Source organism: Dromiciops gliroides, chromosome 5 (assembly GCF_019393635.1).
Source record: "Dromiciops gliroides isolate mDroGli1 chromosome 5, mDroGli1.pri, whole genome shotgun sequence".
Lineage (NCBI taxonomy): Eukaryota > Metazoa > Chordata > Mammalia > Microbiotheria > Microbiotheriidae > Dromiciops > Dromiciops gliroides.
Genome location: NC_057865.1, coordinates 288249897 through 288367231, shown reverse-complemented (window position 1 = coordinate 288367231; position 117335 = coordinate 288249897). Strand labels below are relative to the sequence as shown.

The following is a 117335-nucleotide window of genomic DNA, read 5'->3' as shown; positions in this document are numbered from 1 at the left end:
AAGGGAGGAGAGGGAAGGGAGAAAAAAAATGAAACTCAAAATCTTATAAAATGGGCATTGATAACTATTTTTACATGTAACTAGAAAAAAATAAAATACTTTAAAGACTAAAAAGAAAAAAAATACATATTCCATAAAGGACAATCAAAGAAATTATTAAAATTTACTGAGAACTAGATAATTTAATCCTAGAAAATTAGTAAGTCAAAGAAAAAATCATTGAAGCAATAAAATAATGGTATTGATGAGACACATACCAAAATTTGGGTATGTAGCCAAAGCAGACCTTAAGGGAAGATCTTAAAACACTCTCACCAACAAAAGAGAAATAGAAGAGATTAAATTGGGCATACAACTAAAAATGCTAAAAAATCAACACAATTTTAAAACTCAATCACCAAAATAAACATTCTGAAAATCAAAGGAGATATTAATAAATTTGAGAGCGGGGCGGGGGGGGGGGAAGCTAGGTGGCACAGTGGATAAAGCACCACAGCCCTGGATTCAGGATGACCTGAGTTTAAATCTGGCCTCAGACACTTGACACTTACTCTCTGTGTGACCCTGGGCAACCCCAATTGCCTCACCAAAAAAAAAAAAAAAGATTAAAAAAAACCTATGAGAAACTACTTTGCCTAAATATATGTAAATAAAACTGACACTTCAAATGGAATAAATAGATATTAACAAAAATGTTAAATGCCCAGTTTGATTGAACAAGAAACAGAAATTTTAAATAACCCAATCTCTGAAAAAGAAATTGAACAATCCATAAGTGAACTCTCTAAGGAAAATCAATTTCAGAACCAGGTGAGTTTACATGAATTCTATCAAACAGCTAAAGAACAATTAATTCCAATATTATATTAACTGTTTACAAGAAAATAAAAATAAGAAGGAAAAGAAAAAATTCTACCAAATTCTTTCTATGTCATAAATATGGTCTTGATACCCAAACCAATGAGAGTCAAAATTAGGCCCTTTAGAAATCAAAGAAAACTATAAACAATTTTACCCCTAATTAAGCTTGACAGAATTTCAAAAAATGAAAGTAAAGAGATTCCAGAGACATATAAAAATAAGCATTACAACCAGGTCATATTTATACTGATATGCAAGGTTAATTCGACATAAGGAAAATTATAAACACAACAAACCGTAGCAATGACAAGAATAGCAAAAAACATAATCAAATCAATATATGTAGAAAAAAAGCTTTTGAAAAATTAGCATGCCCATTTCTGGAAAAATAAAAGTAAAGAGCAATAAACGGAGCTTTCATTAACATGGTAATATCTATCTAAAACCAAGAGTTATTATATGTGATGGTGATAACCTAGAGTCTATTTCAGTAAGATCAGGAATATACATTCCATTATTACCACTCCTATTTTATACAGTGCAGGAAATGCTGCTTAGCAATAAGATAGGAAACATAAATTGAAGGAATAAGTGTAGGAAAGAAAGAAAGGAAGAAAGGAAGGAAGGAAGGAAGGAAGAAAGAAAGAAAGAAAGAAAGAAAGAAAGAAAGAAAGAAAGAAAGAAAGAAAGAAAGAAAGAAAGAAAGAAAGAAAGAAAGAAAGAAAGAAAGAAAGAAAGAAAGAAAGAAAGAAAGAAAGAAAAATAATTATCTTTTTGTATACGGTACGGTGGTTTATTTAGAAAGCCCTAAAGAGTCAACTAAAAGGGGCAGCTAGTTGGCACAGTGGATAGAGCACCAGCCTGGAGTCAGGAGTACCTGAGTTCAAATCCGGCCTCAGACACTTAACACTTACTAGCTGTGTGACCCTGGGCAAGTCATTTAACCCCAATTGCCTCACTAAAAAAAAAAAAAAAAAAAAAGAGTCAACTAAAAACTAATTGAAATAATTACTTCAGTAAAGTAGCGGGAAATAAAATAAATCCATACAAATCACCAGCATTTATGTATATTACTAATAAGATCAAGCAGAAAGAGATGGAAATTCCATTTAAAATAAGTGGGGGCAGTGGATAAAGCACTGACCCTGGATTCAGGAGGATCTTTATTCAAATCTGTTCTCAGACACTTGACACTTACTATCTGTGTGACCCTAGGCAAGCCACTTCACCCTCAATGCCCTGCAAAAATAAATAAATAATTGAATGAATGGATGGATGGATGGATGGATGGATGGATGGATGGATGGATGGATGGATGGATGGATGGATGGATGGATCAATGGATGAATGAATGAATGAATAAGTGAATAAATGAATGAATAAGTAAAATAGATAGATGAATAGATAGATAAAGAGACAAATAAATAGACAGATAGATAGATAGATAGATAGATAGATAGATAGATAGATAGATAGATAGATAGATAGATAGATAATACAATAACTGTGGAAAGGGGCAACTGGTGGTGCAGTGTATAAAGCACTGGCCCTGGATTCAGGAGGACCTGAGTTCAAATCTCACCTAAGACACTTGACACAATAGCTGTGTGGCCCTGGGCAAGTCACTTAACCCTCATTGCCCCACCAAAAAATAAAAATAAAATAAAATAAAACTGTGGAATATAGAAGATACATGGGAGTTTACCAAGTAACATACACACAGGAATTATATTTATATACCTGCAAACCTTTTTTGGAAATAACAATGAGCCTAAATAATGGAAGGAATATTAATTGTTCACTGATAGCTTTATTTAATAGAATAAGGATAATATTATCTAGATTAATCGACTTATTCTGTGCCATACACAACTCAAACTACCAAAAGAAGACTTTATTGAGTCAGAAAAAAAATTATAACAGATTTCATCAGCAAGAACAAAAGAATATCAAGGGAAATGATAAAAAAGGAAAAAGAAAGAGTGCCTGGAAGAACCAGATTTGGAATATAGTACAAAATACTGTTGAAAAATAGAAAAGTCAACTAGCATTAAGAGCTACCATTTCTATAGTGCTTTAAGGTTTGCAAAATACTTTACAAATAGGACCTCATTTGATCGCCACAAGAACCCTGGGAGGCAGGTCCTATTATTAGCCCCATTTTACAGATGAAAAAACAGAGGTTAAGCGATTTGCTAGTAAGCATCTGAGGCTGGGCTTGGAATTTCCGAGGTCTTCTTGACTCCCTCTCCAACATTCTACCCATATCTAATCAACTCTGAGGTTCCACCTCACACCCATCAGTTTTTTGAAGATGACAAAAAGGGAAATGAAACTGTTGGAAGCGATGCATGAAAAACCAATACATTTATGCACTGTTGTTGGAGTTCTGAATTAGTACCACCATTCTGGAATGCAATTTGGAATTATGCTTTCAAAAGGCACTTAACTGACCGATGTTTTGACCCATGAATGTCCTGAGGAAGCCAAAGAGAGATCTTTATTTCTTTTTTGCATGAAAAAATAAATAAATGGTCGTTGTTTTCTTAGTAGTGAAAAAAAAAAAAACAACTAAAAATACTGGAAACCAAGGATGTGCCCACTTATTGGGGGTGAGCTAAACAAATCATGGCATGTAAATTTCATGGGATATTATTGCTTTATAAGACACAACAAAATGGACCATTTCAGAGGAGAATGAAAGCCCTGTATGAACTGATAGAGTGGAGTCAGCAGCACAATGAACTTGGATCAAGGCAATGTTCATCCATGAATCCAGAGGCTTGGTGATGAAAAATATTGCCTTCCTCCTGATAGAGAAGTGAGGGGCTGAGGATACAAAATGAATGTAACATTTAATTATTTTTTTAAAATGGGGGGGGGGGGTTCAAATCCAACCTCAGACACTTAACACTTACCAGCTGTGTGATCCTGGGCAAGTTACTTAACCCTAATTCCCTCACCCCTAAAAAACAATAAAAAATGAGTAAGTTGCATTAGGTGGCCTGTCAGAGCCCCTTCAATTCTAAGGACTATGATTGAAATGACAAGAATTTAGGAAAACCCCAACTGTATCTTTCCTAGTCTCTGTCTCTTACTATCCCTGTGACCATTTCTAGGCAATGTAAGTTGAGGCCTAACTGGTGTCGGTATCTTCAGGCTGGAAGTTTCAGACAGACAACTGGGTCTTGTTTCCTCTGTCCTTTGGCTAGATACTTGAGCCATCCCCTAGGGGCCCCTGACAGCTGGGGCTGGGAGGATGAGGGCCTCACCCCCAGCAGGTGTGAAGTGGAAGAAAGCCTGGGCTTGGAGCCCTGGAAAACAGCTGGATTCTGTATCCAGGTAGGGAGAGTGAGGGGCTCCAGGTGGAGAGAGGCGGAACAGATGGAAAAAGTGAGGGAAATGAAAGGGGAACCTGGGGATCAGGGGGATAGGATATGCAGGGCGGGTTCCCTTGGGGGCTGGACCAGGTGGGAAGTAGAACTGGCTTGGGTTGCAGGGCAGAGGAATGGAGTGTATCTGGGGACAGAGCTGGTAACTGAGCCCCTCAATGAAGAAGCTACACCAAGATTTGCCAAGAGGAGGGGAACAGAGGGAATAAGGGAGAGATCAATAAAACCCCCTAACTCTAAAACCTGAGGACTAAATTGTGGTGACAGGATGGGTGGTACTCTCTCAGTTCCTTCCAATTCATCCTTAAGTGAACAGAACCTAATTCTCTGGAGCCCCTAGACCACCCCTGGCTGGGCCAAACCTCCTCTTCCCACTTGCGATAGCCCCCACTCTCAAGATAATGTCAGGGAAAGAGGTCCAGGTTTGTAGTCTAGAGGCCTGGGTTCTGACAGTGTGGTGTAGTGGAGAGAACAGTAATGAGGTGTGGACACCTGGATTTGAATTCAGTCTCAGACGCTTGATTATTTGTGAGGACGTCACTTCACTTTTCTGGATCTTAAGAACCTCCTCTGTAAGAGGTGGGTCACTTCACTTACTGTGTGTCAATGACTCTGTATCCTTTTGTGCAAAACCTTTCTATACCTTAGCTTCCCTAGTTGTAAAATGAAGGGTTTGGATAGGATGGGTTCTTGCTCAAGAGCTCAGGACCTCCAGTTAGAAAAATCTCTGAGTTCCCAATGAAGAGAGTCATAGACTGAGAACTTAGAGGTTATCCAATGAGCTTAACTGTCTTATTTCTTTTTTCTTTTCTTTTCTTTTTTTTGTGGGGCAATGGGGGTAAGTGACTTACCCAGGGTCACACAGCTAGTAAGTGTCAAGTGTCTGAGGCCGGATTTGAACTCAGGTCCTCCTGACTCCAGGGCCGGTGCTCTATCCACTGCACCACCTAGCTGCCCCTAACTGTCTTATTTCACAAATGAACAAACTGAGAACTAGGGAGTGGAAATGATTGGAATACCCACCAGGTCAGTTTGTGAATATCATGGGACCCAGCAGAGGAAAATTATCGGACATGCTGAAAGGACTGGAACCTCGGAGGGGATCCTGGCCGTGTAGACCATAAGTTATCTAGCCCAGAACTCAACCTTCCAGAAGGGGAGCTTGGAGTTCTATCTTCTCAAGTAAAAGGGCTTTATGTGGTGAATATGGGGCTCCCAGAAATGGTTGTCAAGAAGCTGTCACTGCATTCAGATCCAATGGCAAAAATCATGGTTCTGTGGTGGGAAAAAAATCAGCAGATTTGGAGTCAAATATGGGTTTCTTTCACAATGGGACCACTTATTAATTGTGTGATGACCTCAGGTGACCTTCCTCTCTCTGGGGTGCAGCATTATCTCCTGTAAAAATGACTGAGTTAATTTAGATGATCTTTTAACTGTTGGCTCTGTTATGCCATATTCTAAGACTCCTCCCAGCCCTGACAACCCATGTTCTAAGAACCCTTCCAGCTCTGACATCCCTTCTTCTAAGACCTCTCCCAGTCCTGACATTCCATATTCTAAGACCTCCCCCAGCTCTGACATTTCATGTTCTAAGACCTCTCCCAGCTCTGACAACCCATGTTCTAAGTAACCCTTCCCAGCTCTGATATTCTGTGAATTCTGAAACAGATACAAAAGTAGATTCTTGTAAGCCCTTAAAGATTCCAAGAATATAGTAGCCTTTTCTTTGCAAAAGGGGAGAACATCTGTCTTTCCTCCTCTTACACAAGAGTGTGATCTTTGGTGTGAAGGAGTCTTTTTCTTCATGGAATATTACATCTAAACCACATTTATTCTTTTGGCAGGTGGTGTTTTCTTACACTTACTTGATTATTTGATTTTAAAAAAAAATATTCTCATGGAAATACCAGTACATGAGTATCTAACAATAGAGAAGAGTCAGAAAAGGACAGATGCTTCTTTTTTGAAAACATTTTTAGTTGTTATATTTCATTTCAACCCTACCTGTAAATCCCACTTTTGTGGCTTACTACCTGGGGGGGAACATGGACAAATCAGGTGCCCTGTCTGGACTTCTATTTCCTCATCTTTTGGATGAGAAGGCTGGAATTCATGGTCTCTGAGCTCCCTCCAAGTTCTGACTATGATTTAAAGTAACTGAATTTCTCTCAGCCTTGGTTTACTCCTCTATAAAATGAGAGGGTTGGAATAGTTAAGAGGTTTTAATTTTTGGAGGGTGTGTGTGTGTGTGTGTGTGTGTGTGTGTGTGTGTGTGTGTGTGTGTGTGTGTGTGTGTGTATTCTCTTTCCCTTTGGTAATCTGGTACATCCTATGGTATCTGTTCACAATTATGTTTCAAAATGCATCTAATGAAATACAAAGGATTATGGGATGTAAACCAATGATACTGAAATACTTATAACAATATTTTAAGATGAACTCCCTCTCAGAATATTTAAAATTTAAAATAGCATAAAAAGAATCAAACCAATTATAATAATAATTGATTTTTAAAATTATTTTAGTTTTCAAAAATATTTTTAAAGTTCATGGAACTCAGGTTAAGAATCCAATAGACCAGATGAACTCTAAGGTTTCTCATAGCTCCAGATTCTAATAAACTCACAATTAAACTCCTGACCACCATCAAATGTTGTCTCCAGAGAGAATTCAGTGCCATAGCACAGAATGTTGCCTGTAGTCGCAGCCTTACATGAAATGAACTAGTTAGTAGGGCATTGTCATGATTGAGAGTCCACTTGCTTCTGATGCCAAATCATGGTTCTCATACATCATCTTGTACCTGTATGGTCTGTGCCACTGTTTTCTAGCACTAACCTTTTTGGGTCCTATCACAGGCAGCTGTTATTGCTGTTGCTGTTGCTGCTGCTACTGCTCTGCCCACTGGCCCCTTAAACAGAGTTTGCCCCAGGCACAACAATTCCTAGTTATCACTTTGGTGGTTTCCCTTTTGGTTAAAAGGAAGGCAATTGCTTTCACTCAATTTAACAATTGAGTACCAATGTAGACAATTCTTTTATTTTTTTTACCCCATCAGTTGTGTGGCCTTACACTGCTGTTTTCATGTATCTTTTTGTGGTCAATTAATATGTTGCTATTTTCCTTGGAGTCACCCTGACTCAGCTGATAAAGGAGCCTAGCGTCAGGATGCTCTGGGTTCAAGACTTGCCTGCAACACTTACTAGCTTTATGACCCCGGAAATGACTTCACCTCTGAGTGCCATTTTTTTGGTCATTGTTAAGAGCCTCTTCTTCCCCTCTCCTCCCCTTGCCCACAAGGACACTGAATAGACTCTCCAGGGACCAGGGCTGGCTTGTGTGATGCATCAGAAAGAAGAAAGAGGCTTGGTGATTGGCAGACCTGGGTCTATGTCCCACTTCTGCCAGTGACTTAGTGTGACTTCAGGCAAATCTGGATAGGGGAAAGAATTCTGGACTTAGAGTCAGAGGACCTGGGTTCCAATTCTGTCTCTACCACTTGTTATCTGTGTAGCTCTGGGCACAATAACTTCCTTTCTCTGGGGCTCATTTTCCTCAGCTATAAAATGAGGTTAGGTTAGATTATCTCAAAAGTCTTTTTCAGGTACTTTAAAAAAATCTGAGCCTCGGTTTCTTTATCTGTTGAATGAGGAGGTTGGATATAATAACCTCAAGCTCTTTAAAAAATCCTGAAATACCCTTTGACCCAGCAATACTACTACTTGGTTTATATCCCAAAGAGATCATAAAAAAGGGAAAAGGACCTACATGTACAAAAATATTTATAACTGCTCTTTTTGTGGTAGCAAAGAATCAGAAATTCAGGGGATGCCCATCAATTGAGGAATGGCTGAACAAGTTGTGGTATATGAATGTAATGGAATGCTATTGTGCTGTAAGAAATAATAAGCAGATGGATTTCAGAAAAACCTGGAAAGACTCACATGAATTGATGCTGAGTGAAATGAGCAGAACCAAGAGAACATTGTACACAGTATCAACAACATTGTGTGATGATCAGCTGTGACAGACTTAACTCTTCTCAGCAATGCAATGATCCAAGACAATGCCAAAAGACTTATGGTGGAAAATATTCTCCACATTCAGAAAAAAAACACCTATGGAGTCCAAACGGAGACCGAAGCATACTATTTTAACTTTTGTTGCTGTTTTTTTGTTATTGTTCTTGTTTATTCTTTTTTTTTTGTGGGGCAATGAGGGTTAAGTGACTTGCCCAGAGTCACATAGCTAGTAAGTGTCAAGTGTCCAAGATCATATTTGAACTCAGGTCCTCCTGAATCCAGGGCAGGTGCTTTATCCACTGCGCCACCTAGCTGCCCCCTTGTTTATTCTTTCTTGCATTTTTTTTTCTTTTTGTTCTGATTCTTCTCTTACAACATGACTAATGTAGAAATATGTTTAACATGATTGTAATGTATAACCTATATCAGATTGTTTGATGGCCCCGGGAGGGGAAGGGAAGGGAAGAGGGTGGAAATTTGGAACTCAAAAAATAACTTTACATGTAATTGGAAAAAAATTTCAAATAATTTTTTAAATCATGCAATTTGAAGTCAGTCTTTTCTCTAGAACTCAGTCTCCTTATCTGTCAAATGGGTGAATAGATGAATGATGAATTTTAAAAGTATTTATTAAGTGCTTACTATATAATATATTCCACCTGAATGTGCAGCCATTAGGAAGAAGTCAAGCTTTAGTAACTTTTCTTGGGCCTCTCTCAAATCTAACCATATGATACACATTTGAAATGACAAATGGCCTTCATAGATGAGTGCCCAAGACCTCTCTCTACCCACAGAGTTTCTTGGGATTTGTCCAGTAGGTCTTGGGAAAGAAAAAAAAAAATCCAACCCAATATTCACCCATTTCCAGAAAAGGTAAAGGGATAATTTCTAGGATTTAGAACTAGTAGAGAACTCACTTCATTTAGTCCAAACCTTTCCACTTAGTGATGGTCAGCTTGAGATCTCAAAATGTCCAGAGGCTTTCCCCAGGTCCTCTGATTCTGAATCTAGAGCTCTTTCTCCCATACCTCACTATTTCAGAGAGTGGATCAGGTGAACAGGTTTTTTTGTTTGTTTGTTTTGTTTTTTAGTGAGGCAATTGGGGTTAAGTGACTTGCCCAGGGTCACACAGCTAGTAAGTGTTAAGTGTCTGAGGCCAGATTTGAACTCAGGTACTTCTGACTCCAGGGCTGGTGCTTTACCACTGTGCCATCTAGCTGCCTCAGGTAAACAGGTTTTTAGAGGCCCCTTGGTTGGTCCAACATGGCCTTTTCTTCCATGCCTGGTAGCCCTGTCTTGGTTTTGTTTTTTTTCTAAGTATGGCATGCCTGATGGGACATTAGACCATGACAACTCACTGGAGGATGAGGTGAGTGTGAAGCCACAGGCAGGAAGCCTGGGGTGAGGGTAATGATATTCAGAGATACCAGGACTTCTATTACAGGAAAACAGGATGAAGAAGACTGGGTTGGGTGATGTGGGGAGAGTAAAGACAAATAAGAAGAGAGGGAGCTGGGAGGCAGAGAAGGCTGAAGACCCTTCTACTGGAAAGGGACCCGAGACATGTGATCAACTGTAGGTGGGACAGGGATGCCCACTGACCTTGACCCTGACTTGGAGATGCTGCCCTTCCACAAAATTGTGATGTTTTGTGAAAAGAGCCCTGGACTTGTAGACAGAAGAGCTGGTTGCAGGTATCAGCTATTCTACTTACTTTCTGGGTGATCTTGGGCAAGTCATTGTTTCAATTCTGTGCCTCAGTTTCCTCAGGTGTAAAATAAGGGGGTTAAAATCCATCCCCTTCTAGCTAAAAACTCTGTGATCCTCTGACTGTGGGAAAGTCTCTTTATCTCACTGGGCGGAAGTTTCCTCACCTGTAAAATGAGAGGACTGGACTAGATGCCTTACAAAGTCTCTCCAAGCTCCAAGTCTATGGGCCTGTGATTCTATCTATGATAAGTACAACCCTTTCCAGAGCTGATAATCTGTACTCTAGGGGCCCCTTTAGCTCTAAAGTATATAACCCTGTCATTTTATGGACAGGTATACAATGTTTTTTGATACAAGGTGATCCTGGCAGAGACAGAGAAAGAGTCAGAGAGACAGACATAGAGAGAAAGAGAGAGACAGAGACAGAGAGACAGAGAAAGAGAGAAAGAGTCAGAGAGAGAGGGGGGAGAGAAAGAGAGACAGAGACAGAGAGAGAAAGAGAAAGAGAGAGACAGACAGACAGAGAGACAGACAGAGACAGACAGAGAGCACATGCTGAATAAAGTGCTTTCAGCTGTGGGAGATAGGGAAGGCTTTGTAGAGAAGGAGACCCTTGAAGGAAGAGGTTTGTACTTAGTGGGGCTATGGAAGGAAGATACCTCAGGGACTGGGATGTGGGCTGATAGTCTCCCACTCAAGGCAAGAGTCACTTCCCAATGCTGGGCTTCAGCTACTGAATTAAGATGATGGGATCTGCAATCCCCGACTCACAGGATTGGTATGGGGCTTGAATTTAATCATTCAGGCGATACACCCTCCAGAATCAGCTCCATTTCCACCACCTGGAGGAAGTCTTTCCCTAGACCCCTCAGTTGCTAGTTCCTTCCTGTTGAAGGTTATCTTTCTGCTTATCTACTTTACATGTATCTTCTATGAACCTATAAGTGATGTTGTCAGATTAGAAAGTAAGCTCCTTGAGGTTGGGGGCTGTTTCACTTTTGTATCTATATTCCCAGGCATTAGCAGAATTCCTGGCACACAGCATGTTCTTTTTTTTGGGGGGGGGGTGAGGCAATTGGGGTTAAGTGACTTGCCCAGGGTCACACAGCTAGTAAGTGTCAAGTGTCTGAGGCCGGATTTGAGCTCAGGTCCTCCTGACTCCAGGGCCAGTGCTTTATCCACTGCGCCACCTAGCATGTTCTTAATAAATGACTTTTGAGGGGGCAGCTAGGTGGTGCAGTGGATAAAGCACTGGCCCTGGAGTCAGGAGGACCTGAGCTCAAATCCGGCCTCAGACACTTGACACTTACTAGCTGTGTGACCCTGGGCAAGTCACTTAACCCTCATTGCCCTGCAAAGACCAAACAAATAAATAAATAAAGACGGGTGTATGAGTGGTCGCACAAAGTCATCAGGTTTCCTGATTGGATGAAAGCAAGACAGAGATTGCAGAATTAACCAATGATCTCAGACCAGAGATCCCTGGTGAGTTGATCCCAAACCAACCCAAATATATTTTAAGGAAAAAGATACAATATTTGAGGGCAGGGAGGAGAGCAGGTTTGCTATCTCAAAGAAACTCAGCATTCCAGATTAGAGAGAGTCAAACTTGAGACAAACTAGACCTGAAGACCCAAAGAGTGTCATGATAGCTTAGAAAACGTAAGCTTAGTTTCTATGTAATCCTCTTGAATGTTTGTCTTTGAATATTGAAATGTTCTCATTCACTAATTTTTTAAAGTTCATAAATTTTTTAAAGTGTAGGTACCAATCATCTCTGGAACTGAGTAATTTTCTCTCACTAGCATTTCTTATGACTCCAATGTGGGAAGATATTATTATTTTTAAAGCTGTACTGATGCCTTGTGTTGATACACCGCAGTCATTTCCTGATATACCCCTTCCTTTGAACCTTCTCTTATCACAAAGAAAAACAGCTAAAGAAAAACAAAAAAGCCTACAGATGAAACCAAATGTCTGGCAAGGTATGATCATCTGGCTCCTATGGTCCCTCCTCTTCTCTGCCAAAAAGAAAGAATTATATTTAATCTGTTGTTCTGTAGGATGAAGATTGGACCCTTCAATCAGGAGAGTTCAGCTGATCTCCACTGCCTTTTCTATTTCTAGCAGGCAAATTGTAGAAAATGATAAAAGGTGAAAGTCCTGGGCCTGAGGGGATAGCCCACTTACCCACAAATTGATTTTTAAGGAGGAGTTGGCTCTCTGGCCATATTTGGGACAAGAATAAGATTGTCAAAGCCCAAGACACAGATTTGAGGTTCTTCACATCCTGTTACATTTTTAGTTAGACATTCATTTGTTGAAAGATTGAGCCAATTACTGTATTTATGAATCAATGGCATCATCATAGTCCTTTACATATGTTTAATTTACTGTTCACACATCAATTTATCTGATAATAGGAGTGATATCCAGAAAAACAGGGATTGATAAAAGTATTTAAGACTAAGAGCTATTCCCCAATACATAAATGGTCAAGTACAGAACTGTAGTTCTCTTTCTCACTTCCTCTATTTTGTTTTGTAACTCTCAAAAATCCTTGTTAGAGTACTTTGTATTATTTCTATCTTTCTCATAATTCTGTAAGGTCAACTGAGATACAGACTATGTCTCCTCTAAACTTTACATCATCCTTCCCCAGTACCTGCAAAGAGCTCTGCACACACTAGATTATTTTTGTTGGGGGTCTAGGGGAGTGGAAATAGACATCCTTTACCCCTGGCCAATAGCTTATAAATTAGAAGTCCCTACATCAGCCTTCATCTCAATTTTGTGACCTGTGTTAATACCTCACCATCAGTTTCTTCTATCTGGCTAAGTAGTTTGTAGTCTACTTCTGCACCGCCCCCCCCCTTATCCACTAAGCTCTCCACACTGTTTACTTAGAAACTAATCATGGTCTTTGCTCCTAACAGTTCATGATTCTAAAGTCTGATGTTCCATAATTCAAGGATTTCAAGATCCTATTTAAATTGTATAGAATAGGGGGCAGCTAGGTGGCGCTATAGTGGATAAAGCACTGGCCCCGGATTCAGGAGAACCTGAGTTCAAATCCGACCTCAGACACTTGACACTTACTATGTGACCCTGGGCAAGTCATTTAACCCTCATTGCCCTGCAAGAAATAAATAAAATATTTTTTAAAAAAATAATAAATTGTATAAAATATGAATGTTCCCTAACTCAAATTTGTGGGTTTCCACATAGACGTAAGTTCCTGATAAACAGTGATTGTCAGAAGGGACCAAAGAGGTCATCCAGCTAAACTCTCTCCCCACAAAGGAATCTCCCTCAGAGCATCATAGACATTTGGTCATCTAGACTCTGCTCAAATACTACCAGTGTCTGGAAACTCACTATTTCACAACGCAATCGCTTCATTTTGAAAGGAGCATTTACAAGAACTGTCTCATTTTAAAGAGCACTGGCTGAGGAGCCAAGTGACATAAGGTCTGGCTTTGACTTTATAGCTAACTATCCAGATGACCTTAGATATGGTTATAGATCCCTTCTCTTCTCTGGCTCTCATTTTTCTCATCTGAAGTAGTGGAATTGATGGTCTCTAAAATCCTTTATGTTCTATGAGCAACCGAATGTCTGTCTGGAAACCTGTGGCATGTCAGTTTGTGTCTGTTTCTTGGTGTGGTTAAAGCCAGACCTTCTGTCCATAAGTACACCTGACTCAAAGTTTCCATTGTCACAAACAACGTGAGAAAGTGCTCTTCAAAAAGCCCCAAGCATCTTTCTCAGCCCTTCAGCCCCAGACCACTGCTAGAGAAAGCGGCAGAAAGGCTCATGCCAGAGGGGGTGGTGATGACCACAGCAGGGTTCCTTCTTCAGGCAGATGGATGTCAACTTTTGGGGGAGATGGGGGTTGAGGAGGAATGGATCTGAAGTTTTACGGAAACACCATGGGCATTTTGCAAAAAAAGAAAAAAATCATGATAAGTCCAGGCCAGTGATTCTAAAATGCTAAAATGTAGCTATATATGCAATTGAATAAAAGAATAAATGAAACTTTAATAGGGATTGTTTCATTCATTGTTGGTGGGTCCATATCACTTGGCATAGTGCTTAGCACATATAGTAAGCACTTAAGAAAATATTTGTTGGGGCAGCTAGATGGCGCAGTGGATAGAGCAACGGCCCTCGAGTCAGGAGTACCTGAGTTCAAATCCGGCCTCAGACACTTAATACTTAACTAGCTGTGTGACCCTGGGCAAGTCACTTAACCCCAATTGCCTCACTAAAAAAAAAAAATTGTTGGTTGAAAAAATGGATTTAGATGTGGAAGATACCTTAGAGGCCATCGACTCTGACCTCTTCATCTTAAAGAAGTGGAGCTAAGACCCAGAGAGGGAACCCAGCTCAAATTCTCCCAGCTAGTAAGTGGTGAAGCCAGAATTTGAACCGAAGTCTTGATATGCAGTTACAGAGTTTCAGTCTTAGAAGTTATCTTGTTAAACTCCCTTACTTTATTTTATTTTATTTTTTTGTGGGGCAATGGGGGTTAAGTGACTTGCCCAGGGTCACCCAGCTAGTAAGTGTCAAGTGTCTGAGGTTGGATTTGAACTCAGGTCCTCCTGAATCCAGGGCTGGTGTTTTATCCACTACGCCACCTAGTTGCCCCTTAAACTCCCTTATAATGTAGGAATCATGTTGTCCATTAATGTTTGGTGAATGAGTGAGTTAGTGAATGAATGAATGAATGAATGAATGAATGAATGAATGAATGAATGAATGAATGAAGAGTTTGGAGTAAAAAGATCTATGTGCAAATTCTTACTCTGATACTTGTATGACCAGGAGCAGGTTCATTCCCCACCATGGGCTTTTTCCCCCCTCTCCTGGAAAATGGGGATATTGGAAACAAAACAAAACAAAAAAATTGAAACTTGGGCAGCTAGGTGGCGCAGTGGATAAAGCACCGGCCCTGGATTCAGGAGGACCTGAGTTCAAATCCACCCTCAGACACTTGACACTTACTAGCTGTGTGACCCTGGGCAAGTCACTTAACCCTCATTGCCCCACAAAAAACAAAACAAAACAAAACAATTGAAAATGGGGATATTGGGTTAAATGTTGTCTCAGGTCCCCTTTCTGCTCAGAATATGTGACTCTATGATCATGATTGGGAGTTGGTAGGAAGGGACAGGCTGGAATAGTAAGGGAAGTTGGGGGGCAGAGGTAAGGTTAGGGAGGAAGGTAAGAGGAACATGACAGGAGGTCCAAAATGACCAATAAGGGCATTGAGATGTCTGGCTGGAGGGAGAACACACTCTGGGAAGGAGGAGCAAGTGAGAACTCGGGTCACAAAAATAATTGCATAACTTCCATTCTAGGGTATCCCAGGATTTATAAAGAATATTCTCCAGGTAAGACAGTCAGAGTTATCCTCTGAACGTTCTGAGAAAGAGCTCTGCCCAGTAGTGAAGAATTGTTCCTTTTCTCATTGTTCCCATTTCTCAAACTACTTTTACCAAAACTTCAGGGGAAGAAATGACAAGTTAAACAAAAACTGGTTTTTAAAATCTGAAAATTGGGATGGGTTTTGATAGGAGATAGAGAAAGAAGGCATACATTTATTCATGACTCTCATCAAGGCAGCCCAGGCATTCTAGGAGTCTATCATCTCCCGATTCCACCACCCCATGTGCTTTCCCCAAATCCAAGCCACAAGAGATAATATGGTCTAAGTAGAAAGAGCCTAGGCTAGGGCCCTGGCTCTGCGGTTTAATTTCAGTCATTTTAGCCAAATCACTCTGATTTCCTGAGTCTTTGTTTCTTCTGCCGGATGAGAGTGGGAAGACCAGATGACCATAGCTGATAGATTGTCCGTCATGGTGTCAAGAAGCTCTGGGTTCAAATCCTACCCCTAACACTAGCTGTGTGATGCCAAGCAAGTCTCTCCCTCTCTCTGGGCCCCTGTTTTTCTGCTGCAAAATGATGGGGTTAACTAATGTTTCCTAAAGTCCCTTCCAGCTGTAGACCCCTGCTCCTCTGAGCTCCATGCCCCTTCCCAGCTCTCGTGTTGTAAGTTGCCTGACTAGTTGTTTCTCTTATAGTTTCATCTAGACAACCCTTTACCACAGAGGTGATGTCAGCATCCCACACGTATTTTCAAAGAAATATCATCAAGTCTTAATTTGTCAGCAATTGCCGGGCACAGATCTTGTTTTCCAGGTACCATAACTGACTTTTAGACAAGTCACAATCTGTCTCCCACTGAGAGTCTGTGACATATCCTTGAAAGGGCTTTCAGAAGTCCCCCAAGTCTGGAACATGTCAGCTAGCCTGCTTACCCCGGAAATGGGTCGACTCATCTACCTCATCCCTCGTGATGTTCCTACTTGCCCTGCCAATAGCATCACTTATGCTGTTTGCCACCAGTTTGAGAGCTGGCCCATGGGCTCTGCTGCTATCTGGTTTGGGGCAGGTCACTTAGCCTCCATGAGCTTCGGTTGCCTCATCTGTAAAGTGAAGGGTTTGAGTAGATGCCCTTGGGAGTACCTGTGGTTACTAAGTCTGTGATCCTCAGTACACTGTTGAAAAAGCAAAGGTTAGAGAGAGGGATGATGATGGTGAAATATCTCATTACTTGAGGTAGTGTCTGCTTTGGTAAGAACACTAGATTTGAAGTCGGAAGACCTAGGTTCAGATCCCGGAGACTGCCATTGACTACCCACATGACCTTGGTTGAAACACAACCCCTTTGGGTCTCAGTGTCTTCATTTGTCTTCTTTGATCAGTTACATCTTGCTCTGTAGGCATCCGTGATCAAAGGAGACACTACTGGGGCAGCTAGGTGGCGCAGTGGATAGAGCACCAGTCCTGGATTCAGGAGAACCTGAGTTCAAATCCGACCTCAGACACTTGACGCTTACTAGCTGTGTGACCCTGGGCAAGTCACTTAACCCCAATTGCCCCACCAAAAAACAAAAACCAAAACCCACAAAAACAAGATACTATTTGTAGAATGCTAACTTAGTACATACAGTGCCTGGCACAGAGTAGATGCTTATTTCTTCCCTCCCTATTTTCCTGGAGTACTTTTGGGGGGGTCCCTCTCTGATGTATTTAACAGGTAATATTAGGTATTACAGTAATCTGAAGGCATCATCTGCCTATGATATTTACTCCATGAAGACTAGGACATCAGCTTATCTAAACTGCTCATCTTGCTCAGTGCTCTCTATACAATAAGTGTTTGATAAATGCTTAGCAACTGATCCCAAGGTCCTTTGCAACCTTAAATTCCCTATGATCCCACAGGTAAAAACAGGTCTGCTCACCTGGTATTCAAAGGCCCTTATGTTAGGGACCCACAAAAATCTGGAGGAGGAAGAGGAATGGGGGAAGTGGGGAGGGGGAAAAGGAAGGGAGGGAGGGAGAGAGGGAGGAAGGAAGGAAGGAAGGAAGGAAGGAAGGAAGGAAGGAAGGAAGGAAGGAAGGAAGGAAGGAAGGAAGGAAGGAAGGAAGGAAGGAAGGAAGGAAGGAAGGAAGGAAGGAAAGAGAGAGGAAGGAAGGAGGGAGAGAGGGAGGGAGGAAGAGAGGGAGGAAGGGAAGAAGGAAAGAAGGGCAAGAAGGAGAGAGAAACATTTAATAAGTGTTCCAAATATTAACTCGCAAGAATAGGAACTTTGACTTACACATTTCCGTTCCCCTCCTCAGCATCTCAAATGGGGGCCTACACAAAGCAGATGCTCTTCAAGTGTTTGTTGAAGGAAATGGAACAAAGCATTCTTAGGTCTTTTCATTGAAATTCTCCTTGCCTGGAGTACAAGGGGAGCCTGCCTTTTATTATAATCTTTGCTTTAGCAAATAACATTCTAGACTCATAGAATGCCGGAGCTGGGAGGGACCTCAGAGCAGGAAAGGTCGGAGCTGAGGGGATCCTCAAATTTAGAGCCAGATGGAGCATGGGAATAACGTAATCCAAACCTGTCAGGGTACTAGGAGGAAAGCAGAATAGACAGGTGACCCTCCAGAGCTCACAAGACACACTCCTGTCAGTCAGGACTAAAGCTTACGCCCCGGGGTTCCGGGCCAGTGCTGATCACTCTCATACCTTCTTTCCCAGACACCTCACTGGCTGCCCAGGGGAATATCCTAAGGGCTGTGTCATCCCAGGTTCTCATTACAGAGCAGTCCACACCTCTGGGAGCTGGGCTGACACTCGCCACTCCTCCGTTCATCCCTAGAGTTTTGTCTTCAGCCGGAGGAGCCAGAAATAGGTTTGTCAGAACTGGGGAGGAGACTTCCTTGTGCCTATATCGGGGGCCCTTACACAATCGCTGTGTTTGGTGGCTTTGTGCTTATTCTGGAGGGCTTTTAGAAGGAAGACAGGGTAGACCGGGAGGTGGGAGGTCTGGGTTCAAATCCCCTCCCCCAACACTTAGTACCTGTCCAACACTGAGCAAGTTCCCTCTCTTTTCTAGGCCTTGTTTCCTCATTCATAAAATGAGGAAATTCACCAGATCTCAGGTTTAGAGATCGGAGTGACTGTAGGTGCCATCTAGGACAATCTCTTTGCTGCACAGATGGGAAAACAGAAGTCCTTTCTAGCTCTGGATCCCTCAGCATTTTGGTTTGATTGCAAATTTAGCAACGTTTTCAGTTCCCTTAAAACAAGGAGCTTCTCCTTGGGGTTGACACATCTATTTTTTTTTAAGTGAGGCAATTGGGGTTAAGTGACTTGCCCAGGGTCACACAGCTAGTAAGTGTTAAGTGTCTGAGGCTGGATTTGAACTCAGGTCCTCCTGAATCCAGGGACAGTGCTCTATCTACTGCACCACCTAGCTGCCCCCACACACATCTATTTTTTTAAAATATATTTTGATAATTCTAATTTAATAAAACTGGTTGCATCTGTAATCCTATATATTTTGTTTTATGCATTTAACAACATGATTCCAAGAAGGGGTCCATAGGTTTTCCCACACTGACTGACCCAGGACACACAAGGAGTTAAAAATCCATTCCCTTCAACTGTGGCTTCCTGGCCCTTAGGCTGTCCTTCAGTAGGGAAAGGAAAGGGTCAATGGCTCACTACCTCCCTCATACTCCTAGCAGAGGGTTGAGGCCTATGTGGTCACCTGGGCTCTTGGCTGAGAACCCAGATCCAGAGCACCTGGCCTGTTTGCAGAGGGGAGTGATTGCATAAGCCAGGCTGGTTCTTTGTGACTTTCTATTCAAACATCAGCCTGACCTCTCTATTCCGTGGAGGGACCTCCCCTCTGTGAAGCCACAACCCTCAGAATGGGTCTGGGGAGCTTTGGGGGAGAGGGAGGGAGGAGGGGGCTTGTCATTCTTGGGGCCTCTGCTTGTAGTCCCCAGATAGGGTCTCCACTACCACTGCTGCTTCCCACCCCAACTCTCTGCTGAGTGCTCACGTGGCAAACACACCGATGTCTCATTAGCTTCACCCACCACTCATTTCCTTTTCACCGACAGGTAGGGGTTGTCCCTATGGTGAGGGGTTGTCCCTTTGGGAATAGATGGAGGGAGGGACTAACAATCATCCCCAAAGGCTGAGGGGAGGGTTGTTTCTGTGGGTATGAGGAGGGGGTCATGACACAATGGAAAGAGCAGAGGCCCTGAAGTCAGGTTAGCTGAGTTTGAACCCTGCCTCTGAAGCTTACAACCTCTGTAACCTTAGACAAAGTCCCCTGATCTCTCTAGGCCTTAGCGTTCTCATCGGTCAAATGGGAGGGCAGTTGAACTTAATGGCCTTTTAAAGTTTATATAACAGTTTCATCTGTTATATAAACGTCTCCATGGCTTCTGAGGTCCCTCTTAGCTCTGGATCTATGAGATCCTCTTCACCTGGGAACAGAGGATTCATATCTTCTCTAAGACAAATGAAGAAGGGGCAGCTAGGTGGCTCAGTAGATAAAGCACTGGCCCTGGATTCAGGAGGAGCTGAGTTCAAATCCGGCCTCAGACACTTGACACTAGCTGTGTGACCCTGGGCAAGTCACTTAATCCTCATTGCCCCGCAAAAAAGGAAAAAAAAAAAAGACAAATGAAGGGTTCAAAGTTTGTTCTAGGGTAATAATGGTGGACTGTAATGTAGTAGTATATAATGGAGGTGGGCTAATAATCCCCAAGGCTATTCCTGGGAGTGACTAAAGACTGACCCCCATGAGGATAAGGACACCAAGGATGTACCGAGGGTGGTGAAGGACCAGAGGCAAGTGAAAAGCCAAGGACCGTTCTAGGTGAGGGAAGAACTTAGTGGTCTTCTTTGAGAAGAAGGGGGCAAAAGGGGCTAGAACTATTCCTAAGGTAAGGACAAAAACTCTATTTATAAGACAGAGAACCTCAGAGCTTCGTGGGGCTGGGGATTCTCTTCTTGGATGCTAAGGGCAAGACTGAAGTGTAGGCTAGAAGCTGGAGCTCTGGAGAGAGAGATGCCAAGATAAACACCAGCCACTTTTTCCCCTCTCTGCCCCACACATACCTAGCACCTGCTGCAAATGCTGACCAATACCCATAAGCCCCTGGGCCTTTGGAGAACTTATCAGTGCAGGTCCCAACTGAGGCAAGCCTCAGAAGTCGCCTAGTCCAGTCCCCTCACTTTTCAGAGGAATAAGAGGAAGCCCAGAGAGGCATGAATTCCAAGGTCATCCAGGGAGTTGTTATTGTCTGTGCATCGACTAGGAGCCAGAAGCAAGAACAGAAATCATCTAGTAGTTTCACCCCCTTGTTCTATGGATAAAGAAACAGGCCTGGGAAGTTTAAATGACAATTTCTGACAGGTCTAGGACTAGCACCCCGAATAGTCTGACTAGGCCCCTAACCCTGGGTCAGTGGTCAATCTGCCACATCACTTTCCTTCCCTAGAAAGAAAGGAGAGATACACATGCCTCCTATGAGGAAGGTGAGGCAAACGGGGTGTTCTGTCTCCTAGACAAACAAGCTAAAGTGACTCGCCCAGGGTCACACAGCTACTTAAGTGTCTGACTCTGAATTTGAACTCAGGTCTTTCTGAATCCAGGCTCAGCACCCTAGCCACTGGACTGCCTAGCTGCCTACTTCCTGATGCTGTGACCTGGGATGAGTCATTTAAACTCCCTAACCCATTTCTTTTTTATCTATAAAATAAGTTAGATCACCAGATGATTTCTAAGATTCCTCCTGGCTTCACATCCTGTGGTCTGATGAATGAATGGCAAGTTTGTCTACCAGCCAATCAATCCATCTACTCCCCCACACTGAGCCACCAGTCTAGGGGAACCAAAGGTCCACTGACCCATGGGAGAGACAAGGGATAGAGAAGCCCTTGTTCGTGAGGGGTTCTAGTCTAGCTAGGGAACAAGAAGATGAGAGAAGAAAGACCAGGCCAGTGCCTGGTTTTCAGAGCATTGTTGGAGCCTATGGTGCAGCCCCACACTCAGACCCCTTGCCCTTTCTCCCAGCCCTGCCTGCACAAGTTGATCTCATTCCCCCAACTGTCTCCTCTTCCTACAGGGGTAACCAGGGGTTCTTAAAATGAGGTTCCAGACTTATTTTTAAATATTTTGATGACTGTGTTTCAATACGATTTGTTTATTTTATGCATTTAAAAGCATAAGTCTGAGATGGGATCCAACCTGTCAAGTAGAGCCAGGACTTAGAAAAAGATAAAGCTCTTGGGGCAGCTAGGTGGTGCAGTAGATAGAGCACTGGCCCTGGAGTCAGGAGGACCTGAGTTCAAATCCAGCCTCAGGCACTTGACACTTACTAGCTGTGTGACCCTGGGCAAGTCACTTAACCCCCATTGCCCCGCCAAAAAAAAAAAAAAAGAAGATAAAGATCTTGGGCTGGAATCTGTGGCCAGGAAGGACAATGTGGCCTCCAGTGGGGACTTGGAGATGGTTTAGGGTCAAGGAGCTGAGATCAGGCGGAGGAGAGCCTGACTCTGAGTTACCCGTAGTGTGCCTGCCCTACTTCCTCCTCAGCCCCACCCCCACCAGCCCCATTGGTCTCCTTCCCCTCCCCCCTCCCCCTTTCTGCTTACTCTCTTAGAAAGGGCAACATGGGGTAGTCGAAAGGCTTCTCCATGGGAGACACACTTGGTGGGCTCTGCGCAGTAGATCTGTCCCTCTGGGTAAGTCACTTCTCTCTGAGCCTCAGTCTCCTTAGCTGTAAAGTGGGGGCAATCCTACCCATCTTACCTGCCTCTCAAAATGAGATCACAGAGACTGCACGTGCTGCCTAAGGAGGTCCCATTTCTGTAGGGTTGTAAGTAAGGCTTGCAGAGGTCATCTCTGGGGGAACTGTCAAATCCATTCTACAGGTGAGGAAGCAGGGACCAGACAGAAGTGGGGTCTTGCCTAGGTCAGACACAGGAATGTGCTCTGTGCTCCAAGTGAAAGATTGTTTGTACTGCACCCCCCTTGTCTCTCCTAGTTACGCCCGTATAAGACCACCACATCCGTGGATTTTTGGCACACACGTGGATGCACATAGCCCAGCATGCATAAACATACACAGACGTGCACACGTACATGCACATGCACACAGCTACAGCTAATGCCAAATCTGTCCTCTCTGGCTTGGGTTCACAGACCTCGGGTTAGATAAAACAGAGCTAGCTACGGTGCCCCAAGGAAAGAGACCATCAGCAGAATTTACCCTCGTGTCTGCTGCCTTCTCCATATATTGGGACACACTTTCTTAGGCTCCTCTGGGCTGTGTGCCTTTGAACCCATTTACTGGAGGGACCAGGCCAGGCAGGGGCCGGCCAGCATGGGACGCACACACGTGTGTCAAACAAGCTGGCAGGGCACGCCCCGAGTCCATCCACACACTCCGTGCCTTCAGCCCCTCCTCGAGATCCTAACGGGACCTGGGAACAGCAGGTGTAACCAAGAACTCAGACGTCACTAGGCAACTAGGACTCCCCTGGGGGAGAACTTCAATCTCCCCGCACCTGCCTTTCCCGGGGGTGCCCATGGAAGGCAGGGGCGGGGGCTGGCTTCCTTCCCCAGCTGTTTACAGCATCAACGAGCTGATCCCAGCCCACTGGGGTCCCCCCCCAGCCCTGGAGAAGCACAATATTCTCTGCTTGGTCCAGACTGGCAGAGGGAGCTGGAGGTGCCCGGCGCTATGGAGCCAGGGGCCCTGGGCCAGGGGGGACAAGGGCCGAAGCAAGAGGCCATGGTGTCCGGTCATTGATCTGGGGCCCAGGAGGGGGGGAGCAGGGGGAAAGACCTTGAGCCTGGACAAACAGGGCCTGCTGTGGCCTGCACTCCGGCCCTGCCCTACCTGTGGCTTACAAAGGTAAGTCAGGTTCTCTGGGAGCCCCCTCCCTTCCTTCTCAGGGTTGGTGGGGGGCAGAGGGGAAGCTGGGACCTACATCCTCACCGTGTGGTGAGGGGATGGGGGGAGGGGCAGTGTCCTCTCATATTGAGGCATCAAGGACGGCAGAGGGACTGGGATGAGTGGGGGAGGGACAGACACAGAGAAACATGGCCTAGAAGGGAGAGGAAGGAAGCCGAGAAATGATGGTGGCCAGGGCTTCTTAACCCTTTCGGCATGTCCTGGACCCCTTGGGCAGGCCGGCAGCCCTTCTGCCAATAATGCTTTTAAAGGCATAAAATAAAATGCACGGATTCTCAAAGGAAACCTGTTCTACTGAAATAAAAGTGGATTTGCTTTTCCCCATTCACGTGCACAGATCCCTGAATTGTACCCACGGGGCTCAGGGGCCGAAGGCCTGGTCTAGCCCAGACCCCTCACTTGTCAGATGAAGAAACCAAGGCCTGGAGAGAGAAATGGGTACAATGGGAGCCAAGACTCAGAGTACCTGGGTTGAAATATTGTCTCTTGGGCTTACTTGCTACTCAGGTGATCACAGGGAAATCGTTTAACTTTCCCCAAATGTAAAAGTTGGGGCTGAATGAGATGGTCCCTGAGGCCCCTTCCAGGCCTAGGGCCTGGATTCTATGACTTTCCCAGGGTCACAAAGGGAGCCATGGTCAGACAGCCATCCTCATTCACAGTCCAGAATTCTTGCTTCCCATTAGGCTGCTGAGCCCTGGATTAGGGGATGGGGGATCATTCTGTCACATCCATTTAACTAATGCTGCCAAGGACGTGCACAGCAGAGGTCACCTCTGGTGAGAGGGGCGGAGTGGCACAGTCCACCCCTGCCAATGGCTCCCCGGATCCTCCCTTCATTGCATCAGAGGCCAGCCTGCATCCTGCTGCCCACCCCACTCCACCCCTGGCAGCTGGGTAAAGTTGGGGTCTATACAGGCTTAGGGATGCCCACTGGCCTGTTCTCATATTGGTCTGGAGCTACTGGGCACAGCAGCCCTGGCCCCTGCTACATCAACCTCTAGCCAAGTGTCCACAGGGACAGGGCACTTTTCTGCCAATCCCCTCATTTTAGAGACAGGAAACTGAGGCCTGGGGAGACTGGGTGACCTAAGAGCCACGGAGGTAGTCAGTGGTAGAGACAGGATTCAAACTCAGGTCCTCAGATGCCAAATCTGGCCCTCTCTCCACTCTATCCTTTGTCCATAGGGACTCAGGGTTTGGGGGGAGCAACAAGAGGGACTGCGGCTTTGAGGACAGAGCCTTTAAAAGCCAATCACCAGGGCAGCTAGGTGGCACAGTAGATAAAGCACCTGCCCTGGATTCAGGAGGACCCAAGTTCAAATCTAGCCTCAGACACTTGACACTTACTAGCTGTGTGACCCTGGGCAAGTCACTTAACCCTCATTCCCCCCCCCAAAAAAAAGCTGATCACCAGAGCATACATATATTTGCACATGCATGTATATGTACATATATATGTATACATGTGGAACATTTTGGTGTCCTGTTGTAAATAGAATACCAGGGAGAATTGAGTGAAAGTCCCATCTCTGATGTATATGTACTGTGTGACCCTGGGCAAATGACTTAACCTCTCAGTGTGCCAGGCAAGGGAGACCATAAATCACAAAGAAAGTGTGGATCTGCATCGGGAGGGGATTTCCTCACTTGGACATTCCCTATATCAATGAGGTCTCAAGTCAGTCCCTATGTATGTGGCCATGGGGTCTATATGGATCTCTATGTGGATGTGGATGTGTGTATGTATAATTATATGTGCATGTTCATTTGTATATGTATATCGTGTATGCCTATGGATGTGTGGCTATATGTATGAGCATGTATATATATATATATATATTATGTATATTGCATAAGTGGGTGTATGGATTGTATATATACACATGTGTATATCAATATCACGTGGATTGCCTTTCTAGCTGGGCGATCATGGGACTCTTAGCCCTCACAAGCTTCAGTTTCCACATTTATGACGGTGAGGCTCAGATGCCTGTAGCACCCACCTCACCGCACTGCTATGAAGACAGTGCTTTGTGAGCCTTGACTTTTCTTTGAGGGTCGGGGGAGATGTCTCTTGTAGTCAGGCACAACTCGAGTACTACTTATGATATCAGAGTTGTCTGGGGCACTGAGGAGGGATGGAAGATGTTGGAAGAGCCACTGCCGTGGTGAACGCGAGAGTGTGTTGTTAAAGGATTACTTTGCAGTGGTGAGGGCCTGGTTGAGCTTATGCAGCATGAATCTCCAGTGGGCCCGGCTAGCACATATTTGTGACTTTCACCCAGTTGGTTCGGCAACGAGTGACCAAGATGGTGGGAATGATCCCAGGCTGAGACTTGGCGGTGCAAGGTTAGTCATAGGAAAAGGACACCCAGGACATCAGAAAGTTCAGCTGGTTCACTTAAGGGGTCAAGAAGGGAGAGTGTGGCCTATGTAGGGGTGATGACTTGAGAAAGAACCAAGAGGCCTGGAGGTTAAGGTGTGAATGAAGGACAGGGTTCAGTGTTATAATAGAGAGGGAGAGAGGGGCAGAATGACAACTGATTGTGTTCAGATAAAGGAATCTCAGAGTTCTTGAATGATGAAGTGGAACATGTGGGTGATGGCCTACTAGGGGAAGAATACTAGATTAAGGGGGCGGCCCTGGATTCAGGAGTACCTGAGTTCAAATCCAGCCTCAGACACTTGACACTCACTAGCTGTGTGACCCTGGGAAAGTCACTTAACTCCCATTGCCCCATAAAAAAAAAAAAAAAGAATACTAGATTAAGAAGCAGAGATTCTTGGGTCCTCACAACTTGTGAAAAAGGTACTTGCGGATATTATTATCACTTTACAGGTGAGGAAACTGAGTCACAGAAAAGAGAAATAACTTGCCCAAAGACACAGAAGTGGTATCAAAGACAGGATTTGAACCCAGATCCTCTGACTTCTTTCTACCATTGGCACATGTGAGCCATTGGGGCTGGTCAGTCTGTCTCCCCATAATGCTCCTTCTTCTCTTTTGTCAGAAGTCCAGGATGGCGGATGAAGAACAGAGGGGCAATGGGCAGGCAGTCCGAGCGCAGTTATATGGAGTGGATGTGGAGGAGCCAGGGCCCAACCAAAGAGTCCAGGGCCCTGTTGAGAAGGCAAAAGCCACTGATGACCCCAAGAGAAGAGGACGGAATTACATCCGCCTGGCCCCTCTGTGGCTTGCCCTGCTGATGCTGGCAGCAGGTGGAGTCCTGCTCTGGTATTTCCTAGGTAACTGAAGGCTAAGACATTGGGGGTGGAGATGAGACCTGGAACTAACACTTGGCAAATGGAGCTTTGCCACAAGGTGCCGATTTCTAGCATGGTGTGTTTCCTCTCTGATAAAACGGACAGCATGAAGCTCACACCTGTCCCCAGCTAGTACCTATAGGGTTCTATGATGGTGGTACCCCCTCTCAAGCAGCCTTCCTCCCTCATCCCTAACCCTGACCAATTTTCTTTGAGATGAGATAAGTGGCCCCTTCCTAGTGTGACTCTACCTGCCACAGGATTGTCCTTTGTGCTTCCCAGGTCACCTCCCAACTCAAATTTTCCCATGGGCAGTGATGTCAAGTTTCAGCTCTAATGGCTACAGGGGTCATTATAATTAGGGATCTGCTAGTTGGCTGGGGCCTGAGGGAGAAGAACTGGAGAAGCCAACCCTCAAGGTCAAGAATAAATACCTGGGATTGGTGCGGCTCAGGCCAGTAGAGTTAGAGTAAATTGGTGGCAGTTTCAGGGAGGCAGATTCTGCCTTGAGATAAGGGAAGACTTGGGAACAATGAGAGCCCACGAGGGAGCTGACTGCTTTGGGAGTCAGTGCTTTCCCTGTCCCTGGAAGTGTTTGAGACTTAATGACCACTTTTAACATGGTCCCCATCCCCTAACTCTGCCAGGCTAACCCCCAGCTCTGTTCTGAGCAGGATACAAGAGAGAGGTGACAGTCAGCCAGTTGTACTCAGGAAGCATCCGGGTGCTTAATCGACATTTTTCCTTGGACCTCTCCCGCCGAGAATCCAGTGCCTTCCGCAGTGAAACTGCCAAAGCTCAGAAGATGGTAGGAAAAGGGTGAAGGGGAGAAAAGGATGGGTGAAAGCTAGTGGTTTTAGGAGGTGGGCTGAAGAGGACAGGAAGGCTTCTGGGATAGGAACTGCCCAGGACAGAAAGGTCAAAAATAATAATTCTGAGAAATGGGTTGGCTCCTGAATTGGGAAGGCATGGGCTGCCATCTTGGAAGAAGATGGCAAGGAACCACGTCACTTCAGGACAGTCTGTGATTCAATTAGAGTGCACACCATGTACAGAGAGCCCTGTGCTAGGCACTGTTGGGGGAGGAGGAGACAGAGATAGGATGAGATGTAGTCTTTGGTCTTGAAGGAAGGTTAGAATCACAAGGGTCTAAAGATGCTTGCAAAGGGATTTATAAGAGAGTGGATGCTAACAGAAGGCTTGACATGTCCATAAATGCTGAGGAGTGAGAGCCACCCATAGGATACATGGAGTTAAATGGGATAAATTAGGAAGGGTTTCATGGGATGGAAATGGAACAGGGAACAGTGTGCTGGAGCCAAATTTTACCTCAGAAAAAGCCAAACTCTGTAAATTAGAGCTTGGTTTATTGCTTAGTGGCTTTCAAAGCTTAAGAAAGTGTTAATGATATAAATTAAATTAAAAGTGTCTCATGCATATAATCCCCCCCAACTTGAGAACTGGTTATTAAATATTTATCAGCACACAGCAGGGAAGAGCAGTCAGGCAATGGGAGAAAGTTCTGGGTGGGAGTGTGTGCGTGTGAAGGGAATGACAAATGAGATTTCTTTTCCCAGCTCAGGGACCTCATCTTTGCCACCCACCTGGCCCCATACTACAACTCGAGCACAGTGTATGCATTTGGGTGAGTCATGGACCCCCACTCCCCTCCTCTCCAGCCTCCTCTTGGGTGGAAACAGTCAAGAACCATTAAAGCTGGAAGAGATCTGAGAGATCATCTTATATGAGGCTCTCATACTTCATTGGGTCCCTCAGGTCATATAATGTTCTCCTTGCTTCAGAGGAATATTTCACTGAATTAACAAGGTTTTGTGAAAATTAAAGGTAAGATTGAATGGCTTGAGTTCTTAAGTGGGGGATAGGGAGGAAGGAAGAGAATTTGGAACACAAAGTTTTAAAAATTGATGCTAGAATTTGTTTTTACATGTAAGGTGGGGGAAAATCCTAAATAAATAAACAGATGAATGGATGAATGAATACACAAATAATAAATAAATGAGTAAATGAATGAATGAATAGATGAGTAAATAAATAGATGAGCAATAAATAAATAAGTGAATGAATGAATAGGTAGATAAATGGATGAGTAGATGTGTAAATGAATGAATGGATGGATGAATGCATAAATAAATAGATAAACAAGTAAGTAGGCAAATAAATAAATAAATATGAATGAATGAATAGATAAATAAACAAATGAATGAATAAATGAATTAGTGAATGAATAAATGAATGAATGAATGAATGAATAAAAGAAAATTAAAGGCAAGAGTAGGACCTATAGCTGATAGGATAGATAAATGTGCTGTAAAGGACCTCAGAAGTCATTGAATCTAATATCCTCAGTTTACAGATGAGGAAACTGGCACTTGGAGAAATTAACCAATCAGTCCAAGATCACCGAGGTGGCAAGTGGCTGAGCTGGGATTTGAACCACAATTCTCTGACTCCAAATCCAGTGTTTTCCCATTATGCCACACTGTTTCTCAATGAGTGATAGACTCTAAAAATAAACCAGTTTTTGATGTTTCCAATCAAATAACTATTTCAGTAGAATTGGTTCCTTTCAAATCCTTTGCATGCATTTACAAATTTAATTCTGAGATGGGTCCATAGACTTCACCAGAATAATGTCCTGAGGGATCCATGACATAAAAGGTAAAGAGCTTCTGACCTAGACTAAACTCCTTAATGGAGAGAGGAAGGAAAGGAGGATGGGAAGAGTTAAATGACTTTCTTAAAGTCCCCCCTGAAATTACTTTGCATCTACTTTGCATTTATTTATCTGAGGATATGTTTCCCCCAATAGACTATAAACTTTCTGAGGACAAGAATTGTGTCCCTTTTTGTCTCTTGACTCCAGTGCCTAATGCAGTTTGTAGAATCATAAATTTGGAGCTGGAAGGGAACTTGGAGGTCATCTAGCATAACCTCTACATCACAGACTATAAGTTTACAGCCATAAAGGCTCAACCCTCACTTTATAAATGAGGAAAGTGGAACCCCCTTTGAGGTTAATTAATTCACCCAAGATCATATAGGTATTAACTGGCAGAGCCTACATTTGAACCCATGTCCTCTGCCTCTGAATTCAGCCCTCTTTCTGTTGGACCACATTGTGCCTGGCTTATGGGAGCCACCTAGAAATGTTTGCTGAACCAAATGAAATTGAAATGACTGTCCCAGGGTCTAGTAAGCACCAGAGCCAGGACTAGATCCCAAGATTCCCAACAAAGGTGATCTCGTGATGCTTCAAGAGAAACAAAGTGTGCAGAGAGAGGGAGGCAACATTCCTACTGTCCTTTGTCCTGCTCAGACCACATCTGGAGAACCAGGGTCATTTCTGGATGATGTATTTTAGGAGGATACTGGCAAGTTGGAGAGTGTCCAGTGGAGAGCAAACAGAAAGATGCAGGGTACTGAAAACCACGGAATGGAAGGATGGGTAGAAGGAAGGAAGGAAGGATGTTTAGCTTGGGGAGTGATGCAACTTTGATCTCTAAATATCTGAAAGGCTGTTGGGTAGAAAGGTGATTAGATGTGTTCTGCTTGGCCCCAGAGGGTAGAACTAAATCAGGGAGGCAGATTTTTGGCTCAGTGGAAGAGAAAGTTTCCCCACAATTAGAGCTTCCCATAGTTGAATAGGCTGCCTTGTTCAGGATCATCATCCAGTAGTGAGCTTCTCATCACTCTGGGTGTGCACAGGCTGAATGACCACTCCTGAGGCACATGATGGGGAGTCTTATTTCTTTTAGGTTTGTAGAAGATGACTTCCAAGATTCTTTACAATTAAATTCAAATGAATTTAACAAACAGGTATTAAGTACCTGGAGTTTCCATACTGCCTAGGTCCCAAAATCAAAGAACTGTTCAAGCTGGAAGGACCCTTGGAACATACTAGAACTTAAGAATGTCAGAGGTCGAAGAGACTTTGGAATGTCAGAGCTGGGAGGGCCCTTAGAACAGGGAATGTCAGAAATAGACTTTAGAAGAAGAGAACAGGGAAGGTCAGAGCTAGGCGGGGCCATAGAATATATAATGTCAGAGCTTGGAAGGACTTTAGAACATAGAATGATGGGGAGGAAATTTAGGACCTTAAGTATCAACCAGTCCTACCCACCCCCCACCCCCATCTTACAGATGGGAAGACTGAGACACATAAAAAAGAGACAGGATGGAGGAGGCCTGGAGTCATTGAATTTGAAAGGCTCTGGATCTATGTGTCATCCCATGAGTATTTTTATATTCATCCCCTTTTCCAGGGATTGTCTGGCTACTCCCACCTAGCATCCTAAACAATTTAGAGGAGGAGGAGGCCAGAGTAATGCTGACTTCTTCCTCCTTAGGGAAGGGCCTCTGACCTGCTTCTTCTGGTTCATTCTCCAAATCCCTGAGAGCCACCGTCAGATGCTGACCCCTGATGCTGTGAAGGAGGTGCTGATGGAACAGCTGCTGTCCAATGCCAACGAGACAAGCGGCACACCTGATCAGGAGGAGTATGAGGTGGATCCTGGGGGCCTTGTTCTTCTGGGTCAGTATGGTCAGGGTGGGCTCAAAGGCTGGAGGGCCCTGGGAGGTCATGGGGACAGGCAGGCTTCCTCTCCCCCACATAACAGAATAAAGCTGAGCAAGGAAAGGTGAAGAGAGAACAATGGGGGAGAAAAGGGACTGTCTGGGAGGATGGGCATGGGCGAGCAGCTGTATTCACAGGGACAAGAGCCCTGGCAGCTTCTCCAGGCTTTCCTTTCTTCGGTGCCTGCTCGGGCACCTAGCACAGGGCTCTGCACACGCCAGACACTTACTAAATATTGGGCTGGACTGAAAGGTGACATGGGCTCATTCATCCATTCATTCAACAGATATTTTCTTGAGCTCCTCCTACTTCAGAGGCTCAGGCTAGACACAAGGAAGGCACAGTTTGGGTCAGGTAGAATTCAGCATCTGCCCTCAGGAATATGCCAGGAAATCCTTGAGCAAAGCACTGAGCTCTCAGTGACTAAATGAGGGAGGGTGAAAAGAAGTTAACCCCAGTGATCCAACCAAGTGCCTTCTGAGAGCCTCTACCTGTTGGGCCAATGGGTCATAGAAGCCAAGAGCCAGAAAAGACTTTGGAAAGCATCCTGCCGGAGCCTTCCAGGAACAGGCATCCCCTCTGCCCATCTCTGGGAAGGGCTCATCCAGCCTCTGTTTAAAGCTCACTCTACTCTCTACTGCACATTGGGTTTTTTCTTTTAAAAGATCTAATTATTTAGAAAGTTTTTCCTTTTAGGATCATTGAGTTGGGAGGGATCTTCGAGACTGTCTCTATTGAGTGGGTCTAGATGGAGATGAAGAGCTCCAAACTGTGAATCCTGTAGTCTAGAGCTACCCTCTCCTTTTACAAATGAGGAAATTGAGTCCCAGAGAAGTGAAAAGCTATTTGACCAAGGTCACATAGGTAGCAAATAGCAGATTTAAAGTCCAGCTCTCTCTCTCTCTCTCTCTCTCTCTCTCTCTCTCTCTCTCTCTCTCTCTCACTCTCTCTGTCTCTTGTTGGGAACTCCTACTGAAAAAAATCTCCCCACTGATATAAATTATCACCTATTCTCTACCTTACAACCTTAGAGGCTTTCCTCAGAGTCCTGAGAACTGAAGTGACTTGTCCAGGGCAACAAAGCCTCTAAGTACCAGAACCTGAGTCTTTGTAACTCCAAGCTCAGTTCTCTGCTAATGCTACAAAAACCTTTCCTTTCCCCTCCTCCTTCGCCTCCCCCTAGTCCTGCCCTCCGGGGCCGAGTTTGGCTCAGATTACTAGTGGGTCTGATTCTTTGGAAGGAATGAGGCTTCGTGAGCACAGACTAGAGGAGCAAATTGATAAGAGAGGAAGGGTGAACATAGGGCAAGACATAAGGGGGAAGGAGGAATAGAACCCCCACTCCCCACATACAAACATGGGGCTCCAGGTATCACTGCTCTGGGAGTTTGATTTGATTTCATTTTCTTTGACTTTTGCTTCCATTTATTTCTTCCTTTATTCCTTTTTAACAGAGACCAGTGTGAAAGACATAGTTTTGCTGAATTCTACACTGGGTAGGCAACTTTTGTCTCCCTTTGCTTTTTGAGTTTCCTTATTTTGCTTGGATGGGCTTCTGAGGAGCAAGGAGAGGTAGGGGAGGGCATAGGACTCACTGGGTGTGCAGCAGGGACATACCTGGGGTAGTGCCAGTGTAAGAAACCTATAGAACCTTAAGATACGGCTCACAGATGTGCATGTTCATGGATTGATGAGTTGTATGCAATAGAGGTGGTGTATACATGTATATCTGTAGCCACTGGGTGTATAGATCTCCAAGTATGTTTACTTCGTTGTTGTTGCTCTTCTTCCTCTTCCTCTTCTTCTTCTCCTTCTTCTCCTTCCCACCCTTGCCCCCTCTCACTTTTATTGCCAAAAGTCCCTCTGTGAGCTTGGGGTGGGGGGGAGGGCAGATTGTTGATGTTTGTAAGGAACCAACCTTTGTGGAGTGTGGTGTAGGGGTGTGAGTGTGGGTTTGGGGGTGGGGGTGGGGCACACATGCATGCAGAGGCACAACTTGTGTAAACAATTGAACCCACAATAATGTATATGTAGCCCATAGTGAGGACTTCACACTGGGTAGAGTATGGGTGTGTTCTTTGAACAGTGTAAGCATCCACTCCCTTCCTGCAGAAATGAGTGCACGTGAAGAGGTGTGGGCCTACGTGCTTTTGTGAGACTGTGACATCTTACAGCCATTTTCTGAGTGTGTGTGTATGGGCGGGGGGGGGGGGGGCAAGTTAAAGAGGGGATGCACACTTAACCCCAGTTGCCTAACTAAAAAAAAACAAAAAACAAGAGGGGATACACAGGGAGGTTGCAAGGTTAGTGTTGATTCTTTCCAGGGATAATGACTCCAAGGTGGGTTAGGCAGTTTCTGCCTTATAACCCTGTGGTCCAAGCAACTGAGAACATAGATTATTTTTTCCTTTTTAAATTAAATATAAATTAAATTGTAAATATATATATATATATATATATATATATATATCTTTTTTGGGTAGCAAAGACTAAGACTTATTTCCATACCACAAAACAATAAAACAAAAAAAGGGTTACTACCCTGCAAAGGATGATAATTAGAAATAATTCCTATAATACTTTAAGGCTTACAAAGCACTGTATACAACAACCCTGTGAAGAAGGTAGGGTAAATATTATTATGCTTCTTTTACAGAAAAGGAAACTGAGATTCTTGGAGGTTGAGTGTTTACTCATGATTACTCAGCTAGCAAATGTCAGAGGCAGGATCTGAAACCAGGTCTCCTCCCAGCATGCTTTCTACTTTACTATACTGGGTATAACTGTTTGATGTCTAATTCAGAGCAAGATTTAAAAAATATAAACACTTAGGTACAATCCAGGACCTTAGAGCTAAGAGTCACAAGCAATGCGTGAGGCCCTGCTCTCACTCCGTGTGTGATAATGCAGTTTCCTAATCTCCCTGAGGAGTAATAGCCACCCAGCAAGGAGAATGTGGGAAGGGAGAATGAAGAATCTAGGCAGGACAATCACCCCTCCAGGTGGTGTTGTATACCAGTCAGGAGTGGTGTGCATGTGATCGTGTGCTGAATGCTTTCCACTTATCCTAGGAAGGGAATCAAATTGGTCACGGGAGAAGACGGCAGGAAGCCGGGCAAGAATTGAAGGGAGGCAGTGGGAAAGATGAGTCAGGACAAATGGAAGAGGAGCTGAGGCAGAATGATGAGCCGTAGAGATGAGACACAGGTGGAAACTGGAAGGCACAGGAGGAACTGGGAGGCCTAAGCCCTCTCCCGCTTGACTGACTGACCTAGGGACTAACAATACCCCTAACCTCCGCTCTCCACCACACCCTCCCCATCTCCATCCCTCTCCTGGGGCTAACAGGGGCCAGGGCTTATATCTCCCCTCTGTAGGATGCTACCGATACAGTCACATCAGCATAGGCCAGATAGTGCGGCTCAAGGGCCCAGATCACCTGGCCTCTAGCTGCCTGTGGCACCTTCAGGGTCCCGAGGACCACATGCTCAAGCTTCGGTTGGAATGGACGCTGGCTGAGTGTCGGGACAGGCTGGCCATGTATGATGCTGCTGGGCCCCTGGAGAGCCAACTCATCACCTCGTGAGTGCCCCCTTTGCACCGACCTTGGGGAAGGCTAGCTCAAAGGGCCAGGGAGAGTTGAGGAGGAAGGTCGAGTCTGAGTGTGTCTTGGCTTGTGACAAATCACTGGATGGCCTCCCCCTGTGGCCCCTCAAATGAGGGGAGTGGACTAGGTCCTTTCTAAGATTCCCTTCAGATTTCACATTTTACATTCTAAGAGCTTGGGTTCGAGCTCTCCATCTTCTAGGGTCCCTTCCAGTTTTCACACTCAATGTTCTATTCTCTATCCAATCGACTGGTCAGTAAGCATTTATTAAGTGCCTACAATGCACCACTCACTCTCATGCTCTGTGGACACAAAGGGCTTGAGAAAGGAATCAGGAAAGGTCTCTTGGAGAAGGTGGGATTAAAACTGACTTGCCCAGGGTCACACAGCTAGTAAGTGTCAAATGTCTGAGGTCGGATTTGAACTCAGTTCCTCCTGACTCCAGGGCCAGTGCTTTATCCACTGTGCCACCTAGCTGCCCCAAAACTGAATTTTGAAGGAATCCAGGAGGCAGAGACAAGGAGGAAGAAAAAACCAGCCTTGGTGGGGACAGCCGATGAAAGAAATCAATTTGGGAGATAAAGTATAAGGGGCAGTGAGGCCAGGGTCACCATCTTATAGGAGAGTTAAGATAGAAAAAGACAGAAAATTTAGGAACAGACCAGGCTGTGAAGGGCTTTCAAAGCCAAACAAAGGATTTTATGTTTGGTCCTAGAAATAATAGGGAGCCACTGGGGTTATTGAGTAGGGGGTACACTTTAGGAAGAGCAGTTTGAGAACTGAGTGAGGAATGTGCTAGGGAGGGGAGACACTGGAGGCAGGGGGAACAACTCCCAGTTCATGCACTAGTCCAGGCATGAGAGATGCTAACATTCCATGGATACATTTCTATGTGAATGTTCTATATCCAAAAAAAATTATTCTACGATATTCTGTGTTCAACCATAATTCTATCCTTAGTCTCATTGGTAAAATTAGCATTAGTGGGAAGTGGCTCAATGGTCAGGAATTATAGCCGTGTTATTGTAGAAATCATACAGGAGAAAGAAATTTGGATTGGAATCTTTCCTCTATTGCCGGTATGACCTTGGGAAAGTCACCTACCTTCCTTAGGCCTCAATTCCTTCATCTGTGAAAAAGAGTTGGACCAAATGACCTCTAAGGTACCTTATAGCTCTAAATTGATCAATCCTATGAGTCTCAATTAGCGGTCCATTAGGCATGTTGTGAAAGATGCCAACAATGCCCTCTCTACCCCTCCGGTCACAGAGTCAGAATTTCCACCATTCAGGGTCTCTCTTTTGGATTCAGGTACAGCCAGCCACACCTATGTCTGGAATGGTTAACTCATCGGGCAGTTATTACTCATTTAAGCCTTGTTATGAATTAGTTTGCTGTTGTCAGCTAAGAGCTAGTTATTAAAGGAATAGGGGATTCAAAGGGGGGGAGACAGAAGGGGTAAGTTAGGGGTCCTCAAACGCTTAGGTGGGAAACCAAAAAGCCACAAGACAGGGGGAGGGAGGGCCTTCCCAGGGAACACCACTGCTATCTCTTCCTTCTGGGGTGGGGAGCCTCAGTGGGTGGGGTCCTCTGTGGTCCTTGGCACCCCTCCTAGACTGCCTAGAGGGGAGGCCTTCATCCAATGGGTCATAGGGACATGGAATCTTAAAGTTAGGATGGACCTCAGAGGTCATCTAGTCTAACCTCTTCATTTTCAGATGGAGAAACTGAGGCCCAGGGAGGAGGTAACTCGCTGATGGTCAGAGGTTTCCATATCAGGCACCATCTTTAAATCGAGGCTCTGACTCTTTCCATTGAACCATTCGGGCATCTCCCCATTGTAACCCCCACCTCCCCATCTCCCCTCAGACTCTACGGCTGCAGCCGCCAGGAGCCAGTGGTGGAAGTCCTGTCCTCTGGACACGTCATGTCTGCAGTGTGGAAGAAAGGCTTGTACAGTTACTATGACCCCTTCACGCTCTCCGTGCAGGCTGTGGCCTTCCAGGGTGAGGAGGGGATGTTGGGCATGGCTGAGGGAGGGGCAATGCTCTCACTGAGAGCCCTTGGCCGAAGATTCTCCCCCTGCCATCCTGACCAAAGGTGGTCAGGCAATAACCAGAGAACCCCTGAGGGACCCGTGGTGTCAGCTCGCTTCTACCCCCACCTCCTGTTCCCCCTTCTCTTGTGCCTCCTGCCGACCCTCTGCCTGGCATAGAGGCAATGATCTGAGGCAGCATGTGGGCACAGGCCCTCCTGACCTAAGTGCTGGCCGGGTATCTACCTCTCTGTGCCCAAGGGAAGGGGCCCAAAGGCTTTGTAAAACCTAAAAGTGATCCATGAATGGGAATTCTCACCATTCTGTCATCTCCATCCCAAGAGGAGGCCGGGTGGTGGAGGGTGAAATCCCCGGGCTTGAGGCTTTAAGGCTCATCTCTGCTGTTTATTGGGCTGCAGGACCCTCCAAAGATCTCTTTTCTGAGCCCCAATTTCTTCATCTGTTAAATGGGGCTTATTAGCCTGGGGCCCTGCCCCCCTCATGGGGTTGTGGTGAAGAGCTAGTGAGATAATGTTGGTGAAGCAGTTTGAAATCCCAAAGAGCTATCTCAATGAAAACCATTGTTTTTTCTCTGCTTGCTCTCTCTCTCTGTGTCTCTCTCTGTCTCTGTCTCTGTCTCTCTTTCTCTGTCTCTCTCTGTCTGTCTCTCTGTCTTTGTCTCTCTTCCTCCCTCCTTCTCTCTGTGTCTATCTCTGTGTCTCTCCCTTCCTTTCTCTGCCTCCTTCCTTCCCTCTCTCTGTCTGTCTCCTCCTCTCCCTCCCTCTCTGTCTCTGTCTCTCTCCCTCCCTCTCTCTCTCCCTCCTTCTCTCTGTCTTTCCATCTTTCTTTCTCTCTGTGTGTCTCTGTCTCTATGTTTGCTCTCCGTCTCTCTCTCTCTTTCTCCTCCTTAGAGTCATAAACATTCAAACAAAAAGGGATTTGAGATGTCATTGAGTCAAACTATTTTGTTTTATAGTTGAAGAAAGGGAGACCCACTGAGGGGCACTGACTTGCCCAAGGTCACACAATAAGCTATTGCCCAAGTTGAGATTAGAACCCAGGTCTTTTGGCTCCAAGTCTTCACTTTTTCCACTATGCCATGTGTGGCTCTCTCTTTCAATTCAATTAAACAAGCATCCTTTAAGTGTCTGATTTATGCAAAGTACTTTCAGGGGTGCTCAGGTTGGCCCCTGCCCTAGAAGAGCTGAGATGCTGCACTTTCCCACTGCCCAGCGCCAGCTTGAATTATTTTACATACAATTTAGAGCAAGATTTTAAAAACACAAACAGGGGGGCAGCTAGATGGTGCAGTGGATAGAGCACCGGCCCTGGATTCAGGAGTACCTGAGTTCAAATCTGACCTCAGTCACTTAACACTTACTAGCTGTGTGACCCTCGGCAAGTCACTTAACCCCAGTTGCCTCACCAAAAAAAAAAATACAAACAGGGCTGTACAATCAAGGACCTTATAACTGAGGCATCATCACAAGTGGTTCGTGAGGCTCCTGCCCTCATCCTCCCTGCCACAGCTCAGAGCCCAGTTTCCCCAAAGAATGACAGCCACCTAGCCAGGTGATAAAGGAAGGGAGGGTACAAGGCTAAACAGGAGAATCTGCTCTCCGGGTGGCTTGGGGCACATACCTTCCGATATAACAGGTGAACAGAAGAAAAAAAGACAGCAGGATGTGTGCTGGGGCTCTCTAACAATTAGGAAGAGCAAGGAATCCTTCCCATAGCAGGTCATACCTGAGCTGAACCTTCAAGGAATCAAGGATTCTTAGATGCTGAAGTGAGGGAGGAGGGAGATGATCTGGGACAGCACAGAGGTGAGGCATCCGAGGTTGAGTAGGAAGTTGGTGAGTTTGACTCGAGTGTGTGAAGGGGAGTTTGGAATGAGAACCACTGGTGGAGCCCAAGAGAGCTGGGACACCGTACCATCTCCCTCAGCCCTTTCTGCTGAAGATCTGTGCATGTGGTGACCAGATACCATCCAGACCACCCAAAAGAAAGATCAGGGGGCAGCTAGGTGGCACAATGGATAAAGCACCAGCCCTGGATTCAGGAGGACCTGAGTTCAAATCCAGCCTCAGGCACTTGATACTTACTAGCTGTGTGACTTTGGGCAAGTCACTTAACCCCCATTGCCCCACCAAAAAACAAACAAACAAAAAGGATCAGACTCCTTTTCTTAAATTCTTTAGCTTGCTTAATCCTCACTCCTGTACCCCAGGAAAAAAAAATTACTTAAAGCATAGGTTTGGGTTTACGTCTAGGCCACAAAAGGGAAAGTAGAAAGGTACTCGTAAATTAGGTGTGGGACAGGAATTTATTTTCCACTCACACATTCTAAACACACAAAAGGTTTTCTCTAGTACATATTGAAGGCAGCTGAGTGGTGCTGTGGATAAAGTGCTGGCTATGGAGTCAGGAAGACCTGAGTTCAAATCTAGCCTCAGCAACTTCCAAGCTGTGTGATCCTGGGCAAGTAATTTAACTCTGTTGGCCTCAGTTTCCTCATCTGTCAAGTGAGCTGGAGAAGGAAATGGCAAATGACTCCAGTACTTTGTCAAGAAAACCCCCAAAAAGGGGCGGCTAGGTGGCACAGTGGACAAAGCAGTGGCCCTGGATTCAGAAGGACCTGAGTTCAAATGTGGCCTCAGACACTTGACACTTACTAGCTGTGTGACCCTGGGCAAGTCACCTAACCTTCATTGTCCTCAAAAAAGAGAGAGAGAGAGAGAGAGAGAGAGAGAGAGAGAGAGAGAGAGAGAGAGAAAAGAAAACCCCAAAATGGCCTCACAGAGTCAGACACAACTAAAATGACTCAACAACAAGAAGCACATATTGACAGAAAAACGTAAACAAGCTAAGCAAAATTCAGTAATAACTGCTATTATACTGATGGGGAAATTAATTGGGAATTAAACCCATCAAAACACAAAGCATTTGCCAAAGCTGCTGGATTGGCATTTTACATTTCTACATTCAGTCAGTCAATTAACAAACATTAATTAACACTTAGTATATGCCAGATACTATGCTAAGCATTGAGGATACAAAAAACCAAAACCTTTTACAAAGTAATAACATGGGGAGCAGTTAGGAGGCACAGTGGATAAAGCACTGGCCCTGGACTCAGGAGTTCAAATCCAGCCTCAGACACTAGACACTTACTAGCTGTGTGACCCTGGGCAAGTCACTTAACCCTCATTGCCCTGCAAAAATAAAAATAATAATAACATGTAAATCACTAGGTACATACAGGATGTATTCAGTATGAAAGGAAAATAATTTTGAAGGAGAAGGCGCTAGCATCTGGTGGGGGGGTGGGAGGTAGGCAGGGAGCTGGGAAAGGCTTCAGCTGTTCCTTTATGGTAAATGTCTTATGACAAGCCAGGTCAGGTAGCCGGTCACTTCCATGTAGTTGCCAGGGACTTCTAACAACAAGCAGCCAACACTGACTGGGGACACAGGATCTCAGACTCCCAAGTCTGCCCTCATGCCCATCTCAATATCAATATTCAATCACCTAGGATTAGGCAAAGACCCAAAAAGCAGGAGAAGCAGTGGGAGGCCCAGATTCAAGGTCACCCAGCTAATTGCCACATGGGGAAAGACCCCCTCAAAAGAATTCCCAGAGTTACATGATGCCACCTGGGAGGACTAAGAAAGAGACTGAGGCAGACACCCCCCATTTAAAAGTCCCCTGAATCATCTACTCTTCTTTTTCAGGAGACAATAAGGAGATTTCTTTCTTTATTTATTTTTATTAGGCTATGTCTTCATCTTCCCCACAGCACCCAAACTCTTCAGCAGTGAATCACATGCAGCCCAGGGATGTGACCATCCCAGGATGGCCAAGGAACTAGGCTAGAACACATGATCAGCCAGAAGCAGGCAGGACAGCTCTCCCCGTGCCGTATTACAAGAGTAATATGGAATAATACTGGGAAGCAGGAGGATGAAGCCAGATAGCATCCCCCACACCCATTCCCATGATGGTTCTCGAGGATTCCAAACCCTGAGCCACCTCCACCTTGCACGCCAGGCCTTGCCTCTGCAGAGATCTCCAGCTGAGCCCAAAGTAGCCTATGCTACATGATGTTGGGCAAATTACTTTCTCCCCCTCCCCTTCAGTTTGCTGTTCTGTAAAATAAGGAATTTATCAAATCAGGGGGTCGAAACCTAGATTCTGGGAACTTTAAAAAAAAGTTTACAATTGTATTTTAATATCATTGGTTTTTTCAGAATCCTTTGCATGGCATGCATTTTAAAATATGATTCTCATATCATTTCCTTCTCCATGGGTATGGAAGAGGCTGGAGGAAGAGAATTTGAAACTCAACATTTTAAAAAATCAATGTTCAAGAGTGAATCATTTTAAAAGCTCATGCTTTTGCAGGATCCATGACACAAAAATGGTTAAGTATACCTGTCCTAAATTAGCTCTGAGATTCCCATGAAACCCCAGCCTCTTCTAGCATGGGCAGGCCAAGCATCAACCCCAACCTCCCACCCTCCACCCTCTTCCTCTTGGGCCCTGACAAAATCCGAGGAAAGCCAGGGTTTATTGTGACTTAAAGAAAAGGGATTGGATAGAAAGTTCTGGGATGGAGGAAAGCACAGGAAAATAATTACCACAGGCAAAAGCGCTTCGATTAAGCATCAGAAGATCTAGAGGTAAATGATGGCTTTACAGATTACCAGCTATGTGACTTAGGGCAAAGCCCTTCATGTTTCTGGGTGTCAGTTTCTTCATCTGTGAAATGAACTAGATGACCTTAAAGGGTCCTTCCATCTTTAAATGAATGATCCTACAATCCTCTGGACTGATTTATAGTTGTGTAGATTAGACAAATCACTTAACCTTATTTAGCCTCCATTTCCTCCTCTCTACCACTACTTTGTTTTTTCTTTTTCTTTTTTTTTGCAGGGCAATGAGGGTTAAGTGACTTGTCCAGGGTCGCACAGCTAGTAAATGTCAAGTGTCTGAGGCTAGATTTGAACTCAGGTCCTCCTGAATCCAGGGCCGGTGCTTTATCTACTGCGCCACCTAGCTGCCCCCCATTTCCTCATCTCTAAAATGGGCATGATTTGACTGGACTGAGATGTTTTTCCCCTTTCTCAGATTGCCAGGTAAACCTGACCCTGGAGGGCAAACTGGAGCTACAGGGAAATATCAGCACACCCTACTATCCCAGCTACTATTCCCCTAGCACCCACTGTACCTGGCATCTCACGGTAAGCTCCCAAGGACTCTGGGCTTGGACCCATTATCCTAACCCAACTCTTCCCCTCAGTCTCCTGACACAGTGGAAAAAGGGCTGATTTGAGGTTCAAATCCTGGCTCTTCCTCCATTCCCTTGAGGCTAGTTCCCTTGCCTGAGTCCTCCCAGGTTCCTTCCTCTGAGGTGGTCTGGCTGTTCACTCCCAGCACCCTCTTGTGCATCCCTCTCTTGCCTTCCCCTGCAGGTTCCGTCTCTTGACTATGGAGTGGCCCTCTGGTTTGAGGCCTATGCTCTGAGGAGGCAGAAGTATGACTTGCCCTGCACCCAAGGGCAATGGACCATACAAAACCGAAGGTATAAGGGGGCTTGGGGATCCTCCTTCTCTTCCTTGGCTCTTGAGCTCTCTAGCCTCACCTCTCCTCAACAACCTCGCCCATTTCTATAGTCACCTGGTATTCCTGGTCTGACAATAGTAAGACAGGTCTGGACATTATCACAGACTGGGTTACAGAAGAGAGGGATCTTCAGGGTGAGGAAAGTGGGATGTGAGCCTAAAAATTATATCAGTAACTAAAAGCACAACTCAGTTCAGGTGGCCTGTCCTCCATGGAGTCTTCATTTAGCCAATTGAATCAATCGATCAATTTGCTATCAATTTTGGGGATATCAAGACCAAAACAAACCTTCCTTGACCTCTTCTGGGGTCTTCTGGGGGGGGTGGGCTGTGTGTTCAAAGAGAGGACACAACATGTCCACAGATGAGACAATCCAAAATATATGAATAATGCATACAAAAACTTTGGTTGGGAGACAACCCTAGCAATTGAGGGAATCAGGAAAGGTTCCATGAGAAAGGCGATGCCTGAGTTGAGCTTTAGCAGGATCAAAGGCTTCCAAGAGGCAAAGGTGAGGACAGAAAGTGACCTAGGCATGGTACCCAGCCTGGACAAAGTCACAGAGTTTCAAAAGCAGGAGCTTCAGTTATTTTTGTACAGGCAGAGCATGGTCTAATTTGTCTGGGACATAGATAAGATGAAGGGGAGAAATATCCCATTAGCTTGGAAAAGTAGGTTGGAGTGAGATTTCAAAGGTCTCTAAGTGCCACCCAGAGAGCCTCCTATGTTATCCTAGAAGCCAGAGGGGCCCCTAATGCTTCACAAGCAGGAGATTGATGTGGTCATAGCTGTGTTTTAGGCTCAGCTGTGCAGAGGATGGAAGGAGAACAGAAAGGGTGGAGTGCAAGGGGACTGTTAGAAGGTCATGGTAATAGTCAAGGAGGGTGGTAATGAGCATTTGACCTGGCTGTGTAAGTGGAGAGGAGATGGATATGGAGAGGTTGGGGAGGTGGAATCAACAAGACTTGGCTATTGATGGGGGGAGGAAGGAGTAAAGAAGCTCAGAATTTGAGAGTTGAAGAGTACCTCCACAGCCATCCAGGCCAATCCATCCATGACAGAAATCCTTGCCATCACATAATGCTGAGTGGTCATCCAGATTGTTTGAAGACCTTGCCATCCAAGGCGGTTACCCATCCTACTTTGAGATGCTCTCATTCTTAGGAAGATTTTGCTGACCCTAAGCCTGAATGAACCTCTTTGTAACTTCCCCTGGTTGCTTCCATTTCTTCCCTCCCCAGGCCAAACAGAACCAATCCACTCTTTCCTTCATCTGACACCTCTTCAAATACTTGGGAACAGCTCCATGCCCCCCCCCACCAAGTCTTCTCTTCTCCAGTTGAAGAATGTCCAATTCCTTCAAATGATCCTTATATAGCAAGGATTTATGACCATTCACCATCCTGGTCACTATCCTCTGGACAATCTTCACATCCCATTGCTTACTCATATTGAGCTTATAGTCCACTTAAAACACCAGATTTTTTTCAGGACAGCTGCTATTTAATCATATTTCCCCAACAGCATGGAGCTGATTTTTGTACCTATATGTCATAGTTCATCCATTTATCCCTGTTGAATTCCATCTAATTAGATTTAGTCCAATGCTCTGTGCTAGAGGTTCTTAGCCTAGATTTCATGGGATTGTTTTAATATTTTGATAACTCTTTCCCAATATAATTTGTAATCCAATGTAATTGTAATCCCATAATTTCTGTCATCCTGTATATTTTATGTATTTGAAAGCATGAGTCTGAGAAAGAGTCCATAGGTTTCATCAGGCTGACTCCCCCAAGGGGCCCAGACACAAAGAAGGTCAAGAACCCCTCTAGTTCATTCACTTTTGGGGGGATCTTGACTGTTAGCCAGTGTGTTAGCTTTCCATCATCCCAACTTGGTATCAGTTACAAATTGTATGATCATACAATCTATGCCTTTATCCAAGTTATCTATAAAAATATTAAACAGCCCAGTACCAAATAGAGATTTCCCGATATTCACTGAAGAATTCCTGCTACACCAACCTGGAGCTAGTGATAACTAATCTTTAAATCCAGCCAGCCAACTAGGTCCAAATTCACCTCATATCCTCCTCTAATGCACATCTATCCAGTTGATGGGATGTTTTATGGAATCTGATAGCTTGGCTAAAATCTAGGAAAACTACAGCTGCAACAACCCCTTCATCTATGGTTTAGTAACCCTGTCCAAAAAAAGGCAAGAGAGTCTAGGCAGGCACATCCTGTCCTTGCTGAAGCCACCTTAATGCTTTGTAATCATCACTTTCCTTTCAAGCCCTTCACCAACCATCAGTTCCAAAGTTTTCCCAGAAATCAGGTCAAATGTACCTACCTATGGTGTTCAGACTGTTCTCTTTCCATTTTAAAAAAATTAGGACATTTGCTTTTCCCCAAACTTGTTGACTTTTTCCATTTTTCATGATCTTTCCCAGATCACTCTCTGAAGTTTAGCTCTTTCAGGGACTCAAAGAGGGCATACATCTGGGCTAGGAGATTTCAGTTCACCAAGGGTATCTGGGTGGTCTCTCACTGTCTCCTTATTATCTTGGGTAGCACCTCCTTGTTTGTAATTTTTGTGCTGACATTCCCACCTGAGCAATGAAAAAGCCCAAGGTTGCATAGTTAGGTTACTAGAAGAATGGTTGTACTTTCATTGATTCCTCCCAGCTGAAAATGATGCCCTCCCTCCTGAGATTTCTCAAAGCACATTACCTAATTTCTCCTTTACTCCCCCCCCCAATCTAGCTTGAACCATACATAGTGTTCATGTCATACTACCCCCAGCAGACTATAAGCTCCTTGAGAGCAGAAAGTGTCTCATATTTTGGCTTTTTATCCTTACCTCCGAGCACAGACACAGAGTAGTAGCTTAATAAACCTTGAGTTTAACAATATAGATTCTTAGATAGAGATAGATAGAGAGATAGATATAGATAGACAGACAGACAGACAGACAGACAGACAGACAGACAGACAGACAGATAGATAGATAGATAGATAGATAGATAGATAGATAGATAGATAGATAGATGGACAGACAGATAGACAGATAAGGCAGACAGAGAGGTTAAGGACTTCCTCAGAGTCATGTAATTAGTAAATGTCTAGATGGGATTACCACTAAAGTCTTCTGGACTCCAGTCCATCACTCTCTCTACTTCACCACACTCCTTTCAGCCTCACACTGAACCTTGTCAGGAGCTTCATCACCCCCATGTTAATCAGTTAAGCAGTTCCTAAGTGCCCAGTGGGTACCAGGTAAGGAGCAGTGGATAATAATAGGTGATGTTTATAGAATATTTTAAGGTCTGCAAAATGCATTGTATTTCATGTGATCCTCACAACCATTCTGGGAGGGAAGTATTATTATCTACAAACTGAGGCAGGTTAAGCAACTTACCCAGATTCCCAAAGATAGTAGGTATCTGTGGCTGGATTTGAAATTGGGTCTTTCCTGCCTGAGATAGTACTCTATTTACTGTTCCACCAGTCGCCTCGGAGAGTCAGACTCCCAGCTAGGGATGCAGTTCTCAGACAGAAGCTGGCTATGTGATCCTGAGTAAATCCTTTAACTCTTTAACCTGATGAGGGGAAATGCCGGGGGAAATGTCCCACTCCAGGGGAATCTTTAGAACAAGAGTTGCCCACAGTGTTCCTCTTCCAGCCCACTCTAGAAGCCCCAGCACCTCAATGTCACCAGGGATGCCAAGTCTCCCAGCTGGGGGTTAGATGGTGGCCAACATTCATTCATTTCAGAGATCTGGATTCTAAATGTAGCTTTGCCACATTTGATGGATGAACTAACCTCTCTGGGCCTCAGTGTCATTCTCTGCCTAGTAAGTAGGTTGGACCAAACAATCCCTTTCAATTTTGACATTAATTTTCTATTCTAAGTTCCCTCCCAGCTCTGACATCCCCTGTTCTAAGGCTCCTCCCAGCCCTGACATCCCCTGTTCTAAGGCTCCTCCCAGCTCTGACTTTGTCCATTTTCACATTCTTTGACACTATGCATTCTTCCATTCATCTGGCAGTGTCTGAATCATTCCTTTGCCATTTCATCATAGGGTACTCGGCCCCGTGTTATCCCTGCTTCACAGATCTCAGTCCTCCACCTCGATTTGCTTATTCCTTCAACAAATTTATTAAGCACCTACTGAATGACTGGCATTGTGTTAGACACCTAAAGAGCCACAAAGATAAAGAAGATATAGTCTCTCCCCTCAAGGATCTCATCTTCTATTAGGGAGATAAGAGAAGGAAGCGGATCAGTGCATATTAATTGGCATGAGAGAAGTACAAAGTATTGGGAGAGCTCAGAGGACAGAAAGCTTGGATGGCTTTGTGGAAAAGGGTGTGGAAGGATATGGAGGATTCTGACAGGTAGAAATTGGCGGGGGTGGGAGAAGAACGGGAGGAACGGCACCCTGGGCAGAGGGAATAATGTGGCCAAAGTCACTGAGGTTAGAAAGTTTGGGGAGCAGCGTAAATGGTTTTGGATGGAGCGTAAAGGGCAGAGTAGAAGTCAAGGCTGGACAGATGGGTTAGGTAAGAGGATCAGAAATCTATATCTAGGGGGCAGCTAGGTGGCACAGTGGATAAAGCACTGGCCTGGATTCAGGAGGACCTGAGTTCAAATTTGGCCTCAGACATTTGACACTAGCTGTGTGACCCTGGGCAAGTCACTTAACCCTCATTGCCCCACAAAATAAACAAACAAACAAACAAACAAATAAATAAAATCTGTATCTAAAGGGGACCTCAGAGCCCATCTGCTTCCATCTCCTTATTTGATAGAGGAGGAAACTCAGGTAAAGTGACAGAAATAGTAAATAGCAGCATCAGGATTTGACCCTAAGTCCTCTGTCTTGTCTTATCTTCTTTTCATGGCACTATGTTATCTCCGTAAATGCCAGAGTGAAAAGTCTGGACTTTATCTTGGGAGCAATGGGGAGCCACAGAAGATTCTGGAACAGGACACTTATTGAATCAGAACTATTCACTTAGGGAAATTCACCAAATATACCAAGGACCCTGTAAGATTTAAAAAGTGCTTTTCTCTCAACAGCATCTTGAAGCAGGTAGGGTTAGTCATTGTACCCGCCTTCCAGATGAGAAAACTGAGACTCAGAGGAAGTGGCTTGTTCAAGGTTACACGGCTACCCTCAGAGTCCTCACTCACAGCTAAGTCTAATCTGTATGTGAAGTCCTTTCCACCACGTCATGCTGATTACCTGGAGCCTAAAGCTCATGATAGAAAATGACAAAGGTTTCACTTTCCAACATCCTTTTGAGGTCAGCATTGTAAGTATTATTGATCCCCATTTTACTGATGAGGAAACTGTGGCTCTGAAAGAGGAAGTGACTTGCCCACAATAAGATAACTGATAAGGGCAAGGGCTAGGGCTAGGAATCGAACCCAGGACTCTTCCGTCCCCATGTCCAGAGTTCACTATACCAACAAATAGTGCCTTGCCAGATATAACAAAAGGTTACCCCAGACTAGTCCTTGGCAGCATAAGCTGATTTTGTAATGTGACAATTAAAAATATGAGGGACATACTTTCTGAATAATTTAATCATTTTATTAATAGCCTGGCAGGCTATTAATAAAAGAATGGTCAGTGGCCATGTCTCTCAGACCAAAGACCGCTAATGTGATGGGGTCAGAGTTTATATACTCTTCTAACTGTAGGAGGTCCATCACATAGGAATCAAATCTCATTGGTTGAGATGATTTGGAAATGTGTTATACTAAAATGAACTCTGGGTGAAGTCTATGTGACTTATTAGGTCAAATCTTGGCAAGAATGACATCAGAGAAAGAATCTAGACCCCTACCCAAGGTGATCAGAGTGAAATAGTTTTCACCTATGGATTGGTGGTTGTACAAGCCAAATCTCATCAGTAAAGACCTTCAGCTATCTAGACAAACAGATCTGTCTCCACCTAAGACTCCTTTGACCCAGATGAATATTACTTTCAAGAGCTTAGACCTTGGAGGAGGGTGGGGGGAGAGAGAAAGGACTAAGAAAGAAGGGAAGATCACTGGCTCCCCTGATATATAGATTATTAATAATTATTTCTCATAGTAGAAATAGTGGTGGTGGTGGTGGGAGTGGTGATAAAGAGACTTAAAAGTAGGTTGAAAAAATAATCCATGATTTCTCCCCAGAAAAGGAGATTGGATTAAGACTTTATGCCAGGTGTTGGAAGTTAAAGAAGTTAAGTATTTCTTCTTTATCATCATCAACTCTTTTCAGGAGCCTGTCCTGTCCCAGTTTGGGTCCCTCCTTTCTAGTGCAGGGTCACTCAACATGAGGACCACCAACCACTGAGCAATCAGGGGGTTTGTAAAGTTGGTTGGGGGAAAAAATACAGCTTTATTTTCCCTAACCACTAGCTGAAACTTAGCATTTCCTTTAATTGTGAATTTTTAAAAACCGATCTGATTCTGAGAAGGGGTCCATCTGCTTCAGCAGGCTGCCAAAGGCAGCAACAAGCAGTAAGCAACAAGGTTAAGAACGCTTGCACTAGTTCTTGACTGAACAACAGTCAGGCTCTCTTTGGAGAATCCCAGAATTTTAAAGCTCAAAGGGAATTCAGGGACCAACTGGTTCAACCCATACACTGAGCAGGAATCCCTTCCACAATTTCCTGAACCAGTGGTCACCACCATCTTAACTCAGGTTTTCATCACCTCTCACCTAAATGATTGCAATTAGCTTCCTAATTGGTCTCTCTGCCTCAAGTCTCTCACCCCTCTGGTCCATCCTATACACTGCTACCAAGTATTTTTCAGCTTAGCTTGTAAAGCCCTCCACGACTCAGTGTCAGTCTTTTTCCTATCTCTTTGAGCAACATTTCCTCTCTCTTCTATTTGTCTACTATCCCCCCGAACTGTCCTTCTCTCTGTTCCTCACATACCCCTTCATCTCCCATCTCCATGCCTTTGAACGAGCTGTGTCCCATAGTGGGAAATGTCCTCTTTTCTCCCTATTACCTCATAGAATCTCTCTCTTCCTTTGAGATATAACTCAAGCACTGCCCTTTACATGAAGTCTTTCCTGTCCCCCCCCCCCAACTGATAGCATCCTCTCTCCCAAAGCCCTCATTTTTGGTGAATAGTATTTTATTTCTTCCAATCACATGTAAAAACAGTTTTCAACATTCATTTTTTTTTTTTTGTGAGGCAATTGGGGTTAAGTGACTTGCCCAGGGTCACACAGCTAGTAAGTGTTAAGCGTCTGAGGCCAGATTTGAACTCAGGTACTCCTGACTCCAGGGCCAGTGCTCTATCCACTGCGCCACCTAGCTGCCCCTCAACATTCATTTTTTAATAAGCTTTTGAATTCCAAATTTTTCTCCCTCCCCAAAACGGCAAGCCATCTGGCATAGGTTATACATGTACAACCATCCAAAGCAGTTTCTTTTAGGCTACTTTGTATTAATCTCTTTATATATGTACATATTTCTGCATTCTGCATATCATTATGGAAGTACTTGCTGCCTCCCCATTAGATTGTAAACTCCTTGACAACATGGAGTTTCTTTTCTTTTTTTAAATTGATTTTCCCCATCTAACAGAGTACCTGTCACAGAGCAGGTGCTTTAAACTGCTTGTTGATTGCATGATTATAGAAATGTAGGTCATTGTTATTATCATTGTTATTGTTATTATTGTTTTTTGTTTTTTAGTGAGGCAATTGGGGTTAAGTGACTTGCCCAGGGTCACACAGCTAGTAAGTGTTAAGTGTCTGAGGCCGGATTTGAACTCAGGTATTCCTGACTCCAGGGCCGGTGCTCTATCCACTGCGCCACCTAGCTGCCCCGTTATTGTTATTATTATACTGAAAGATATGAGAAATGGTTCCAGAAGCAGAGGGTCTGGGTTCAAATCCTACCTATGTGACCATTAGGCAAATCATCTAACCTCTCTAGGCCTCATTTTCCTCCCCTGTAAAATAAGGGAATGGACTCAAGTTTCCAGGTCTAGGTCTATGATCTCATGGTCTCTACTGCCTTTTGGGGCCCCTCAGTTTGTTGGAAAGTTTTCGTGACCCAAATTGAAATCTGCTTCTCTGCCCCTTACCCTCATCACACCTGGCCCCAAGTCTTGTCCTTTGCTCCAAAACAACAATCACAGCCGGCCCCACCCTTTTCTCTTACCACAGCCCTGTGCTCCCCTCCCTCTGGCCTAAGACTTCCACATCCTTTAGGTTTCCATTTAAAATCTAAGAGGAAGAACACTGGGACTTTGGAATCCAAAGACCTGGATTCAAATCCTGCCTTTGACACAACCTAACCTTAGGCAAGTCACTTCCTCTCTGGGGTCCTGGTTTCTTCATCTAAGATAAAGCATCAGCAAGGTCCCTCTCCACATGAAATCCTCATATCCTGGGGTCTTTGGGTGGCCCTTAAATAAGCAGACCTTGGTTGTCCCTCCTTTGCCCCTGACTATGTCTCTGACCCTGAAGCTGTTTGGGCAGTGTGGAGGGAAGAGGAACATGAAAGACGATTATTTCACTTTCTGCTTGGCCTCTTCTGATTACAAAACCCTAGATTTCCCCAGTTCCTTCCTCTTCCAGTCCCACCCACGTCACCCTGGAAGTCTCTGTTTTACATCATTCTTGGTAGAACAATCTTGCCCTCTTCACATTTCTGGGTATCATGATGAGGGTGTTTCCCACCTGACCTCAAAGATGAATCTGATAGGGCAGGCCCTGAATAAGGAAACAGAGCTCAGAAAATAATGGAGACTCTGACGTCCCGAAGGAGACTAGCCCGCAAGCCATAAGCCCTTTCCTTCAGAGATGGTATTGAACAAGTAAATCGACTTGGAATCAGGAAGATTAGGTTCAATCACACTTCCACCAGGTGTGTGACCCTAGACAGTTCACTGCAACCTCTCTGTGACTCGGTTTGTTCAATCTGTATAAGGGATTGAACCCAGTGGCTTCAAAGGTCTTTTTCAGCTTTGAGTCTGTGATCCAGTGATCCCTGGCACCAGGTACCACCTAGTGGCACTGGGGCCACAGTTTTTTCTAGCGGTGACCCCTTAGGACATTGAATCGCAATCCTCCCATATCCTGGTGAATCGCAATCCTCCCATATCCTGGCTATGTGATGTCAGGCAGATCTCTCCCACTCACCAACCCTTAGTTTCCTAGTCTTTAAAATGAGAATGTTGGATCACTAAGATCCTCCTTCAATTTAATAAGCATTTATCAGATAATATTATTATATTAAGGCACCATGTTAGGAGCTAGGGGTACCTAGCAAAAACCAGTCTCTGCCTTTAGGAAGCTTACAGTCAGTTCTAAATCCTTCAATTCTGTGATCCTAGAAGGCATATGGGGGCCAGGGTGGGGGGAGAATAAGAAAAATAAGATTTGATACAACCCCCCCTTTTCAACTCCAACCCAATGGCCTTTCTAACTTTAGGACCCTTTGATCTAGAAACTCAGGGAAGATCACTCAGCATCCTTCCCACAGAACCTAAAGAAAAATAATCTCATGAACACAGTGTGCCTCATGTAGGGCCTGGAAGCTGGCCAAACTGACCAGGCAGTCACTTCCTGTCTGACCTGGGGCAGGGCACTTAACCTTTGCCTCCCTAAATTTCCCTATCTATAAGATGGGGATAATAATAGCACCTACCTCCCAGGGTTGTTGTAAGGATCATATGAAATAATGTTTGAAAAATCTTTTGGCAACCTTAATAAATGCTATTATTATTATTATTAAATTATTATCATCCTGGTTGGTTAGTCATTGTCCTTTTTTCTTTTTTTTCACTTAATAATATTTTTTCCAATTATATGTAAAGATAGTTTTCAACATTCATTTTATTATTATTATTACTATTATTAGTAGTAGTTAAAAATTATTATCATCCTGGTTGGTTAGTTGTCCTTTTTTCTTTTTTTTCCTTAGTAGTATTTTTTTCCAATTATATGTAAAGATAGTTTTCAACGTTCTTTTAAAATTATTATTATTAATTAAAAATTATTATCATTCTGGTTTGTTAGTTGTCCTTTTTTCTTTTTTTTTCCTTAATAGTATTTTTTCCAATTATATGTAAACATAGTTTTCAACGTTCTTTTGAGTTCCAAATTTTTTTCCCTCCCTCCCTTCCTTTTCCCCTCCCCAAGAGTTGTCCTTTATTCTTGAAGAAGACACAGAATGACATCACTGTTATATTATTAGTTATATTATCATCCTGGTACCTAGTTCATCAGTGGAACAGGAGACAGCAACCTTAGGCCAGTGACTTCTCCCTGGGTCTCGGTTTTCTCATCTGTAAAATGAAGGAGTGGGATTGGGAAGGGCCTCAGCTCTAGAGTTAGGGTTCAATGAATGGTCTCTGAGGTCTTTTCCAGCCCTAGGCCCTCTGCTAAACCTAGACAATCTCTCCATTCTTTTCCAGCTCTAATTTTCTATCAGTCAGCAAACATTGTATCTTGAAAATGGATTTCTGTGGATCTCTTTTGTTCTTACATCCCCAGTATTTCTCCCAGCATCCTTCCTCCTACCCCTCCCAGAGAGACTGCTCATAACGAGAAGCTTTTTTTTTTTGGGGGGGGGGGGGCAGGAAAAGAAAAAAGACAATCAGCAAAAGCAATGAACACCCAATTTGGTGAAAGCTGGTAGGAGGTGGTATCTTCTCACGCCTCTTCTCTGGGGCCAGGTCTGGTCTTGATGATTTTGCAATATCCTGCTTCAATTGTTTTGTGATGTTTGATTCTTTCCATTTACTCTGTTATGGTCATTGCATCTAATGTTTTCCTGGCTTTGCTTACCCCGCTCTTCCTTGATTCCTAGAAAAGTCTCCTGTGTTTCTCGATATTCTTTCCACATCTTGTTTCTTACAGCACAGAAATACTCTCTTACATTCATATATCACAATTTGTTTAGCTATTCCCCCAGTTCATGGCAATCTACTTTGTTTCCAGTTCTTTGCTACCCCTCCTCCCAAAAGCTTACTCTAAGTTGTTCATCCTTGGTTCAGGAAGATGACGTCTTGACTTGCGAGTGAATTGGATTTAAGCGAGGCAGGGCTGTGCAAAGTCACCAGCCTCACTCTTTCCTCCGTTATATATACAGAGACTTCTTTTTTTATCAATGACCTTCTTGGGGTGTACTCTTAGCAGTGGGATCTCTACAACAAAGGGCATCGACCTTTAAGTCACTTTATTTGTTGCTGCTGAGTCATCTCCTTTGTGTCCTCCTCTTTGTGGCCCCATTTGGAGTTTTCTTGGCAATGATACTGGAGGGGTTTGCCATTTCCTTCTCCAGATCATTTTACAGATGATCAAACTAGCAAACAGGGTTAAGTGACTTACCCAAGGTCACCCAGGTAGTACCCAGGTAGTACTACCCGGGTAGTAAGTGTCTGAGGCTAGATTCAAACTCAGGTCCTCTTGATTCCCCTATTCACTGGACCACCTAACTACCCTACTCACGTTATTTGAATAATTCCAAATTGGCAAGCATTTATTTAGTTCCTACTATGTCCCAGGAACCATACTAGATGAAGGGGCTAGAAATACAAAGAAAAAAACAATTCCTACTCTCTACCTCTGGGAGCATACATTTTAACAGAGGAACAAATGGACTTCTTTTTTCCCCCTCCCCCAGCATCCAAGGAACTCGGGGAAATTAATTGTAGGATCTACTGGAAAGGTTTCTGGGTTTGGAGTCTCAAGGTCTGGGTTCAAATCCTGACTTGCTACTTTCTGTGTGACTTCGGGTAATTCACTTGATGTCTCTGAATTACTGACATGCCCCTCCCCCCATCTTTAAAAGGAAGAGATTGGATTAGATGATTCCTAAATTCCCTTCCAGCATTCAGTCCCCCCTCTCTCCCTCCCACTCTCATGCTCCTTTGTAGCCCAGACCAAGCATGTAGGAGGGAGTGGGATGGGCAGTGGTTTGGAGCCTTGTAGCCCCTTGTGAGAACTTGCTCACCCTTAAGGTCTTTTCTTCCTTCATTTAGGTGAAGTTCACTTTCACTCTCACCACTTCCTCAGCCCCCCTCCCCCTATTTCCAGGAAAACCCCTCTGACCAGCTTCCTCTGTTTGGTTTTTTTGTTGGGTTGTTGTTGTTTTTTTGTCTGTCTACCTGTGCTCTACTCAGACATTTCCACCCAGGGCAGGCACTCACTCATGAAAGGTAAACTAAGGGACAAAAACTGCTCTGCTTCCCTGAGCCCAAGACCCAGACCCCCACAGTTAAAATCCCACCTTCTGTAAGAAGCCTTTCCCAACCTCCCTGAGTCTAGCACCTTCACCACCATTAGTTATCTCCATTTTATCCAGCCTATCTCTCGTTTGTACATAATTGTTTACAAGTCATCTCCCCATGAGTCTGGGAGCTCTTGGCGGGGAGGGGGGGGGATTTCCCCTCCCTTTCTTTGTCTCCCCAGCATTTAGTACTGTGTCTGGCCCATAGTCTGGCATGCAAATGTTTGTTAATTATTGACTAACTGTGGACTTACTGAAGATACACAGAGAATGAAACAAGCCCTATTCTCTAGGAGTTACATTTTATTCCTAAATCAAGAAATTTAGCACCTTCAAACCTTCCCTAGCCGGTCTCAATGGACAAACGGCGGATTTCCCATCTCCAGGGCAATCTGAAAGAGTGAGTGAGTGAGTGAGTGAGTGAGTGAGTGAGTGAGTGAGTGAGTGAGTGAGTGAGTGAGTGAGTGAAGGGAGAAAAAGAGAAAAGGAGGGAAGAAGGAAGGAAGGAAGGAAGGAAGGAAGGAAGGAAGGAAGGAAGGAAGGAAGGAAGGAAGGAAGGAAGGAAGGAAGGAAGGAAGGAAGGAAGGAAGGAAGGAAGGAAGGAAGGAAGGAAGGGAGGAAGGGAGGAAGGGAGGAAGGGAGGAAGGGAGGAAGGGAGGAAGGGAGGAAGGGAGGAAGGGAGGAAGGGAGGAAGGGAGGAAGGGAGGAAGGGAGGAAGGAAGGAGCATTTAAGTACTTTCTATGTGCAAAGCTCTGTACTAAGTCTTGGGTTTATAAACTGAAAGGCAAGAAATTAAAAACATGTGGGATACAATGCCATTCCTGGGGCTCTGGGGCTTCCCTGCCCTCTAGCTGAGTTGTTCTGTAATTAGTATTGGTCCGTCCCTTTTCCACAAGGATTGCTTTGGAGGCAAGCCTAGAAGAAGATCTGGTGGTCTGGAAACGCTGCTATTTCCAGGACATTTGTGCTCTGGGTAGCTGCTCTTCTCAGCACATTTGGACTCAGGGTCCCAGGCTGAGCCCACCAGGGGAAGTCTTGGTTGAAGTTATGGCAGGGGCTGCATTTTCCTGACATGTGCTGCCTCCCTCAGGATGCCTTGCTGCTTCCTCTAGGTTGGCTTACATAACCCACATATCTGTGTGTGTATATAGAGGGAAATGTGTCAATGTGTGTGTATACATATATACATGAATATCAATGCACTAGTAATCTCTGCCCCACACACACACACACACACACACACACACACACACACACACACACACACATGATTTCATCCATGTAGGAAGCTTTCTGGTGTGAAAAATCACTTTGCTTCTACACACCAGTAACCTGTTGATCTTTTAATGGGATCCTGGGAGCCTATAGAGCTATAGAAAAGGAAGGGATCTCAGAGGTCCTCCAGCTCTTTTTTTTTTTTTAAGTGAGGCAATGGGGGTTAAGTGACTTGCTCGGGGTCACACAGCTAGTAAGTGTTAAGTGTCTGAGGGTGGATTTGAACTCAGGTCCTCCTGACTCCAGGGCCAGTGCTTTATCCACTGCGCCACCTAGCTGCCCCTCTAGCTCTTTTTGCAAATGAGGAAATAGACCCAGTGAGGACAAGGACCTTTTCTCCAATGGTGGCCATTCTTGGAGTCCTTTAAAGCTTTCATGTCCATTTCTTTTCTTATTTTATCCTTAAAGAAACTCCACAAAGTTGCCAGGGGACTGTATTATTATTCCCTTTCACAGATGAAGAAACTGAGGCTCAGAGAAGAAAGATGCTGGTTAACAGTAGGTAAAGTTGTAGCCCTGCACCTCACCCCACATTGACTTTAAACTCCTTGAGGGCAGGGACTTGTCCTAGAACCTACAAAGAGATTTAAAGTATGATTTTTTTTTTAGTTGAATTGAAGTGAGTGGTGGGTCCAGGGTGGAGCCAGGGTATCTGAGTATATTTTCACCTGCATTTGCCAGTTCCTTACTAGGTCCTGAGGAAGGTAGAAATGAGACCCTAAGTCCTTAGGATTCATAATCTACCCATTTCCATCACCCTCTACCCTGTGTCAAACATTTCCCTCACAAACCATTATGGGCTTCTAGGATGAGGGCAGGTGATTGTTTGGGCTCAAATCACAGTTCTACCCCCCCACACACCCACATAGTCTAGTAATTAGAGAATTAACCACATAAGGAGGTAAAAAAGATCTGAGCTCAAACCTTCTTTGGGTCAGAAGGTGCAGAGGTATCAAAACACACAGCTTATGGGCTATATGAGGCCCACAGCTCTCGCAAATGAGGCCACAACCAGAATAAAATGTAATTAGTGAATGTTGAACGAAATAAATAAAAGTACAATATAACATAGATAATATTACATTTTAAGACTAGGTCAAAATGTGGAATATAGGGATCCTTATATACAGTTCAGTGGTCCCCATTTCTTCCGCCCCGCCCCTCCCCAGAGGCAATCGGGGTTAAATGACTTGCCCAAGGTTACATAGCCAGTAAATGTCTGAGACTGGATTTGAACTCAGGTCCTCCTGACTCCAGAGCCAGTGCTCTATCCATTGTACTACCCAACTGCCCAGGTCCCCATTTCTATTTGAGAATGACACTACTGGCTTAGAAGTTATCAAAACTCCCCCCCTCCCCCCGCTTCATGTTACAGCTGAGGAAACTGAGAACCAAAAGGTATATGTTATATTCCCAGGGTCCTAAGGGTAGTAAGCCTGACTCAGTTTCCTCCAATATGTTCGGTGGCATGGACATATATCCCATCCACCTATTTTAAGCCTGGCATACTTCATGGGCTGTATATATTTCTCAAGCCTTGACATCTGTTATCAATTATATTCGATTTTTTAATTTTTCATAAAAATACCTGGTATGCTTTAATAAATGCTTAATGCCCAAAGACTGGTGCTAAACCTTCTAATTTAAGGCAACCACACAATTTAGATTTTAAACATCACCATAAGTCTTTGAGGAATGATTCAGATCCAGGTGTTCCTGACTCCATGTTCAGAGCTCTATCCATCCCCATTATACTGAATTCTAGCTGTATGATCCTAGAAAAGTCACCTCACCTATATCAGTGCCTCAGAAAACCAAGACTACAAGTGTCAGGTCAGGTACTGAACTCACTGAGTTGTTCCCTATACCAATGCAATCCCAGATCCTCCCCAAAGTAATGTTTATTAAGAATAACAGCCCCTCCCTTCCAGCATTGTTGTGGGACTCAAATGAAATGATGCGCGTGGTGAGTTCATAGATGTGCGCTCCTTTTTGGAGACTTGCCCAGGGTTGCCCCCCAGTGGTGGTACCCAAGCAGGTACAGGTTCTGAAGCCCAAGCTGTGGGATTTTTTAGGCTCTGAGAACTGGTGGCAGGATTGCAGAATTGGAACTGGGAAGGACTCCTGGTGTCACAGAGGTCAACCCTCTCATTTTATAAGGGAAACTGAGTCCTAGAGAGAAGAAATGGCTCCACTGAGGTCACAAGCTAATAAATGGCAAAGTTGGGAGTTCAGGTCCTCTGATTCTCAAGAAGATCCAATTTGGACTCCAAGGAACCAGGTACAGATCCCAACTCTTACTGCCTGCATGACTTTGGGTAAACCACTGACCCTTTCTAAGACTCAGTTTCCATCTCTGTAAAATAAAGACTTTGGGGTACTATAACATAGTACCACTAGCCTCTAATCCAGACTCCTCTTTTTATAGGAGTGGAAAATAAAGCCTAAAGGGAAGGAATGTATTGCCCAAGTCACACATGTAGTAACTGGTAGAGCCAAGATTTGAACCCAGATCCTTGGACTTGGAATTCAGTGCTCCTATTGTGCTACTGTGCCTCTGGTCTCTAGTTCAGTCTTCTTATTGTGTAGATCTTAGAAAGTGAAGGTCAGAGAAGGTGAATTATTTCTCCAGGCCCTTTAGGGAACAAAAGGCAGACAGGACTAGAACCTGGGACTCTTGCCTTCCAACCAGTGCTCTTCCTACCAGTCCATTCTGGTTTTCCAAGGGCTTTTAGGCCCCTAGAGAATATCCCTTTTCCAATTACATAAAGGACAGATCATTGCATAAAAGCTCAATTGTCCTACCAAAGTTCTTGGAGCCCAGGCCTTACCTGAAGCCACAATCTCCCTGACAAGTTATTATCCAGCCACTATTGGAAGAGTTTTAGGGATGGGGAACTTATCACCTTCCAAAGCTGCCCTTTCATTGTCCTATCATGGCTAGCCTGTCAGGGGAATTAGAATTAAAGAGATCCCTAATTTCTTCTATCTCAACTCTGACCTAAAACATGAATCAACAAGCCTTCCCATCTAGCCTCCAACTGAAAGGCCCTAGAAACAGAGAACTCACTATTTCTCAAGGTAGCCCATGATATTTTTGGACAGCTCCAATCCTTGGGAAGCTATTATTTCTTGGGGGTTGAAATGTGTGTCTCTATATCTTCTATTCTTTAGTTCTAGGTCAAGGGGAAGAGTGTAGTAACCTAGGAATAGAAGTCATAATTTCTCCCCTAGTGATGGGAAGAAGACCCAGACATTCCCCCTTGCAGGTAATGCTCAGTGGCCAAGAGTCCTGGGAATCTGCTTGCCCATCACTATGGGAGTAGACCTACTTTCTCTCTACTTGAGGCCCATGGTGATTAACTCAATGGCCTCCCCACAAAAAATGATGAGCTAATTACCAATCCTTTCAGGAATAGTGGTTTCTTCTCACAGGCATCATTTACCACTGGGGAAGACTATATGTTCAAGGAATTCCCTGACTTTGGCTCGGAGGCACTTTAGCTGGGTTCTACCAGCTAAAGTTTCAGTGAAGTCCATGCTGGGTCAGGGAAAAAGCAGTGACATTGGGAGTAGGAAGAGTCCAGAGCTCTCCTCACTCTCCTCCTTCAGTTATTCCCTCTCTAAACTTGGCTGGAAGTACTTATGTTCCTGGGCTCATCTAAACAGGAATGAATGAATGAATGAATGAATGAATGAATGAATGAATGAATGAATGAATGAATGAATAGGACCTCCACCAGCTGGTTATTTTATCCACACCTCACAGGACAAGATTGAGTCTTCTTAACTTATCCCAAGACATTTCCTTTGGATTCCATTCCTTTGTTTTGTTTAGACCATTAAAATGTTGATAACCATCAACATAATTTCATTTCATCTAACAATTTGAAGTCCTTTCTGCTCCTTCATTACTTGATGAACTAACTGGGTGATTCAACCTGGTTTAATTAATGCCTTTGGTGGGTTGAGTGAGTGAATGAATGATTCAGTAGATGTGTTCTCACTTGATAAAGCTATCCAGTTTTTGTTATTTTGGTTGGGGTGGGGGTGATAGATAGATGGATTGGTTGGTTGGTTGCTTCAATCTACCTCCACTTTTTCATAAGTATGTATTGACCCCCATCCACTACTGGGTAGTAAGACTGGGGAATAGGTAAACAAAAGGGTATAAGAAAATGTCCCTGCCCTCCAGGAGTTTCTAGTCAGGCTAGAAAAACAACAACAACAACACACACACACATATCCTACTGGAATGATATAAGATATGGTTACATGCTAAAGTATGTAATTGGAGAATTTCAAAGTAGGAGTATGATATAGGTAATCAGGGAAGATATCCTGGAGGAGGTGGGATTTGAGAATTTTCTGCAAATATAGATGAGGAGCCTTTTCAAGAATCGAAAGCCTGATGGGAGGCTATTCCTGGTCCTCCCAGCTGCTAGTAGCTTCTCTTCCAAGATTATCTTATATTTGATTTTTCTGTGTCTTGTACATGATGATGTGTGTAAATATTATCTCCCCCAATTGATGAGGGAGGTGACCGGCTACCTGGCCCTACCTTGATCAAACCCATAAGGAAAGCACTTTGCAACCTTTAAAACAAATGTCCCTTCTGAGGATTATTAGGGGTACCACATTTCAGGAAGGGCATGGGGAAGTTGGAAAGTGGCCTCACCACTAGGGGGCATCAAGAAATGGGATGCCTGAAGGTCTATAATCTAATTCACCCACTCAACCAAGCCAGTTTTCTTATCTTTCAAGATGAGGAGAAAAAGGCCTGATGTGAAAAAGGGATCATCACATCCCCTCCACGGGACCCTGTTTATAACAAGTGATTTTAATATGTGTGTGAAATTTTCTCATTACATTAAGTCATTCCAGTGTCTTTTCCTCACCATCACTCCTTCCCTTCCTTCCTCTGACCCTCTTCTTTCTCCTCCCCAGGTTGTGTGGCCTTCGGACCCTACAAGCCTATGCTGAGAGGATCCCTGTGGTAACTTCAGCTGGCATCACCATCAACTTTACCTCTCAGATTTCCCTCACAGGCCCTGGTGTGCAGGCTCACTACAGTTTATATAATCAATCAGATCGTGAGTATGAGGAGCATGCCCACTCATGTGTTTGTGCTCAGAGGTAAAGGCAAGAGTGGAAAGGGTGTGGTCAGTCAACCATCCCTAGCAAATGCTAGGTCTTTCTATCCCAATGTTGGCTTCTAGTATCTTGAAGCCCTAATGCTGACCAATCCAAATTAGAAGTCTCCAAATACATGGCTCCTGATGAACTATGTGTCTTTTATCCAAGGAACAGCCTGATCAAATTCAAGAGCTCACCACCAGGAGGCTGGCCTCCAGATGGGAACTTCTGATCCCAGCAACTCACAAGACCCTCTATAAAGGCATAGAGGAGCTGTGATCTCCAATGATGAAGGGAGATTAAGCCCCACAGGGATGAATTGATGCTTCCTTGAAGTATTGGAGCCTGGGCATCCATGGGCCCTACCAGGAGCCCAGTCAGGGTATATGCCAGGCCCCTCCATTGGTAATATAATGACATCAATGGGGTCATTGTCAACTTTCAAGCCATATATGTGCATAACTACACCCCCCAAACAAACAAACAAACTATGCACCAATGGTAAGGTCAGTCTTTCATTATTTGACCACTTTAGTGGTCTAGGGTCATCTGCCCCACAGCATTTCCAGTCACTGGGAATCAATATCCCATGGTTCCCCCCATTTCCCAACTTCTGCTCTGAGTAGGAATTATAAATACTTAATGAAATGTGGCTTAAGAACTTTGAAAATCCTATTTCTGATTTGTTCTGATGTATCTTGCCTTCTCGTGGTACCAGAACACAAAGGAGAGGCTCTCACTCAACTTTCCTCCATGTCAGCTTATCATAATATCAGGGTTTTTTTTGAGGGGAGAAGGGAAGGGAGTCTGCAACCCTTCTGCCTCACCTTATACTTCTTAAATTCATTAGCACATGCACAAATTCAGGAAGACCTTAGTCTGAATCCTGCCTCAGATGCTAACTCTGGCCAAGTCATTTCCCATCTCTCAGCCTCAAGTTCCTCATATATAAAATGGAGATATTAATCCACCTTCCCTCAGGATTGCTGGGAAGGTCAACTATGTAAAGCATTTTGCATGCCTTAAAACACCATATAAATGTTAGCTATTGTTAGTTATTGTTATTATTCCTGAATCCTCATATTGACCAAACCAGTCCATAGTATCACCAAAGCCCAGTTGGTCAGTGTTTCAGGATTTCTGTTAAACATTTCTGCTCCTTCAGCAGCCTCAGGGCACATGAAATCGCTACTGTGTGTTACTCTGGCTTTACTTTGCTGTCCAAGAGTCCACCACCATCCTACTATGACATGAATGATGAATTGGATTTCATGGGGTCATCACCTCCATCATCATCACAGGGGAAGCAATGGGGTACAATGGATAGAGGGTCTTGGAGTCAGGAAGCTTTGGCTGTGTGTCTGCTTAGTTCTCAATGATAACGATCCTTTCTCCTCTTGCTACCTCCATGGGGTTTTCTAGCTTGTCCTGGAGAATTCCTATGTTCAGTGAATGGCCTCTGTGTGCCAGCCTGTGATGGAATCAAGGATTGCCCCAATGGCCTGGATGAGAGAAACTGCGGTGAGAGATCTTGCCCCTCCCCATGATCCCACCTTTCTCAACTCCCCACCTGATCAGAAACTACAGTCGACTAACATGGCTTGGGGCTTCCAAAACACCATTCCCAGCCTCTCAAGTTTCCACTACCTTGCCTGAGTCTCCCTCCATTTGCATCCTGCTCAGATTACCCATCTTGGCATGGTGGACACCTACTTTGGATTCTTGGAGGTTCTACCTACAGATCACAACCTCAAAAGATTACAAGTAGGGACTGAGTGGTGGGTTCTGTGTCATCCTGGCAGGGTCAGCCTGGTTAAATTCAATGAAGTTGGGGCAGCTAGGTGACTCAGTGGATAGAGCACTGGCCCTGGAGTCAGGAGTGTCTGAGTTCAAATCTGGCCTCCGACACTTAACACTTACTAGCTGTGTGACCCTGGGCAAGTCACTTAACCCCAATTACCTCACTAAAAAAAATAAATAAATAAAAATAAAATAAAGATACTCCTTACTAAATTCAGTGAAGTCCATCTTTACATTGGCCATCAGGAGAGCTTCTTTTAACACAATCCTTAATGAGTGGTCCTCCATCCTTCGATAGATGACTAAGGAGATCCTGGTAGTTTTAGCCAGAGAGCCTACTAAGGTACCTAGTAGTAGAGGGAGTGCCCGGAGCAGTGGAGTTACAGAGCTTTTGAAGAACTGAGGCACACAGCTTGGCAGCCGTAGGACCAAGACTAAAATCTGGGTCTCCTGACACCCTGTCTCCCCCTTTCTTCACCCCCCCAAGAAGAAACTCTGCCCATTACCCTGGTACTCCAGGCATAAGACCAGTGAGTCTGGGAAGGGAAACCTGTGGAAATGGTGTGAAGGGTCCAGGAATTCCTTGGATGATTTATCTAACCACTATTTGATTTCTTTCTGTGTTTTGCCTGGTAGTCTGCCCATCCACCTTCCAGTGTGAGGAAGACAGCACATGCATTCATCTGCCCAAGGTCTGTGACCAACACCTGGACTGCATCAATGGGAGCGATGAAAGGCAGTGCCATGAAGGTAGAGCCAGCGGATCCCCCACATTCATTCATTCATACATTCATTCTGTGTGAATCCAGTGTGTTCCATCAGTCTTTGTATGGCAGAATGTCCAGTCTTTCTGCCATCTCAGTCACTTTCTTCTGGAAGTGTTCTCTCTTACCAAGGTCCTTCTAAGAAGGGGTTCCCAGAATGGAACACGATACTCTCGATGTGGTCTGCTCTGGGCCACACAGAGAAAGGGAACCCTGCCTCTCTTCCCTCCCAGGGGTGCCCTGTGGAGCTTTCAAATACCAGTGTGCCGATGGGAGCTGCCTGAAGAAACCTAACCCTCAATGTGACGATAACCCTGACTGCAATGACCAATCTGATGAGCAGCACTGTGGTAAGGAGCCAAGCCAAGCTGGAGGCTGGAGGGAGTGTGTGTCTTACCTGCTTTGGGGTGAGGCCAAGAGTGGGCAGAGCATCTCAGCCTCAGAAACAGTATGAAAATAACCCTGGAGGTCAAGAGACCTGAGACCTTGCCCCAACTCTGCCACTAACTCAACTGTGTGCCCTTGAACAAGTAAGTCACTGGGCCTCTCTGGGGCCTAGCTGCCTCATCTGTAAAATGGGGGGGGGATTACCCTGGTCCTGTCCATATCAGGCCAACACTTGACAGAGTAGAGAGTTGGTCTCATAATCAGAAGTACAGGAGGTCCTGTAGTTTGCCCATCCACGTCAGTGGGATGAGAACAGCACATGCATCTAACTGCCCACCCAGAGTCTGTGATCAGCTCCTGGACTGTCAGTGGGAGGGACAAGAAGCAGGACTAGGAAGGTAGGGCTAGCAGATGCCTCAGACACATGGTGCTTGCATGGCTGTGGGCTATCTGGCTATACCTCTATCTCCATTTATCCCTCCACCTCCCTTTGCCTCTATCACTATTTATCCATCCATGGAAACCTTGATGTATTCATCCACCCACCTGGCAACATCCCTGTATCTATGTACACCTTTCTATCCATCTATTGACCCCTGCCTATTTCCACCATGGCTGAGGAGCAGTGCACCCTAGTGGTTAGAGCAGAATAAGGCTTTGGAGTCAGGAAAATGGGTCTGACACCTAGTGGCTGTTCTACTTGGCTAAGACACTTGACTGAGCCAAACCTTAATTCTCCATTTGTAAAATAAGGGCATTGCACTCAATTGCAGCTCCGAAGCTATGAACCTATGGCCTCGATATTCCATTTATCTAAATAGCAATTGGCCTTGGAGCAAATGGCTTCCTTTTGGGGGCATGGCTAGTAGCACTCCAGCGCCTTAACGGGGACCATGAGTTGAACAAATGAAACAAAGGGTTCAAAACAAAGGACCAGCAGAGCCATCATCTGCTGTCCCTGTCCAGGACCCATCCCGATCACCCACCTGTTAGGGAGGGGAATGGGAGAGGGAAGGGCAGGTTGGCCAAAGTCCCCAAGACTGGATACTGAATACTTAGATGTGTTGGGGGAAGTTTAAAGGCTAAAGAATCTTCCCCAACACTTTTTTTTTTTTTTTTTTGGGCAAGGCAATGAGGATTAAGTGACTCGCCCAGGGTCACACAGCTAGTAAGCGTCAAGTGTCTGAGGCCAGATTTGAACTCAGGTCCTCCTGAATCCAAGGCCGGTGTTTTATCCACTGCACCACCTAGCTCCCCTCCCAACACTTTTTAAATACAGTCTACACAAGGGTATGCCGGAATCACTTACACTGTTCTCTCTGGAGCTGATTGTTTTCAGTAAGAGTGCTACAAATTGGGGCTCTCTTATTTTGTGGATTGTCTGGATTTAAGAAAAGAATGGAGGAAATGGTAAGAATGCAGATTAAATTTAAAAAGGAATCACTTATATTTTTTTCTGGAGAGCTAGTTGTTAAATATTTACCTGCCCATTCCTGGCTGGGGGCCCTCCCTCCCCATGCTAATGTTGAGCAGCAGAGATGCCCCGAACCTGTTCCGGGGTGGGAACCAGGAGATGAGGAATGATGTGTACAGTGATGGAAACCTGATTATTTGATACAAGGAAGACAGAGCCACCTGAGTGTTATGTCAGGTCAGCGCCAACCCTAAGGCTCATCAAAACACATCTTCTCTTTAAGATGGTCCTGGTCCTTCAGGTAAGCATCACACACTGATGCTGATGACCTGAGTTTGAGTTCTCCTGCAGCTGTGATCCAGAGCAGGTAGCCAGAGGTGCTCCACAGATGGGCAGGAGAGTGAAGAGGGCTGTGTTCTGGTGTTGGAAAGTTGCGACTTAACCTTGCTTCTTTCTCTCTCTTCTTGCATCCCCTTGGCCCAATGGACTCAGACTGTGGGCTTCAGGCTCCTGCCACCAGAATCGTGGGGGGTGCCACATCTGTGGAGGGGGAGTGGCCATGGCAGGCCAGCTTGCAGGTGAGGGGCCGGCACATCTGCGGGGGGACCCTCGTGTCCGATCAATGGGTGGTGACGGCAGCCCACTGTTTCCAGGAAGACAGGTGAGAAACTGGAGAGGGGAAAAGGGTTATGGTCTGTGAGGAAGGGGAAGGTGGGAGGGATGACATAGCTGGAGGGGGCCATAGTGACGGAGAGGACTTAGCAAAAGCTCCCAGAAATTGGTAGCTACATGACACATTGACTAAAGCCCTGAGCTTGGACTCAAGAAGACCTGGGTTCAAATCCATCCTCAGATACTTACTAGCTGTGTGACCCTGGGCAAGTCACTTAATCTCTTCCTGTCTCAGTTTTCTCATATATAAAATGAGGATAATAATAATAATAATAATAATTCATACCAGGGTGGTTGTGAGGATCAAGTGAGTTGTCATGTAAAATGTCCCATAAATGTTAGCGATGATCATTCCTAGCCATGCAATTGTGCATAAGTTACTTGACATTTCTAAACCAGAGTTTTTCCCTATTAGAATATAAGTTCCTGGGCAGCTAGGTGGCGCAGTGGGTAGAGCACCAGCCCTGGAGTCAGCAGTACCTGAGTTCAAATCCGGCCTCAGACACTTAACACTTGCTAGCTGTGTGACCCTGGGCAAGTCACTTAACCCCAATTGCCTCACTTTAAAAAAAAAAAAAAAGAATATAAGTTCCCAGGAGCAGCTAGGTGGCACAGTGGATAAAGCACCGGCCCTGGATTCAGGAGGACCTGAGTTCAAATCTGGCCCCAGACACTTGACACTTACTAGCTGTGTGACCCTGGGCAAGTCACTTAACTCTCATTGCCCTGCAAAAATAAATAAATAAGTAAATAAATAATGTAAGTTCTCACAATGTGTTGAAAATAGTCGGCGCTTAATAAATACCTAAATTGATTGATTTCTTCAGAGACTTCTGAAGTACAGTGGAAAGAGCCTCAAATCAGTCAGGGGAGCTAGGTTAAAACCCAGGCTCAGCTGCTTGCTCCCTGTGTGACCAAGGCAAAGCCATTTCCCTTCCCTAAAACCTCAGCCTCTTCCTCCATATAATTAAAGGGCTCCACAAAATGACATCTAAGCTTTCTTCCAGCTCTTAATCTATGAAATCTTTAATGTGGTCAGTCAATACCAAGCACCAGAAACATAATGAGGATAGTGTAACTGAGACTTTGTGCTAAGGCGCTGAAATTGGAGTTCCCCAGATGTGACGCACGTATCCTAGCCAGAATATTAACTAATTTCCCCTTCTGCTTGAATCAATGTATCTCAGCTACTAATTGCAATAATTTCCTCACTATTCTTTTTGTACCCACAAAATTCACAGGGCTGGTTAAAAAAACCTTTTTCCCCCCCACATCATTAAAAAAAAGTTGATGTACTGGCACTAAGTAACAACAGTGCTAGCTGATATTCTCTCTGTCATGGGCTGAGTGTTGACTACAATCAGAGCCTGCTACTAGGTACCGGGGGAGATAATGAAAGAGAAAGCTTAGGAGGTGGTAGCTTAATATAAGGAAAACTCCCCAGTGATGACCACTGTTTCAGAATGGAATGGGTTACCAGTGGAGGTAGTGAGTTCCCCATCATGGGAGGTCTCCAAACAGAGGTTGGATGACCATTTGATGTTGTGGCATTGCAGCATAGGAGCTGGTTGGAAAAGATGGTCCCTGAGTTCTGGACCTTCTAGCTCCAAATGTCTAATTTTCTAGCATTTGTATAGGACACTATTGGTTCAAAAAGCCTTTATATCATGTATCCCATAAAATTTGCACCTATGAGGACCCCTGTAAGTGATCTGGTTCATCTCAATCTTTTTTACAGATGAGGCCACTAAGGTTGAAAGAAGGGAGAAAGACTTGTTCGAGGTCACTAAGGAAAAGTCAAGGATCAGTATAGATTTTTCTACCTCTCCTCAAAGATCAGCCAAGTGAAGGAAATGAGAAGGAAATCCACATAAGCATATTGTGCCCTAAGCTATCACCACTTTAGGGAACTCTCTAAAATTGTAAATTGGGGAGAAGGAGCCAATCTGCATCGCCAGAAGCAGTTTCCTCACTTGTATCCCTTTTATCAATGAAATCCCCGATCCAGTCCCTATACCTTTAAGGCCGACAAAGCACTTTACCTGGTAGCTCTATGGACCCTCACAAGAACCCTGGGAGGTGCTATTCTATCCCCACTTTACAGATGAGGAAACTGATGCACAGATTGGTTAATGACTTACCCAGGTGTCCAAATCACGAGTCTGGCAAAGAGCTCCAGATTCCAAGTCCCAGCATGTATTCTACATAATCCTTATTATCTTCCCTTTTAGAACATAAACTCTGTGAGGGTAGGGACTTTCATTGTTGTGTTTGAGTCTCTAGTGACTTATCCAGTGGCTACCCTGGAATAGGCATTTAATAAGTGTTTGATGACTGACTGATCAGTTGAACTTGGGTGGGTTTGATCCAGGAAGGCTTCCCAGATGAGGAGGTGATCTTAGAAAAGGGTGTTAAGAGAGAATTGGGGAGGGGGCAGCTAGGTGGCAAAGTGGATTAAAACACCAGCCCTGAATTCAGGAGGACCTGAGTTCAAATCCAGCCTCAAACACTTGAAACTTACTAGCTGTGTGACCCTGAGCAAGTCACTTAACTCTCATTGCCACCACCCCCCAAAAAAAGAGAGAATGGGGCACAAATTGGTAGAGAGAAGGGTCAGGATTCCAAGGTAGTGAAATGGCCTATGCAAAGCAGCAACAAATAATGGACCCAGCAACCCACAAGCACTTAAGTACCAACTTCGCCAGATATCGTGGTAGGCATAGGTAATACCAATCAACCAACCAGCAAGCATTTATTAAGCACCTACTATGTGCCAGGCACTATTCTAGGTACTAGTGATACAAGCCAACCACCCAATCAATCAACAAGCATTTATTAGGTAACTACTATATGCCAGACATTATGGTAGGCACTAGTGATACTGATCAACCAATTAGTCAACAAACATTTATTAAACACTATGGGCCAGGCAGTGTACTAGGTGCTAGTAATATGGATCAATCAATCAATATCATTTATTAAGCACCTACTATGTGCCAGGCAGTGTACTAGATGCTAGTAATATAGACCAATCGATCAATATCATTTATTAAGCACCTACTATGTGCCAGGCAGTGTGCTAGGTGCTAGTAATATGGATCAATCGATCAATATCATTTATTAAGCACCTACTATGTGCCAGGCAGTGTACTAGGTGCTAGTAATATAGACCAATCGATCAATATCATTTATTAAGCACCTACTATGTGCCAGGCAGTGTGCTAGGTGCTAGTAATATAGACCAATCGATCAATATCATTTATTAAGCACCTACTATGTGCCAGGCAGTGTGCTAGGTGCTAGTAATATAGACCAATCGATCAATATCATTTATTAAGCACCTACTATGTGCCAGGCAGTGTGCTAGGTACTTGGCTGGTGGGGGAAATCATCAACAGAGGAATAATCAAGTCTTCTCCTCCATACCCGGCCCCCAGCATGGCCTCCCCATCAGTCTGGACCGTCTCCCTGGGCAAGATCCACCAGAGCGCTCGCTGGCCTGGAGGGGTGTCCTTCAAGGTCAGCCGCTTGCTCCTTCATCCCTACTATGAGGAAGACAGCCATGACTATGACGTGGCCCTATTACAGTTGGATCACCCCGTAGTCCGCTCAACCCTGATCATGCCCATCTGTCTGCCTGCCCCGTCCCACTTTTTCCAACCTGGCCTCCACTGCTGGATCACAGGCTGGGGGGCACTTCAAGAAGGAGGTAGGTATCTGTCAGGCAAAGGAGAGCCTAAATTGGACCCTCCATGCGAATACCCATGTGCTGAAGGATGGGTTCAAATCTCACCATGTCCTGCTCCCGCGGTGACCAGACTAGAGAAAAGGTGGAGGCCAGAGTGTCATTGGAGCCCAGATTGAGAGCCAGAAGGGACCCCAGAGGCCATGGAATCCAACCCCCTTATTTTACAGAAAAGGAAACTGAAGCCCAGATGGGGGGGACTCATAAGATCACTTGATAAGTCATTGAGAGCTAGAAGGCTTTTCGCCAGCCAACCAGCCCAACCCCCTCATCTTACAGAGGAGGAAGCCCGGGTGGGGGTGGGGTTAAGTGATTTCCTCAAAGTCACACAGGTAATAAATGGAAGAGTCAAGACTTGAACCTAGGTCCTCTGCCTCCAACACCAACGCTCTTTCACTGTGCCTCTCCAAGACTAGAACTCCAGAAAAAACTTAAGTAAGGGGAGGGGGTGGGAAACTCCAACTGGGCTCAGCTTCTTGTCACCCCTCTCCCTAACACCCCACCTGGCAGGTCCCTCCAGCAACACCCTCCAGAAGGTCGATGTCGAGCTGATCCAGCAGGACCTGTGCAATGAAGCTTACCACTACCACATCACCCCTCGGATGCTGTGTGCGGGCTATCGCAAGGGCAGGAAGGATGCCTGCCAGGTGACTGCTGCCCAGGGGATGGGACCCCTCCACACCAGGGAACCTTTTAATATCTTTTTTTAACAATTTTATTTATTTATTTGTTTGTTTATTCATTTATTTATGTTTGGTTTTTTGTTTGTTGTCATAAAAGTATTTTATTATTTCCTAGTTACATGTAGAGATAGTTTTCAACATCTGTTTTTATGGTTTCTAGTTCCAAATTTTTTTACCTCCCTCCCTTCCCTCCCCCTGCTCCCGAAGACAGCAAGCACTCCAATATAGGTTATCTATGTACAATCACATTAAACATATTTCTGCATTAGTCATGTTGTGAAAGAAGAATCAGAACACAAGGGAAAAACCTCAAAAAAGAAAAAAAAAGTAGAAATAGTATGGTTCAATCTGTATCCAAATTCCACAGTTCTTTTTTCTGGATGTGGAGAATATTTTCCATTATGAGTCCTTTGGAAATATCTTGGATCATTGTTAATATCTTAATATTCTATTTGTAAACATGTGACATATCCACATATACTTATATATGTAAAGTAAAACAAAATACACATAAAGGACTCTAGAAACCTTCAAGCATTATACACGCTAGCTATAATCATTCATCTTCTAGCAACCAGAACCCATTGGAAGACTAAGCTGATGCCTCTGGATCCTGACAGTTTCTTCTTTCTAGGGTGACTCGGGAGGTCCCTTGGTTTGCAAGGAGTCCAGTGGCCGGTGGTTCCTGGCAGGCTTGGTGAGCTGGGGCCTGGGGTGCGGCAGACCCAACTACTTCGGAGTCTATACTCGAATCACTCGGGTGATGGGCTGGATCCAACAGACCCTGTCCTGAAGATGCTGCATCTATCTGGACCAGCTCCGGACCCCACCCCCCATCCACCTAGAGCCCATCCAAGAGGCCTGAAGCCCTCCTTCGGCTGGCGGTGCCTCTCCTATGTGGAGGGTTGGGGGGGGGGGGGAGCGGTTTCTATCCAGCTGGTGTGGGAGAATTTGGATTTTTCCAGGGAGGGGTGGGGCAGCAACTGTGGGGCTGAGGACATCTACTTTTTTCTATATCCCTAATTGCTCTGTTCTTTTGGGACACCCTCCTGACTTGCTCCCTAGCCCCACCACAAGGGATGAAAAGATGTGACCTGGCCAGGCCCTAGTGACATCTGGGTGGTGAAGGCACCTTCCCTCTAAACACCAGCAGGCAGTATCCTCTCCAAAGGCCCACTGTGGCTGCTGCTGATCCCAGTCCTATATTTTTCTTTCCTCCCATCCTCCTCTGGGGCTTGACCCTTTATCATCTCTCAGAGGCCACCCCAGCCTGAACCCCTTTGGTAGGTCTGACTGAATGGGGAAACTGCCCTGGACACACAGCGAGGACAGAAACTCAAACACCAGAGGCTTTCACCTGGGACAAAAGATTCCTAGAAAGCCTCCTTCCTCTTGGCCAATGTCAAGATGGACGGCTTTTCAAGAACGAGCCCCTGCTTTGGGATGTGACAGGGGGAGGCTTTCCACAAGCCTCCCTGACTTTGGGGTGAGGAGGTACCTGCACAGACATGCCAAGGAAGTCGGGGTGGGGGGAGCAGTCAGCCTCACTTCACACCCACAGCTATTAACGAAGCTCTAGCTCCCAGCCTGGGGGATTTTTCACAAGCCAATGAGGAAAAGAGGCTTCTGATACCTGAAGCTCTCTTCCCTCTCCCTGCCCCTGCCCTGGACATCTGGAACCTCAAACCTTCTCTGTGTTCTACTCCCCATCTCCAGTTCCCACCATCTCCTCAGCCAAAGGGAGGCTGAAGGAAAGTCACTCACTGATACTTGGCCCAGAATAAATCTGATTTAAAACCTGCTGAGTCCAGTTTTGATCTGACCCCTCTTCCCTCTCAAATGATAGGATCCTAGGAGTGCTAGAGATGACCTTGCTCAACCCCCTCATTTTCTACAGGAGAGAATACAAATTCCTTGTGGACTTCTTTATTTCCCACTGCCTAACACACAGCAGGTGCTTCATAAATGCTTGATTGAAAAGAAACCAAGGCCCAGAACAGAAGAAAGTGACTCACCCAGGGTCACAGAGGTAGGATTTGAACTCTTGTTTGCTGACAAGGCCAAAGCATCGACTTGAGAATAGCTTCTGGGAAGGTGCTGGAAACAGGTAAATCAACAGAGTTCCCTCTGGCTACCCTTGGCTTTCTTCCCCATGGTTCTCCTGCTTAGCAACAAATCATTGAGGAGAAAACCTGAAAACATGGTGGCAGGACCCAGTGATTCCTAGCCCTGTGACCCCTGGAAGGGTCCAATCCTACTGAGGTTAGGGCAAACAAGGTCAGGAGCCACGGGGCTGAATGCCCAGGACTGGGCCTGCGACCTCTCCCTCCCTCGCCCTGTGCTCCTACCCCTTCTCTCCCAATGGAACATCACTGCTGGGAAAATGCCCCTCCTCCCTCCGGAGTCTGAGGGTCACAGAATGGAAGGCTGGGCTGGGCTGTATCAGTGGAGAGAATGAATGCTGGGTTTGCAGTGGGAGCTTCCCATCCCAGCTCTTCCACCTTCTCCCGGCACATCCTTGGGCCAGTCATTATGCTCCAGGCCTTGGTTTCCCCATCTGTCCAATGAAGGATTTTGACTGGACGGCATCTGAGGTTTCTAGTCCAATCTTCTCACTGGACAGATGCAGGTCAGAGAGAAGGGGTCCCAGGTTCCTCCAGCAACGTGAGAGCTGGGATAGAGCCCTTGCACCCTCTTCTCCCCGATTTGATGCCCTTTCCCTGCCCTGATCCCTCCCCAAGGAGAAAAGGGAGGCAGAGGCGCCGGAGGTTTCTTTCAAGGCTTTATTAACAAGGCTGCATCCAACACAGTTGTGAACCCTACCACTCAGTGCCCAGGACACAGAGGGGCATCTCCCGCACTCTCAAAAATTCAATCCGCGCCCCGATTCTGAGGGTCAGGATGAGGCACCTCAGTTCACCCTCCTTCCAGGGCACCCAAGAGACGCTAACGTGGTCTTCTTTCTGCTAAGTCTGACCGAGGAGGGCAGCCACGGGAGAGAGGGGAGTATTGCAGACAGAACCAGAAAAGGGTCAGTAAACATGTCATCGGGGAGCTGAAATCCACAAAGCTGAACGGGGCAGAGGCTAGGTTCTGCAGAGGGCAGCACGGTTCTCCCCGCTACAATTTGATCCGAAGGTGCCACCACCAAAGCCATCAATAGAAGGGAAGGCATATGGGAACCCCAGGATGGATGTCTTTATTTCTGAGGCTTGTCCCCCATCCAAATGTCTTCCCACCAACATCTGAAATTCCACCATTAATGACCCATTCCTTGGAGTTACATACCATTGTCTCCCTGAGCAATATTTTTTTTGCGGGGGGAGCCAATCCCCTTGGGAAAGGCCTGAGAACAGCTTGCATCGAAAGTTTTTTTCTGAGTATTTTCATACATTATCAGCTCATTCCATCCTCACAACAACCCTGTGAGGTAGGCAAGGCAAGGATTAGCGGCCCCAGTTTACAAGCAAGGAAACTGAAGGCCGGAGGTGATGTTACTGAGCCCACCTTGGTGAGGTTACCTCATACTTTTTCTCCCTAATGAAAGGAGCAGAACTGGGAGGGAGTCATGGGTCCTGAAAAGACCAAACACTATTTCATCAATTTTCCCAGGGGAAGGGGAGAAGGACCCCTGCTCAGGAGTCTGGATATCTGCCCTTGCTGCCACGGGGGATGTTGTCACTGCTGAAATGTAAAAATCCCCATCTCCATTGCCCCCCTCCGCAGCCTGACCAAGCAATGTGAATACACTGTGCCACCTTCTGTGTTTGGGGGGAAAGGGAAACAGAGGGAGTTCCTGGGAGGGATAGGAGTGGGGTAACTGCCGGGGCAACCGCTTTGGCCCAGGAACGCTGCCATAGGTCACAGTACAAAAATAAAGATTTCAGAACAGAAAACAACAAAATTCCCGGAAGATGATCAGTGTTCTCACATCTGGGAGCCTCTGGCTTGTAACAGCTAAAAGATAAGAGGGGGTGGGGGACAGAGGATGGAGGGGGAAGGTGGGGAGTGAGCAGGGGAACGTGCAGGAGTAAGGGCAGGGGGGATGGTACAGAGGGGGCCAGGTTGGTGGTAGAAAATAGGAAATAGAAATGGAGAGAGGGAGAGAGAGAGAAGAGAGCAGGTAAGTCACGTTCATTGTCCCGGAGAAGGGCTGGCGTCAGGCCAAGGATGGAAATGTTGGGGGGACAGGCGGAAAGCTGGACTGGAGCCCAAGAATTCCAGCCTCTGGCCCCCAGTATGAAAGAACGATGAGTCTGGAGGGAGCCCCTCCCAAATAATCCCCTCCCGTTATCTCCCCTCCCCTTTCTCTCCTCCCCTTTTCTTCCCTCCCCTTCACCTCCTCCTCCCCACCCCCACCCCCTAACCCCAGCCTCTTTTATTATGCAGAGCAGGCTCAAGGGCCTGAGCTCAGGAAAACAACTTCCCTTCCTTGTCAGTGGGTGGGGAGAAAGCCCAGCCGGTCAGAGCTGGGAGGAAGCATTTTGTCCACTCGTTGCCTTCCCTTCTTCTGCTGATGGAGCTCCCGGCTGGCCAGTAGCCTGGCCAAGATCAGGGACCCAGGCCCCCCGAAACCAAGTTCATTGCCTTTTCCGCCGGGGTCTTGGGACCTTATCTTCATTCTGTCCAAGGCCTCAGGCAGCTGGATCCGGAGAACCAGGCAGCCTAGATCAGTGACAGCCAGCTGAGAACAGCCTTAGTCGGAGGAGAGTGGATAAAGGATCCCATTCTCCCCCAAGGCAGGGTGGTCCAATGGCAAGGGCAAGGAGAAGTTATGATGGTACTTCTGGGAAGCTCCTGAGAGGAAGGCCAGGGACCCGGGGTCACCTGGATCGTCGGGTCTCTCTTCTCCCCATTCTCTCTCTTCTCTCTCCCTCTCATCGGGCCCTGCCTCCCTCAGGCAAGTGTGTTCATATCCCTATTCCTCCACTGCACCCACCCAGCCCCACCTTCATTCTCATCGGAGAGCTTCAAACCCCAGACCATGATGGAGATGCACCAAGAAAAAAGAAAATGAGAAAAAAAAAGTCCCCCCCCCCCCAAAATGCTTAGCTCTAATCAAAGGAACAGAAGGTTAGTCCCCTTCCTCTCATGCCCCCATCACTGCCCCAGCCACACACCAGGAATTGAGAGCTCTGCAGGAGAGGGAGAGGACGGGAGTCCCTTAAATGGAGTTCAGCCCCAGGCTTGGGAGGGTGCAGAGAGGAGCCTGAAAGGAGGAGAGGTGAGCTGGGGAGGAGGGCAGGGCCCTTTCGGCACCCACGGAGCAGAGCCGGGAGAGGACGAGGCCTGGGGGGCAAAGTGGCAAGGAGGCACAACGTCTCTGTAGAAAGTGTGGAAACAGCCAGGAGGAGTCTGAGTCTAGGGACAGAATCCAGAACCGGAAACCCACTGACTGGACCGGTGAGGAAACTGAGGCTCTGGAGGGAAATAGACACACCTTTGTCCATAGGATTCTAGATTTGGAGAGAGAAGGGACCACGAGGCCATGTTGCCCAACTCCCTCACGGTTTTCAGAGTTGGGATTTGAACTCAGGTCTTTTGCCTCCAAAGCCATGCTTTGGGATCACACTGAGCTGCCCCGGACATCGAGATCGGAGGAAGCGTGCCCTGGAGGGGCACGGATGGCCTGAGCGCCCCTCAGGAGGGGGGAGTAGGAAGAGAGGAAACAGGGGCAAGAGGTGAGAGGGAGGAAGCAGGGAGCAGATGAGATCCAGGAGGAGGCAGAAGTGGGTGAAGATGAGATGGACCCTTCAGGAGGAGGAAGAGGAGGAAGCGGAGGAAGATGAGACGGCGAGGAGGGGAGAGAATGAGCAGGATCCCGAGACAGCTGCACTGCAAAAAAAAAAAAAAACAAAAAAACAAAAAAAAAGCAAGAGAAGGGATGGTTATGACCAGCGCCCGGGGGCAGGGGCTGAGCTGATGAGGGCTTGTACCCGGCACCCCCCGGCCCCCAGCACAGCTCGGTGGCTACCTCCGATGGACTCTCACCAGAAGGGACAGGTGGCTTTACGCTCAGGCTTTTACTAAAATCATTTTCCTCAGGGGGTTGCTGCACCTTTCTCGTCCGAATCTGCCTTGGGTTCCACCTGCACCTCATCCACCTGCACCTCCTCCTCCTCCTCCTCCTCCTCCTCCTCCTCCTCCTGCCGCTCTTCCTCCTCCAGCTCCTCCTCCGTGCTCTGTGTCCCGGCCGGCCGGACCCAGGGAAGAAAGAGTGGAGACACTTGGAATGGGGGCGAGCACGGCTCCCGAGGGTGGGGGCGGGGGAGGGGAGCCGGGGAGCACATCCGCCTCCTCTCTCCCCAAACCCGGCCCAGACTTGTGAAAGGGGATCCCTCACGGTGGGAGAAAAGGGATTAGTCAGAGGGAATCACAGGATTCAGAGCTGGAAAGGAAGGACCTGAAAGGTCACCGAGCCAAGCCCTCCCATTGGACAGAGGGGGAAACTGAGGCATAAAAAGGACAAAGCATCCCTAACCTAAGGTTAAAAGATCACATAGTCTAACCCTCTTTTACATAGGAGGAAACTGAGGCCTAGAGAGGTCAATGAAGAGACCTAAAGTTAGAAGGGACCTTAAAGGTCATTCAGTCCAACGATTTCATTTGACAAACAGGGAAAGTGAGGCCTAGAGAAGGCATAGGATTGTAAAACCCTAGTTCTAAAGCTGGAAGGGACCTTGATCTAGTCCAGCCCCCTCATTTTTACACAGAAGAAAACTGTCCAGGTCAGAGAGATTGGAAGAAAGTGTCAGAGCTGAGATTTGAACCCAGGTCCTCCTACTCTAAAAAGGACTCTTGTAACCCCCGACCCGCTTGTCTTCAGAGCCAACCTGAAATATAGGATTGAGAGACTGGAAGGTACATTAGAAGTCATATGGAAAGAGTAGATGTAGCAAAAGATACAGAGCTGGGAGGAACCAGGCTTCAGAGGAATTCATGAAAGAGGGGTGAGGGTTTGACCCCAGGGCCACAACTCCTCAGTGTTCCAGGTAACTCTCCAAGAATATATATATGTTGCTGATGTGTGTAAGTAGAAAGAGTTCCTTACATAATACCAGTGCAATGGCAAATCTATTAAAAACTTAGATTTGATTGATTATTATATACAATATAATAATTCTAATTAATATTATAGCACAAATATTTAAATATATAATTATAATAAGCAATGTAAATAGAATTATGCTTATAATTGTTATAAGGTATAAATATTATGATAATGATCTTTTATGTTATTCTGATAACATAAATGTTATATTTTATAGTTGTTCAATGTACAAAATAAATATAATTATGATGTGCATACTTTAATAATATAAATTTAAATATACTTTAATAGATAAATTTAATATAAATTTTTATAATTTATTAATTAGCTTAGTCATTTAAATTAATTTGATGAGATGAGTAATACAATTAATCTATATAAATATACATTTAATGTATATGCTTTAATAATAGGAATAGCATAATAATTCTATTTATATAATATTGATATTTAGCCATATTTTAGTTGTGACCAACTCTCCATGATCCCCAATTGGGGTTTTCTTGGCAAAGGTACTGGAGTGGTTTGCCATTTCCTTCTCCAGCTCATTTTACAGATGAGGAACTGAAGTAAACAGGGTTAAGTGACTCGCCCACAGTCACACAGCTAATAAGTGTCTGAGGCTGAATTTGAACTTCCGTCTTCCTGACTCCAAGTCTGGCATTTTTTCCACTGTGCCACCTAGCTACCCCTATATAATTGTAGTAAGATAGAATTATAATTTATATAGTTACAATAGAAATATCATAATAATATATAAATAGTATGATAATGGATAATAATAAATTCGTTTATTGAGGATAATAATAACTAGCACTGAGAGCTTTAAGGTTGGCTAAGTGCTTTACAAATATCTCATTTAATCCTCACAACAAACCCAGGAGGTAGGTGCTATTATTATTGTTATTTTGCTAATGAGGAAACTGAGGCAAACAGAGGTTAAGTGACTTCCCCGGGGTCACACAGCTAGTAAGTGTTTGAGGCTGGATTTGAACCCAAATCTTCCTGAGTTCAGTTCCAGGGTCTATTCACTGCCCCATCTAACTCTCCTGGTGCTTTATAAGTGGGTCTAGAGGTAGCCATGAGATAGGAGTGGAGGTTGATAGAGGATGGTCAATACCCCACCAACCCACACGCCCCTATAGTCTTACTTGCTCCTGCTTTCCTTTTATAAGGAGGTAGAGGGAATCAAAGGAAGCCTGGCTTCCTGGTATACCTGGGCATCTAGTGCCCATACTACTGTGCCTGGCATTCCTTGGTGCTGTCCTCAGGAAAGACACGCTTAGGGTTCAAATTCCAGCTCTGCTACTTGCTTAGCACCTTATCTGATACATGGTAGGTGCTTAATCAGTGCTTTGACCTCTGTGACCTCAGCTTTCCTTATCTGTAACATAAGGTGGGATGCACTAGGTGATCTCTATGGATTCTTCCAAGGTCAAGATCCCAAAGGTCTAGAGTCTTGAGGAGAGAAGGGACCTCAGAGGTCCATTAGGACCATCTAACCTAGAAGCATGCTGGGTCTGAGGGGACATATACCTGACACACTTTTCAGTTTAATTTGCATTATTCACATTTTCTCCATCACTTTCTTAGATCTAGAAAATTCCCAAACTATTGGCCGAGCCCCGGTGGGTACCATTTCTGGATTTTTGAGGTGCAAATGTTCATGCTGAAGGTTTAACAATCAGGCCGACTCCAGAACATCTCAGATCTGATCTGATCCTCCCATTTTACACGGGAGGAAACTGGGAAGCAGGAAAGGCAATGGGACTCTCCAAGGTGACCTGATGAGCAAGTAGCAGAAGTCAAACTCAGAACTCGGTCCTCTGCCTCCCCACCCCCTTCAGGTTTTTCCATTGCATCATGTCCCTCTCCCTAACATGGATCTGGAGAGTGGTGGAGAGTACTGAAGCTGGTGTCATGAAGGTCAGACACTTACTAGCTGTGGGCCACCAGGCAAGTGGCCTCATCTGTAAAATCTTGGCTTTGTGTGTGTGTCCCGGACGTATTTGACCTTCCGGTGAAGTTTACAGACTCCCTTCTCAGACTAATGTTTGGAAATGCATAAGACAAAATGCACAAGGTGACAAAGGAATCCAATTATACTGATATTTGGTGTCCAAAATATTTTTTAAAAAACAAATTTCACAGACCCTGGGTTAACCTCGACTAGATGGCCTCAGAGGTAGGTCCCTTCTATCTCAAGATCCATGATCCCCTAATATTCCCTTAGTCTCAGTTTCCTCATCTGAAAAATGGGAGGGTGCCATAGTTACCTTAGAGGGCCCAAGTTCAATGCTAGATCTAACTCCGATCCTCTGTTCTTCCTTTGACTGATCTCCCCACCTCCCCCAAGGATGGGGAGCTCCCTATTTCACAAAACAACCCATACTACCTGAGGACAACTCCAACTTAGGAGAATAAAGAAGCTGGTTGGCACACACTGGCCAAGGCTTTAGGAACCACAGAGGACATTATTGCAAGGGAGCATGGAGGAAATTACAGTAGGGGCAGACGGACAGACAGGAAGACCGCTACTTCACGGGAGACCAGGCCACCAACAGGAAGAGCACACAGTTATCTCCCTGCTTCCAAAACTCTTCCCCTAGGGTCAGCTAGGTGGCGCGATGGATAGAGCACCGGCCCTGGAGTCAGGAGGACCTGAGTTCAAATCCGACCTCAGACACGTAACACTTACTAGCTGTGTGACCCTGGGCAAGTCACTTAACCCCAATTGCCTCCCTAAAAAACAAAAACAAAAACTCTTCCCCTTACTAAAGGACTCTGCTTAGGACATGAGAGGGTCAGCCTGTCTTCCCACTGCCATTTACCAGCTCTTGGGCACCATCTCAACTCTCATCCTTTATATCCGGGGCTCTCTGACACCCACCCAGGAATCCAGACAAATGCATCCATCAGAGAAGGCATTTGGAATTCCATAAACTGAGCCCTGGAATGAACTCCCTAGATACCACTCAGAGGCTTCCAGAAAATGTCAGACGGCCCCTTGGACTTGGCTTACCAGGGCTAGCTGAGAGCCACACAAAAGCCTGGACCCAGCAGAGAGGAGAAAGCTGTCTCCATCAGCCGAAGAAGGAGGGCTGGCTTCCCCAAGGCAGGTGCTCATGCTGGGATGAGGCAAAGGCATCCCCAGACAGCCAGGACATTCCCTGGGAGTCTATTTAATGTCACCCGACCAGCAGGGGCTGCTTAGGAAGGGGAAAGACTCAATTATTCAGGTCCTAGCTCACTCCTGACAGACTCTGAATCCCTCAGCTAGGAAGCCACAGCTAGGCCAAGGGGATCCTTGTGGCCATGATAATAACAAGGTTATCTTTAAAGCTTCTCATCCATCAGACAGAACCAGAAGCTGTACCTTAGGGCATCTAAGTCCAATAAACAAACAAAGTCCCTGAGAATTGAAATGATTTGCTCACATTGGGAGTTAGAAGGATAAAAGAAGCTAAAACCCAACTCTCCTGAGTGTTCACAGTCCTGAGATGGGACTCAGACGCATCCCAGTGCCCAGTTCATAATGCCCCATCTCCTTGTGGCTAGACTCCAGTGCCACCATGTACCAGGTCACACTATATCTCCTGATATGTAAACTTAAAGTTCTCTAATGTCCCTTCTAGGTCTAAGCCCTAGGATCCTATCGCTTAGCCCATAAAAGGAGTCTACACTCATAAACTCTGCAACACCTGCCCAAGCCTCCATCCAACCACTGCCCTTGCTTGAGTCTGCTTAATTTGGATGAGCTCACAAATAGGAGCACAGCATGGGATGGGAGGGCTGTGACTATGGAGGATTATGGATGCCAGAGCAGGAAGGGTGAAGACAGAAGAAACAAGAATGGCAGGCTAGGAGAAGGGGAAGAAAAGAAGGAGAAACTCTGGGGCAAAGAGAGTCAACCTGTAAGTTGGGTCTCACCTTGGCTTTCCGGCTGGGCTCTGAACTCAGTCCATTGGGGGAATTGTACAGCTCCTTGGAGACAACACACAGAAATTCTGCCTGGTCCTCATTCCCATAGTTATAAGAGGACCCAATGTTCACCAGCTAGAAAGGAAGAGCATGGAAAAGTTTCAGATAACAACAAGGAAACTGCCACTACTAATTCTAAAACATGCTGTTATTTCCTCATCCCATACAACCCAGAAGGATTAGCAATACAAGTGTCATTACACACATTTTACAGACAAGGAAATGGAGAAATTCTCTCATAATCCTTATAACACTTTTTAGGCCTTTTATCACACTCTTAACTTCTATCATATCTATCTATCCATTCATCCTACTTATCTATCTTTCATCTATCCATGTATATATCTATCCATTCATCTATCATCTATCCATAATCTATATATCTATCCATTCATCTGTCTATACATCCATCTATATATCTATCCATCTATTCTATCTATATTTACATGTATATAAATATATATCCATTTATCTATCTATCCATCTATCCGTTCATCTATTCTATTTCTCTACCTATCCATACATATGTGTGTGTGCATGTGTGTATACACACACATATCCATTTATCTATCCATCCATGTATGTATCCATTTATCTATCTATCTATCCATTCATCTATTCTATTTCTCTACCTATCCATATATATGTGTATGTGTCTGCATGTGTGTATACACACACATATCCATTTATCTATCCATCCATCTATGTATATATCCATTTATCTATCTATCTATCTATCTATCTATCTATCTATCTATCTATCTATCTATCTATCTATCTATCTATCTATCTTCCACATCATCCATCTCTCTCTTTCTCCCTCTCATATTCCCCAAGTTGACTATAAGCTCTGTGAGAGCCTTTTTGTTCAGTTCCTAAAAACACTTCTTCCACCCATCACCCCCCTCCATTCTCTATATCCCTCCCCAGCCCTGCTGTACCTGCTCAAACCTCCAGCCATCAGACATAGTGGAGACCATCTGAGTGAGTTCTTCCTCTTGACATTGCAGTACTCGGTACACATGCTTGGGAGGCACCTAAGGAGAAAGAAGAAGCAGGCATGAATGATATGTGGGATGGCACAGAGATGGAGCCTGGCAGCTCTTGCCTAGAAAAAAAGGAGGACGGGGAGTGATGTAGCACCAAGGTTACAGAGCCAGAATCCTCACATTTCCACACCAGCATGCAGGCCGCTGTATCAGGCCGTCCCTTTATGTCCTTCCCTTTCCTTCACTCATTCAGTCTCTGAGACCCAAGGGTCTCCCTTCCCGTATAGGGTCCTGTGGAACGGGTTCCCTCCTACTCTCCCAGGAATGAGAATAATATTATCATAATTACATCCTAGATTCATTATCATAGATGGCTAGAGCTAGAGATCATTTCAATCCGAGCACCTTCTTTTGAGAGATGAGGAAACTGAGGCCCAGGTGGAGTGACTTGCCTAAGGTCACCCCACTATCTAGGGGCAGATTGAGAATTCAAACCTAGATCTCCCACTTCCAGGTCTATGTTGTGCTCTCTTTACTTCCAAAGCACGTGGCCCCACCTAGGATAGGCAGGGATTTTTGTCTTTGCATCCTCAATGCTCAACCCAGATTGAAAGCATCAACCGGGGCAGCTAGGTGGCACAATGGATAGAGCACCAGCCCTGGATTCAGGAGGGCATCTGAGTTCAAATCCAGCCTCAGATACTTAACACTTACTAACTATGTGACCCTGGGCAAGTCACTTAACCCCAATTGCCTCACCAAAAAAAGAAAGAGAGAAAGAAAGAAAGAAAGAAAGAAAGAAAGAAAGAAAGAAAGAAAGAAAGAAAGAAAGAAAGAAAGAAAGAAAGAGTGTTGACTGGGAGGTAGGGAGATACATCTGTTACTAGAGCAACCCCTTAACCCAGTGCCTTCCCTCGGTAATTATTCCCTATTTATACTGTATAAACTTGCTCTCTCTATATTTGTTTGAATGTTGTCCCCCCAACTACACTATAAGCTCCTTGAGGGCAGGGACTGTCTTTTGCTTGTTTTGGTATCCACAGTGCCTGGTACACAGCAAGCACTTAATACATGTTTATTGCTTCATCAATAGACTCGAGATTACCAGTAGAGACTGAAGCACAGAGAGAAGCAGGGCCTTGGTTTCAATACACTTCGAACTGGTGAAAGTCAAATCAGGACTAGATTTGAGCTGGGTCTCCTGACTCCCAAGCCAAGGGCCTTCTGTTTTCTGGAAACTTGGCTCCTCTGGATATGCCAAGGACCTCCCAGAGCCCATTAAAGGCTGGCTTTTCAAGCTAAGGATGGACAACTTCAGAATTTTGATAGCAATCACTCACACACACACACACACACACACACACACACACACACACACATACACACACACACACACACACACACACACACACACTTTAGCTCCCTCCATCTCTTCCCCTGACCTACCTGGGTCACTGTGTAGTCCTTCTCCTCCAGTCGGTCTTTGATGATTCGAATCAAGGGGCCGATGTTATAGAATTCAGCTTCCTCCAGTACCCCTGGAAGGAGAGATGACTGTGATCAGTGACTAGTACCCTACTATCCTTCCCAGGGAGTGGTCTCCCTTCTGGCCCAGACTTCTGCCTCAGTCTCTCTCCTGGAGTGAGGGATGGGAGCCTTAGGAACCTCAGGTCCCTCATTCCTCATGACTTACAGGTGCAGTGGAAAGGGAGCTTGAATTGGAGGTGGGGGGAGCATGGGTTGCAATCTGGGCTCAGCTACTTAGTAGCTGTTTGATATGGGGAAAGTCACAACCTCTTTGGGTCTCATCTCTAAAATGAACAGTGTAGACTGCATGAATCCAGGGCAGTTAGGTGATCTCATGGTGCACAGAGCACTGGGCCTGGAGTCAGGAAGATTCATCTTCCTGAGTTCAAATCCAGTCTCAGACACTGGCCCTGTGACCCTGGGCAAGTCACTTAACCCTATTTGTGTAAAATCTGTAGCTGAGCTGGAGAAAGAAAGGGCAAACCACTCCAGTATTTTTGCCAAAAAAAAATGACAACACCCAAATGGGGTCACGAAGAGTCAGACATGACTGAAACTACTGAACAACAGGCTCAGCGATCTCTCAGCCTCCTTCTGCCTTTAAATCTATAATCCTATGATTATAAGCAAGATCCTAATTCTGCAAGTTGCTGCCTATGTGACCTTGGGGAGGTCACTTCCTCCCTTCTCTCTGTTTCCTCGTGTAAAATGACGAAGTTGACATAGATTATTTCTGAAGTCCTTTCCTTGTCCAAATATATGATCCTATGCTGCTTTCTAGAGTTCATTATCTATGGAAATGTTTGACATGATTGCTCATATGTGACCTATACCATTTCTTACCATTTTAGGAAAGAGAGGGAGAAAGGGAGAAAGATTTGGAAACAAATACTAAAGACTGTCTTTATGTGTAATTAAAAAATAAAATACTATTTTTAAAATATAAAGTTAATTACTTGTTCATGTGTATTTATCTGCTTGTCCTACTGTGAGAGCAGAGACCTGTCTTCATTCCTTCCACTTTGGTCTAGCAGGGAGTATAGTACAGAGGAGAGGACATCCTAAAGCTTGCCCCATTTTTATGAGTCATGACAGTCTGATAAAGCCTTTCTCAGAATTGTTTTTTAAATGGAGAAAATACAATGCATAGGATTACAAAGGAAACTACATGTTAGAATATAGTTATTCAATTTTTTTAAAATATTCAAACATTTTTTAAAAGTTCACAGACCCCAGGTTAAGAACCCTTACTCTCCAGTCAGAGAGGTCTGAGTTCAAATCCTACATCTAATGTTCACTAGTTCACTACATCTAATGTATGACTTTGGGTAAGTCATTTTTCCTCCTGTGTGCCTGCCTCAGTTTCCTCCATAGTAAAAGGAGAGAGGTAGACCCGATGGTCTCTCTGAGATCCTTTCCAGCTCTAGCTTCTGAGATCCTCAGATAGCTCTTTTTTTGGGGGGGGGAGCGCAATGAGGATTAAGTAACTTGCCCAGGGTCACACAGCTAGTAAGTGTCAAGTGTCTGAGGTCAAATTTGAACTCAGGTCCTCCTGAATCCAAGGCTAGTGCTTTTTCCACCGCACCACCTAGCTGCCCCTGTCTGTGATGCTTCCTTAACAAAACACCCTATGAGGTTGGCAGTGTAGGAATTATTCCCATTTTACAGATAGGAAACTGAGGGTTGGACAAATGAAGGGACAAATGGCAGGTTTTTCAACTAGTCAGTTGCAAGGTCCAGGCACATGATATCAGCCCTAGAGGGGATCCCCAAGTTCATTCAGATCATCCTATTCCCAAATAGGAATGTCCTTACAATGTCTTTGCCAAGTAGTCGCTCTCTCTTCAAGCTTTCCAGTGATGAGAGATAAGGGCTCTCACTCTTGCACTAGGATTTAGGGGGCTGGACACTAGAGCCAGGTTCAGAGCATTCTCAGCCCTGGGGCAACTCAGCAGCTATGACTCCCTCTGTCAGGAAGGAGTCCCAGCTGGATATCTGTGGGCTGGGAGCTGGAGGTTGGGGGTGGCCCCAGGCACCTGGCCCTGGGGACCTGGATCTGCCAGGAGCCCAGAGCAAGTAAACAGGGATTGGCACAGCCTAATGTCATTTGCATCTGTTTCCTCTGGGATTAGTGTCTGGGGGCCCCCAAACTCACTCATAGGTGTGTGCCTGCGTAAGTGAGTGTGAGTGTGCATGTGCGTGTGTGTGTGTGTGTGTGTGTGTGTGTTTGTGTGTGTACTTGCACTAATAAGCCACTGAGGGCAATCATAAGATCCTAGATTGAGAACTGGGAGGGACCTCAGAGACCAATGAGCCCAATCACTCTTTTTATTTTAATGTTATTTTCTTTTTATTCCCACCCTGGCCTTTGTACCCTCGATGGCCTATGATAAAGCTTGGCACAAAGATGCTTGACAAGTTCCCCATCTGTAAAAGAGGATGGTAATAGAACCTACCTCACAGGGCTGTTGTAAAGTTCAGAGAGAGAAAGTGCTTTGAAAATATCAAAGGATTAGATAAATGCTAGTTATTATTATTACTACTGTGTGACTATAAGCAAATGACCTTACCTTCCTAGGCCTCAGTTTCCTTGCCTCTCAAATGAGGGTGTTGGACTATATGGGTTCTAAGGTGCTCATTACTTTCAAATTATTATTTTTTTTTAAATCTGGGGGGGCAGCTAGGTGGCGCAGTAGATAAAGCACCGGTCCTGGATTCAGGAGTATCTGAGTTCAAATCCAGCCTCAGACACTTACTAGCTGTGTGACCCTGGGCAAGTCACTTAACCCCCATTGCCCCTCCAAAAAAAAAAAAATCTGGGACTCCATGAATAGATTTCAGAGGACTTGTAAATTTAGATGAAGAAAAAGCCAATTGCATCTTTATTTTCACTAACTTCTAACTTAAATTTAGCGTTTCATTCAATATAAGGTGTCTGTGGGGTTTCATCAGACTGACAAAAGGGCAAGAACCCCTGTTCTAAATCCTAAAAAGTCACATCTCTGGGCCTCAGTTTCCTCACCTGTCTAAAGAAATGGCTAAACTAAAGACTCTCAAAGTTGCTGGAGTCCTAGGATTCTGGGAGACTGATGCTTACTAGCTCTGTGACCTTGGGTAAGTCACTCCTTTCCCTGGGCCTCATATTCCTCCTCTTTCGGGTTTGGTATTTTTTTTTTTTTGGTGAGGCAATTGGGGTTAAGTGACTTGCCTAGGGTCACACAGCTAGTAATTGCCAAGTGTCTGAGGTCACATTTGAACTCAGGTCCTCCTGAATCCAGGGCTGGTGCTCTATCCACTGTGTCACCTAGCTGCCCCATTCCTCCTCTTTCAAAGGAGGGGGTCGAACTTGAGGGCCACTGAGGTTCTTTCCATTTCAAGAGCCATTTTCTAGTTCTACCCCAAACCATCACTGCCTACTGTGTGCAGGGCACCTCATTCCCGGCCTTAAGGAATAGAAAAATCTAGTAAGGGAGAGAGTGGTTTAGGCAAAAGTGATGGATAGGAAGGACTCAGAGCAGAAGAGGTGTCAATCACTCTGCCCCACCCCAGGATTCAAATCCACCCCTGAGCCAAGACAGAAATTGGAGCCAGAGGGAAAAGAAAGAAATCTTCCACCACACCCATCCCCGCCCCATTCCTGTGGCCCAGGTGAGCCCCTGGGAGGCTTTCCAGTTCCATCCCCTGCCTTCCCAGGAAGCCAGCAAAGCCAGGAATGGGGAGAAGGTGTGTGCCAAGGAAGAAGCTCCCAGGCCTCTCGTACATTTCTCTTTCTCACTGGCCTCTCATACAACCCATTCCCCAGACAGTGCCGGGCCACGGGCCGGCGGCTCTCGAGACTGCAGTCCCTGCTGCTTCATCTGGGGTGTGGTGCTTAGCAGCAGGTTCCTTCTGGGACAGGGAGCGGAGAACAAGGGCAGACCCAGACTGCCTCTGAGTCCCCCAGGCTCACAGGGATTTAAAGCTGGGAGGGCCTTCAAGATCACTTGTGACAGATGAGGATGGGAGGTAAGGGGAAAGGGCACTCACTGGCTTTGGTGTCTGAGGACCTGGGTTCAAATCTTCCTGCTGCTGCTTCCTATCTGTGTGACATCAGTCAACTCATATGCTATGCTTTCCTTATAGCAGTAAAAGGGAAGGGAGGGTGCACCGCCCCCAATTTGATGAGCAAAACAGATCAGAGAGGCTTGCCCAGGGTAACAATAACAGGATTTGAACTCTTGACCATTCTAGGGGATGATGGGTACCCTGGACTGACAAAGGTTCCAGTAGATGGTGGGGTGGGTGGGCACCAAATTTAGGGGGCATGGAGGATGCTTGCGGTCCTCGGATGAGTTGTTCCCTTTGTCCTTCCCCATTGGTAGCCCCATGCCAATTTTCTGGGGTCTCTCACTGTCCCCCACAGGGCAATGTTCCATCCTCCACTCAAGCAAAGCTGCCTTTCATTCCACTTGCCCAAGGTGAGGTAGACGCATGCCGGGATACAAAAATTCCTAGTTATGGCTCTGGTGTCCCAGAGCTAATCCATACCCAAGAGTAAGTATTATTGGGTGGAAACCAGAAATGGGGAATAATTCTGCACTGCTGGAAACTCACCCTCTTCAGCCATATCTTTGTCCAAAACGAGCTTGCCATGACGAAGGAAATTCAGGATGGGGCCAAAGTAGGTGGGATCCCGGTCTATGAGATATGCCCCTGTTTCATCCTAGGAACCAGAAAGAAGGGATGAGGAAAGTAACTGGCCTCCCTCCCACCTCCATGATTCTCCAGCTCTCTCTGACCTCTGAAAACGCTATTTTAAAAGTCTCACGCACACACACGCACGCACACAGGCACTGGAGCACATCCCTGCAGTACAGTGGGAAGAACACTGAATCTGAGTCAGATTCAGTCCTAATTCAGCTCCTTAACACAGGCAGATCATTCCTCCTCTCTGGGGCTCAGTATCCTTATCTGTCAAATGGAGAACATGGTCTAGATCATTGGTAAGGTCCTTTTCATCTCTAGGACCTAGGATCCAGGAGTATAAGGAGCCATATCTTATTGGTTTCTGTAATACCCAGTGCCTAGAATAGGTCTCTGCACAGAGTATGCCTCAGTTTCCCATCTTCAGAGTTGAGTCAACAGGCATTTTGTAAGTGCCTAAAATGTGTCAGGCACTGTGCTAAGTGCTGGGGATACAAAAAAAAAAAAAAGGCAAAAGACAAATCCTGCCCTCAAGGAGCTCCCAGTCTAATGGAGGAGACAGCGTGCCAGCAGCTATGCACAAAGGAGCTCTAGACAGGACGGATTGGAGATGATCATAGAGGAAAGACACTGGCCCTGAGGCTGCCCAGGAAAGACCTCTTGTAGAAGGGAAGAGTAGAGCTGACATTTAAAGGAAGCCAGGGGGTGGAGGAGAGGAGGCCAGGTGTTGGGGACAGTCAAAGAAAAGAGTCAGATGGATGGATGTCCAGGTGGATGGTGCCACTGGACTGCATGGTGGGGAGTAAAGTGTAAGAAGAATGAATGGAAAGTGGGGGAAGGGGTCCGATCATGAAGGGTTCCAAAAGCCAAACAGAAGTTCTGACATTTGATCCTAGAGATAATAGGGAACCACTGCAATTGATTGACTTGGGGAGGGTGGTTTACTTGGTCATACCTCCACTTTAGGGAGTGGATTCGACAGTTGAATGGAGGATAGACTAGAGTGAGGAGAGACTTGAGACAGACACCAACCAGCAGCTACTTCCCTAGTCCAGAATTGAGGTGCTGAGGGCCCGGACTAGGGCAGTGTCAGAGCAAAGAAGGGGATGGAGGCAAGTGAGGAGTCAAGGATGACATTTTTCAAAGGGAGGCTCAGGGAAGGCATAAGCATTGAAACTGGGGGCCTGAAAGGACCTGAGTCCAGTCCCCTCGTTTTACAGATGAAGGAAACTGAGGCCCAGCGTGTGACTTGCCCAAGATCACACAGTAAATGGAAAAGGCAGGATTCAAACCCAGTGCCCTTTTCCAGCAATCCATGATAATAACTTCCATTCTGAGGGAAGGCTACTGCCTGATACCCTGTATTTGTATAATGTGCCTCCACTTGCTTTCATATTCCTTATGTCTTTGGAGACAGGCCACCATGCTAGGAGGGAGTAATAAAAGGAGGTATAAAGCAGGGATTAATATAAGGTCTTTATAATTTCATTCAAGCTTAAAACCGCACTTATATTTTTGGGACACCCTGTATTTCCATCTTACAGAGGAGGAAACAGGTTGTGTGACTTGCCCAAGGTCATGACAATAATCATCTGCTTTGCCTGGACCAAGGCCCAGATGTCCTGGCTCCTCCTGGTCCAGGGTTCTTTCCACTGTTCCCCTCTACCGCAGATGTGGTTTCAAATTCCTGGCTCTGCTCCTGGCAAGCCGCTTCCCCACGGGAGGACTCAGTTTCCACTTCTGTAAAACTGAGCTGAGGTGGGTGGACTGAATAATCTATGGAGAACTGGAAGTTACCTCAGAGGTCTCTGAGCACAATCCCCTCCAGACTGGGAAGGCAGGTTAAGTGGCTTGCACACGGGTCACACCCCCTCAGAGGGGGAATCTGAACTCAGGCCCCGGCTCCGAGATCGTGCTCCTTAAAGATTCCTCCCCGTTTCAGATCCCATCACTGAAGTGTTCCCTGCTCCATCTTTTGCCCATGCTCTCCCGTAGGAGCTCACAGGGCCAGGCTGACTCCTCCTCTGCATCCCCCCCTTCATCCCCCCAGCAAAAACGGGGGAGAAGCAACCTCAGGCATTTGCGAGCTGGTGGGTGGATTGGGAAGGCGAGAGAGGGACCAGCGTGCACCCTCGCCCCTTCCCCCACACACTTACTCACTTTTTTTTCTCTCATAACCGCCCCCCCCGCCCTGCCCCGGGAGCCTGGAGATGGGGGGGGGGCGGCGTTGGAGGAGGGAGGAAAGGAGGCAGGAAACAGCTTGGAGAGGAATGAGCTGCTTTCTCCCAAATGGTTTGGGGCCTCCTGCCAGGGGCAAGGTTTCTATGGAGAAGGAAATAGCATGCCACTCCCCCCACCCCCCACCCCAGCCCCCCAGCCCTGGCTTCCCGACGATTCCCCGCCTCCGGTTTCATGAGAAAAGGAAAGGAGGAGGGGGGATGTTATTGTCCTGGGTCGGTAGGTGGGTGGCAAGGGGAGAAGGGGGGTTCCCAGCTGTGGACTGCGGGGGTAGAAGGGAGGCGCCCCCTCCTTCCCGAACACACACACACACACACACACACACACACACACACACACACACACGTCCGTTCGCCTGAGCCCACTCAAAGAGGCTCGCCCCCACCTCGAGCAGCGCCCGGACCCGCAGCCCCACTGGCCCAGCCTTACCCGGTCGGACTGCAGCTCCTCCCCCTGGCAGAGACGGCTCAGGAAGGACTTCTGCTCGCGGCACAGCGTCTGCCGGGTGGTCAGGAAGATCGTGCCCCCCACGTTGAGTCTGACCCACTTGCCCCAGCTGCCCGGGGCCCGGGCCGCGGTTCCCCCGAGGCCCGGCCCGGTTGCAGGCACAGCGGGCGGCGCGTGGGGGCCCCGGTCCCGCTCCGCCGCCTGCACTTCCCCACCCGCTTCCATCCTCATCTCTCTGCCCTCCTCTTCTGCATCCCTCCCCCTGCAGCCCAAGTGGAGGAGGCCTGGGCAGGTGTTGGGCGCTGGAGGATGCTGGGATCTGTAGTTTGCTGGAGGCACAGAGCGAGGGGGGCTGAATTGGCTGGGCCTGTGGGGAGGTGGGGGCAGGGAGGGGAGTGAGGAGGGATGGCCAGCGGGACCTCAGCAGTGTTGTCTCCTTGCCGCCGCCGCCTCATCCACTCGTGCCCTTTCTGCGGCCGGGGTCTTCATGCTTGCCTCTGGGGCATCCCTGGCTCTAATGGACACAGGCCAGTCAATCCCCCACCTGACCCCAGGCTCAAGGTCAAATCCTCCCCTGGCTGGTCTTCACACTGAGGCCCGAAGTCTTCCCTAAAAGGGACTTTTTTTCTCCAAAAAAAAAAAAAATCGTCCAAGAAGAAATAGCCCTTTACATTCACTCATTAAGTGAATCTAATTAAGCAATTAAGCAATCAGCCCCTTTAGTTTCATCATTATCTTTTAAAAAATCATGACATCAATAGCATTAGTGGAATTTTTAAATTTGGCTGAAACATCGCTACTTGCCCCTGGCCGAGGGTGGAGCAAATCACCTCAGGCCATACCAGGGAGTGCTAAGATTGAGTCTTCAGTCTCTGTGCCAGGCAGCTCCTGGCAAGTAAAGGCAAGGATGAAATCATAGCTGCAATAGAAGATGCTAAACCGTTAAGGCTGGCAGCAGGCTTAGGAAGGAGAATGCTAAAGTGGGGACTCGCTTGAGAAGAAGCTAGAACAGCAACTGTATAATGTTACTCCTTGAAGGGATTGTGACGTCATAGAATGTAGAATGTTACCAAGGACCTTAGAAGCCTGAATGTGACAATATGAAAAGGATGTTACATGGAGAAGAATCTCAGAACACAGAATGTCACCACTGGAGGAAATTTTATAAGGGAGGGCGTTCTAAAAGGTAAAAAATTAGAATCTTTGATGTAGAAGGGATGTTAGAACAATATGACAATGGTGTCCTTCGTCCTTCATTTTCTTCCTTTCTTTTTTTTTTTTTTTTGGTGAGGCAATTGGGGTTAAGTGACTTGCCCAGGGTCACACAGCTAGTAAGTGTGTCAAGTGTCTGAGGCCACATTTGAACTCAGGTCCTCCTGACTCCAGGGCCGGTGCTCTGTCCACTGAGCCACCTAGCTGCCCCGTCCTTCATTTTCCAAGAGGACTGGTGACATCATGGGTGACAACAACTTTTCAAAGCTCTGCCTGGCTTAAATCCAAACTCAAGTGAGTTAAGTGAGGCAGAGTTTCCCAAAGTCCTCAGCTTCACTCTCTTCCTGAGTCATTGAAGTTCAATGGCAGGATAAAAATCAAGACGACTATAGATGGCCCAGAATGCAGGGGATGACTGAGGCATCTTCCATGTCTGACTAAGCTCTTAGCACTGCACAGTGCCTTCCAAAAAATGAAGAGGTTGTCGGCTGCCCTCAGTGAATATAATCGAAAAGGTTTGGGGTGTTTTTTGGTTTTGTTTTGTTTTGTTTTGTTGGGGTTTTTTTTTTGGTTTTGGTTTTTTTTTTTTTTTTTTTTTTTTACAGAACCAGCAGATACAATTGCTGAGATGGTGTCAGTGATCTTTAAAGGACTATAGGGGTCCTTTTGAAGTCCAGCACCATAGGACTGGAGAAATAACATGGAATGTGGTGAGTTTTTTAAAAAAATGTTAGCTTAAAAGGAACTTGAAAACATAAGTCACAGATGAGATAGAAGGAACTTTAAAACAAACCATTTGATCTGGGAAGCACTTTAGAAAAGGGGATATTCTCAGGAAGAACAGAATGGTACACCTTATAAGAAGCCTTAGACCATAGAATTTTATAGTATAGAATGTTAAGTGGGAAGCAGCCTTGGATCATACTCCGTCAGATCAGAGAGACCTTAGAACAGACCGTCAGTGCTGGAAGGCACTTTAGAACTCTGAACATTGGAATACAAACCATGCCTGAGAGGGACCTTGAAACAGAGATTGATGCAACAAAGAATGATAGAGCTAGAGAAGTCTTGGAAAATGGGATGTTAAATTTGGAAGGGACCTTGGAATGTTGAATGGTAGTTCATACAACCTGAAATGTCAGCCTTGGAAGAAACTGTAAATTATAGAAAGTTTGACCTAGAAGGGACCTTAGAACTTAGGAGAGGGCAGCAGGAGGACCTGAGTTCAAATCCAGCCTCAGACACTTGGCGCTTACCAAGCTGTGTGACCCTGGGCAAGTCACTTAACCCTCATTGCCCTACAAAATGAAAGAAAGAAAGAAAGAAAGAAAGAAAGAAAGAAAGAAAGAAAGAAAGAAAGAAAGAAAGAAAGAAAGAAAGAAAGAAAGAAAGAAAGAAAGAAGGAGAAAAGAAAAAACAACTTAGGAGACCCGGATCTATGAGTATGTCAGAACATAGAACTCAAAATGTCGCTGTTGGAAGTAATATCCATACCAACCCAATCATTTTGCAGACCCAAAGTGGGACCCTGGTCTAAAGTGGAAAGAACACTAGCTTTGCAGTCTGTAGACTGACCTGTTTGTGAATGACAACCCAGTTGTTTAATAACTTTGTGGCTGTAAGCAATTTCCTTATCCTTTCTTCCTCTCAGTTTCTTCATCAGTGGGGATGACACTAAACCCTTCTGAACTCTGATAAGGAAAGCCCCACTGCAAAGTGAGCTGCCATTATCTCTGAGGTTTCTTCCAGCTCAGAATCTGATGGGAACCTATGAGAAACTGACACAGAGGTCAGGTGACCCACAGAGCTATTGAATGACATGGCAGGATCTGGTACCCAGCTGTTTAGATCCCAGCTCCCAGGTTCTTTCCTCTTCATGAGCTGCTTTTTTTAGGAAAGAGAGCAAAGAATTGTCATTCATTCCAGCAATAGCTCCCTCCTCCTCAGACCTGCTTCAATACTCTGGGGGATCCTTCTTTCTAACTGTGAATATGTCTGGTGGGAGAAAAAAAAACCCCTTAACTGAGGACATTAATAGCTAGCATTTTCTTTTTTTTAAAGTAATATACATTTTTATTTATAGTTTTGAGTTCCAATTTTTATCCTTCCTTCCCTCCCTTTTCCCCTCCCTGAGGCAGTAAGCAGATATGCATTATACATGTGTGATTATGTAAAATATTACCATATTAGTCATTTTGTACACGAAAACTTGATAAAAGAAAAAAATGAAAGAAAGTGAAAAATAGCCTGCTTTTAGTCTGTGTACCATCAATATCAGTTCTTTCTTTGGAGGTGGATAGTATGTTTCACCAATAGTCCTTAAGGATTGTCTTGGATCATTGTATTGTTGAGAATAGTTAAGTTATTCCCAGTTTGTCATCCAACAATGTTGCTGTCTCTGGGCACAACGTTCTCTTGCTTCTGCTCACTTCACTATACATCAGTTCATACAAATCTTTCCAGGCCTTTCTGAAATGATCCTGCTTATCATTTCTTGCAGCACAATAATATCCCATCACCATCCTATACCACAGCTTGTTTAGCCATTCCCTAGTTCATCTCAACCACAAAAAGAACTGCTGTCAATACTTTTGTACAAATGGGTCTTTTCCTCTTTTGGGGGATGTCTTTGGGATAGAAACCCAGCAGTCGTATTGCTGGGTCAAAGGCTGTGCACAGTTCTCTAGACCTGTGGGCAGAGTTCCATCCAGCATTTTCAGGGGGGTTTAGAGGTTACAAAACACAGATGTTTTCTTATTTTATCCTCCCAACATCCCTGGGAGAGAGTTGCTATTATTATGCCCATTTCACAGATGTGGGAGTTGGGATTGAGATGAAAAGATTTCAGGAGGATCACACAGCTAGTAAGTGTCTGAGATAGCATTTGAATGCAGGTCTTCTGAACTACAAGGCAAGTACTCTGTCTATCGTGCCAGCGAGCTGCATCATGCTAAGGAGTGTTTAGAAATTGGATGAGAGACCCAGAGAAGGTAAAGTGATTTTTCCAAACCCCCATCCCCTAACTGGATGGAATTGTGATGGAAACAATTGGTTAGTGAGGAAAAACAGGGTTATTCTGAATAGGGAAAGTATGTGACTTTAAGCAGGAAGAGATGATTGTCCTAGAGCAGAGTAAGAGCTAGGATTGGCCAATAGCGAGTTGCCTAAAGGGCAGCAAGTGGGAAGCAGGGAGGCTAAGAACAACAAGGGGATGCTCTTTAATGTGCACACTTTTTTTTTTTTTTTTTGGTGGGGCAATTGGGGTTAAGTGACTTGCCCAGGGTCACACAGCTACTAAATGTCAAGTGTCTGAGGCCGGATTTAAACTCAGGTCCTCCTGAACCCAGGGCCAGTACTCTATCCACTGCGCCACCTAGCTGCCCCTATGTGCACACTTTTAACCATGACATCAGGGTGATGTCACAACTTGCAGTGAAATGGATTTAAGTGAGGGAGGGCTGTGCAAGATCACCAGCCTCACTCCTCCAGAGCCACCTGGGTCCAGGGGCAAGATATACATTAGGATGCCTGGAGATGGCCTCAGATGTTTGAGGCAAACAAGATTAAGTGACTCTCCCAGGGTCACACAGCTAGTAAGTGTCTGAGGTGAGATTTGAACTCAGATTCTCCCAATTTCAGGACCTGTGCTTTATCCACTATGCCACTTTGCTGTCCCAGCTAGATACGCACGTAGAAGAGACATCATTTTCCTTCCTTGGCCTGGACAGACAGATGTATGCTCTCAGCCACCAGATGGAGAAATGTATTGGTTCCCAAATGAACTTGATCAAGTCTCTCTCCCTCTCTTGGTCTTCAGTTTTCTCACCTTTAAAATAAGGGGATTGCTTAGGTCCCGCCCAGCCCTGACATCCCCTGTTCTAAGGCCCCTGACAGCTCTGACATTCTATGTTCTAAGCTCCCTCCTAGCTTTAGTATAATAATGATGCAAATGATAATGCTTTAAAGATCCTTTACATATATTATCTGATCCTCACAACAGCCCTGTGAAGTAAATGCTGTTATTATGCCTTTATTTAAGCTGAGGGGCCAAGAGAAGCTGGCAGAATCACACAGTTAGTAAGTCTCTAAGGCAGGATTTGAACACGAGTCTTCCTGACTCTATGATGTGGGTCTATGATTCTCTGTTCCTCTTTAAAAATCAGAGGAGCAGATTCTTTACTAACAGGCTTTTCCTTTTTTTTTTTTTTTTTTGTGAGCCAATTGGGGTTAAGTGACTTGCCCAGGGTCACACAGCTAGTAAGTATCAAGTGTCTGAGGTCGGATTTGAACTCAGGTCCTTCTGAATCCAGGGCTGGTGCTCTATCTACTGTGCCACCTAGCTTCTCCACTAATAGGCTTTTCCTAAGATGATTCTCCCTAATTTTGTGTGGGGGGTGGGGGGCAATGAGGGTTAAGTTTCTTGCCCAGAGTCACACAGCTAGTAAGTGCCAAGTGTCTGAGGCCAGATTTGAACTCAGGTCCTCCTGAATCCAGGGCCAGTGCCTTATCCACTGAGCTACCCAGCTGCCCCCCTAAGATGATTCTCAATGCCATTTCATGTCAGTTGACCCATTGTAGACTCTGAATGCTATGACCTAGTGCAGACTCTGAATTCTATGACCCAGTGTGTTCACCAAATGGTATGACCTAGTGTAGATGCTGAATGCTGTGACGCAGTGTAAACTCTGTATTTTATGTTCCTTTGATACTGTGATCTCTAATGGTCTTTCTAGTTCTAAATTTCATAATCAAATGACAAACAGAACAAATGAATGTGGGAAATTAGACCTTGGAGAAAGAAGACATCGGGGGCAGCTAGGTGATGCAGTGGATAGAGCACCGGCCCTGGAGTCAAGAGTACCTGAGTTCAAATCAGGCCTCAGACACTTAACACTTGCTAGCTGTGTGACCTTGGGCAAGTCACTTAACCCCAATTGCCTCACTAAAAAAAAAAAAAAAAAGAAGACATCAGCCCTTGCACCAGAGGAGAATGCTGTTTATGTACTCAAGAAAGGACTTCCAGACCCCAAAGTGCCAGCAGTCATGTTACCCCTTTGTCACATGTGTATCCTCCATGTGTGTTCTACTACCATTTTAATCTAAATAGGTGACTCTTCCTATGAACCTCTGCATGTTCATAGGATAGTTTGCCCCAGGACTTAGAGGAAAGGAAGTTTATATCAGCCATTCTTGTTATATACTTTCTTAGTAAATACCTTTTTCTAAAAGTATTGAGGTTAGTGGCTGATTATTAATGGGAAGTGCACTGATGAGGGCTTGTGAGTTATAGTGTTAGAAACCTAGCTCCTCAGAATTACCCCCATAATCCAAAGAATTCAGGCAGAAGTCAGCCAACACTCTGGAGACCCCAAACTGTCAATGTGATTATAGATTGGAGGAATAAGCCTAGAAGGTGGTGCTATACTAATACCTCTGAGGTCCCTTTGAATTTTAAATCTATGATCCCATGATATCTAAGGTTCCTTCCAGTTTAAATCCCATAACAAGAGCTCTACAGGAAGTCTGGGGCTTAGTGGCATAGAACTATACATTTAGAAGATGCCCATCAATAGAAGAGAGGTTGAACAATATGGTATATAAATATTATTACACTATATGAAGTTATTAGACACAGTTTTAGAGAAACCTATGAAGACTTGTATGAACTGATACACAGTGGAGTGAACAGGACCAAAAGAACAATTTATATAACAATGGAAATACAATTTTGAAAGACCTAAGAACTCTTAAGTTATTAGAACTCTTAGGTTATTGTGATGACCCTCCATAATTCCAAAGGACTTATAATGAAGCATATTACCCACCTTCTGACAAAAGGGTGATGAACTCAAGATGCAGAATGAGACATAACCAACGGTAGACTTTGTTTTGATTTGTTGTTGTTCAATCATTTCAGTCATGTCCAACTCTTTTTTTTTTTTTGCTCAAAAACATATGTCTAATGAAATTTGGAATCTTTTAGAAATTTTACAATTATTGATTGTCCAGTTGTCACACGTGAAACTCAGATACAATAAAAACAAAAAATTAGAACCTAAAGTTTTTGTACTTAATATTATTTCAATTCCCCATGTGGAGGATGAGATTCCCACTAAGGAATTTCAGGCTCCTATTTATAATATGTACTCCAATACAAAAAAACAAAATTATACAAAAGCTGTCTGATTAACTTCAGTTGTAATAGCCTCTAACAAAAGTGGATATCTCCTTAATGCATTTGCAAAAGAGTCCACAGGTTATACTGATATACCCTGCTTTAATACAGGACTGAGACAATTGTAACATTAAGAAAATGATTCATATCCAGGTTTCATCACTCTTTGCATCATTTGCCTAATTACCCCCATGCCACTATGAGAAATTAAAGAATCTAACATAGCTGGTAAGAGAAGTCAGGGTCAAATGCAATACTGTGTTCATCATATGACATCTGAGATGATTACAGGAAGTTACTAAAAAAAAGAATAGAGAAGTAAACTATAGTAAGGGAAGATAAATCATTCCCAAACTTCATGACAGCTCCAGGCAAAAGTTCTGCAGACAGCCAGGTATATTGAGTCAGGCTCAGAGTCAACTAGGTAGGATGTGCTTCCACTCCATATTGAGGAAATTAAGTCATAAGAATCCTACCTCAGCCCTTGCCAAAGTCATTTTCCCAGCCTTTCCCATGACAATTCACCGCCTTTGATTCATGCATGTCAAACCTCTCAGGGTTGCTGGCACCATGGCTGCTCAGTAGTATTGTAGTATTCCTCTGATGATCATACCTGGTAGTTAGACTCAGAATAATATCAATTAATGTCTCAAATAGTCAGTTTCAATAATCAAAGCCTCATATGGATTTAACTATTGAGGATAATAATGATAGCATAGAATGTGAATTTGCCTCTTGACTCAGGATATAGTTAAAATATACAATCCCAAACAATACTCAAAATATACAATTATAATCACATAGAAAGTAAATGACAAATGCAAATGACTAACAAAAAATATTCATTATTACATAATTTCCATCAATATATTAATAATTAAAATCACATTAACTTAGGAATCAATATAAGCTGTCCATTAATCCCTTTTTTTATAAGTTAAGTGTACAATCACCAACATATTCTTTATCTGTACTGCGAACTGGCAAAAGCTTTTCCCTTGGTGAGAAATCAGCATATTCTAATACAACAGTTAAAACACAATTTTAAAAGAATAACAATCCCTGTGACAATAACAACCTATTTCACTCATTCCAAACATAGATACAATATCCCAAAAGAACCTTTATGTAGCATTTGAGTTGGACATTCAGAGTCAGGTTTGCTCACTGGCATTTTTCCTCTGAGAGAATCTAGAACTTTTTTGGTTTTGTCCCCTTTGGGAACTTCTCCTTTGTCTAAGGTCTTGCTGCCTTGTTCTACGCTCCTGCAAAATATGCCCTTGCTTGTGGCAATAGAAATAGATTCCTGAAGGCTGAGGGTGACTCTCAACCATTTGATTTAGTTTACTAGAAATTTCCTGTAGGGAAGCTAAAATACTTTGGTTTGTGTTTGTTTCCTCAAGAGTGTTGGTGTTTGGTATTTTCTCATTGTTTTGCCCCCTTTTTATTCAGCTTAAGTTTCTCCTCTATGATCTCTCCCATCTTTCCTTTCTCTATTACTTGAGTAAGTATCTCTTGTTCTTCCTTCTCTTTCTCTCTTTTTTCTCTCCCCCTTTGTCTTCCCTCTCATTGTCTTCATATACATATGATGCCATTTCTTTGAACTTCTCAAAATACCTCCTTATTTCTGGTAAAAATAAACAAAATGACTTCAAATGAAATGTGCATCTCTAGGATTTAAGGAGTCTAACCCACATAATTTATTGTAATGAGTAATTATCTCTTGTAGAAGTAGGATGGAGTCAGGTTTTCCTGTTCTCCCTAAAGCTAGACTTTCACTTAGATTGATTTAGAAGACTGGGAGCAGGAAAGGTGAGAATTACAGGATGGCCCCTTGGCTGTTAAAGCCATGGGAGTGTGTGTAGGTGGAGTAACCACAGTGCCAAAATCTAACACCTCCACCCTAAGAGCCCCAGGGTGAGGAGTGGGTGGAGTAGATGTCCAATTCCAGGCCTGATGCTCTGTGCATTACGATGACCCCTAGGTGCCCCTTGTTTTGCTTGACTATACCTATTTGTTACAATGGTTGTTATTCTTTTCTATTTTAAAAAATATTTATTTCTTTATTTAAGTGGGGCAATGAGGGTTAAGTGACTTGCCCAAGGTCACACAGCTAGTAAGTGTCAAGTGTCTGAGGGCAGATTTGAACTCAGGTCTTCCTGAATCCAGGGATGGTGCTTTATCCACTGCGCCACTGAGCTGCCCTATTGTTTTTCTTTTCAATGGGAGCAGGAGGAAGAGGAGATAGGAGAGGTTTTGTCATAGGTTTCTCTCCTCTTTGAAAAAAGGACAGAAGGAAAGCTAGAAGGAAGCCCAAACAAGCAGGACAGCATTGAAAGTTATATGTTGGATTTATTATAGATTTTAAAACAAAAGCAAACTGTCAATAATGACATATACAGAAATGCATGTGTGTGTGTGTGTGTGTGTGTGTGTGTGTGTGTGTGTTAATTTCAGAATAAAGAGAGAGGAGAAAAAGTCTAGGACAGCTAGGTGGCAGCACAGCGTATAGAGTGCCAGGCCTGGAGTAAGGAAGACTCATCTTCCTGAGTTCAAATCTGGTCTCAGACACTTACTAGCTGTGTGATCCTGGGCAAGTCACTTGATGGTGTTTGCCTCAGTTTCCTCATCTGGAGAAGCTGGAGAAGGAAATGGCCAATCACTCCAACATCTTTGTCAAGAAAACTCCAAATGGGGTCACAAAGAGCTGAACATGATTGAAAAATGTCTTTAAAAAGGATAATCAGGAACAGTTGATTCAACACAATTCAACAAACAATGAATATCATGAATAAGGCACCATACCCTGACAGCTCTTTATAGCATAAGAACTACCTTACTTCTGTAGCACCCTCTCTGGGGCCACTTCCTCAACTGGACACTTACACTGTCAGGTGGGGTCGATGTTACGCAGTGACTACTAATCCCTTTAGGGTCCAGGATTAATCTAATCCTGAGGGGTTAGAGGTCCTTACCCTGTAGCTCTAAAGTCCAGACCAATGTGCTCCCTATTATCAATCTACCAGTTGGGCTCCATTAGCTTTAAGAAAAGGGATTTATGGAAAAGATTGAGCAAGAAGAATGGGTACAAAACATTTCTCTCAAACCAGGGCACACTCTCCTCTTGCACATACAATTGTGGGGCATATATGTTGCAAGGGGTAGCCTCCTGAGCCCTGATACCAGAAGTCCTTTTCTCCTCATAAAGTTCCCCTTCGATGTCACATTCAGCTTGACTCAGAGTGCTGGTGCCTTCTAGGCTACAAACCTGGTTTATTTCTCTTCTTGCTCCTGAAAACCTCCATCAGTCTTAATGAGTGTCAGCAGGCTCTTGCTCTGTCATCAGCCACTAGTGCTTCAGCAGTCACTCTCTACCCCAACTCCTTTTCTGTTTGTGTGCTGGTATCTCACCAGCTACCAGTGGACTCAGACCTTGTTGGACTCAGCCACTGCTGGGTGGGGCCACTCTGCTGCTACTCTGAAAACACTCAAGATATTGTGATGCCCAAAAGATCACTGTCTAGGCAAGATTGCTGCTTTGTCACCTCCCCGCTCCTGCGGCTACTGTTAATCCAGTTGACGTAGGAGGCAAAAAGGGGTTAATAGAAAAACCTAAGATCCAAGCGCTAATTCAGATATTAGCTCCAAAAGGGAATTAGATCACAGTTAATGGATAACTTACAAATCAGAATGCTAGATTCTCTTAGCCATAGCAATCAGCATTCATAACGGACCAAAACGGGTCAGGTCAAAATAACAATAAAGGAAAGGACAAGGCTATAGAAATTCTAAAGAAAAATGATTATATTTTGAAACTAGTCATGGGAATCAGAAAGAGACATGCTCAGAAAAGGCCAAATTTGTCCCCAGATTCACCTTATGACATGTAAACCCCCAAAACACACCTCCACTGAAAAAGGCACCCGCCTCAGGGGTTGGCTTAGAACCCCAGGAACTCCAAATTAGTATAAGCCCTCCCCTGTAACACCCCTAGGTGGAGAATATTATAATGAGTAGGACAGGCCCTCCCTTGTACCTCCCCAAGGTGGAGATTATTATAATGAGACTGATAATCAATTTATCTATACTATAAATATAACTGTCTTTTCTTTCACTGTTCGAGAGATACCTTTATTCTGGTTCTCTCCCTGTGGTCACTCACAGTATTGCAATAAAACTTGGGAAACTGAGTCACTGAGTCTTGTAATTCTTTTGGGACGACTCACGATCAATTTGACCCCAAATTCTATCCCACATCACAGTGACCTTCACTACTGAGTCCAGTCACTGACGGGACCTCAGTATCTTGTGAATTTGTGCAATTGCCTAAGGTACTATATATTATTGTTGTCGTTACTATCACTATTATTACTTCCATCTCAGAATACTCATTCACCTAAGACCAGGAAGGAATTATTTATTTATTTAATTAATTTTTTGCGGGGGCAATGGGGGTTAAGTGACTTGCCCAAGGTCACACAGCTAGTAAGTGTCAAGTGTCTGAGGCCGGATTTGAACTCAGGAACTCCTGAATCCAGAGCCGGTGCTTTATCCACTGTGCCACCTAGCCGCCCCCGACCAGGAAGGAATTAACGCACACACTTACATATGCACAACAGAAGTGCCAGGTACTCACTGACACCCTGGGGCTAGATGGGGCGAGGTGGTCAGCTGTCTTTCCCTGACTTGCTGACTCACAGCAAGGCTGCCTTGCTCACTGCTGGGGAAAAAAAAGGGGACTGGGGGCAGCTAGGTGGCACAGTAGATAAAGCACCACCCCTGGATTCAGGAGGACCTGAGTTCAAATCCGTCCTCAGACACTTGACACTTACTAGCTGTGTGACCCTTGGCAAGTCACTTGACCCCAATTGCCTCACCCCCCCAAAAAAAAAAGGCGGGGGGAGGGGGAGGTGATTGATTCACAGGTTGTACCTTTGTATGTAGCCCCAGATCTGCCTTTGCACAGCCTAAGTCATTATCACAACATATCAACCCCTCAGTTACTCATGGCTGGAAGTAGGCCAGTCAATACATGTTTAGATTGGAAATAGGCAGAGAATATCTTTGCATGATATAATGAGTTAAACCAGGCAGAGAATATCTGAACATCCTTAAAGGACTGAAACTGGGTGAAGAATGTCCATACAGTCTCCAAGACTGCAGCTCCCTCCTCCCTCAACCCCTAAAAGGCCAACATGGCCCTAGTTCATTCACAATGTGGAGCTCTCTAAACACATACTATTTCTAGGCATGTAAATCATAGGTACATTGCTATATGAAACAGCTGGAGGACAGGACTTGTAGTCAAGAAGAGCTGGCTTTGAATCTAGTCTCAGATGCTTGCCAATTCTGAGATCCTAAACAAGTCCCTTGTCCTCACCACCTCAGTTTCTTTATCTATAAAATGGGGACAACAGCAATCACTTCATCAGGTTATATGAAATGAGAAAATGTAGATAAAGGGTTTTGCAAGCCTGAAAGCCTTATTTAAAGGTTACCTAATGTTTCCTATTCACTTCCTCCTGACAGTTTGACTCCTCAATCTGGCTTTGACAATTGTCCCCGATTTACCTCCTGGTTCTCTACTTAGCTGCTTACAAATTTAAATTCTGTGTGTGTGTGTGTGTGTGTGTGTGTGTGTGTGTCTCTCTCTCTCTCTCTGTCTCTCTCTCTCTCTGTGTCTCTCTTTGTGTCTCTCTCTCTCTTTCTCCTCTTCTCTCCTCTCTCTCACTCTCCTCACTTCCTTTCTCTTTTCCTCCCCCCTTCCACCTTCTCCATTTCTCCTCTTTCTGTCTCTGTTTCTCTGTCTCCCTCTCCCCCTCCCCACCTTTCTGTCAGCTTCCCCGTTCAGTAAGCAAACAAGGTCTTTTTTAGCTTGGTTTCCAGAACTAAAGCTCCCCACCCTGCCCCAAAGTCCGTATTATTCCAATATGAAACAACATCCTGGGAAGCCATATGATACCCAGATTAAGTTGCTCTTTATTCCCTTGATGTTTCATTTAACCTTTATCTTGACTTGGTCTCCCTTTATAGTGCACAGCCCAGGACATTGACCCAGAGAAAACTTGCTACAGACTTAACCCCTTCTTCAAGCTCTATTGCTCTGCCTCAATAATTCTAGTAAGTAACCCCTCCCTCCTTCCAAGTCTTTTCTTACAAACTGACTTCTAGACTATGGAATCTTTAGCTAGAAATCTGTGAAATCCCTCCCCCCCCTTTTTTTAAAAAATATTTTGTGAACCATAGTTCAATATAGTTGGTTTTCTTTTAATCCTGCATATTTTATGCCTTTGTAAACATTGTTCTGAGAAAGGGTCTACAGGAAGCATGAGACTGACAAAGGGGTTCAAGACACAAGTAAGATTAAGAACCCCTGCTCTAGACAGTTAATATAATCCTTTCTTGTTGCCTCTCAACCTGCATCAAATAATAAATGCTTCCTGATTCTGACCCATCAAATGCCTTCTTTTTTTCTTCTTTTCCCTCCTTCTTCCTTTCTTTCCACCTTTCCCTAACTCAGTTCATCTGTCCAGGCAGCAGACCAATGCTATAAGTGAAGACAGAACAAACAATCCCTACCTAGTTGGATTATCACTTGCATTTACATTAAGATTAGTGCTGGGGGCAGCTAGGTGGTGCAGTGGATAGAGCACCAGCCCTGGATTCAGGAGGACCTGAGTTCAAATCTGGCCTCAGACACTTGACACTTAGTAGCTGTGTGACCCTGGGCAAGTCACTTAACCCTCATTGCCCTGCAAAAAAAAAAAAGAAAAGAAAAGAAAAAGGAAAAGAAAAGAAAAAAAAAGATTACTGCTGACCATAAAGTTTGTCAAGTACTTTACATATATTTTCTGATCCTCACAACAACCCTGTGAAATAGATATTATTATTACCCCCCCCTTTTTTTTTTATAGATGAGGACACTGAGACCAAGAGAAGCTGGCAGGATCACAGAGCTAGTAAGTGTCTAAGGCAGTATTTGAACGTGAATCTTTCTGACTTTTTTTTCTTTTTTTTTTTTTCCTTTTTTGCGGGGCAATGGGGGTTAAGTGACTTGCCCAGGGTCACACAGCTAGTAAGTGTCACCTAACCGCCCCCTCTTTCTGACTTTTTGACAGACAAGGATATAAGAATTTTCATATAGATGGGCAGGGGGTCAAGAGCTGTCCCTGTGTTTTCTCGGTGACCCGACAAACAGGAGTCATTTGGGTATGGCTGTGGGTGAGAAGTCAAGGGATCCTGAGGGAGAAATACTTTGGAGGACATAGAGTAAGCAGATCTCTCTGGGCATTGAGTAGAGACTTGGGGGTGCTTGACCTAGCTTGGCTTTCTCCAATGCAAAGGGATTATGTAAGTAGAGATTAGTCAGAGAATGAAAGTTGTGATGGTGAAAATAATTGCCATAGACAGAAGTCTTAGGTAAGCATACAATTTATCATTTTCTACTGGTAAGCATCTCCTCAGCTTCTTGTGTTCCCCAGACAGTACATGTGGTCCCCCAGAGCGAGCACATGCTCCCAAGAGAGACCATGTGGTCCCAAGGAGACAACATGACTACCTGTCCAGGTTTTTGATCCCTTTTGATAAGAGACAGGTCATTACACATCAATCAAATCTAACTGGTTAGCATTATTCAATTCTAATTGGTTGATGTGACTAGAAGGTAGGCTATATAAAATGAAGTCCAAGGATGACATCAGAGAATGGAATGCAAGACCCCCAGTCAAGCTGGTCAGAGCAAAGTCCATTCATGTAGGTGTTATGGGCCCAGAGCACCCCAGAAGTCCTCCGGGGTACATCAAAGAACCTTCTCCTTGAGAAACTAAACCAAAGGACAGATGCACCTAAAGAGATAAGTGGAACCAGATCAGACTGAGCTAGGACCCCCACCCTTCATTCAAGTCTCCTCCACCCCTGGGGAGATAAGATTAGATGTGGCTGCTGCCTTTGTGGCAGGAGGAAGAGAGAAAGATGGCTTGAGATCTGCAACCACCCCTCACCCAACTCCCCCAGCCATCACCAGAGTGGGGTGGTCTTCCCTTAATAGGGGAACTTTCCACAGTCAGATGATCACCTCATAGGACCACCATCTATAAAAGTATCTGCCTGTCTCCTGCTTGAGAAGTCTGGTATCTTAGAGCCATGCTCCATGCCATGCCTTTCTCCCCATGAGAAGTCCAATGATTTCTTTTTTGGTTTCCCTTCCCTTCCCCTGCCCCTGAATAAACTACTATCTTATTCTAATTGCTTTTGTGTGCAAGAGGGTGCAATTCTTTACAGAGGAATTCCTAAGGACCCCTAACCCCTATCCTGAACCCCCTACCCTAGTTTCCCCATGTGATAGGTATGTTTTAATCTCATCAGTAAGTCCTTTTGGGCTATCTAGACAAAAGGAAAAGTCTTTACCCAAGACTCCCTTGTGAGCTTGAGGTTGGGTTAGGTTTGACCTAGATGAGATTTGATGAATCTCTCAAGGAGAATGTCTTTCAGTGGAGGAGGAGTGAGAAATAAGAAAGAGAGATCTTTGGGTCCCCCCAGATTTTTATAATTATTTCTCACAAATTATAGCCATGGTCCCCACTCCCTCTGCCACTATCTCACTGCCTGACCAGTTATTTTCTATTGCTAAGGACCCATTCTTATTAGAAAAATTAAAGTGAGGGGCAGCTAGGATGGCACAGTGGATAGAGCACTGGCCCTGGATTCAGGAGGACCTGAGTTCAAATCCAGCCTCAGACACTTAACACTTACTAGCTGTGTGACCCTGGGCAAGTCACTTAACCCCAAATGCCTCACCAAAAAAAAAAAAAAAAAAAAAGGAAGAAGAAGAAAGAAAAAAAGAAAAATTAAAGTGAGTTGAACAAGAATAAAGGGTTCTTAACCTAGGATCCGCACATTTGGATTTTTAGAAATAATTTATTAACTATTTCAATAGAATTGGTTTCCTTTGCAATCCTACATTATAAGTTTGAAATCATTACTCTGATAAGGGGTCTACTGGGTGTCAGGATGCATGCCTGTATTCCCTGCTTTGGGGAGAATGAGGAGGGTGGATCCACTGAGCTTGGAAGTTCTGAGCTCAGGTAGGGCTAAAGTTGATTGGGCATCTGCACCAAATCTGCCACCAAGATGGAAAGCCCCTCCACCAACTAAGTAGTGGCTAGGGGGACCCCCAAGCAGAGTGAGAGGGCCACTATGCTGTCTGAAGAGCAAACCAGCCCAAGTGGAGGAGAAGGAGAAGGAAGGAGAAGATAAGGAGAAGAAGGAGGAGGAAAAAGGAGAGGAAAGAGAAGAGGAAAGAGGAGTAGAAGGAAGGGAGGAAGTTAAGAACTCTTGACCTAGATGATCTATAAGGTCCCCCCATCTCCAGCTCTGACATTTATGTCCCAAGTCTACCACTCACCTGGCAAAGAACTAACTAAAAGTGAAGGAACCAAGTCCATCCAGTTTCATCTCTTCAGGGTCAGCTTACTGTCAAGAGAAGCACACATTCATGACTACTACTGTCATAAAATGAAATCATGTCCAATAATCACCTATCCAAAGTAATCTACACACCTCTGTATTTTGAATTTAACCAATACAACAAGATATGAAACATCTACTCTCTTCAGGAACCTGGATTATGTGTTAGGGACTCAAAGATGGAAAGTGACATAGTCCCTGCCTTCAGAAAACTTCCAGTTACTCATTGGACAATCATTGATTGACTAGAGGGGTCAGTGAAGAATGATGTAATGAAGTAGCAACAAGAACACTGAATCTGGAATCAAGGGGCCTTGGTTTGAAACCTGGTTCTACCCCTTCTTACTTGTATGACTTCACCCCTCAGGGAAAAGGGCTTAGAAACATCCTCCTGAGAAGAGAAGGAAAGCAAAAGCTTTTAGAGAGGATAAATGAGGTGACCGCCTTTTGGGGGTGGGGTGGGGGAAAGTCTGGATGTTTGTCATATTTCTGAGAGTCGAGGGGGATTTTTTTGATATGATGGTCCTGACTTTTGGGGTTATCTCTGTCTCCTAGCTCCAGTCACATAGTAGCCACACCCAATTGACTTTCCTGCTATAGAATTTTATTTCCCCTTACTAGAGTTGGTCGATCTCCATATGTCTGTCTTGTTTTCTGGTCATCTTTGGTTTTGCTTTTCACAGGAGAAACTTCTGATTTATTCTAAGCCCCGTGTCAATAGGGTGGTTGATTAGGTGCCATGCCTTTATTAAGCACCTACTATGTGTCAGGCACTGTGCTAGGCATAGGATATACAAAGAAAAGCAAACATAGTCCCTTACCCTCGAGGAGCTTACAGTCAAATAAAGGAGACAACACATAAATTACAAAATACGCACAGGAAGTGTTCAGAGTAGATGGAAAGGCATTTCAGAGGGGAAGGCATTAGTAACTCAGGTGATGGGGAAAGACATCCATCAGAAGATGACATCTGAGCAGAATTCTGAAAGAAGCCATCAGAGTTAAGAGATGGAAAGAAAGGGAAGAATGAAAGAGACCTAAGTCAAAGACCTTAAGAGCAGGGAACATGTTGTGCATTTATGAAGTTATTTAGGTATTATTTATATAGTAATTATATTTAAACAAATTTGTCATATAAATTGATATGTATTTGTTATTTATAAAGCAGTTATTTAAGGAATTAAAATACTAAGTTAAATGTGTTAGAATATAACTAGGTTTATCTAAATGTAATAATGTAGAAATTTTACATTATATATGTCATATATGTATCTATGTATATATTATATATGTGTTTGATATATGTATAAAATATAATTATATATCACAAATAAAATTTGGGAAAAAAAGAGCAGGGACTGGTGTTTTGTTTTTGTTTTTGTTTTAACCTATTTGCTGTATCCCCAGCACTTAGCCAGGTGACTTACAAAAAGCAGGGACTTAATAAATGGTGTTGAGGGGCAGCTAGATGGCGCAGTGGATAGAGCACCAGCCCTGGATTCAGGAGTACCTGAGTTCAAATCCGGCCTCAGACACTTAACACTTACTAGCTGTGTGATCCTGGGCAAGTCACTTAACCCCAATTGCCCCGCAAAAAAACAAAAACAAAAAAATAAAATAAATGCTGTTGACTTATTCAGGGGTTACCCAGTCAATTCAATTCAAATCAATTGCATTTATCAAAAACCTACTATGTGGGGGTGGCTAGGTGGTGCAGTGGATAAAGCATCGGCCCTGGATTCAGGAGTACCTGAGTTCAAATCCAGCCTCAGACACTTAACACTTACTAGCTGTGTGACCCTGGGCAAGTCACTTAACCCCCATTGCCCCGCAAAAAAACAAAAAACAAACAAACAAAACCCTACTATGTGAGGCAGCTAGGGGGCGCAGTGGATAGACCTGGAAGACCAGGATTCAAATTCTGCTCAGAAAAGTCCTAGCTGTGTGACCTTGATCTAGTCACTTAACCTCTGTTTGCCACTGAAGAAGAAAATAGCAAATGGCTTCAGTATCTTTGCCAACAAAATCCTATGGACAGAGGTCTATAAGTCACAAAGGGTAAGACAGAACCAAAACAACTGAACAACTCTGCTAAGTGCTAGGCCTTCAAAGGGAAAAATGAAACCTCTCCTGTCTTCAGGAAGCTTCCATTCTAGCAAGAAGGCAGATAAGTTGGAAATGCAAAGTCATTTCAGGAAAGGAGGGAGCAGCCACTAACAACTAGGAAAATCAGGAAAGATTTTCCTAAGAGGTTACACCTGAGTGAAACTTTGCCACAAGCTGTTCACTGTGTACCCCCTTAAAGCACAGGTCCCACCTGGGCCAGTTGAGCCCTGGGGGAGGGAAGAGACCTTGCCTTTCCCTTCCTTCGTACCTACAGTGACTGGGGCAGATAGAGCCCTGGCTCTGGAGTTCTAATATCTGCCTTCCTAGGCTGGTTCGCTAACTTACTAGCTGCATAACTTTGAGCAAATTCCACCATAGGGTCACAGATCTTGACCTGGACCGGACCTCAGAAGCCATCTCATCCAATCTACTCATTTTACTGAGGGGAAAACTGAGATCAGAGCAGGTCAAGTGACTTACACAGGGTTACACAGTTAAGGAGGGGCAGAACCAGGATCTGAACCCGGGTCCTGAGATTTGAGACCCAGGATTCAAACTCCAAACCCAGAGGTCCACTGGGCCTCCTCTGTAAGATGAGGGAGTAGCACTATATCTGGATCTTGGCGTTCCATCTACTCTGCTCATTGTAATAATACACTGGGCTCCATACCCTTGGGTAATTGCTATAGCCTCTGTCCTTTTTGGCTCTGCAGGCCAGGGCTACAGCAAGAGGAGGAAGAGGTGGCGATTTGGAAAGGGGCATGGGTAGATTTCAGGCCCAACCTTTGACCCCAAAGTCAAAGGTAAGAGGTTCCAATAACCCATCCCACTTCCCTACCCTTTCTCTATTATTCCTGGCACACACCTAGCTGCTTCCCTGCTTCTCAATTCCTATCCTTCATCCCCAGAGATTTAGAAGCTGTCCTTTTTGAGATAAAAGTCTGGAGACCTTTTTGCCCATGGGAGCTGAAGGATTGGCCCCGCTGTAGAGATAACACTGGGAGGCCACACAGAGCCTCGAGCTGAGAGCTGGGCTCAGTCATGTCTGCTCACTATCAGGTCATCAGCCTTTCTTTGGCAAACATCCTTGTTTTCCTCTCTGCTAAACTTTCCCTTCTTTTGGAGGGTCGAGGGGTGTGGTAGATGGAGGCTGGGCTTGATAGCCAGAGCACTTGGTTTGAAACCCTCTGATCTCTGATCTGCTACTGTGTGATCTAGGGCAAGTCATTCAATTGTCCTGAGCCTTGGTTTTCCCCTCTGTAGAATGAAGTTTTTGGACTGGATGAAATCAATGATTTTTCTCCTTTCTGAAAGTTATTATTTTTTTTTTACACTACTGGCTTTCCAATCCATTCCTCCCCTCTCCCCCTACTTCCCCTTCATCTGAACTTAAGGCAGTTGTCAAGTGTGATAGATGAAGAAACTGGGAGACCCATGGAAGGTAGGAGGGTCTTGCCCTTTCCTGCAGAGGTCAACGGAACCCGAGAATCCTGATTACCAATTATGGTCTCTTTCCAAGAGACTACACCCCCTCCCTTTCAAGGACCCTCCAGAATATGTCTGTGCTTGCTAGTCAACCTTTTCTGTCACATAAATGTATACACCATCCATACTCACCGTTGGGCGCCAAATGATGTGGGATGGAATTAGGGTCCAATTGATCGTGAGTCATCCCAAAAGAATTACAAAACTCAGTGACACAGTTTCCCAAGTTTTATTGCAATACTGTGGGCGACCACAGGGAGAGAACCAGAATAGTGGAAAGGTATCTCTCTAATAAGGAAAGGAAAGACAGTTATATTTATGAATCTGAGGACAAATTGGGCCTTTTCTGCACATGTCTCTTTCACGACTAGTTTCAAAACATTCATTTTTCATTTCTTTCTGGTCTGTTTCTGTAGTCTGTCAATTCCTTTATTGTTATAGTCACAGCCTAGCTCCTTCTGTTCCCGTTATGGCTACTGATTTCCGTAGGTAAGAGAACCTAGCATCCTGACTTGTAAGTTATCAATGAACTGGGGTCTACCTCCCTTTTGGAGCTAATATCTGAATTAAAGCTTGGGTTTTAGGTTTTTCTATTAACCCCTTTTTTGCCTCCTACATCAATTTCAGTCGTGTCCAACTCTCTGTGACCCTATTTGGACTTTTCTTGGCAGAGATACTGGAGTGGTTGGCCATTTCCTTCTCCAGCTCATTTTACATATGAGGAAACTGAGGCAAACAGGGTCACACAGCTAGTAGGTGCCTGAGGCCAGATTTGAACTCTTGAAGATGGGTCTTCTTGATTCCAGGCTTGGCAAGCTATTCACTGCACCACCTAGCTGCCCTCAGAGATCATCTACTCAAACAGCCTCATTTTACAGATTAGGAAACTGAGGAAGTATACTCTAGCCCCAGAAGAGACCTCAGGAATGGTCCAGTCCAACACTTTTATTCTGCAAATGGGGACATTGAAGTCCAGAGAAGATCATGGGTTCCCAGTTTTAGAGCTCAAAGGAGCCTCTGAGGACTTCTAATCCAAGGTCCTCATTTTGGAAATCAGGAAAGTAAAGCATGCCAAGGTCACCCAAGGTCACCCAGGTGAGTAAGCATCAGAGCCAGGATTCCAGCTCAAAGGACTCTACCTCTAGACCTGGTCCTCCTTCCATTGCATTGTAGTCAAACCTGCTGAAAACTGTAAAATGCAATTCAAGTAAAAATGACTGAAAGGGTGTCAATGTTTCTACTTCTCTGGCTCAGCCAAACTAGCCTTCTTATGAGACCTCCTGCAGGGCACTCTATTTCCCATCTCTGCTTGCAGTACATGCCTTCCTCTCCCCTGCCTCTTAGAATGTCCTTCAAGGCTCAGCTTAAAAACTTTCTGGGATGTCAGATGTCTCCTGATTCCCCCCCCCCAAAAAAAAAACAACTCCCCCCCCCAAATGAAATCATTTATGGACCAGAGCCAGTATTTCTTTGGTTAAAATAAACCACTTAAAGAGGAAACTCCCTCTATCAATGCAGGACTGATATCATCTCTGCAATTTCTAGTCTTAAGAGCAACAGGATTGTCCCAGGGTCAGTCACACACCCAAGATGTGTTAGAGGAAAGATCTGAAGCCAGACATGCCTGGTTTGGAGCTCTCTCCATTCTATGGTACTGTGTTGCCACCATCTTGCTTATGCTCTGGCTATATATTTATATGGGGCAGCTGAGTGGTGCAGTGGATAGAGTGCCAAGCCAGAAATCAGAAGACTCATCTTCCTGAGTTCAAATCTGGCCTCAGACACTTACTAGCTGTGTGACCCTGAGCAAGTCACTCACTTCACCTTGTTTACTTCCATTTCCTCATCCATAAGGTGAGCTGAAGAAGGAAATGGCAAACTACTCCAGTATCTTTGCCAAGAAAACCCCAAATGGGTCATGAAAAGTCAAACACGACAACAACAATATATTTTTTATATATCTAGTAATCATTTCTCCTTGCTAGATGAAGCATGTCCTTTGTTGTTGTTTAGTCCTAAATAAATGCTTATTGACTGATCAGTGCAATGACCCATCATGATTCCGGAATATGGAAGATGGAGCCTGCTTCTCTCCTCCCAATAGAGAACCAATGGACTCAGGACATGGAAGGAGACACACATTTTGGGACATGGTTAGTGTGAGACATTTATTTACTTGGCAATGAATATATATTATAAGGGTTTTTCTTTTAATTTTCTCTTTTCAGTTGGGAGAGGATGTAAGACAGAAGGAAAATAAATGTTTGTTCACTGAAAATCAAATTAAACTAAAATATGTCTTGACTAATTTATAGAGGAAATAATACATGGTATAGAAATAATGCAATATCTCAGAATGATGAGTTTACTACAATTTAAAAACAACAACACATCACTTCAGAGAGGAAGTTAGGTCCAGTGGAAAGAATGGTGGACTTGCAGTCTTCGGCCTTGGGTTCAAATCCTAACTTGGCCACATACTGTGAGTCATGTCCCTTCTGGGGCCTCAGTTTCCCTTTTTCTAAAAAGAAATGATTTAGATGATTGTAAAATGTTGGTTGAGATCTTCTCTAGGGTGACTTTTAGTTCTAGAACTCTAATCCTAAAAGTCAGGTTCAAGACAGCTGGCTTTCATAGGTTAGTCTGTAAGTAGAAAAATCCAGAAACTGAAGACATTCCAAAGAGAATTTGTGGAACCCAGCTAAGTGTCTGTCAAAAGGCAGCAGCATAGTCAGTCTGTTATGACAGTAAGACAATGAGTTTCCAATTGGGTTCTTTGGAAATCCACAAGAATCATTGCTTGTTCTGAAAATATCTGATTATGTCATCCCACAGCATTCAAATGCATCTTCTTTTAGAATGTCAACCCCCCAAATTCCTCAAAATGACATGTAAAACTTAACAACTGCTTAAAAAAAACCCCAACCATTCTCATCTTGGTAAAAAGCAACGTGAGAAAACATGGGCTATTCCTTGCTTTGAGACACAGACTAATGGGATGGCCAACAATGGAGAAAATAATTAAGATGATTAATTGGGGAAAGGGTGAATTTTATTAAGGAAAAAAAAAGGTACCGACAATGAAGATGTCCAGATTGGGCAATGATAGTGAGAGACCAAAAAGAACCAAAGAGGTGACCTTTAAAATCCCTCTATGCAAGGACTGAAAAAAGGATGACTAATGATGGGATTTTTGTTTTCATGAAAAGCTTGGGAGAGAACAAATGAACCCAGGCACATCCTGGACTTTTGAAGCTCTAAGATTCAGTTTTAAGAATTATATAGTGGGGCAGCTAGATGGTGCAGTGGATAAAGCACCAGCCCTGGATTCAGGAAGACCTGAGGTCAAATCTGAGCTCAGATACTTGCCACTTACTAGCTGTGTGACCCTGGGCAAGTCACTTAACCCCAGTTGCCTCACCAAAAGAAAAAAAAATTATATAGTGAGTAGTATCTCATCCTCAGAACAAAAGGAGGAACCTTGGAGTCTATCTGATCTAAGCCTCTCATTCTATAATTGAGGAAACTGAGGCCCAGGGAGGGGAAGAAGGGCCTTACTTGTCCATGATCACATTCATGGTAAACTTCAGAGTCCAAGTTCAAAGCCAGGTCCTCTGACTCAAATCCATCTTTCTTCCCACTGTACCCTTCTGCCCACACTCCTTGTTTCTCAGACAGGGAAGGTAAGGGCAAGAGAGATTAGTGACAGGTCAAAATGGTATGCCTTAACTATACTGAAATGAAAAAGTATTCTGTCATGAGCACCCCTGGGGAAAGAAACTAGGCCTCTTGAATTTCATACCAATGTTCTACACACTTGACTGTAGTGCGTGCCTGGGGAAGGGATGTTGACTGTCCAATTCTAGGGTGCCATCACCTAATCCCACACATTCCCCAAGGAATAAACGATAATGCTCAATAGAAAAGTAGGGTCTATGGGTTCTAGACTCTTTGGACACATAATCCAACAGCTCTGGACCTTGGGTTTCTGAGAAAAGCAGTCTGATCTTGCCAGCAAAACACCTCACAGTGCACTCACACTAGGAAGACCTATATTCAGGTCCCAGTGGGGCCACTGGTTAGTGATCTAGCCACTTGTCCAAAACCCTTGGCATACTTTACGTATAACCAAGGCCTGAGGTGGAGGAGTTTGAGTGGACAGTTGCTTCAGAGAGAACCAACAGCTTGAGCAGGCAAACAGAAAACCCCCGAAGGAATGAGGGTTTCAGCTGTCTAGACCAAAGCACAGTGTCCAGATGGAAGAAGATCATGTTCCTGATGTGCTCGTTTGTGGTCAGATCATGTCTAGAATATTTTGTTCATCTCTCGGCGGCACATCACAGAAAGTACTCTGGCAAGCTGGAGGTCATCAGAGTAAACCAACTGAAAACTAAGGAAATGGGCACATTTGCCCTGGAGAAGAGATGACTCCAGCCATTGGGGGTTTCGGGGAGAAGAGGGACAGGCTCATTGTTGTCAAGCATTGAATGGATGTCATGTAAAAGAGGTGATGATCAGGCTTGTCCTGCTTAGCCCTCCAGAGTAGAACTGGAAGCAATGGAGGGTCATTGAAGGAGGTGGGGGTAATGAGAGTGAGCAAGGAACAGATTTAGGGTGGCTACAAGGAAACCATCTGGTAAACCAGCTTTACATGTAACTGGAAAATAATAAAATACTTTTCTGATTGAAAAAAAAAAAGAAGTCAAAGTTTCCTTCAAGACTTGGCTAAAATTTTGTCTCCTATTTGAAGCCTGTTCTTATCCCCCAGATCTTTGGCTCCCCCAAATATTACCTTGTATCTATTTTGTGTATGTGTCTATACACACATAAAAGCACGTTTATATGTATATATAATACATATGCATTATATACACACATATATGTATATATGTAATTATAGACACATGTTGTCTCCCGTGTGAGAAAATCATGGGATTTGGCAGATACTCAAAGGCCCACCTGGAGATTAATCTAAACTGATTGAATTAAGTGAGAGCGATTGACTTTGCTGATTAGCCTACTTAAAGTTAATTAGATTGTAACCACCACACCACCACCACCACCACCACAACAACAAAAATTGTAACCACACTTGGCCAGCCCTTATGAATGTATTGTTCTCAGAAGCTAAAGACTTTGAACTCAACATGAGACCACCTTCAAGTCCAGTGAACCAATGGATTTGGATGATGCTAACCAATCAGCTTGAAGCAGTGTGTAAGGACCGCCTCTGCTCCGGACCTATCAAAAGCTTCCACACTCAGTTTGAGAAGAGTTCATGGTTGAAGCAGGCTTGTGGCTGAGGACTTGAGGAAGAACCAGACCAGGCTAGAACTCTAGGCTAGATAGGCCTTTTCTTAACTCCATGTGTT

The 117335-nt window shown here is 44.8% G+C and overlaps 2 protein-coding genes across 10 annotated transcripts; one reads left to right on the top strand and one right to left on the bottom strand.

The window, feature by feature from the left end:
- Positions 1-22694: 22694 nt before the first annotated feature.
- Positions 22695-72406, top strand: TMPRSS6 (transmembrane serine protease 6). Of its 2 annotated transcripts, XM_043968594.1 has the most exons (18): positions 22695-23278; positions 26353-26587; positions 27280-27413; positions 28183-28250; positions 30973-31157; positions 32654-32695; positions 34577-34781; positions 36676-36812; positions 41970-42082; positions 42314-42423; positions 60951-61096; positions 62562-62660; positions 63576-63689; positions 63937-64053; positions 65997-66165; positions 69614-69885; positions 70432-70568; positions 71239-72406. In XM_043968594.1, exons 2-18 carry the CDS (start codon positions 26362-26364, stop codon positions 71395-71397), a joined length of 2433 nt encoding a protein of 810 aa, XP_043824529.1. In that variant the 5' UTR covers positions 22695-23278; positions 26353-26361; the 3' UTR covers positions 71398-72406. The 2 variants fall into 2 exon arrangements, with proteins under 2 accessions (XP_043824529.1, XP_043824530.1); XM_043968595.1 differs by lacking the exon at positions 32654-32695.
- Positions 72407-74359: 1953 nt separating this feature from the next.
- KCTD17 (potassium channel tetramerization domain containing 17) lies at positions 74360-92134 on the bottom strand. Of its 8 annotated transcripts, none has more exons than XM_043966512.1 (7): positions 91503-92134; positions 88746-88854; positions 84072-84163; positions 82578-82673; positions 81586-81711; positions 76663-76786; positions 74946-76439 (listed from the first exon to the last, which is right to left on the bottom strand). In XM_043966512.1, the coding sequence occupies exons 1-7, from the start codon at positions 91749-91751 to the stop codon at positions 76171-76173; spliced, it is 1065 nt and encodes a 354-aa protein (XP_043822447.1). In that variant the 5' UTR covers positions 91752-92134; the 3' UTR covers positions 74946-76170. The 8 variants fall into 8 exon arrangements, 6 of the variants coding, with proteins under 6 accessions (XP_043822453.1, XP_043822447.1, XP_043822449.1 ...); XM_043966515.1 differs by having other exon boundaries at positions 76220-76434; positions 91503-92123; XR_006353253.1 differs by having other exon boundaries at positions 76292-76434; positions 76596-76786; positions 91503-92119.
- Between the last annotated feature and the right edge of the window lie 25201 nt (positions 92135-117335).

Excerpts from the sequence above, each read along its gene's own strand:
- TMPRSS6 (XM_043968594.1), top strand. The coding sequence starts at position 26,362 with ATGGCGGATGAAGAACAGAGGGGCAATGGGCAGGCAGTCCGAGCGCAG. Across the intron at positions 62,661-63,575 it reads CCTGGATGAGAGAAACTGCG|TCTGCCCATCCACCTTCCAG; the intron begins GTGAGAGATCTT and ends TTTGCCTGGTAG. Across the intron at positions 64,054-65,996 it reads ATCTGATGAGCAGCACTGTG|ACTGTGGGCTTCAGGCTCCT; the intron begins GTAAGGAGCCAA and ends CAATGGACTCAG.
- KCTD17 (XM_043966512.1), bottom strand. The coding sequence starts at position 91,751 with ATGAGGATGGAAGCGGGTGGGGAAGTGCAGGCGGCGGAGCGGGACCGG. Across the intron at positions 88,855-91,502 it reads AGGAGCTGCAGTCCGACCGG|GATGAAACAGGGGCATATCT; the intron begins GTAAGGCTGGGC and ends TCTGGTTCCTAG. Across the intron at positions 84,164-88,745 it reads CAAAGATATGGCTGAAGAGG|GGGTACTGGAGGAAGCTGAA; the intron begins GTGAGTTTCCAG and ends CTCTCCTTCCAG.